This window comes from Diceros bicornis, chromosome 37, assembly GCF_020826845.1.
Source record: "Diceros bicornis minor isolate mBicDic1 chromosome 37, mDicBic1.mat.cur, whole genome shotgun sequence".
In the NCBI taxonomy this organism is placed as follows: Eukaryota; Metazoa; Chordata; class Mammalia; order Perissodactyla; family Rhinocerotidae; genus Diceros; species Diceros bicornis.
Window position 1 is genome coordinate 9647031 of NC_080776.1, and position 125983 is coordinate 9773013.

The window sequence follows — 125983 nt, forward strand, 5'->3', positions numbered from 1 at the left end:
TTGTGTGATAACGTTGCGTTACAATTCAGAGTAGGATGTACTGTGAAGCTAATGAAACTTTAGCTTTAAGGTCCTCATCTTCACAGATCCCTTTCCAGGCTCTGGGAGGAGCCCTAGCAATGTGTTCACATGATCAAATATTTTTGTATGATTTGCAAAAATAATTTGTTATGATATATTTTTTCATTCTAGTTACACTTTTTTCTTGCCTAACTGCTCTGGATAGAAGCTATAGTATAATATTGACTGAAAGTGGCAAGTAGACATCCTTGTCTTGTTCCTAATCTTAAGGGGAAAGCTTTCAGTCTTCCATCATTAAGTATGATGTTATCTGAGGGGTTTCTCGTAGATATCCTTTATCAATTTGAGGGAGTTCCCTTATCTTTCTGGGTGTTGATTATTTTTATCACAGAAGGATGTTGGATTTTGTCCAATGCTTTTTCTGCATCTATTGAGATGATCACGTGGTATTTGTTCTTTATTCTATTAGTATGGTGTTTTACATTGATTTTCATAAGTTGAATTAACCTTGCATTCCTGGGATAAATCCCACTTTGTCATGGTGTATAGTCCTTTTTACTTGTTGCTGGATTCAGTGTGCTATTTCGTTGAGAATTTTTACATCTATATTGATAAAGGATGAATTTCTTCCCTTTTCTTTTCACGTGATATCTTTGTCTGGTTTTGGTATCAGTGTAATACTGATGTTCTCTCCTCTTTTGCTTTTTGGAAGAGTTTGTGAAGAATTGGTGTTCATTCTTCCTTAAATGTTTGTCCTCATTCTAATTAAATATCTGCTTTTATACTAAATTTTTTATTTGTAATTTTGTATTCTTCTATTTAAAGAGGGTCCCCAAATTGTATATGTTTCAGCCCCCACAAAACTGGGATCTCTCCCAGTAGCCATTGTATTATTCATGGGCCCTTGGGTTGTTTCCAGTTTGGGACTCTTATGAACAGTGCTGCTATGAACATTCTCGCACGTCTCCTGGTGCACATGCAAATACATTTACTACCGTGTACACCTAGAGCAGCATGGCTGGGTCATTGAAGATAATGCCAAACTGATGTTCTAGGCTGTTGCCAATTTACACTGCCATTAACATTGTATGAGAGTTCCTGTTGCTCCGCATTCTCACCAACACTAGGTATTGTCAGATTTAAAATTTTTAGCCATTATAATGGGTGTGTAGTGGTGTCTTATTATGGTTTTAATTTATGTTAGGTTAAACCATATGAAATTGCCATTGTGTAGGTCAAAATGGTCAAATATGGTCAATTTCACACGATTCAACCTAATATGTCTCTGATGACTAATGACATAGAGCATGTTTTCATGTATTTAATGGCCATTTGGATTTCTTCTTTTATGAAGTACCTGTTCAAATATTTTGCCCATTGTGCTTTTAGATGTCTGACTTTTCTTATTGATTTGTAGGTCTTCATATACTCTGAACATGAGCCCTATGTCAATTACATGTGTTGCAAATATGTTTCACTTTGTGACTTGTCTTCTAATTCTCTTAATGATGTCTTAATGATGTCAAATGTGCCAATATTTTCCTCTATGCTTAGTGTTCTTTGTACCGTTTAAATCTTCCCCTAACCAAGGTCATAAAGATATTCTCCTCTAATATTTTCTAAAAGCTTTATGATTTTGCCATCTACATTTAGATCTAAAATCCACTTGCAATTGATTTTGTGTTATTGTGGGAGGTAGGGTTCCAATTTCATTTTTCCATATGGATATCCAATTTTCATAGCACAATTTATTGAAAAGAGCATCTGAATTGCCACTTCTGTCATAAATCAAGTATCAGATATTCATATGTCTCTACTGGTTCTATTTGTCAGTCTATCTTTGAACCAACAAGATACTGTCATAATTACTATGGCTTTGTAACAAGCTTTGCTAACTGGTAAGTCTGTTATCTTCTTCAAACGTGTCTTAGCTTTTCCATATATATTATAGAATCAGCTCGTCAACTCCCACAAAAAAAAGAAGAAAAGCAAGGAGAGAACCTGTTGAAATTGTTATTAAGTTTGCACATTGAATTTATATATCAATTTGGAGAAATACCACTATCTTTACAATATTGAGTTTCAAATCCACAAATAACACATATCTTCCAAATTATTTGGACATTCTGTCATATGATTTTCTGCATAGAGATCTTGTATATCTTTTATATTTATTCATACATACTTGATTTTTATGCTTTCTAGAAGTAATCCTTTTAAAAATTTCATTGTCTAGCCATTCATTGTATGTAGAAATAGAATTGATTTTTGTAAACTGATTTTTCAGTTTATTTTGATAAACTCTCTTAGTAATTCAGATACTATTTCTTTTGGATTTTCTACATAATAAATCATATCAAAAGGAAGTTTACTCTTCCCTTTCCAGCCTAACTTTTATTCCTTTTCTTACCTTATTACCTAGCTAAGGACCTACAGTGCAATGTTAACTAGAAATAGAACAGCAGACATCCTTGCCTTATTCTCAATCTCAGAGGAATTCTAACTTAGTTTAGGTTCCCCCAGAAGCAGCCCTGAGACAAGGATCTGAGTGCAAGGAGTTCATTTGGGGGGTAAAGGAAAACATGGGTAGGGGCATGGGGAAGTGACAAGGAAGGGAAGGTGGCCAATAAAGGGGTGTGTTATCAGGCTCAGTTCTGGAGTTCAATTCTGGGAGCCAGCGTAAACTACATGCTTCCGAGTTATCTCACCCAGCACTTCCAACTGCTATGTGAGTGGAAAACCACGGTCAAGCAACATAAGAAAGCCGCAGGCAAAGACGTACAGATATTGGCAGCCAGAAGTGGGGCCACGTGCACTTCCAGCTGGTAAAGAGAGGGACACAGGCGGGTTAAGACAGTGTCTTCCACAAACACCTTCAGCATTTTACTATTAAATAACATTTGCAGTCCCCGTAGGGTGACAGCAGCTGCCTAAGTCCAAATCTCCCTATACTTCCTCCAAAAATCATTCACTTCAATAAAAGGAGAAGGAAGGAAATAAAAATACTCATAACTCATGCTTACAGCATAATTAGGAGACAGAAACTACCACACACTCTGGTGGAAGTGGTGCCAGCTGGTCTCTGCTGTTCTGCAGTTCTGTTCTCACATCCACACCGGGGAGCTGAACTCTGAAGCGGCATCCCCACCATCAACCCCGGCCTGCAGAGGGCTGCCGCCACCGCTCTCTCAGCCAGTGAAAGGCTTAGGAACTGTGTGACTCCAGCATGCTGGGGTTTATCACCAACACACTTAGCACTAACAAATAAGTAAAACTGCTGGGACTTAGGAGAAACCCACAAAATAGGCAAACTACTACCTAACTTAAGACAAAAAAGGAGAAGGAACAAATACAAGAAAAAGGAGGAGGGCATGGGAGAAGAGCAGGAGGAGGAGGAAAAAGAGGAAGAAGAAAGGGAGGAAGGAAGGAAGGAGGAAAAGAAAAAAAGAGAGAGAAAGAAAGAGAAAAGAGAGAAATGACAGGGGGAAATTATTAACCAGAGGAAAAACATTTAATAAGAGACTGCTTTAGAGAACTGTGCAAATAAGTGTGAACACAGATAAAATGACTTATGTCTAAAAACATATAATTTACAAAAATTGATGTCATTAGAGGTAGAAAGCTTACGCCAATTTCCATACAACAAATAGAGGAAGGGATGGAAGGACTTTTCCACAAAGCATCAACAAGTCCATATGATTTTGCAGAGGAATTCTACAAATTTTCAAAAGTCAGATAATCCTAATATTAAATTGTTCAGACCATTAAAAAAACCAATAGGAAAACTTCCAAATTATTTTTAGGAAGCAAGAGTAACATTAATACCTAAAGCTGATAGCACACACAAAAAACCCCCCTGCAAATCAAATTTATTTACGACTATAGATACAAAAATCCTAAATAAAATGAAATAACATGTTGTCAAATGCAATTAATGACCCATTAAAAAATATGACCAACTGGGACTTATTCTTGGGATGTAAGTATGGCTTAATATTAGGAAAATCCATAATTCTCCATGTTAAAAGGTCTAAGAAGAAACAATCATGATTATGCACCAGACACAAAAAGCACATACTGCATGATTCCATTTATACAAAATTCTACAAAATGCAAACTAATCTATAACGACAGAAACCAGATCAGTGGTTGCTTGGGGCTCAGGGGTGGAGAGAGTGATTGATTGCATAGAAGGGGTTCATGGAAACTTTTGGGGGGTGATGGAAATTGTCTGTATCTTGATTGTGGGGGAGGTTTCCCAGGTATCTATATATCTTTCAAAATTTATAGAATTGTACACTTAAAAATGGGTGTGATTTATTGTATGTAAATTATACCTCAATAAACTTGAAGAATATTTTAAAAATCAATAGCCTTCACTAGCCACACCTGGGGGGCAATGTTTGTGATGCATATATCCAACCTTTGTTATTTGTATTCTGAATGCACATACACATACATTCAGAATATAAGTCCTTTGTGTGTATGTGTATGCGTGTATATATATTAAATATATAAATCAATAATAGGACCAACCATCCAATGAATATGGGCAAAATAACTGAATAGCAACTTCACAAATGAGGACATCCAAATGGTCAATAAACACATAAAAAAATGCTCAACATTATTCATCAGGAAAATGCAAATTAAAACCACAATGAGTTACCACCACACACCCAACAGAACGCCTAAAATGAAAAAGACTGACAATACCAAGTGTTGGTGAGGGTGTAGAGCATCTGGAACTCTCATATATTTCTGGTGGGTGTGTAAAATGGCACAGCCACTTTGTAAAAGTGTTTGACAATTTCTTATAAACATGCACCTAGCCTATAATCTAGCAATTCTGCTCCTAGAAGAAGTAACGAGTTACAAGATTAACGAGTACTTGTCCACAAATATACCTGTATAAGCACGTTTGTAGGAGCTTTATTCATCATAGCCAAACGCTGGAAGAAAGCCAAGTGTCATCAGTAGGAAAAAGGATAAAGAAATCATGGTATATTCACATAAAGGAATATTATTCAGCAATAAAAAGAAAAGAGAACTACTTCCACATGCAACAACATGGATAAATCTCAAACATAGTATGTTGATCAAAAGAAGCCTGACAAGTTTGCCAAGAAAAGAATTTAGACCAAAAAAAAGAGTAAATATGGTTCCATATGTGAAATTTGTGGAATTCAAAAGCAGATAAATCTTAATAATGTTTTGTCGACCTTCTGTATCTTTTTAAGTATATCTCTTGCAAACAGCTGTAATTTTTTTTATATCGTCTGACAATCTTTGTATTTTAACTAAAATATTTAGTCCACATTTTTTTTAAATAACAACCATATTGAGATATAATTAATCCACTTATTCTGAATATTATAACTAGATATATTTCAGTTTTAGTCTGCCATCTTATTAAGAGCTTTCTATTGCTTCACTTTCTCTTTTTTCTCATTTCTCTCCTTCTTTTGGATTCAATTTTTAAACTTTATCCCCATGTTTTTAGTATAAAAATGTTCAAACACAAAACATTTGAAAGAATAGTACAATGAACACCCAGAGTCTCTCTAGAGTCAACCCATTTCACTATTTTGTATTACCCACACATATATACATAATATGGTCTTGCTGAACCATTTGAAGTCACAGAATGGACTGATTATTTTTATTATCCGATTTTCCCCACTCAATTAGTCTGAAGTTGTGTTAGTTTCCCAGGGCTGCTGAAACAAAGTATCACAAACTGGGTGGCTTACAACAACAGAAATGTATCGTCTTACAGCTCTAGGGGCCAGAAGTCCAAAGTCCAGGCGTTGGCAGGGCTACCCTCCCTCTGAAACCTGTAGGGGAAGCCTTCCTCGCCTCTTCCTAGCTTCTGGTGGTTTGCCAGCAACCTCTGGCATTCCTTGGCTTGTAGATGCCTCTCTCCAATCCCCCGTTTTCACATGGCACTCTCCCTATGTCTTCATATCTTCGTCCCTCTGTGCATGTCTGTCTGTGTCCAAATTGCCCCTTTTTATAAGGACACAGTCATGTTGGTTTAGGACCCACCCTAATGACCTCATCCTGATCATCTGCCAAAGACCTTATTTCCAAATCAGATCACATAGACAGTACTGGGGTTAGGATTTCAACATCTTTTCTGGGGACACAAGTCAACCCCTAACAGAAGCTATATACCCTTTTAAAATTCTTTCAGTCGTTTTCCTAAAAATTACAGTATGTATCCTTGACTTTAAAGTATAGTATTACTTGATGCCTTCACTCTCTTCCTGGACATTGCAAGAAACTTAATACACTTGAACTTGTTTACCTCTCCCAAGTTTTTGTTTTTGTGAGGAAGATCAGCTCTGAGCTAACATCCATGCCAATCCTCCTCTTTTCGCTGAGGACGACTGGCCCTGGGCTAACATCTGTGCCGATCTTCCTCCACCTTATACGGGATGCCGCCACAGCACGGCTTGACAAGTGCTGCGCCAGTGCGCGCCTGGGATCCGAACCTGGGCCACCAGCAGCAGAGCGCATGCACTTAACTGCTACACCACAGGGCCAGCCCCTACCTCTCCTGAGTTTTATGCTATTGAGGTCATAAAGTTTAGCTATATATATATATATATTTTAAACTCCACCAGCATTATTGTTTTGTGCATCATATTAAGCATTTAAAAATTGTAAATGGTCATATTTATATAAAGTAATTTTTATATTGGTATCCAAAAAATTGGAAAAACACGTTAGCACGATTATTTTGATGGAAGAGTTTACAAGCAGACTTCAACTTTTCCTATTTTGATTTTTCAGGGATAATCTTTTTCCCTGGTAACATATGACCAAGTAACACAACAGCTGCTGAGAAGTGAAGTGGATGATGAAGGGTGATGCTTAAGCCCAGACTGTCCTTCTCTATTCATCACCTGGGAGGGGTGGGGAGGGATTGGGGGAGGGTGGGAGACAGCCTGGGCTGCCCAGGGCAGCTCTGGCAGTGCTAATGCTGAGTGCTGAGACCTCGGAGCGCCGAGCTGGGCTCCTGGTCTATTCTGGGAATGGAAGGAGGGAAGAACATTGAGGCCACGGCGAGGAGAAGGGAGGATGGGGCACAGGAGCAGAAATGACCTTCCAATTGTGATCCCACCCACCCTTTGCCCATTTCAGGCACGAGCTTAAGGAAGAGAAAAGAGATCTGGAATCATGCCTTCATCAGCTCCCAGGAGCTGTGGCCTCCTCGACCTGCACCCCAGCCTTCCCCTCTCTTCTGGTTCCAGAGGTTCGAGCCAGGCCCAATTCCCAACCCTCTAGTCTCCAAATAAGCACAACAGAATGAGTTTGAGTGAAAAATCCACTTTAATAATCCAGCTTCAGCTCAGCCGAGAACTTCCCCTCTCAAGCACAAGTCTTTCCAAGAGGCCTCAATCCACTAAGAGGTTACGGCTCAGAGAAGGGAACAGCTCAAAGAAGCCCTAAAATGGCAGGCAACACGGGATTTGGAATGAGCTGAGACCGGATGGAGGTGCCCCATTGCTCACCTCCTGCCAACAAAGGCCCCAGCCAGACAGGCAGAGTTACTTCACCCACACTTGACAACTGCCCCTCTTCCCATCCCTGATCCCCTCTCTGTCCTCTCATTATCTTCTGGGGGCTGATCAGGGCCCTGAGCCTTGAGAAGAATGGGGACCCTTCTTTTCCTACATGGCAGCACCAAGACAACCCATCACCCAGGCCAGCCACTTAGTGATGGTGATGTTGCCCCAGCAACCAATCCAGGCGCTAGAGGGGGAAGGAGCCCAGTTGCCATGGCGATGGGTGGGGTGGGAGTCACCTTGAAGAGGGTGAGGGTCTGGAGTACTCCTGTGGTGCAGGCTGTCTCCCGGATGGAGTGCATGGCCAGTTGGGGGCTGCCTAGATCCAGTACCCGCAGCCCCAGCCGAGAAGCCAAGATGGGCCCAATGGTGGACCCACAGGGAGAGTCATTCCGGACCATGAGATCCTGGGGAGAGGAGAAGAGGTTCATGACAACATGTGGTCTGTGCTCATTAAGGCCAAGGAGGAAGTCACCTTAGATGCACAAGCTGAAAGGGGCCTGGCAGATGGGCCGCCTCCACCCCCTCAGAGAGTGGACGTGACCAGCATAAAACCACAAAGCCAACACTCAATGGCAGCACAGAGGACAGGATATTCTGAATTTGTCTCCTTCTCTCCATCTGTTCTTCCACCACCATAGTTCCAGCTACTATCATCTTGCCTCCCATAAAGAATCCCTTCTCCATATAGCAGGCAGGGGGACAGAAAAAGAAATACGTATCCTATATGTCACCTTCTTGCTTGACACACACTCCACGCTCCCCATACACACACAAAGAAAAATCACTCAGTAGTTTTCGTGTTTTTAAAAATACTGCTACTGTCATTTTGAAACTATTTTCTTTATATTCTAGTAAAAAAGTAAATAAGAAAATCATAATATGATGTTTGATATCACGATTTTCAGTGTAAGGGAAAACAATCATAAAATCCAATAAATTAAGTAATAACTATTCTTATTTTTTGAATAAGGATTATAGTATTAACCTGTGATTTTCAAAATACATGTTTTTTTTTTCTAGCTACGTTCACAGAAATGACCCAAAAACACTGTCTGCCCCCCCAAAAAACAATCAACACTCATGGTGCCAGACATGGTCTCTAATATCATTATCCATCAAAAGCAACCAAGTCTGGGGAGAGAAACGAACCAGAGGAGCCTGCGATTTCTTGTCGTGCCAAAAAAGCAAGGAGACTTTCAAGAGTCATGTCAAAGGACACAGAAGTTATGTTTAAAGGGCTCCCATTGGTCAAAGTTACGACAATTTGAATGAAATAAAATGATTATAGTGCCTCACATCACATTGAACCAACGAAAATCTATGATTTTATAATGATAGAAAAGGAAAACAAAACAAAAAAACCCTTAGTATTTGTCACCATTTAAGGTAGCTATTAAAACACTACACCTTGAAAATTGGTTATGAAAGGTAAAGAATTAGGAGGCCGGCCCGGTGGCGTAGCGGTTAAGTGCACGCGCTCTGCTGCTAGCGGCCCGGGGTTCGGATCCCGGGTGCGCACCGATGCACCGCTTGTGAGGCCATGCTGTGGCGGCGTCGCATACAAAGTAGAGGAAGATAGGCACAGATGTTAGCCCAGGGCCAGTCTTCCTCAGCAAAAAGAGGAGGATTGGCATGGATGTTAGCTCAGGGCTGATCTTCCTCACCAAAAAAAAAAAAAAAAAAGGTAAAGAATTAGCTTTTATCTTGTCTTTCCAGTAGGAATTGTACTTCATGATAACCTAACAGCTCTAGTTGACAGGGAAAAAGTTCCATTTCACAGAAGAATGGCAGTTAATAAACGTACAAGGATGAAATGTAGAAGTGATGAACTGGGGGGGGCATTTTTCAGTAAACTCTAACAAAATTATTGATTTAGGCAAGGATTATCAATTGGTGTTAAAACCATGAGGTGGTCTCATTGACGGGGAACTCATCACTTGTACAGGTTACTGTCCAGTCAAAGGAAGAAAAGCCCCATATGATGGAGGGACCGGAGGGCACCCCCAATCCAGTAGTCAATCTTATCATCGCTACGGGTGGATCAGCCAGATAACACGTGTATGATCAACATGAAGGACACCCCAGTCACGATGTCTTCTGGCCAAAAACGTTTAACTCGAACATATCAAGCTTTAGACAGGAATTCCAGCTTACAGGGGCTAGAGGCACAAGCTAAAACCACCATGCGGAAGCAACCGGACAATCCAGAAAGTGGGACATTATGTGGGATGATCAGGCTGGTTCTATAACAAGTCCATGTTTAAAAAAAAAACCAAAAAAATGGAGGGGAGGCTGTGTGAGATTGAAAGACATTTAAGTGACGTATCCACCAGCTACAACCACACATGGCCTTGAAATGGGTACCAGGGTGGGACAAACAACCCTAAAGAATATTTTTGGGATAAGTGGGGAAAACAGAAAACGATCTGTGCATTAGATGAGATACAAATTTACCGAAATGGAATGGTGGAGAGGACTGAGTGAAAAGAGGAAGCAAAAAATATACCCACTATCATTTCATTTTTAAAAATGTATGATAAGTATATGCAGAGAAAAAAAATCTGGAAGAATATACACAAATCTCTGGGGATTTATGTCTTGTTTTCTCATTACTATTTGTATTTTCTAATTTTCTAAAGTACACATGATCTGCTTCTGCCGTAAGTTATTAAAGAAACATCCCCCGATGTCTTCCCACCGTCTTAGAAAAAGATCCAAACCCCCTTCCACGGCCCAGGAGGCCTGCGCGACCGGCCTGGGCAGGCTTCCCCCTCTCCCTCCTGCTCCCCGGCTCTCCCAATCTGGCTCCCTCTCCTCCCTGTCGACCAAGCTCCCTCCAGTCCCCCTGAGGTGCTTTGCACATGTTCCCTCTGGCTGGGAAGCTCCTCCTCCAGACTCGCCCATAGCTGCTTCTTTCTCAATAGTTGGGTCTCAGCTCAAGGGTCACCTCCTCAGGAAGGCCCTCCTGAGAGTGAACCACTCAGCTCTACACGGGGCAGGTGGGGCTGTGCAGCAGCGGGAGCCCTGAGCGGGGAGTCAGGACGCCTGGGTCCTCGTCCTGCCTCGCCAGGACCTGCCTGCCATGTCTGTCACTGGACCACTGGGCTGCAGTCCCTGATATATACATCATACATATTATATATATCATCTCTCTTTCTCTCTATATATACACCTATGACTAGATGGGCCACTGCCAAGTCAAGAATGAAAATGAGCATCGGAGTGCCAGGCTCCCCGGCCCTGAACTTCCTCATGGAAGCCCCAGCGGTGTGAGAGCCACACTGGGCGGAAAACAAGGATGAACCCACAACGTGCACACTGCACCTTTCATCCTCACGGAAATCCAGGTGAGCAGGCATCATTATCAACCCCATTTTACAGGAGTGGAAACTGAGACTCAGAGAAATCAGGAGACTAGTCCAAGGTCACAGGGTGAGCCCCACGGCAGCACCAGCACTGGTCCCAGCTCTGCCTATATCCACAACCCGTTCTCCTCATTCTGCTGGGACCCCCTCCACTAAAGGTTGTCTACCAGGCTCCCCTCTCATGCGGGGCCCATCTGCTTGTGCCTCCCCGTCCCACTCTCTCCATCACACCTTCCCAGACGAGGCCCACCCTCACCTGCAGGGGCACCCCGACAGTGCTGGCCACCTCTCGGATCAGGGCCTCTGAAACTGCATTCGAGGCGTAGCGCTGCTTGCTGTTCACCTTGATCACAGGGCCCTGGGGAGAGGGAAACCAGGAGTTGAGGGTGAGGCAGAGACGGGTGACAGGCCCAGAACCAGCCAGGCCTCTAGGTCCCTAGGGAGAAACAGGAGCACCTCACCTTGTGGAATAAGGGGCGGTGGTTCTCCTCATGCTTGTCCCTGTAAGAGACAGATTAGGGGCCAGGGATGGCACACAGGAGCTGGCCTGTCAACCCACCACCTCTCCCATGGCAGACATGACTAATCGATCACAGCATGCTTTCCCACCCAGCCCGGTAGGACCTCAGAGTCATGCTAAACACGGTGTTCCAAGCAGCCTCCAGCAATAGATGGAAATAAGTTTATAGACAGAGCCCATTCAACAAACCTGGGTTAGGCATTATATTACTTTGACCCAGCTGGGCCCTGGAGCAGTCTAAAGGAAGTCCCTGCTGAACCTCCCGGGAGAATAAGGAAGAAGGGGGAGGGGGAGAAGCTCGGGCCCAGGGCCAGGCTGAGCCTGAAGGCGGGGTATGCTCAGGTCTCCAGCTGTGTGAGGTCCGCGAGCCCGGCCCGGTAGACTCACAGGTAGTTGGGGTGCACAGCGTGGGCCATGTCTGCGCTGATCATGTAGGACTTGGGAATGGCTTCCTCGAAGGCCGTCAGGTGCTGGGGCGAGGCCGAGATCCGCCGCAGCACCAGCTCTGTCAGCAGCGACTGTGCCCCCTGGGCGCTCTCGGACCCCACCTGGCAACAGCAGGGACGTGGCTCTGGGGGTCTGAGCCGGAGGCCAGGCAGAGGGGCCCAAAGCTCAGACTGGCCCAGGACCCCACTGAACCAGTGGGCGGAGAACGTGGCGTGTTATCTGATGGTGGGCTGGGCCCAAACTAATCCACAGTCATCTCTGGAGCAGAAACAGCACCTTCTGGTGGGCTTCCCGCACTGCCTCCCTTCCTTCTCCCACGACCCTCACACCCGGGCTCTGCACAGGTGCCCCACCACTCTGATCAATCCTCTTTTACATATGTGACAGAGACCACTAACTGCTATGCTTTCTTTTTTTTTTTATTTTTTTGGTGAGGAAAATCAGCCCTGAGCTAACATCTATTGCCAATCCTCCTCCTTTTTTTTTTTCCCCTTTTTCTCCCCAAAGCCCCAGTAGATAGTTGTATGTTGCAGTTGCACACCCTGCTAGTTGCTGTATGTGGGATGCCGCCTCAGCATGGGCCGACAAGTGGTGGGTCAGTGCGCGCCTGGGATCCGAACCCGGGCCACCAGTAGCGGAGGGCATGCACTTAACCACTAAACCATGGGGCCGGACCCCCATGTGCTGTCTTCTATTATAGAACACCCACGTTGTAGCTAAGTGTGCAACCACCCAGCTGGAGACGACCTTCTTAGTTTCCCTTGCAGCTAAACACGGCCACGCGAAGCGCTATGGAACGCAGGCAGCGATGAACGCCACCTCTGGGTCATGCCCTGAAAAGGATGGGTGTACACTCCTGCTTTGCCCTTTCTCCCTTCCTCCTAACTCAGTGTAGACAGGATGGCAGGAGCTGGAACAGCCCCCCTGGATGCCGAGATGGAAGCCATGTGTTCAGGATGGCAGAGACTGTCCTGAACTGCTAACTCTGACCTGTGCAGCCACATGAGAACTACCCACGTGTTCCACCTCTGTCACAGCATCTAAGACTGCATCCTAACACGCACACACAATGAGGACCCACCATGAGCTGAGCCCTGGCACTACGAGGATGAAAGGGCGAGTCCCTGTCCTCGAGGGGCTCACCACATGGCACACAGAGAGATATGGGAGGTATGTCACACTAGAAGCAGACACATGCTTCGCCGGCGGGACCAAGTGCTAACGAAGCAGAGGCAGTGTGTCCCCCGTCTCTGTGGCCTCCAGAATAGCCCTGGCTCATGGTGGGCGCCTGGCACAAGGGGGCTGTGGAAGACTCCACAGAGGGGACCCTCCCAGAGCCCTCTACGTACCTCTTCATTGTCGTAGAGGGCAATCATGCGCACGTGGGGGTCTGAGGCCAGGGAGGTAGGGGCTGCGCAGGTATCGATCAAGGCCTGGTTTGAGGGGAGAACGAGAGCACCATCCTCACCCTTCTTCTTCTCTAACAGCCCACCGACACCACGGAGGCTCGCACTCCCCGCCCGCCTTCTGTCGTCAACAGCCAGAGCGAAGTGGGTGTGGGCTCTCACTGGCCTTCCTCTCTCAGGGCACTGCCTGGCGTGGGGGCCTTGTAACGGGATGGGACACTGCCCTTTGGGTGTTCTTCTCCCACACCTTCCCATGCAAAAGGCAGGAGGACGTGTCAGGTGGAGGGGAAGGGCTGAGAATCCTGCCAAGTCCAAAGGACCAAACAGATCATGTAAACTAATAGTCCTCAGTGAAAAGATCGAGGTCCAAGAGGTGACTGTGGCTCCATCAAGGTGACATGACTGACTAGCTGGTGGCAGAAGACGGTATGTGTCCCAGGTCTGGTTCTGGTCTCAAGTACAGCCCAAAGCCCGTCTCCAAGAACAGGATGGGGAGGGAAGAGAGGTAGGAAAGGGCAGAGGGAGGGGTGAGGAGAGAGGGAACTGACTATGACAGAAAGAAGGTGGGGAATACCAAGGTGGCTAGGAAGAAGAGAGACCACCCCACTGAGGTTCCAAGGCACAGAGAGAAGGCTGGGGGCACTTCAGCCTGGGGTGGGGGGGCCAGAGGGAGGTGGATGATACTGCCTTATGGGACGCTAGGGCCTTTCCCCTGAAGCAGAGGTTAACTAAGGGAGAAGCAGCAGAAGCAGGTTAGGACAGGACACTGGTGCCCTAAACAGCCTCTCCACCTTCCCCTACCTCAGCCCCTGGCCCCAGGCCAGTGGAGGATGGGGCCACACGGAGATACTGAGGCTGCAGCCTTTAGTCCCGTCCCTGTGGGCCACCCAGGACCGGCAGACTGCGGGGATGGCCAGCAGCCATCTCACGACCTGCTGGGGCTTGAGGCAGCCCCTCCCCAAACTCTCCAGCTCTCCTGGTGGTATGTGCTGCCTGGGAGCACCCCAGCCCCTCACCTGCAGGGCACAGAAGCAGCTGTGCAGATTGTCCAGCCGAGGGGCAAAGATGAACTCCTCATAGGCCCCACCCAGGACCTAGAAAGATAGGACAGTTAGCCTGAACTTCGACCCCTTGCTCCAACTCACCTGCATCCCCCTGTTCCCAAGGGCCTGAGTTTGAGTAAGCCTCCTTGTGCAACCTCTCCCCGACCCCTGGCCTAGGGCACTATGATCCCCGCTGCACAGGGCTGAGCGGAGAATGGTGAAGGGGGCCGGGCTGCAGCTGAGGGACAGGAGGATGGAGGCCTGTAGTTCCCACACACTCCCTGTGGGACAGGAAAAGGGCGGGGTGAAGGGTCACAACAAAAGCTAAGGAAATAAACAGAAGGAGATAAGGCAAGAAACAGGACCATAGTGCACATTCAAATAGGACCGAGCATCCAATTCTTGGCAATCTCCTACTGTTGGTAACTGGGAAGGACACGAGGACAGGCTCCAGAAACAGGGCCGTCACAGCCAGGCCTCTTGTTCTCAGAGGTTCAGGCCAGCGTGGGTCACAGTAGACAGGGACCACCCGTGGCAGAAATTCCTGAGGAATCTGTGGAAAGGTCAAGTCCCAGGCTCCAGCCCAGACAGTCCGAGTAGGCAGGTCTGCAGAAGGAAACTGCCCTTTGGAGAACCACTGCCCTGGAGGCAGAAAGGATGGTGTCTACTGGCAAGAACAGGGATGACGGTAACCGGGGGACTGGCAGAGGTGATGAGTGCCTCTGGGGACATGCTGGGACAGGCTGGGATCCCAGAGGTCCCCAGCCACAAGTGCCTACAGCCATTCCTCACCGCAGGCTGTGTGTCTGCCAGGCAGAGTTCCATCTCCAAGATGTCTTCGGGGCTCAGCCCCAGGTGGGCACACAGAAGAGACATGAGGACTGAGTGGTGCCGCTCATCCTGCAGGGCAGAAGGATGCTGGGAAGAGGCTCTGTTTTCCTCCCCCTCCCCCTCGGCCTACCCCTCCCCATGAGCAGGGACTCTCTTACTGCAGCATTGAGAGACCCTTGCTCTGGAGTCCCCTTCTCCAGCTCCTCCTGGACTGCCGTGGCAAGAATGGGGACCCTGTGGGGAGACATGTGATGGGGGGCTGGGGAGGGCTGGAGGGCACCCCTGAGCTCAGGCATCTCCTGATGGGAAACTGCTATTGCCCTTCAATTTCCAGCTGGGTCCTAAGAGGAGAAGCTGATGGTGGTCCCCAGTAAGGAGCGGTCTCCCAGGTCCCACCATCACCCTTCCATCACTGGTGCCACCCCCCATTCCTCCCAGTCACCACAGCCCTTGCCCAGTCTCACAGGTGCATCTCCATGTTGGGCCCAAAGTTCTCGTTGACATTTCGCTGCAGATGGATGGCCAGGTGCGGGATGCGAAGAATGGGCCGGTCCACGTGCACCAGCCGCTGCTCCAGCCGGCCTGAGGTCGGGCACTGTGGCCCCCCAGGCCAGGTCAGCCCAGGGCACCTCCCAACCACAGCCAGCTAAAGCCCCCACTTCACCCAGACTAACCAGGGTGATCCCCTGACCCCGACTGCCCTACCCTCCTGCCCCGGGGGGCTGTCCACAGGTACCCCGAAGAAAGGTGATAGCCAATCTCCAAGCAGCTGAAGCTGAGAACCTCCCAGGTCCAACCCCAGTGCCCACCTTGACAATGACACGTCCAGCCAAGGTCAGGTCACGGTCAAACCAGGTGCTCCAGATCCCACCGCCATAGGTCTCCACACCAACCTGCTGGAAGCCCACCTGGCTGCGGCGAGACCGCCGTTTCACCTGAGTGTGAGCATGGGGAACGAGAATCAGAGGCCGCAACACAAGGCTTGGAGATGAGACAGACCGTTCAAAGCTAAGTAACATAAATGAATATTTGTGACAGACAAGGGCTCAAGATGGGGAGGAAGGGGGCGACAAGTCCTCTTCCTTGCTCTAGTGAACAGAGCCCCTGATTTGTACCCCCGGGCTCTCTTTTGCCCTGTACTCCTTCTTCTGATGCCTCCCCTACCCCAGCACAGCCCCAGTTCCTTACCCGGAGGCAGGGACTGTCCGTGTGGGCTCCAATGAGGCTGAAACCATTACCAGGAACATACTGGCCTCCCACAGCAAAAGCGATGATGGTCGAGGAGTTTCTGGTCAGGAAGTACTGGCAGGGAGGGGGAGTTGGATTAGCCAGCCAGCTGGCACACAGACTTTGAGACCCAGCCTGGGTTCCTGCCTCTCCGCTCCCACCACACCCCTGGTACCTTGCTCTCGGGCTTGATATCCCAAGTCTCCGTCTCCTTGAGTTCATGAAAGCCAGCCTGGAGGAGGCGGCTGCGGCACTCGGCCACGGCTGTAGGGAAAGAAGCCTCTCATAGCGATGGAAGCCGGTAGGGGCCACACGGGGCCCACCCTCCTCAGCTGCCCTGGTCACTTACCGTGGAAAGGAGAGGGGCTCCGGTTCACGAACTTGAGAAGCTCCCGGGCCGCGGCCTGCACTGCCTCTTTGCGGGCCCTGCCACTCATGGCCACCTAGAGGAGGGGGGCGCTCAGACTCCGATGAGGTCTGGGACGCCTGACTTACCATCCAGGCTCCGGGGACTCCCCCCTGCAAATCCCCCCGAACTGATCGCTCCAAGGCTCAAGCCTCTGCTTCCGCCCCTTTCCCCACAGAGACGCGCAGACTCCGGGTCGAACCTCTCTCCACTGAAAGCTCCGGCCCTCCAGCCAAAGTATCACAACCCCAGCCTCGCTCTCCGCCCAGCTCGTCCAAGAGCGCCCGCCCCCTAATCCGAGCTTTAGCCCCGCCCCCTAAGTCCGGCCCCCACGTGCCTGCCCAGTTGAGAAATCCCGGCGGGTTCCCCACGTCCGAGCGCGCCCCTAGCTCTGAGCCGGCCTGCACCACGTGTTCTCTAGGGACTACCCACCTCCCCGCCACCCGCCAGTCTCTGCAGGCCACCCCTTGGCAACCCAGGAAGGTCAGGTCACCCGGGCCGGGCTTTCGGTTTCGCTTTGATCGGGCGCGGCCCCCACTTCAGCGCGCTGCTAAGCGTGTGCCCCAGCGGACGCAGGGTCGGGTCTGGGATCGAAATTCGAGCGGGGCGGCGGCGGACACCCACCTGCATAGCCCCCGCCAGGGCCTGCTTCTGCTCGCCCGGCCCCGGCGCTCGGCCCGCCCCGCCCCCGCCGTCCGCCCCGCCCCTCGCCGCGCCGTCCGCCCCGCCCCCGCCGTCCGCCCCGCCCCTCGCCGCACCGTCCGCCCCGCCCCTCGCCGCACCATCCGCCCCGCCCCTCGCCGCACCGTCCGCCCCGCCCCCGCCGTCCGCCCCGCCCCTCGCCGCACCGTCCGCCCCGCCCCTCGCCGCACCGTCCGCCCCGCCCCTCGCCGCACCGTCCGCGGCGGTGGCGGGGGCCCTCTGCCGTCCCGGAGGTGCGAGGACAGCCGAGACCCGTCGTCCCCGCTCGTCCCCCGCGTCAGAGTCCGAGAAAAAACTCGTCCCCGCCAGCTCACCTGGTCCAACGGGTGCTGTACAAAGTGCTCTCTCTCTCCACAGGCAGCCTTGAGATAATAAAAGCAACATGGCTGGTGTTCATGGAGCGCTGACGATGAGCTTTAGCTTGGTGGTCAAGCTTAACGTGTTACCTTGTTTAATCTTCACAACTGCCCTATCAACTTTGTACTTATACTGTCCCAATGTTATCCATGAACAAACCCAAATACAGAGACGAGTAACCTGTCCAAGGTAGTAAATGGCCAGAGGTGGGGTTTGGACTCAATTAATTCGATTCCGGGGGCCTGGGAACAATCCACTCTCAGATCTTCTTTGGGCCTTTTTCTATGCACCTTGCTCTGTGTAATGTTACACAGAGGGCCCTGAGGGACAGAAGTTCATGATTTGACCAAGATCACACAGCTGTTTGGATGCATGTGGGATTTGACTTGAATCTGTATGTACTCTTTCCATTTCTTGAAACGACAGGGAAAAAAAACCTCCATATGTTCTTGGTGGCAATTCCAGTATTCATATGTCAAGAGTGGTGAGTAGCAATTTAAAAAACTCAGGCACCTGCCTAGCTGTAGATTCTGATCAGGACTCTTGGTGGCCCCTAGGTTCAAAACAGGGCCCAACAGATAACATAGGGGTGTTATCAACACTCCAGGGATTACTGGTCAACGGAACAACGTGCCTCTTATAACCTGGGGTGGGAACGTTCGACCTGGGGTGGGAATGTTCGGGGAAGAGTAGCTGGAAGGTCCTGCAGCCCTCACTTCAAAGGAATAGATATTGCAGGTTAGTGTTCCAGAAGATACACACCAGGTGATGGGTTAAATTCATGGCATTCCCTAACCATTAATTTTTTTATTTTATTTTTTATTTATTTACTTTTTTTGTGAGGAAGACCAGCTCTGAGCTAACATCTATTGCCAATCCTCCTCCGTTTTTTCCCCCAAAGCCCCAGTAGATAGTTGTATGTCATAGTTGCACATCCTTCTAGTTGCTGTATGTGGGACGTGGCCTCAGCATGGCCGGAGAAGCGGTGCCTCAGCAGGCGCCCGGGATCCGAACCCAGGCCACCAGTAGCAGAGTGTGTGCACTTAACCGCTAAGCCACGGGGCCGGTCCCCTAACCGTTTATTGAAATCTTACTATGTATAAAGTTTCAGTGCTGAGTGGGACATGGGGAGAACATCTTTTTCATCTGAGGGGCCAGATGCTGGCTACTGGGGACATACTTAATGACAGTGAAAAGAGCTGAGACAGGGGTACAATGTATAAGGGAAGGAGATTTAACTTAAAGAAGACTCTCTCATGTTCTTCTGATCACAAAAAAGAGTACAGGTTAATGTGAAAAGTTCAAATATCACCAAAGTGTGTAACGTAGAAAGGGAAAGTAAATGTTTAATATATTGAACATCCGTTCTTGATAAAAACCCAAACGAAATCCTCTTAAGAAAGCAGGAAGAGAAAGGATAAAGGCTGTCTGCCAGAAATCTACAGCAGATATTAGCGGGGAAATCGGAAGTGTCCTGTTCAAATCAGAAGTAAGATATAACCAGCTGTGACCGCCGGTGGTCAGTGGGGACCTGCAGTCAGAGCCATCGCCACAAAGCCAAATAAACAGCTGCATATACGGAAAAGTAAAACTTGTCATCATTTGTAGGTTATATGAGTCCCTGGAACCTCCAAGAAAATAAACTGACAAGCTATTAGAACTGGTAGGAGCGGTGGTCTGATTCTAAAAATCATCAGCCTTCCTGTGCCATAATCAACTAGAAAATATAATGATAAAAAAGTCCTATTTACAAGAACAAGAAATACTATTAAATTCCTACGAATGAACATAAGAGAGACCCAGTCTCACTGTAATCAGGGAAATGCAAGTTAAAAATGAGATCCCGTTTTTGATTTGTCAGATTAGCAAAATAGAAAAAGACTGGTAGTACGAAACGTTGGAGAAGGCTTGGGGTAACATGCCTTTATTCCTAATTTCTGTGGTGTCAACCCTCCCCATTGCTGGTTCCAAGCTGCCAACATGAACTGAACGTGGAGTTGGGAAGAGATGCACAAAAGCATAGCATTGTATAGATTTCCACCATACAGACATAATCGACATAAATAACCCCAAGAGCATAGGTTTATATTAAAATAGTTGAGAAAGTGATGATTTTTGAGTATTTATTATCTGTTTTTAATATGATTTATTTAATTGTAAGTTTATATAATTTAATTTTTTAATGATTGCTGTGTGTAACAATGGGATCACAAAATTCTTGGAAATTTGACAGTCAGTTCTTATGAGCTGGTCCAGGTTGGCTGTAGCACACAACTTCGCTCCTTCTCTACACCTTTGTTCCTCAATGCGTGATTTGTTGACCAGGAGCATCTATAAGACCTGAGAACTTTTTAGAACTGCAGACCCTCAGGGCTTACCCCAGACCCACCAAATCAGAATCTTTGTATTAACAAGATCCCTAGATGACCTGAATGCACATTAAAGTTGAGACACAGTGTTTTAAAGTACCATGTGGCAGAAAAAAAATAATGTGAGGTTAATAGAAAAAAGTTCCAGATATATTGTTGAGTAGAAAAAAAAACAATTTCCAGAATAATATTTACAGGGCAAGAGCGTTTAGGTAAAACTTACATAATGAACTAAATTTCTAGATTTTATGTAAATACATATGTAAATGCATGGAAACAGGTTTGGAAGGAGAGTGGTCGTCTCTGGATAAGGGAATGGTCTTGGATGTGAAGTGGGAGGATCAAGGGGGGAACTTAGCTATCCAAAAAAAGTTTCTGAGGATCATTCTTGCCCTCAGCCTCCCGAGAAAAGCTTCCCTACCTGTCCTTAGCTGTGTTTATAATGCTATCATTATTCATTTATTGTGGAGTGTGTGTGCCTGCGTGCGTGTGTGTGTGTCCTGCCCCTGTCTGCTAAAATAGGTGCATTTAGAGAGGGGCTGAATCAGATGATCTTGATTTCCTGATGCCAAGAGAGCTCTGGGTATCTCATTGCTGGTAGATGTGTTGGTTGTTTAAATGAATAAATAATTTGCTTCCAGGTATAACGGTAGGAACGTGCATAACACGGTACCATGTGTCCTCTTACAGTGTGGTTGGAAGGGTACTTTAGTTTCCAACACATGTCTTCTGCTCAAGTCCTGTTTTCCGTGCAAGACTCAACTGATCAAGGACTACAAGTTCCAGGATGCCTCGAGGCGAGTAGCTAAGGAAGATTATAATTTCCAACCAATTATGTTCTAGGAGGGAGGCTTAGAAAGTACTTTATATGGTTAAAGAGAATGAAGCACCTCTATAGGTACTGATAGGGAATAACTTCCAGGATAACACTAGTAAGTGAAAAAATAAAGTGCAGACTAGCAGGTATGCTGCCGTTTGTGTGTGTAAACACTCAGATGCACACACAAATATACTTATATGTTTAAAATATGTCGGCAGTCACAAGAACATGGTAACTGACTCTGGGAAGGAGAAATGGGGTGGCTGACGGTCTGGGGTGGAAGGAACACTTTCTTCTCCTATAAATCCTTTTGCACTTTTTGAATTTTTTCCTATGTACACGTTTTACCTACTTTTAAGAACGAAATAAGTAAATTTAAAAAGTAACAAGTGGAAAGATGATCTTTAAGTACTTTGTGACCATAATTTTGTTTTCTTCTGTACCCTGAGTGAGTGAGTAAGGATTTGTTGATTAGCATCTAACCCTAAAGGCTTCAGATAAAAAATGCCCACGTAAAGCTCTGTTACCTTCTGCTGTGGAAATTGTGAATTGTGTCTTCATGTGGAAGGGGGAAGAGGATGGAATGTTTCTTTTGATGTTGATATTTAAACAAAAAAGGAACTGGGAAGGAGATAGGGAAACCAACTCCATTAATGGTTCACCTAGACAGAACTACGAACTATTGATCCTGTCTTTTTCCTGTTCCTTACTCGTCTCGTCTCCATTTCCCTCCTACCCAGCATTAATCCTGTGCTCCATCCTTATAATGGAGTCCCTTGAGTATGCCTTCGAGTCCCTTGCCCAGTCTGGATTTGCTTACTTGCCTGGCAAGAACCCCAACCCTGACTGCAACTAGCTCCTTGCTTGCTCCGTGTCTGCACCTGGCATATGGTAGATGTTCGATAAGTATTTATTGAATGAATGAAATTTTAAAAAATAATTGTTCTTGGGGCCAGCCTCGTGGCCTAGTGATTAAGTTCGGCATGCTCCAGTTCGGCGGCCTGGGTTCGAGGGTTCGGATCCTGGGGGCGGGCCTACACTACTCGTCCGCCAGGCTGTGGTGGCGACGTACATACAAAATAGAGGAGGTTGGGCACAGATGTTAGCTCAGGGTGAATCTTCCTCAGCAATAAATAAATAAATAAATAATAATAATTGTTCTTTGTGAGAAAATGGCCCTCATCGAATACTCTCCAGCAATAAAAAGGAACAAACTATTGATAATTGCCACGATGTGGATGGATCCCACAAGTATTATATTGCATGAAAAAAAGAACAAAATTCTAGAGATAGAGAACAGATTCGTGGTTGCCAAGGCCTCGGGAGGGTGGAGGAAGGGCTGGGTGTGACTCTAAAAGGAATAGGACAGGGAACATCGCTGTGGTTCTGGAATAGTTCTCTATCTTGATTACGGTGGTGGTTGCATGATTCTACACCTGTGATAAAATTAGGGTTGCCAGCTAAAATACAGGACACCCAGTTATATTGGAATTTCAGATAAATAAAGAATAATTTCTAAGTATTATAAGTACAGTATATGTCCCAAATATTGCACAGGATATATTTACACTTAAAATTTAACTGTGTCCTGTATTTTTATTTGCTAAATCTCACAATTCTGGATAACATGGCATAGAACTATCCACACACATTTCACCAACGTCCATTGCCTGGTTGGGATATTGGGCTGTAGTTACGGAGATGTAACCTTTAGGGGAAACTGAGTGAAGGGTACACAGGACTTCTCTGTACTCTTTTTGCAACCTCCTGTGACTGTATAATTATTTCAAAAAAAAAGTTTTTTTCATTGGCCGTCCAAAAAAAAACCACGTGCTCCTGTTGGTGATAAAAACAGAGATATAGGGAAGTGCTGGTGATTAACCTTGGGGGTTTTATGGAGGATTGTAAAATTGGCACTTCGCAAAGGTCTTAAGATGTTTCCCTCTGAAATGTCAAGGATCTTGTGTAGTTGTTGACGGGATAACAAAGTGGTTATGCATGTGGGCTTGGGACCAGACACACTCTGGTTCAAGTCCTGGCTCCTCCATCAACTAGCTGTGGGCCATGCGTGCAGTGGGGTGCTGCAGCCAGCTCCCACTCCCATCTCTTCCCAATTCGACCTTCAACGATATGAGCCTCCTAGCTTGAAACTGGCCTGGGAGTATTTCCACTACCGAGATTGGCAAACACCACAAATCAGGGCTCTTTTTTTTTTCCTTCCAGAGAGCTAATTGTTAAACATTTACCATCATACCACTTTGAGCCTCAGTTTCCTCATCTGTGAAATGGGGGAAGATATCAGTAATAGCAGCATGGCTGACAAGTGGTGTAGGTCCATGTCCGGGATCCGAACCTGCGAACTCAGGCTGCCGAAGCAGAGAGCACTGGAACTTAACCACCACGTTACTGGGCAGCCCCTCTTGATCTTTAATCTTGGAGAGTTTCAGGCCCTGTGGTAGGCTGCCGGGGAGGTCTAGGGAGCACTCACACCCACAAAGGGGAAGTCCTTGCAGGCCTGGCCCTGACCTCCCAAGGCGGAGATCCTGGCGCGTGCCCCCAGGTGGCAGGGACAGCTCCTCACCTCTCCTTCCTCCGGAAGCCAAGATGGGGCATTTCTGGCTCCAAGCCTGTCTGACTAGAGGTCATTTAATCCTCGCTGGATTTGTGCTGTTTATTTTAGTGAACGGGGCTGTTTACTGTCAGTTCGTATTTCTAGGGTTGCTCGCTCATTTTGCTTCCCTTTTATTTACTCTTTGCAAGCACTTGGGTTTGAGTAAATACGTCTATAAAGTTGCAGGGACTGGGTTATTCTGTGTCTGGTATTTTAATGGCCTTTAAACAGTGTCTGCTCAGGTAAGCATTTTATAGATGGGTTGAAAAGATAGGAAATTCTGTTCTCAGTGGCTTCTGATTCCTTCCAAGCTGACAGCTGGACACCAGCAGCCTATGAATCGTGGCTTTTCATCAGTAATAAAAATATCAAAGCCAACACCCATCGCAGACAGAGAAACCCACCCACTGGGCCAACCAGACATGGGACTGGGACCCCTGGTAAGTGTTTAAACACTAGGGCAGTGCTTAGGATAAAAATTCTCTAGAGTACTTTTAAAAATGCAGATTCAGGAGCCCCACACTTGAAAATTCTGCTTTGGAAGGTTTGGGCCAAGGCCCAGGGATGTGCATTTTTAACCCGTGCTGCAAATAATTCAGCTATCCGTAGACCACCCTGAGAAGCGCTAATCTAGATTCTCAAAAACGTTAGTGCCGGTGAGTAGGCTGCCCTTGATCTCAGTGCCGTGTTGGGGGGCCACAGGGAGAGAAGCTAGGGAACCAGATACGGCTGTTGGGAGTGGTTCCATCCACGCTTAGCACACCACTCCTCCAAAATTAGCCAAGAGGATAATGAGTATTGTTCTGGTAAGCCACATGCTCAAGGTCTAATTTGTCAGTAACTTGAGGGCAGGCGTCATATCTCGATCATCTTTTTTTTTTCGTTTGCTCAGGAAGATTTGCCCTGAGCTAACATCTGTGCCCATCTTCCTCTATTTTGTATGTGGGTCACCGCCACAGCATGGCTGCCGATGTGTGGTGTAGGTCTGGGCCTGGGAACCAAACCCAGGCCACCAAAACGTAGCCCACTGGACTTAACCACTAGGCCACGGGGCCAGCCCCTTGATCATCTTTTTATCCCCGTAATTCCTATGACAGTGCAAGACACACAGGTTGGCTTTCTGCACTGGCTGGGACACTCCCACCGAAGACAGACCTAGAGACAGACCCCTTACCTCTGGGTAGCCTGGGAGCCAGTTGCTGGGAAGGGATGTGGCCGAGAGGCTGAGGGCCATGGTGATCTGCTGTCCGCCTCTCAAGCCACGCTGTGTATGTCAGAGGCCGAGTGGACACCGACCACCTGGACCTACTGCCTTTTTTTGCCTGCTCCTCCCCCTGCCTCAGCCCCTCTGCTCCAACTTGCAGGGTCCTCATCCATCCCGCAAGGCCCATTATGACATCATCAATGCATTTGAGACAGTAACATCCTCACAGTACCTGAGCCTTAGGCTGGCCTATTGAGGCCAATGTCTAAATGATGACATGGGGCGTGGAGGGAGGGGAAGGGTGTCCTGTATTCCAGGAGGTTACAGGTGTCGACTTCTTTACTGGAAGAACCCCACCCTCATTCCCCATCTCGGCCCTTTGTTTCCTTCCCTGCTCAGTGTGCTAATTATCTTACTTGTGTATTTACTTGTTTATCGTCTGTTTCCCCTCGAGATGGGGAGCTCCAGAGGGCACAGCCCATGTCTGCCTTGCTCCCTGCAGAACCCCCAGTGCCACCACAGTGCCTGACACATCATAAGTGCTCAGTAAAGATTTTCTGATTGCATGAACACGTGAATGAGAGGCTTTGCCGGCCCCAGCTGTCCGTTCATTTATTCATTCGATAAGCATGCTTTGTGCATCTGTTGTGGGCCAGGCTCTTGTCGACCTGAGTAACTCCTTTTCTGCCCCGAGGAGCTCTCAGCTTGGTGGTAGGATGTGGAGACACATCCTTCGTGTAACGCACCCCGACAAGGGCTGTATCTGAGGTCTAACGGAGACGGGGTTGCAGGGAGGAGCGCGAGGTGACAATGACAGGCTCTTCAGCCAGAGAAATGGTGTGTGCTCGGGCAGGATTTCCCCTGCCTGAGTCAGGGAGCCCCATCTGCCCCGAGGCCTCTGCCTGTGCTGACAGCCACGGCTGCTTGTTTCTGCTAATATTGCAGCAGGGTGCATCTGTAGAAGCAATCTATAAAACACCATTTACAGCCATAACTAAACCACAAAAAATCAATCCCCAGCGCTCACTCCCATCCACAATATGCTTGCAGGGCCTGTGGAGTGTGGTGTACACCTTTAAGGTGCCAAGGGAGACACAGGGATGAATGAAATGAAGACTGACCTGGGGGCTTCTAATCTCCCTGGGGAGACAGGACACGTGGGGATGAGATGATTAACCACCCATAGTGAAAACGCGTATGCCACGTAGTGAATGAAGGTTCCAGAACGGCGCTGACCCAATACAGTAGCCAGCAGCCACATGTGGCTATTGAGCACTTGCAATGTGGCTAGTCCCAATTGAGAGGGGCTAAACATAAAATAATGTACACACGGGATTACGGAGATAAATATCTAATATATCTCAATTTTGTGTTTGTGTGTGAGGAAGATTAGCCCTGATCTAACCGCTGTTGCCAATCCTTCTCTTTTTGCTGAGGAAGATTGGCCCTGAGCTAACTTTTCTGCCCATCTTCCTCTGTTTCATGTGGGACACCTGCCACAGCATGGCTTGATAAGCAGCATGTATGTCCGTGCCTGGGATGCGAACCTGTGAACCTGCGAACCCCGGGCCACAGAAGCTGAGCGTGAGAACCCAACCACTATACCACCAGGCCAGCCCTACCTCAATTTTTAAATATTGATTACATGTTGAAATGATAATATTTTTGATACATTGGGTTAAATATACTATATTATTAAAATTAATCTCACTTGTTTCTTTTGCCTTTTTAAAATGTGATTATTAGGCTGGCCCCATGGCGTAGCGGTTAAGTGCATGCGCTCCGCTGCTGGCGGCCCAGGTTCGGATCCCGGGCGTGCACCGACACACCGCTTCTCCGCCCATGCTGAGGTCGTATCCCACGTGCAGCAACTAGAAGGATGTGCAGCTATGACGTACAACTATCTACTGGGGCTTTGGGGGGGAAAATAAATTAATTTAAAAAATTATAAAATGTGGTTATTAGAACATTTGAAATGACATATGTGGCTCCCATTATGTCTCTGTTAGACAGCACTGGTCTAGGAGGTGAGGGGACCCGGTGAGGGACCAGTAGACTGTGTAGCTGGGAAGAATTCTGAGGAAATGGAACAATTAAGAGCAAGCAAGGGGGTGCTGAGGAAGGGATGGGAGGACATTTGAGAAGTGTGATCATGAAGGGAAGGAGGGAGGATGGCAGCTCAAGGAGGCAACAGAGGCCCAGGAACAATGCACCCATCACTCACCCAGCCGTTCCTCCCCCTCCTGCATCTTCCAGAAAGATGGACCCTAGGTACCTCCAGCCACCCTCCCATGTAGTGTCTTTAGAGTAAGGCTCCTTTTTCTCAATCCTGGACAATGGGGAGTTGGCCAGTGAGCTGGGTTTGGATGCTAAGTGTCAGCTAAGTAAAATCCCTACCCAGGCCATTCCTTGCAAAGGTGGGTTAAAAACACATCACCCTTGCCTGACTCCCACCCCTGGGCCCTGGGCAAAGGGCAGTAGTGGGGGAGGAGAGGGGGGATCTGGGACTCCAATGCAGGTGGAGCTGGGGGCTGCTCCATGTTTGAGATGGGGAGCATTTCTCAGAGGAGCAGTCCGGCCCCGGAGGAGGAAGTCAGCCCCTAACCTGGCCAGACAAAGCTTCCAGCGTGGACGCGTTTCACCGGGGGGAAGTCAGGCAGCCTGGATCTGAGGTTCTGCTGCTGCCCTCCGGCTCGGCCGCGCAGAGAAGCCGTAAACACTCAAACGCAGGGATTAACTCTGCGTGTGGCGTCTGGGACACTGTGAGCGACTCTTGGCGGCGGTGTTTGTGTCTGTGTTAGATTGATCTTTTTAACCCCCAGCACCCGGGATGTGAGGCTTGGTGACAGCCAGTGTTCGATAAATATTGATGGGTGGAGGAAGAAAAGGAAGGGAGGGAGGAAGGGAGGACGGGTGCACGGGTGAATAAGTGACAAATCTGGCAAACCACAGAAGCCAGATCCCTGTGTCCAGGTCAGAGGAGACTGGCGCCCAGCACACAGCACCCCACCATCCTACGTCCCTGCCGCACGGCCCTGGGCCCCTGGGCTCTGAGAGAGTGTATGTCCCGGCTGTAGCCATACTGGGCTAAAGTTCTGCCCCTAGTCCCTTATCCTATTAAGTACTTTTTAAAAGCCCCTTAAAGCCTCTGTAAAAGGAAAGATCATGTGAAGAATTCCTGGAGGGTTGGATAAGCTTGGCGGGGGGGGGGGGGGGGGGGGGGGGGGGCGCTGAGTTCGTTCCTGGACCAGCAAGGGAAGGACTCCCCAAGCGCATCGGGAAGCCTGCAGTTTCTCCATATGGCCACTGGAGGGCACTTCGACCATGAACTGCCAGCTCTCCACCACTTCCCACATCTTGGACGACCCCTGAGCCAATTCAACAAACGTTTTTAAATCATCACAGTAATGATAGCTCTGCTGTGTTGAGTATGCAATAAAGCACTAAACGCCTTAAATATGTATTGTCTCATTTAATACTCACTACAATTGTTGTGAGTTATCTTGGCTATTTAGGAAAAACCGAGGCTTAAAGGAACCAAAGAATTTAGGCTAAACTCACTTAGCTAAATACAGTTTGGGAGGAAGGACTTGAACTCAAGCCCTTGGGCACCGACCATAAGCAGTGAATACACACGAAGCTGAAAAGGGGGCTGTCTGGATAGAAGTGAAGAGACCAGTATGCTACACAATATTGTTACTGAATAATTTACACATATATAAAATTGGACGATGGCTTACAATTTGTACATTTCCTGTGGTAAGGTTTCTTTTTTTCCCCCCAGAAATGGTGTTATTAAATAAATGAAGTGTTTCACAAATCATAGTGTCTTCACTGGGAGTAAATAAAGTCATTGTAATACAAGGCAGGAAAAGATAATTTTCATTTAACACTTAAGTAGCGCTCACTATCTACCCAGAATGTTCTAAGCACTTTACATCAAGTAACTCAATTCATCCTCACAGCCACCCTCTGAGGCCTGCACTGTTACGATCCCTATTTACAGATGGGGAAATGGAGACACAGAGAGGGAAGCAACCAGTCCAAAGTCACACAGCTGGTAAGAGGCAGAGCCGGGAATAGAGACCCAGGACCCAGGCGGTCTGGCTCCAGAGTCTGCACTGTGGAATTTGGGGAATCTGGCTGGAGCTGGCCTCAAGAGGGGAGGGGGTAAGAGTTCCACCGGAAGAAATGCACTGTGGAGGAGAGGGTGTTCCAGGCATAGGGACTAGCACTGGTGAAGCCCAGAGGTGAGGAAGCATGAGATGAGGAGTCAGGATTGTCTCAGGCCTGGGCTACATGGAGGCCAGATGGCAGAGGCCTGCACAGCCAGAGCTCCCTGGGGCCTCCTTGGGGTGGGAGAAAGGAGAAGGGTACCGCAGCGGGGCCTGGGATAGGTGGGGGTGCTCCGGTGAGGGAAGAGCTGAGGCCACCCTGCCCTCGCCCCTCTCCAGGGACTGGCAGTTTGGAAAGGGCAGCGTGTGCCCAGGAAATGGCCCGATTGGATGACAGTGAAGATTAAAGGAGCTAAATCGGGCCTGGGGCTGGGGGAGGTGTCCAAATAGGAAAGGCAGAGGGCCAGCTGCTGGAGGCCAGCAAGGGCTGCCGGGAACTAAGGCTGGGGGCAGGGATCCCACACCAGCAGGAAGCCCTCCTGACCCCAGCCAGGCAGGAATGTGGGGTCACCCAGCAAGGGCGTCCTCATTTAGATGGAGCTGGGGGAGGGGGGCAGAGACCCAGAGACCAGAGTGGGGCGGAGACCATGGGGGAGGCGGAGACAGACCTAGAGGTAGAAATGTGTTAGGGGGACGGGGAGGTGGGGGGGAGATGGGAAGAGCACTGAGCTGGAGAAGAAGGGAAGGGGGCCGAGGCCAGAGAAGGGGAAACGTGGGGACAGAGACTGAGAGGGGGAAGAAGTTGGGGGCGGAGACTCAGCCTGAGCCCCATCCCGGGAGGGTGTCTGGGGCTGCCTGCCTTGGCTGGGAAGCAGGGGGCACCGTTGCTTGTAGGGTGTTGGCGGGGAGCTCTTTGCACAACACAGAGGAGCAGCTGGAACCATCCAGGGGCCCTGGAGCGCCCTCCCACTGTCCCAGCACCCCCCCTTTCCCACCCCCTCCCCCAGCCTGAGTGGCAGCACCGGCTGTGGCCCCTCCCGGCCCCCAGGGCAGGTGGTCAGTGGGCTATTCTGGTGCCCAGGGTGGCTGGGGAGCCTGAGAGAGGACGGAGGGAGAGCCCGGCCCATCTCTGAGGATGAAGGGGGACATCAGGAGGGCTCCTTGAGATGGTTGGGGGATAGGGTTCTGACTGCTGTGGGTGGGGAGAAAAATCTCCAGCGCTGTTGTCAACAAATTATATCTCTCGGGATCTTTAAAATTGGGAAGGGGAATGTATCTGGGACATCTCCAGGTGGCTCTGGGGCTCGGGACCTGGGGCAGTGGGAATCCTCAGCAGCTGACAGTGGGCCCCAGGTTTCATTCCAACCTTGAGGCCGCAGGATCAAGTCCTCTGGGCAGCCTCTCCAGGACAGAACTGTGGATGCTACTGATGGTGGCTGCTCCAAGGCCAGTTGGGGGCAGTCTGGGGCCAGGGTGCACTCTGGGGAGCCTCCCCAGCCTGCAGGGGAGCCCCAGGGCCTGGCTGGCCTGAGGATGGCCAGGGCAGAGCAGCCCCCACTGGCCTCTTATTCCCCAGATAGGAAATCTTCAGGATCCCCCACCCCCAGGTCCGTGGGATGAAGACCACACTCCTCTGCTGATGGGGCCTGACTCCTAGCAACCTGCCCCCTCCAAGCCCAGCCCCGTCTCTGGAGGGCAGTGGGTTGGGAAGAGGAGCAGGGCAGAATGTTGGGAGGGACTTGCCCACTGCTGGACCAGGGGCTTTTCAGCGGAGATCCCCGGACAGGGCTGAGTTAAAAGGGGAAGGACCTAGGGCTGAGCCTGCCAGTGGATCTAGGGCAGGACCTTAGAGACCACATAGAGAAACGAGCTGGGCTTCTAGGAGCCACTGACTAAAGTTCAAATCCAGACTTTGTTTTTACTTGCTGTGCAACCTTAGGGAACTTACCTAACCTCTCTGAGCCTAGTACCCATAACTGTAAAATGAGGATAACAGTTATTTCCTAGTGTTGTGAAGATTAGAAATACAGTGATTTTATATGGCAGGTGACCAGAATACTGTACCTAGTATACAGTAGGTGCTCAATAAGTGGTAGCTATGTTATTATCAAAAACAGGAGAGCCTCTGATAGAGAGCTCTGGAGTGAGAGCTCCAGAGTTAGGCAGTCCTGGAGATGAGTCTCGGCCCTGCACCTGCTGATCTCAAGCAAGGCTTCAAGCGGTCCCTGGACCTCCGCGAACCAGTTTCCTCATGGGTCAAAGGATAAAATACTAGTAATGACCGGCGCTCACTGAGTGCTTCCTGTGTGCCAGGCACTGTGCTCAGTGCTTTACAGACAATTTCTCATTTAATCTTCCCCCAAACTCTATACTGTCATTACCACTTTGTAGATGAGGAAACTGAGGCTCAGAGAGGTGAGTAACTCACCCAAGAGTAGTAGAGCCAGGCAGTGGCCCAGCAGCTGCTCCCTGAATCCCTCCCCTTGCCCATAGCTCTGTGGAGTCCAGTGGGACTTAGGGCATTGACTGGTTATCTGGACAGGTGTGAGAAGATAGCAGGATGAAGGAATGGGGCTATCAAAACACTGAGGGCCCAAGAAGGGGTGTCTTCTGGAACCCAAGACTCACTTTCATTGTGTACCTGGATGGTTTGGAGAATAAAGCATCCCACCCAACAGCAAGAACAGCTCAGGGTGCTCTGGTGGGCTGTGGTCTGGACTGCCAGAGAAGGCCCTGGGGTCTGAGTAGACCCCAAGCTGACTGTGACTCAGCTAGTGGGAGGAAGAGGAGGATGATCCTATAAGGCTATAGATAGCAACTGTGCATAGTGGCCTTGTGAGGTCATTGCCAGCCTGCTCAGGCCCTGTTTAAAGCACTCCACAGCCTCAGAGGGACGTAGGAAACCTGGAAAGGGCCCAGCACAGCAGGGATATGACCAAACTGGAGGGGCTGAAACCAAAAAAGCCTATGAGGAAAGATGAAAGGAATGGGGATAAATTAGGGAGATGAGAGAGCTGAGTGATGGGACTAAGATGTGACAGAGAAACCTGGGCAAGAGAAGAAGCTGCTTTTCTCTCTGAGTTAAGTTCTGAGAGAGAAGGGGCTTGCTTCCATTTCAGCAGAGGGATTAGAGTTAGGCCTCGAGAGGCTATCTAGGGTGCGAGTCCGTGGCGGGGGTGAAGAAGCCCGTGACCTCTTCTTCCACGAGGTTGGAGCATCCTGCACCATCTCGGCTGCTCCTGACTCCCCCTCACACCCTCCCACCCCAGTTCAGACACCCCTTCCCCTCTTCCCCCCAGATACACCCGACTCTGGTCAAAGAGAATTTTCTCCCTGTTCTCCTTGGGGGTTTCAGCTGTGGGGGAGGCACACATGTGTTGGGGGAAGGGGGTTCTGCTGCCTTGGGTCTCTGTCTCTTCAGGAAATGGCTCAGGACTGAGTGGGATTGGAGCAGTTCAGGGGTCTCCTCTACCCACCGCTGGGACTGTGGGGAGGTGGCCGGACGTGCTGAGGGGAGAGATGTGTGGGGACAGTTGGGACTCTGAGAGCCCATAAGCGGGCGGGGGGCTGCACATGTTTTGTTGGGCAGGACCAAGTGCTCACGTGGTGGGGACGGAAGCCTGGGGAGAGGGAAGAGGGGAGAGCCTGGCAGTCCGAACGAACCCCGGGGAGGGAGACCGTGTCTCTGAGGGGGAAGCTGAGGCTGTTTCTGTAGCAGGTGTAGCCCCATCTCATCAACGCAGGGTAGGATTGGGGCTGTTCTGGGCATGCGCAATGATCTGGGTCCCGCTTCACGGTGAGTCTGGGGTGAGCAGAGCGGCTTCGACAAGGCTGATCAGGGAGGCACCAAAGCTTTGATTCGCAAGAAAAAACCCTCTGTCATTCCTTTCCTTGGGGTCAGAGCAGGGAGGGATGTCCAGGGTGTTTCATTTTAAGCAAGGAGAAACTGAGACCCAGAGAAGGGACATGACCAGTCCAATGTCACACAGCTTCTCCAGCCTCCAGACTCCCAGCCATATGCTGCCCCCACCACATCAGGATGCCTTCCCCGGGGACCTTCCCTTAATGCTACCAAGACCCCCTCCTTTTCCTCAACTTGACTTCTGTCCCCATTCTCCCCGCCCCCATCTCTTACTGATGTGAGCAACACCTGAAATTTACAGGATGCTCAGAGCCATAGGCACTTTCACCTCCACCATCTCATTAGCTCCTCCCATTTGAGGGTCAGCTTCCTCCTCCTCCCTCCCCCCTCCTCCCCAGCCTTCCAGACGTCCTATTTGGTAGAAGTTGGGGGCTGGGAGGAGGTGAGATGAGCCCCAGACTTCTCCTACTTTGGCAGAAAACCCGCAGCGCTCCATGTCTGTAAAAGGAGCGTGGGGCAGGAGCCTGGCTGTGGGGCCTCCCCGGAGAAGGAGCTAGGTCAGGGGTGTGGGGGTGATGAAGAGGAGGTGGAGGAGGGCTTTATGAGAACTGGGGAGGGGGCAGGCAGTGAAGGAAGGGGCCCAGGAAAGGGTCTAGGTCAGGAGGTGGAGAGAGTTGGTAGAGGCCTGAAGTTCTGAAACCAACAAGAGGAGGGTGGTGGATGAGAGGGGTGGATTGCTGGCTGAGCCTGGGAAGGGGGGGCAGTTTAGCACGAGGGAGAAGAGTTCCAGGGACAATCCTGACGCCACCCATCGTACCCGCTGGGCCCCCCAACTCAACCTCCCCCCCGCCCCGGGTGATATCAGGAAGAAACAATCGCCTCTGGACATTCCTTCCCTTTTACAGTCACTCCCGGCTCCTGGGCAGCCCATGGAGGTTAAGCAGCCACTGCAGCTGAGAGGAAGGTGGATGGGGTTGGGGGCTGCCCGGGAGGAGGCTGTTGTTGGGAGGGGCCTCTGAGAGCACTGAGGAGGCAGGCACCAGAGAGCAAGGGCTCAGCTGGGGACCACTCGATGTTCCCAGCCCATGGGCCGAGGGACTTAAAATGTCAGAAGCTGAGGGGACTTCAGAGATGACCTGTCCTGACAGGGCCAGGGAGGAAACGGGACTTACCCAGGTGGCACAGATGGTTAACTGGTGAACCCCCCGGGGTTGAGCACCCCCCATGCTTGGGCCTCCTACCTCCCCACGAAGTGCCAAAGCTGAGGCAAGAGCCAGGGCCCCAGAGTTCATACCCGCCACACTGTCCCCAGGGCTCTCATGCAATGGCTGCCTCCTCCTGGCCCAACCCAGCTCAGGATGGAAGCACGAGGTCGTCGGCTGGGAAACAGAAAGAGGAGGAAGATGGGCCTGGAGAAAGGGGCAGAGGGCAACCCTGGAGGTGGGGGTCAGGGGGTGGAGGGAGGGCACACCATGGGGAGGCTCAGCCCTGTCTCACACCTGGGCTCCTGGGGTAGACCTGGGGTAGGTGAGGAGCTCCCAGACAGGGCACGGTGGAAGAGCCCTGGTTCTCTCCTTTTGGACCTCTTTCAGTTTTTCCTCAATCCAAATGCCTTATACTGGCCACAGCAGTGTCCCCACCCCAGCCATCCACCCATGCCGGCCACCTGCCCCTGATTCATGCCATCTATGGGATCAGGGACGTCCTATGAGTAGCCAGGGCCCTTGTCTTCCAGGGAGTCCTCTGTGACGTTCAGAGATCTTCCTAGGCAGCCATAAGCCCTCCAAACACTGAGCTTAGGGGAGGGCAGGAAGCAGCAGATGCAAAGGTCTGGAAGCTGGAAAGAGCTTGGCAGTGTCACCCCACAGAAAACAGGACAGTGGGGCTAAGTGAGGTGCGCCCAAACGAGAGGTGAGTGAGCTGAGGTTGGCAAGGTGGGCAGGGCTAGTCCTTGGGGACTTGGAGGCCATGATGAGTTTGGGTTTTGCTGATTCAGTAGTTCATGGAAGGGGGAGAAACTGGGAATGGTGAAACAGGCAGTCTCCAAAAGTCATGAGCACTGTCCCCAAATATTTGAGGAGCAGATCTGTGAAAGTGGAGTTTTTCTTCTTCCAGGTTAGAATCAGTGGCAGAGCAGAGACACACAACGCAGGTTCAAATATAGGGAAATGTTTTCTAACAGCAGATCCATCCACTGTCCCAGGACAGAGTCGTATTAGGTACCCAATGACTCTCTGTGGAATGGAATGGGCTGCCTGGAGACTTTGAGTTCCCAGGAAGTGGAGAGATTCAAGCTGGAGCAGTGCTTGCTGGAGACACAGCAGAGAAGATTTCAACCTTAACTGAGAAGTGGGGCATTGGACTGGTTGACCTTGTGACCTATGAAGTTACCTCCAACCTTAAGTTTCCAAGACTCTCCAAGGTCAGAGTAATCTGGGAAGATTTCAAGCAAAAGCAGAACTGACTTCTTTGATTGATTCAACAAAATGTACTGATAATACCCACTGTGCAAGGCACCATACCGCATGCACAAATTTACAAATTGTCCCCTTTTTCTGACAAATGCTGAATGAAATGGTCTGTCTTGGTGGATCTTCCCATTTCCAATATCAATTAGTTCAAGTAAGAGATGTGACCATCAAATAATGTGACTGTTATGGTTTTTTTATAAACAGCTTACCAAAATTTATATATTCAAAAATGTGTCCCAAGGATGTTCATAGCAGCATTGTTTATAGTAGGAAAAGATTGGAAACAATATAAATGTCCATCAATAAAAAATTGGCCAAAAAAGTTATGGCAAATCCATACAGTAAAATACAAATGAGAATATTAAGAATGACTGAAAACCTCCCAAGAAAGAAAAGAGCAGGACCAGATGGCTTCACTGGTGGATTCTACCAAACATTTCAGAATTAACACCAATCCTTCTCCAACTCTTCCAAAAATTTGAAGAGGAGGGAATACTTCCGATTCATTCTATGAGGCCAACATTACCCTGACACCAAAGCCAGACAAAGACACACAAGAAAATAAAACTAGAGACCTATATCTCTTATGAATATTGATGTACAAATTCTCAACAAAATACTAGCAAAACAAATTCAGCAGCATATTAAAAGGATTATACACCATGAACAAGTGGGGTTTATTCAAGGATGCAAGGATGGTTCAACATAGGAAAATCAATCAGCATAAAACACCACATTAACAGAATGAAGGGAAAACCCCACATGATCAATTTCATTTACAATAGCATCAAAAAGAATCACATACTTAGGAATAAACATAACCAAGGAGGCACAAGACTTGTACATTGAAAACTACAAAACATTGCTGAAATAAATTAAAGAAGGCACAAATAAATGGAAAGACATCCTGTGTTCATTGATTGGAAGACTTCATGTTCTTAAGCTGTCAATACTACCCAAAGTGATCTACAGATTCAATGCAATCTCTATCAAAATCCCAAATCCAAATGTTTTTTGAAGAAATAGAAAAATCCATCCTGAAATTCATATGGAATCTGAGGCAACCCTGAATAGCCAAAAATCTTGAAAAAGAAGAACAAGGTTGGAAGACTCACACTTCCTGATTGCAAAACTTACTACAAAGATATAGTAATCAAAACAGTGTGGTACTGGCATGAAGGCAGATATATAGGCCAATGGAATAGAATGGAGAGCCCAGAAATAAATCCTCACATATATAGCTAAATGGTTTTCAACAAGAGTGTCAAGACCATTCAACAAATGGTGCTGGGAAGACTGGATATTCACATGCAAAAGAATGAAGTTGGACTCGTACCTTATACCACATATAAAAATTAACTCAAAATGGCTATAATCACCAAGACAAAAAATAACAAATGTTGGAGAGGATGTGGAGAAAAGGGAACCCTAATTCACTGCTGGTGGGAACGCAAACTGGTGCAGCCTCTATGGAAAACAGTATGGAGATTCCTCAAAATATTAAAAATATAAATACCTTATGATCCAGCTATCCCACTTCTGGGTATTTACCCAAAGAACTTGAAATCAACAATCCAAAGAGGCTTATGCACCCCTATCTTCATTGCAGCATTATTCACTATAGCCAAGATGTGGAAGCAACCCAAGTGTCCATCAACAGATGATTGGATAAAGAAAATGTGGTATATATATATATACAATGGAATACTACTCAGCCATAAAAAAAGACAAAATCGTCCCATTTGCAACAACATGGATGGACCTTATGTTAAGTGAAATAAGCCAGACAGAGAAAGACAAATGCTGTATGACCTCTCTCATATGTGGAATATAAACTAACACACGGACAGAGAGAACAGTTTGTTGGTTACCAGGGGGAAGGGGGTTGGGGGTGAGCACAAGGGGTGAAGGGGCGCATTTATATGGTGGCTGACAAATAATAATGTACAAATGGAATCTCACAATGTTATAAACTATTATGACATCAATAAAAAAAATTAACTCAAGGGGCAGGCCCCATGGCCTAGTGGTTAAGTTCAGTGCACTCTGCTTTGGCTGCCCAGGTTCAGTTCTCCAGCACGGACCTACACCACTCGTCAGTGACCATGCTGTGGCCGTGACCCAAATACAAAATGGAGGAAGATTGGCACAGATGTTAGCTCAGGGCGGATCTTCCTCAGCAAAAAATAAAATAAAAATAACTCAAAATGGATCAAAGGCATAAAACTGTAAAACTCTTAGAAGAAAACACAAGGGGTAAAATTCATGACATTAGATTTGGCAATGATTTCTTGGATATGACACCAAATCACAGGCAATAAAAGAAAAAATAGGGCTGGCCCCGTGGCTTAGCGGTTAAGTGCGCGCGCTCCGCTGCTGGCGGCCCGGGTTCGGATCCCAGGCACGCACCGATGCACCGCTTCTCCGGCCATGCTGAGGCCGCGTCCCACATACAGCAACTAGAGGGATGTGCAGCTATGACATACATCTGTCTACTGGGGCTTTGGGGGAAAAAAAATAAATAAATAAAATTATAAAGCTGAATTTCACTCAAAAAAGAGAATAATTCATCAAATGACACCATTAAAAAAAAAAGAAAAAAATAGATAAATTGGACTTCATCAAATTTGAAAAGTTTTGTGCATCAAAGGATATGATCAACAGTGAAAAGGCAACCCACAGAATGGGACCTCTTGAATTTTGCACCAAGTACATTACCCATCCAGACAGATTATTATTATTTTTAGTGTGTCCAATTCTAAGTAACCCCTGGGGGAGGCTAAACTCTTACTCCAGTTAGAGTGCTGCCCAGTTCGGAACGTGTTTTGGAGTGCTCCTCTGCCACCTGCCTTCCAAGCCCTGGAGTGTTGTTTTGCTGCCCTCCATGGCAGCAAATCCTCAGGGGTGGAACTGAATTTTGGAAACAACCCCAAGCGGTTCAGAGCCAAGTCTGGTAGATGTTGATTTTGACTAGAGAATGGATGGCATAATTTATTTATTTGTTTTCTGCCTCGTTTCACCAAGAAACTGAGGCCTCAAGCTAGTCGGAAGGGCGATCTCCTTATGCGGCCTGGAGACTGTTCACAGAGATGAGTCCCAGAAATGTTCTGTCTTCCCTAGCATCATAGAAATGGATACACAGGGCCGGCCCCGCGGCTTAGTGGTTAAGTGCGCGCACTCCGATGCTGGCGGCCCGGGTTCGGATCCCGGGCGCGCACCGACACACCGCTTCTCCGGCCGTGCTGAGGCCGCGTCCCACATACAGCAACTAGAAGGATGTGCAACTATGACATACAACTATCTACTGGGGCTTTGGGGGAAAAATAAATAAATTTAAAAAAAATTAAAAAAAAAAAGAAATGGATACACAGTCTCCTACAGTAGATTAGTCTGGATTGTTTGGGCTACAAGTGACAGAAGCCAACACCAAGTGCCTTAAGTGAAAAACAGGAAAGGTTTATTGGCCCCAGGGCCAGGAGGGACACTGGTGGAGCTCACAACATCGAGGGAGGAGCTGCAGAACCAGGGCTCCAGGGGCTGGAGTTTAGGTCTTCCTGCCCGGCATTCTCCTCCTCCCCAGGTGTCTCTGCTTCTCCTTGCACGTTGGCTTCTCTTTCCTCCTACTCCAGAAAGACCTCCCCAGCAAGCAGGAAATGTGGGTGCCACGGGCTCCAGTTTAGTAACCCAGTTCCATCTATAAATTCCAGGGAAAGTCTCTGATTGGCCCTGCTCAGGTCCAGCCCCACCCCTTGAGCCAATCACTGCAGTCAGAGGGATGCAGTTATAAGACCGGCTGGGAGCTGAGTCACTTGTCCACTCGTCCACTCAGGGTCTGTGTGTGTGTGTTGCATTTGTTACCAAAATAAGAGGATGGAAAAGAAAGCTTGCAGCTGACTTTGAACTACAACAAGGACGGGGCTGCCTGGGATGTGCTAAGGATCCACATGGTCGCCAAAATTCTCCAGGAGCCTACAATCTAGTTTGGGAGACGAGACACAAAAATAACCAGAACAAAACAGCTTGCACTGACTCCAAGGCTGGATAAGAATATCTGGAACTCCCCACCCACCTCATACGCTTCTCTGTTGGATAAAAATTAGACACTTCATGGGAAAGGGCTTTCAAAAGACAGCAGTGGCAAAGCCCCTTACAGTTCACCTGGCATGTTGATACCCACCCTGGGGGCAAAGCATGGGCTCTGGAGTCAGACCACCTCAGCTTCCAGAGCTACAAAATGGGACTCATCCTAGTCCCCACCTCATGGGTTGTGGGGGAACTGGGGATCATGGGTGGGAAGTACTCAGCATAGTGGCACACAGTGGGTGCTCGGTATATGTAAGGTATTGATACCTGCATATTGTTACCTGAGCCTCTTCAAACCTTTATAGGGTAGACATGGCAAGGCTAACCATTCCCACTTTGTCGTTGAGGACACAGAGCATTGAAGGACTTGCCTGCTTGTAATTAACCTGCTGGTGATGGCAAGGCTACAGCAAGACCAGCACTCTATTTCCAAGATTTGCATTCCAAAAGGGTCAGGCCTAAGAGAGGCCTGTAGAGTGCCATGTGGAGGTGTAGGGAGACAGCCAGTGTTCACGGAGAAGTGGGGATGTCCTTAGGGGTCAGCCAGTGCCTTGTACCAAGGAACGGGCTGTGAAGGTGCGGGCAAGCCCTCTGCAAGGCTCCATTCCTGCTGGAGGCTTGAAGCATTATAGGGGTGGGATGTGCAATCACGAATCACCCCAAGCCTTCCTCGGCCATCTGACACCCCTGCCTCCTCAGGTACCTGGCCCCTACCCCCCCAGAGCTCCTCTCCTCTGCACTTGTTTCCCGGACCTCATGCATTCTCCTCTATAAATACCAGCTCTGGTATTTTGGGTTGGCAGCTGTTGCTGCCAGTGAGATGGCTGGGTTGACAAGAGGCTCCTGACAAAACACAAACCCTGGTGTGTGGGGGTGTGGGTGGTGTGAGGAGGGGGATGAATCCGAGAGGGGGTGGAGGTGGGGACAAGGGGGCAGAAGCCAGGTGAAGCTGGTGGCATGGGGGTTAGAGTGTATACAGCAGTTGGAAACAGAGGGCACCAGAATCTTCCTGGAAATCACGCTGTTGTTTATAAACTTGAGGGCCCATCCTCACCCCTAGGGGCAGGTAAAGGGCCTACACTAGTCCAGAGGGAAACTGAGGCACAGAGCTAGAACCCAAGTGTCAGTGGACATATCTGAGCAGGCCTGGACATACCAGAACATACCAGCTCTGGCCAGCATCCCTCTCTGCCCCAGGGCACCCTCCCACCCTCCCTGCCTGCCTACAGAGCCTCTTCCTCCAGGCCTGGCTGGAGGACTCCTGGTCTTTGCCCGAGCCCTCTCAAACTTCTGCCACTTCCAGAGAATCTTTAGAAAAAAGGCGATTTGGTGTCTTTCTTGGGAGCAGGCCTTGTCCCTTCAGGAAATAACCCAAAGTTTCTCCTTGGAGCAAACAAGAGACCCTCAAACTAAATGGAGGCTTCCCCTGAGCACCCCCAGGAGGACGCAGGCCCCCAAGGGCTGAAAGGGAGGTTCCAGACACGCTGGCTGCCCTGGTGAAGGGGTTGGCAGGCCCGCCCATCTTCTGCCCTTCTAGGTCCATCAGCCTCTCTCACACCCCTCACGGGCCCCCCACCCGCCAGCCGAGGGGCGCAGGCCTCTTGCGGGGGAGCTGGCCTCCCCGCCCCCACGCCAGCGTCCGCCCTTTCCTGGCAGGACAGCGGGATCCTGCAGCTGTCAGGGGAGGGGCGGCGGGGGCTGATGTCAGGAGGGATACAAATAGTGCGGACGGCCGGGGGCCCTGTATCCCGTCTCGGCATCCACTCTCCAGCCGGCCGCCCGCCGCCTCCTCCGCGCCGTCCAGCCTCGCCCGCGCCGCCACCATGAGCCAGGCCTACTCGTCCAGCCAGCGCACGTCCTCCTACAGCCGCACCTTCGGCGGGGCCTCGGGCTTCCGCCTCGGCTCCCCGCTGAGCTCGCCCGTGTTCCCGCGCGCGGGCTTCGGCTCCAAGGGCTCCTCGAGCTCGGTGACGTCCCGCGTGTACCAGGTGTCGCGCACGTCGGGCGGGGCCGGGGGCCTGGGGGCGCTGCGGACCAGCCGGCTGGGGGTGGGCCGCGCGCCCTCCTCCTATGGCGCGGGCGAGCTGCTGGACTTCTCGCTGGCCGACGCCGTGAACCAGGAGTTCCTGACCACGCGCACCAACGAGAAGGTGGAGCTACAGGAGCTCAACGATCGCTTCGCCAACTACATCGAGAAGGTGCGCTTCTTGGAGCAGCAGAACGCCGCGCTCGCCGCCGAGGTCAACCGGCTCAAGGGCCGCGAGCCGACGCGGGTGGCCGAGATCTACGAGGAGGAGCTGCGCGAGCTGCGGCGCCAGGTGGAGGTGCTCACCAACCAGCGCGCCCGCGTCGAGGTCGAGCGCGACAACCTGCTGGACGACCTGCAGCGGCTCAAGGCCAAGTGAGGCGCCGGGCGCCCCCAGATCCCCCTTTCCACGGGCTGAGCGTGGGAGGCTAGGCCTGGGCGCTGGGGCGCAGCTGTCATTCTCCACGGTGCCAGGAACCCTCTCCCGCACCGTGCAGGGAGAAGGTCATTGACCTGTGTCCTCCAGAGGGGAGATGGACCCCAGGTCGCTCCCTTGTGCTCCCACTCTGCAAAGGAGAAGTTTTCTTGGGAACATCATGGGGTGGAAATAGGAGACCTTGGGAGACCTGGCACTCCGTGGACAGCCCCCTTACAAAGCATCTTAAGATGCTGAGTGATGTTGATGGGGGTCGGGCAGGCAGATGGCTGGAGGAAGGAGGCCCGTGTACCCTCAGAGGGAGAGGGGAGGTTGATGGGAGACAAGGAAATCTGGGACAAGCTGGGAAGGACAGGGGGTGGGGAATCCAAGCAGTAGCTCTCAGCTCATCTGTGATGAGGCCCTGGGGATGGGTGTAGAGAGGGGCTCTTGGCCCCAGGGCCTGGCTGAGCCTGTGCCATCTCACAAGGGGAGTGGATGAGCTAGAGGAACAGAGAGGGAGAGTGCAGCCCTCAGAAAGCTTGGGGGACCAGATGGTGGGCGCCACCAGGCTCCCGGTACAAAAGGCAGCAAGCAATCATGCGTCCTGCTTCCGAAAGCCCAAGTGAGCAGAGTCACCGTCCTGCCACCCAGGTCACAAACTAATTGGGCCTGGCTGGGGCTGGAACCAGGAACACAGAGGTGGATAAAATAGACACAGTTCCTAATCCCAGGGAGGTCACAGTCCGGAGGGGGCATAGACTTCCAGGGTGTGGCCTCAGGGAAGAAATTGGGCCACTTCCTGTCCCCTCCCTGGGTGGGCGGGGACTCCTGTCTCTACCCAGTAGCCAGGCTTCTTCTCTCTGTCCTAAGCCCACTCCCTGGGCAGCCCCCAGCCAGTCATCTCCGCTGCGAGTTTTATCCCCACCAACTGTCCGTCCTTCTGTCTGTCTGCTCCGGCCAGGCTGCAAGAGGAGATCCAGCTGAAGGAAGAAGCAGAGAACAATCTGGCTGCCTTCCGAGCGGTGAGCACTCTTTGGTCCCCCGGCCACCTTATCCCTCTGTCCCCTCTGTGTGGCCCCGGGTCTCCCTCTGCCCTGCCTGGGTGATCAGTGACCCTGTCTCTCTCACTTGACCTCTCCCAGGATGTGGATGCAGCCACCCTAGCTAGAATTGACCTGGAGCGCAGGATCGAATCTCTCAACGAGGAAATCGCGTTCCTTAAGAAAGTGCACGAAGAGGTATGCCCTTGGCCTTCCTCCTCGGGATCCTTAGACTCACGTGACAGCAGTTGGAAAGGGAGGTGGTGCCAGGCTCTGGGAAGGGGGGTGTGAGGTGCTGTGTGCTGTGTGGGGCCTGGAAGGGCTCTGAAGCCCAGCCACTCCTTGCAGGAGATCCGAGAGCTACAGGCCCAACTTCAGGAACAGCAGGTCCAGGTGGAGATGGACATGTCCAAGCCAGACCTCACTGCCGCCCTGAGGGACATCCGGGCTCAGTACGAGACCATCGCGGCTAAGAACATCTCGGAAGCCGAGGAGTGGTACAAGTCGAAGGTGGGCGGCTTGGCCTGGGGTCTCTGGCCCCTCTGTCCCCCTCAATCCCGGTCTGGAGGTGCTTCCTGTGGCTCCTTCCATGGGGAGGAGGGTGAGCCTGGGGTCTCCATGCTCCCTGGCCCACCCCACCTGCATCCTGCATCCTCCTCATCTCAGGGCTCCTCTCTCTGCCCTTAGGTGTCCGACCTGACCCAGGCAGCCAACAAGAACAACGATGCGCTGCGCCAGGCCAAGCAGGAGATGATGGAGTACCGACACCAGATCCAGTCCTACACCTGTGAGATCGACGCCCTCAAGGGCACTGTGAGTCCCTGCCTGCCTCGCCAGGCCCGGCCCCTCCTGCCCACAGCTCGTACCCTCTCTCTGGGACCCCGGGCCCATCACATATCCTCTCTGGGCCTCTGTCTCCTCGAATCTACCATAGGGGTAAAAACAGACCGTGGATCCCGTTGGACTCTCAGGAATCATGGGGCTCCTGTGTGGGGGCGGGGAGGCCAAACATTGATGCTGCCTTTCTCCGTTCTGTCCTTTGAGTTTGCACGTAAGATTCATTTGAGTTCAGAGATCCATGGCTCAGGAGAGTTTGACAGCTCCTGGACCTGCCTCTCAGACCCGAGGCTGTGTCTCTCTCCATCCTGGGCCCCTAGTGTCTCTCCCCACCCCCAGCCTGTCCTTGACCTGGGCGCCCCTCCCCCGCAGAACGATTCCCTGATGAGGCAGATGCGGGAGCTGGAGGACCGCTTTGCTAGTGAGGCCAGCGGCTACCAGGACAACATTGCACGCCTGGAGGAGGAGATCCGACACCTCAAGGATGAGATGGCCCGCCACCTGCGCGAGTACCAGGACCTGCTCAATGTCAAGATGGCCCTGGACGTGGAGATTGCCACCTACCGGAAGCTGCTGGAGGGCGAGGAGAGCCGGTGAGGGGCAAGGCAGAGGCTGGCGGTGGGGTTCTGGAGGGGTGCTAGGGGCCCATTCCTGCCCTGGGTTGGGGGGCTCAGAATCACCTTAACAAGATTGGGAAACAATATTATACAAGAGACCACCACTCCACTAATTACAGAGAATTAACCAAGGCCACCTGAGTAAAAAGTGATTTAATTAATAGCTTTTATAAAAAGAGAAATGTTAAGTATTCCCTCATCCACCTTCAAAATTAAGAACCAGCACCATAAAACCATATGCAGCAACCTGTAATAAAATATTACTGTCAGTCAAGAGAGAGATGAGAGCAGAGTGGGGAATGATGAGGAAAGAAGGACAGAGACAAATAGGGCCAGAGGGAGAGACAGAGAGCCTTGGCTACGAGAGAGGGTGCAGAGACTCAGGCACTGAGGGTGCACGCACACACACACACACACACACACACACACACACACACGCACACGCTCGTAAGAAAGACAGAATGACGTGCTCACAGCAGCTCGCCTCTAGACACAGAAAACAACATACAACTGGAGAGAACCTTCTTGGGCGATGGAAATGTTCTATATCTTGATTTAGACTGGTAGTTACATGGCTGCAGACATTGATCAGAACTCGCTGAATTGCAAGCTAAAGATCTGTGCATTTCACTGTATGTAAACTTAACCTCCATTTAAAACAGGTCAGTGACTTGAAAAAATGATGCCCATTGATACTCATAAAAATGACAATACCTGAGGTTTAAGAAAATCAGCAGACGTATTTAGATGTAGACTTACACTAACAAGAGTTCAGATTTCGTAGAATTACATCTATATATAATCACCCTTCAAAGTCGTTTTCCCAGCACTAGGCATAAATGAGGATGGCAGCTCCTGGAACGTGCCCTCACGTGGGTGGGCCAGAGGTTCCCAGCCTGGCTGGAGGGTGGGCACACACAATGCGTGTCACCCACAGCTGCTGTTGATACACACTTTAGTGCCAAGAGCAAGAAGGAAATCCTGGTGAACTGGAGGGTGCAGTGGGGTTGGGGGTCCTAGTGTCAGACCAGCAGGTCAGAGATAGAATGGGTGATCCTTCCAGAAGGCACCATTCCTGGGACAGCTGGAGGTGGCCTTTGGCCCCATGCCCTGAGCAGTGTGGCAGTGGGAGAGTTGGGGTCAGTGGGACTGGGACGGCTGAGGATGGTGTTTAGAGCGGACCAGGGCAAGCTTTGATGGGTGGTCACAGGGAGAGATGGAGGGTCCTAACCCTTTGGGGGCTTGGTCTCTCCCCTTTCAGGATCAACCTCCCGATCCAGACCTTCTCTGCCCTCAACTTCCGAGGTGAGTGCATGGTGGCAGGTGGAGGCTGGGATGGCAGGGGGCAGTAGTCCAGCATGGGCACTGCCCCAGGCCAGCCAGGAGAGGAGGATGGAACCATGGGGACAGGGCTGGGTTCTGGGGAAGAGAGAGGGGCTGCTGCAGGTGGATGGGGGTGTTTAGGTAGAGGCATCTCTGACAGAGAGAGCTTTTTATTTTCTTTTATTTCGTGGTCTTGTATTGTATTGACCATGTCCCCTGCACCTTCTGGGAATACTGGGCATCAGCAAACAGCTTCTGTTTCCTGATGTACCTAAACTCTGAAGGGGCCTGGCGGTATCTAGAACCATAGGCCCTGGGCTACCAGGCACCCACCACCCACTGTCTGTTTGGCAAGTTGCCAAGCGCCCCCACCACCCCCGGCTGCTTGTTGAACTCTTTCAGTTTGCTGGAGCAAGATGTTGGATACGCGTTTAAAAAAATGAAGCCAAACCTTAGCAGAGCCAAACAATGGAAAGAAGGAGCTCCTAGGGCACGCTGCCATCCTGACGTTAGTAATATGCAGATCGAGTGGCTTTCTAGCCCCAGAGAGCAGAAAAACACGCCATAATGATCCATTCGGAAAGCGAGTCAGAGTCCTTGGCAGCTTCGCCTTTCCTAGATCAAACCTTTTATATCTTCGATGTTCATTTCCATCAGGAAAAAACACACGCTGTGCTCCAGCGAGCTACAACGTTCAGCTCGGGCTGGTTGCTCGCTAAGGAGATTCATGAACACCAAGCTCATAGTACCAAGGACCTAAGTTTGACCCTTTGTATAAAACTCAGAACCTTTCTTTTCAGTTAGGAGTTTATGCAGACACCAAGTGTGAGCCTTGCATGTAAAAGTGCTTAATGTTTTTTGAAATGAATAGTTCTGTGGCCACAGTAGGGCAAGAATCGGTGTTACCATTTCACAGTAAGGAAACTGAGGCACAGAGGGGCAAGTGATTGGCCCCTAGCACAATGAATCAGTGACTGACTCCTGTCTGTCTCTTTCATGAAGACATCAAGTGACTCATCCAGAGTCTTAAAGGGGGCTGGGTACCAGAAGGTCCTCCAACAGAGTACCTTGGGACCGGGCTTTGGGGTTCTAACGGTCAGGGTCCAAATTCATGTAGGGCTTTCCTGAAGCCCAGAGGTGGAGAGGGAGCAAGGAGGTGTGTGGGGACTAGGAATGCTGGCAGCCCCGGCCCTTCTGAACTAGCCTGGAGCGCATCTGTTGGCTCCTGAGTGCATCTCAACTGTGGCACTAGCCCTGGGGTCTGCAGAGCCATCTGCTGGGTGCTGGGTTCAAATCTTGCTGAAATAGTAACAGGTGCATCTTGAGAGGGTGGGAGTCTTCCAGGCTCTGCCCCATGGGACCAGGGATGGACTCCCAGCCCCTAGAGCAGCCTGGGCCTGGACTTGGTCCGGCTGAGCATGTGGATGGATCTATTACAGAAACAAGCCCTGAGCAGAGGGGTTCCGAGGTCCATACCAAGAAGACAGTGATGATCAAGACCATCGAGACCCGGGATGGAGAGGTGAGTGGTCTGCCTGGTCTCCTCACCCTTGGTGGGGGCTATGGGGTGTGTCTTGGGGGCTGTCATCAGGTACCTTCCACCAGCTGTGCTGGTCCAGCCCTTGCCTGGCAGGGAAGGGGGCCTGCTCCACTGGGGTTGAGGAGTGGCCCAGGACTGTGGCTCCTTCTCCCGCCAGCGCCAGGACAGACTGCGTTTCTCTTCCTCCCCAGGTCGTCAGTGAGGCCACACAGCAGCAGCACGAGGTGCTTTAAAGCCAGAGACCCCTCTGCCACCAGAGACCGTCCTCGCCCCTGTCCTCACTGCCTCCTGAACCAGCCTCCTTTCATCCCAGGGCACCGCACCCAGCCACAGTGTCCCCTCACAGCCTCTGACCCCTGCTCACCGACCCCCCCGCCGTGGTCCCCAAAGGGGACATGGCCCGTCCCTGCCCGGGCACAGGCAGCCCCCAGCCGTGTGAGTCCTGAATGTTGGAAATGAGCAAGCTGGCTCGGCCACCCTCAGGGTGTGCTGGGCAGGGCTGGGATGAAGCCAGCGCAGAGCAGTGACCCGCCCCTCCCAGCTCCGTGACCTCGGGCTCTAGCCTCTGGCTTTGGAGAGAGCCCCAGAGCAGGGTGTTGGGACCCAGCAGGGTCACGATTGAGCCCCATGGACCTCCCTACGCCCTACTCCCCAGCCAGGGTCAGAGAGAGAACGGGCAGCCTCCTCAGCAAGCGGGCAGGGAACTGGGGGACTAGCCCCCTGGGAAGACTGAGGGGCTTGAAACTGACACCATGGTCCCTTACCTTCGCAGGGTGGGCTTAGAAAGCAGGGGCTGCAAGAGGGAACCCCCGAAGGTGCCAGATGTGGGAGCAGGAGATTCAGAAGGAGAGAGAGTGGGCGAGATGCTGGAGAGGAGAGAGGCAGAGAGCGGTCTCAGGCAGGTGGGAGGGGTGCCCACCTCCCCGTGCCTGCCCCTCCCCCACTGCAGGGGCTCTGGACAGAAATAATAAAGAGAGAAGCACAAGCCTAGCGTGTCCCCTGCTGTCTTAACTACCAGGTCTCCTCTGTCGCACGGCCCCTTGAGATGGATTGTGTGCTGCCCTCCTGCCCAGCCAGATTTCCCTCAGGGCCTGTCACCCCTTCTGTTGCCAGAGCCTCCCAGCCTTGCTGTATGTGTGTGGCATATGGGGGAGGGGGGACGGACAGGGGGCTTTTGTTGGGGAACCACAAATACCTCTGATTAGGCCCAATTCCGAGACTGCCCCCTTGGGCCCCCTACCCCACCTTCAGACAGACGATCAGGGCCCTGGAACACCACCTGCTGCTCCTTTTGAAGGACACCGCTGCTCCTCCAGTCCCGTCCCTGAAGAAGCTTACAGCCTCTTCCCATTAAACCTGCCTGAGTGAGCACCTTTTATGCACAAGAGCCAATTCAGGAAAAATTACAGTGTTAAGAAAAATGGAAATCTCTATCTTGTGCTCGGAGAAGAAGACTCAATACTCTAAAGATGTCAATTCATCCTACATTAATCTATAATTTCAATGCAATGCAATCTCAACCAAAATACCAAGGGGAAATTTGGGGAGAATTTGGGAAGATAGGAGGGGAACTTAGGACATATAAAAAAATTAAGAAATCACAGAATAAAACATCAGCACACATACATTAAAGGTTTCTGTGGGGAAACATTAATTATTCAATATAGGGCGTGGGGGCAATTGAGTAGCTGTTGGGGGGGCAAGAGTGAAGTCTGTCTCTCTTTTCACTCCCTCCAAAAAACAAATTCAAGTGGATCAAAGACTTCGGAAGCTTGATGGATTCAAGTAGGTCTCAGCGTTCCAGTCGCTTCTCACAGATTTGAGGGATTACTCTTTAAAGGAGTCAAGAAGGGAGTAGAGCTCACAAACACACAAATTCAGACAGTCTGTAGGTGAAATAAACCTAATGGGGTTTTAGTCTTAAGGTCCCTAATCTGCCGTTCCTAACTGGCTTTTTCCAGAAACTTCCAAAAGCCTTTCTGGTGTCTCTGTCTTTCTCCTCATCCTGGGATGCGGTCCTCGCTAAGTTGCCCTTTCCCTTCTGGGTTGCGTACGTCCCACCCTCCAAGGAGGCCCCCCTTCTCCATGTATTCTTTACCTTTGCCCTGGGAGCTTCTGGGGCTACCCGCCATGTCCCCGCCCTCTAACCCCAGTGACTCATGGTCATTTCTTTCTTCCCCCGTGCTCCAATGGGGTGAACCTTACAGGCCCCAGAAGTACGCCCAATCACCATGTAGTGGAATCCAAATGAAATTAGAAGTAGCATTTCCAACCTCTTCACACTTGGGATAGAGGAGGAGGGATGGGTGAGGGGGCTTCTCATCCTTGAACCTGTTGGGGGCCCCAGAATCCGAGCTAGTCTCTCTGTGAGAGGAACACCCGGGTAAGGCTGGGCCCAGGGGGATAAGGGGTGGTGTGTGTATCTGAGTAATTTCTGGAGCCTCTTGCCTCCTTCTTCTTTCCCGTGAATGAGTTATGTGTCATCTACCCCACAAAGGATAAAGGGACACGTAGGTCAGAGGAAGTCTTAGCCCCGTCGTCCAAAAATAAGCTTAGGTGCAGACTAGTCACTAAGGCAGAGGGAGTGTAGGGATCTTAGACCCTCAGAGTCAGACCTCAAAGTCCCCCAAGCAATGACCCCCACAATGCAGAAATCCCAGCCTTGACCCAACACCTCGATGAGCAGTCATCAGCTCTGCTTGAACGTCTCCCGTGTCAGACAACGCACTCCCTCCATGGCGGCCCCTTCCAGCTGGGGTCAGCTCTGAAAGTCAGCCCTTCGTTCTCAGCACACATCTATCTCCTGTGGCTACTACCCACTTGTCTTTGGAGAAGAAAGGAGGTCCAGACCCACCTGTGTCCCCCAAGGGGAAGCATTCTTTGAGCAGAGCCTTCCTGGGACTAGAGATTCTGGCTCTAAGCCCTCCGCTTTGCCTATCTGCTTGGGAGCTGGACAGTGACCCAGGAACTCTAGGACAGGGGAGATGGGTGTGGTGCTCCCAGAGAATGGACAAAAATAAACCAAAACAGATCTGGGCCTCGTGTGGTCATACACATACACCCCATTGCCTCCATGGCAAAACCTCTCTCTGCTCTTTGGGACACTCTGGTGTCTTCTTCAAGACTCTGAACATAGAGAAATAAGAGGGCTCACAGGGGGCTGACTGGCTTCCCCCTGGACCCACACGACCAGTTCTAGACCAACTCAGACCCCACCTGAGCGGGTGGAGTAGGAAGGATGGTGGAGGCAAGTATGTCCCTAAGCCAGGAACAGAGGTCTCAGTGGGCACCTTCCTACCCTCTCTGTCCACTCTGGCTACCTTTCCACCCCCAGCCCCTTGAGACAAAGCAGGCCACCCATTCCCCCCACTTCCTCCTCTCCCTAAAAGCCTGCCCAGGATACAAATGCAAATACATCAATGACCTTTGATTCAACACCTAAAATGTCAGCTACCCAAGGGCAAGGTTTTTACTCATTTTTTTCACCACTGTAATGTACCCCAGTGCCTGGAAGAGTGTTTTGTCCATAGAAGGTGCTCATTAAATATTTAAGTATTTCTTGAATGAATACCCACTGGGCACTTCTATTTACTTTTCTCTAAATTAAATATTTACCAGAAAGGCTGACGGCCCCCACTTCATTCACTGATTCAACCAATACTGACTGAGCTTTTACTAGGTGCCAGGCATATGGTGCATCATTATGACTCAGCAGAAACTCCCCACAGCCCAGAGAGGTGGGGTGAACTGCCAAGGTCACACAGCATATCTGTGGCAGAGGAGGACTAGGCCCCAGGCTCCTTGGCCTCCAGAGCCCAGATTTCTTTCCATTACACCATAGGCTTGTGATTGCAAGGCAGGGCAGATTGGCAGCACACACCCAGACTGGCGCCAGGCCGCGGGGCACTGTGGGGCCCATGCTGAGGGACAGATGAACGCCTTGCAGCCAGCTGCCCCCGGTGACCAGCCTGGCCAGGGCCTGACCGCTTCCGGCTGTCACAGCTAGTGCGGGGTCCTCCAGGAGAGGGCGCCCGAGACTCGCTCGGCCTGTGCCCTCCCTAGCAGGCCCACACGCTCCTCATGCGCACATCAGTGCATGCCCCCATTACCGACATTCAGACGGGAGACCCACAAGCTTGTTCCAGGCTCTGTGCCAGGCCCTTCTAAATAGTTACTATTCATTTTAATATTTAATATAATAATTTAAAGCCATCACAACAAGCTAAGTCAGATCATGTAATTCCTCGGCTCAAGATCCTGAGATGACTTCCCATTTCTCTAGGAATAAAAGCTCCATGGTCTACAAGACGCTCAGCTATCTGATCCCTGCTACCTGTCTGATCTTATGTCCCTCTACTCTCCCCCCACTCCCTCCAGCCCCTCTGGCCACCTGCTCTTCTCAGAGCCCCCAGGGCACAGTCCCACTCCTGCCTGAAGCAGTCCTGCCCAGACATCTGCACCATTTCCTTCCTCTCCCCTTCAAGATTGGCTCAGCTGTTCCCAGCGAGGTCAATTCCTATACCCTATGTGAGAACGCAAGCCCCCACCACACTCCCATCCCCCTTACCCTGCTAGATTTTTTTCCACAGTACTGTCTCCTTCTAACGATCTATATCGTTGCTTTATTTCTTTATATTTGTCTCCTTCCTCGACTATAAACAGCATGGGGGCAGGAATCCTTGTCTGTTTTGTCCACTGCTGTACCTCTAGTGCTTAGGACAGTGCCAGGTACACAGTAGGAACTCAAAAATATATGTCGAATGAATGAATAAACCGTGAGGTGGGCTACGCCCATTTTATAGATGAGGAAACTGAGGCTTAGAGATGTTAAGGGACTTGATCAAGATCACACAGTTCATTTATTCAACCAACTGACCAGCCAACCAGCCAACATTTACAACCACCTACTGCATTCCACGCAATTTGGTGACGCACAGTGCTGGGTGGCTTTGGGTTATTGGTTTTTAAAAAGTCTCTAGTCCTTTGTTCCTGATGTTCCTTCCACTTACAATGCCTTCCTCCACATTTTTACCTTTTAGAATTTAATTTTCGTTTAAGAATTCAATTCATCATCCACAGTTGCCAGGGGTTGGTGGAGGGGGCGTGGCTGACTACAAAGGGGATGCTGGGCGAATATTTAGGGTGATGAGACTGTTCTGTATGGTCCTGGGGTAGCCGATGCGCAGTTCTCTGCATTTGTCAAAACCTGGAGAACTGCACATCACAAAGAGTAAGCTTTAATGTGTGCAAACTAAAACAGAAAATTTCCTTTTTCAAGGCTATTAGTCCCTATGGACATAATTCCGTGTTTCAATTGTTTCTTTCTACCCTCTCCATGCACACACAGACATAAGCACACTTTGACTTCCGTCTCCCAGAATGATGGTGGGGGATAAGGAGGCGACATTAAGAGTATCTTTCTCCATCTCCTAGGGACTCAGGGCTCTTCTCTTGGCTGCTCTCTGCCCTTCCCAGCTTCATCCCTCAGGGCTCAAGTTCAGGCCTGGGTCTCTCACCCGAAGTTTTTTTTAAACTTTTTATTTTGAGATAATTACAGACTCACAAGTGGCTATAAGAAACAATACAAAGAGAGCCCATCTACCCTCCACTTGGTTTCCCCCAATGGAGTATCTTGCATAACTATAGTACCATATCACTGCCAGGAAATTGCCATCGATACAGTTTACCCACCTTCTTCAGATTTTACCAGTTTTACATGCACTCATTAGTGTGTGTGTGTGCACGCGTGCATGTGTGTGTTTGTGTGTGCACTTAGTTCTATGCAGTTTTATCACATGTGCAAATTCATGTGACCACCACCAGAGTCAAGACACAGAACTGTTCCATCACAAAAGTCTCACTTGGACTCTTAAAAGCGGTAATGTCCTATCTTGATGTTTCTCAAAGTGCAACTCTTAGATGCCTCTGAGTCACCTGGACCACTTGTTAAAAGTGCAGATTCCTGAACTCTCCCAGCGACCCTACTGAACTTGTGTCTCTGGGGGGGTGGCAGAACCTGTACTTTATAGAGGCCATACTTTGAGAACCACTGGTCTAACTGGTCTCCAACTCGCCCATCTCCAGTTCACCCTCCACACTATGGCTGCCAGAGGAATCGTTCTAAAACACAGCTCTGACCACATTATCCTGCTGCTTAACACTCTGCACAGGGGCCCAACTGCCATCAGGATAGAGATCTTAGCAAGCAAAGCTCTCTCCGTCAGGCCCCACCTCCCACCTCCACTCACCCCACCACACTGCGGTTCAATCCCTCCAAACTCCTCCAATTTCAGAACACATCATCTACTTTCACCACACTCTGATTTTAGTCATGCTGTTCCCTCTGCGTGGAACGTCCTTCCCACTCTTCTCTGCCTGTTGCAACCCTATTCAATTACTCATTTTTATGGATGAGGACTTGGAGGTTGAGAGATGTTTGGTGTCAGCCAGCAAGTAAGGGCAAGACCAGCTGGGAGCCGGAATCCTCCTGACTCCTTGCTCCTGGTTTTACTGATCACCGCGCTGTCATGGAGGCTGGGGGCCGCCCCTGTCCTCTTCCCTGCTGTCTGCTCACCTCCACTTGGGCCTCCCTCCCCATCTGCCTCTCAGGCAGATCACCCAGGGCCTCTCCCTCTCCCTCAGCCAGTGGGACAGGGAATCAGGGGTCTGAAAGGAGGGAGGAACAGGAATGGGATTGCGCTCAGGGGTAACCCGACTCTGGGGTGGGGGGCAGGCACACCACGGGGGAGGGGGCTTGGAACAAGTCCTCAGGGACCTGTTTAAGCTGAGGCAGGCTATGGGGGCTCCTGGAGGGAGAGAAGGAGCAGAGAGATGTCCAAGTTCCCTCCTCTGCTGCCCCCTCCCTCCACAGCTCCCTCGCAACCCGAGCCGGGGGGCCTAAAAATAGCCCCCGAGGCGCAACCACTGGCCGCCCTGGTGACCTTCTGGGTAGCACAGGCCGAAGGCAGGCGGGCAGCAGGAAGGCAGGACGCCGGCCCCCCAGGACTCATCTCCAGGGCACCGTCCCCTGGGTGCCCCCGTGGCCATCCAGTTCCAGCGTCTCCCCAGCCCAGCTCGCAGAGGCCATGCAGAAAGCCCGGGGCATGCGAGGCGAGGACGCGGGCACGAGGGCACCCCCCAGCCCCACGGTGCCCCCGAAGAGGGCCAAGGTGGGGGCCGGCGGAGGGGCCGGGGCCGGGGCGCCCGTCTTCCTGCGGCCCCTGAAGGACGTGGCGGTGTGTGCGGGCAGCGACGTGCGGCTGCGGGTGGTGGTGAGCGGGACGCCCCAGCCCGGCCTCAGCTGGTTCCGGGATGGGCAGCCCCTGCCCCCGCCGGCCCCCGAGCCCAGCTGCCTGTGGCTGCGGAGCTGCGGGGCACAGGACGCCGGCGTGTACAGCTGCAGGGCCCAGAACCAGCGGGGCCAGGCCTCCTGCGAGGCTGTTCTCACAGTGCTGGCGGTCGGAGGTAATGGGGAGGAGAGGGCTCGCCTGGCGGGGTGGGGTGTGCAGAGGTAGACCAGGCCTGCTCCGGCCACGTGGGGAGGTACCGGTTCATCCAGCCTTCTCCCCAGGTGCTCTGGCTTCTCAGCTGTGCTGATCCAGAAGTGACCATCAAGAGCAAAGTGCAGGGAAAGTGATGTCAAGGTTGAGAGGCTCTGTGTAGGAAGGTCAGAGGTCAAGGGCCAGCATTTGGTAGGCAAAGTCTGAGCCCCACTCAGGCCTCTCTGGGAATTCTGTGAAAGCCTTCCTAGTTTCCCTGTAGAGAGAGGCCTTCTGGGAAATCACCTTCATCAGCTTCAGCAGTTTAGATTTGAGACCCCTGATCAACCCCTTACAGGCATGTGCATGACTGAAGGAGGGGCCAGTCCCCTGGTCCTGCTGCACTGTTGAGGGGATGGGTCAGAGCTCCTTGCAGTCCATTGCTGGGGCAGGTTGATATGGTTGGCACCAGGCTGGTTGGAAGAGGCCAGTGAGTGGACAAGTATGAACAGGGTGCAGAGCATCAGGGCTGGGGTCCTGGGCGTGTATGGAGGTGGGTGTTTGAGAATCCACATGCAAGCATGCACGTGGCAGGTGCGTGTACCGGCTGTGGAGGGGTCTGGTGGTACAAGCAGATGAGGGACAGGTGTTTGTAGAGTTGGTATGGAGAGTCCATGGATATGTCTACCTGAGGTTCTAAAGTGGATGTTTGGAGGGCCTGGAAGGGAGATGCTTGTGAGGGTAGAGTGCCAGGCTCGTGTGTAAAGGGATGGATGATGGTCCGAGGCAGAAGGGGAGAGGCATGAGACTAGGCCTGGTGCTAGGGTCCTGCTGGGGCTGGTGTGGGTGCCAAGCCAGGGCCGATTCTCCTTGGGTCAATTTTTGGGCTTCCTTTTTGACTTCCTCATCCCCGAAGCCAGCCAGTTCTTCTCCAGGCTTAAGACAGAACCTTGGCAACCTGAGTCTTGACAAATAGAATTCTGAGAAAGTAGGCTACAGTCGGGGGAGATGGCAAAGAGCTTGGGGGCCGCTGAATCTGCCCTGGTCATTTTCAAGAGGGAATTCTCACTCCAGCTGGATGATGTCTTGTAGGGGTATATGCTTGGGGGCTAAGGAGGAGGCTCAGGGATGAAGGACCTAACAGCTGGAGGGGAAAGAAGGCTCTAGAGTGCAGCCAAGTAAAGAGATGAAGCAGAGGCTCAGCTCCCTCTGTCAGCATCTCGGCTCTCTCCCTAGCCCCACCCTGCCCCACCTCCTACAGTCTTCAGTGAGAGAGAGGCCAAGGCTGGCTTCTCTTGGGTGGCCTCACACCTGTCCAGGTACTGGCTTTCCTAGCCTGGGGATAGGGGACCAGGCATGTCCTAGCAGAGCCCTGAGGTGAGAAAGGATCAGATTCCTTGGGGATCTTAGCTCCGGTCCCCTTAGGGGCAAAGGGGACTGAAAACAGAACATAAATCAGAGGGCAAGATAGATTGATGAGAATACGGCTTGGGGGAGAGCGATATTAGGGAAGGGAAAGGCAGCGCTGAGAAGGAGTGTGGTGGTCATAATGTTTGTTTAAACTTGGGAAGAACCACAGAGAACCACAGCTCCAAACACTGCCTTTTACGGGTGAGGATGCTGTGGTCCAGAGTGGAGGGAGATCTGCCCCAAGACATACAGCTAGTTATGGCCCTCCCAGAACTAGGGACTAGTCCTCCTGGTTTCTGATCTGGGGACTTGTTACTACTCCAGAAGTTCTGAATGGAGGAGAGAGAAAGGGAGGGGGAGCTGTCCATTGTATGGAGAGTAGTCCAGATCTGGCCTTTCTGAAAACGAGAGCCCCCTACTCTGCCCTCGTCCCCCAAAGTGGGGAGAGTGACAAAGTGCTAGAGCCCCCCAGCAGGGCTGTGTCCTCAGCCCTTCTGTAATCTGGGGCATGGTCGGCAGAGGTGAGTCCTGGCTGGGTATGTTTAGACAGAGGCTGGGGGCTGGTTCCAGGCTGTTCTGGTGGACTAGCATGTCTGAAAGGCTTGGGGTGAGGAAAGGACCCTCGGTGCTCTGGGGCTGGATGTGGGGCCTTTTGACAGTCATGTTAAAACAGGAAGAGGGATGGGTTGCAGCAAGTCACATTTGAGAATTTTTTCATCCTGGTGAAATCTTTACCCCAAGGGTGGCCTGATAATTATCATTAATTGGTAATAATTCTTAGTAGTCATTTATAATAATATGAATAGCTACTATGTTACTGTGTGGCAGGCAATATGCTATCACATCCTTTGATATATCTTTTAAGTCCTGTGGCAACCCTGGGGAAACTGAGGCCCAGAAGGATTAAATGACATGTCCTGTTGTACAGACAGAAGAGGGCAGAGCAAGAATGGAAGGCTTGGTCTGTCCCACTGCAAAGAACCATGTGCTTAACTACTACGCCCCTCCCACACGATGTGGGGGAGGGAGGGGCTTTGCTTTGGTGATGTTGGGGGACAGACTGGGTGACTCGGGCTTCTTCCTCCTATTGCCCGCTCCCACTCACCTCTGCCCAGGAATAGGTCCTGCTCAGGGCAGCTGGGCAAGCAGCTCAGTATTGCTCAGACTTATTCATGGAAAACTTTCTTGGTTGGGATCAACAGCAGGAGGACTTCAGGGTTCTCGAGGAAGCCCAGCCAGGACCTGGCTACAGAGGGAAGGAGGCTGTTTCCTGGCTGGGATTGCAGTCTGGCTCGGCAAGACGGGGTGATGCTAAGGTTCCTGGCACTCTTGAAGCCTGAGATGTTAGCTCAGGGGTGGAGGGATGTTGGCATGGCTTGAGGAGGCTAGGGCCTTAAGAAGGCAAGTGGGCTGCAGGCTGGAGAGTTTGGAGGGTGGGAAACAGGAGGGTGGGATTTGGGGTATAAAAACGAGGAAAGAAAAGGAATAGTGAAGATGGCAGAGATGCAGGATACTTGTGGAATCCTTACTATGTGTAAAACGCCCTATCCCATTTAGGTACTTAATCTCCCACACCCCAGGTGACTGTTACAACCATTATACATATAAGAAAACTGGGGTTGAAGGAGGGAATTTATCCAAGGTCACGTGGCTAGTGCAGTGGCAGAGCCAGATCTGAAAGCTGGGTCTCTGTGTCCAGGTCCACCTTGCCTTTCCTCAGCAAGAGAAGTGTGGGAAGACTAAGGCACGGATCTGTCTTCATAACCATCCTTCTGTCAATATCCCCAAAGCCATCTTCCGGCCCCGTCTCCAAGATGGGCAGGCGTACTCCTCTTTCAAAACATCAGGCTCCCACCTGCGTGGGCTGAGGAGCCATGTGCAAATCAAATGACCAGAGCAAGTGCCACCCTTGAAGCTTGGGGCATGTGTGACTGGAGGGGGGGCCTGCACTACAGGGTGGAAGGTAAGAGGAGAAGGCACGGCTGAGGGAAGGCGCAAGCTGACGATGCTCACCGTGTTGGTTAGTTGGAAGTTTCATAGCTGGGGTCTGGAAGACTCTGTTGTCAATCAGAAGGGCCAAAGGTCAAGAGATGGTAGTGAACCATGCTGGGGACTTGAAGGCACGGAGCGGAGAGGTTAGGGATAGGGAGAGAGGGCCAGTTTAGGCAAGAGAAAGGTGGAGAATACACCAGAACCTGCGTTGAGAAATATTGTGCAGTTATCATCTTTTTCACCTGGAATTTGGAATGTCTGGATGAAACACCAGGAGGAAACTAGTATGGAGTTGGGAATGGGTATGGAGAGTGTCATCATCCATTCATGCCAAGTCCTAATGAGGGAGAGGACGAGCTCGAGTGGGAATACTGAGGAGCCCTGGTAGAGAAGAGAGAAGTGAGCAGAGGGGCCCCGAAGTAGCCAAAGTCCATGCAAGAGAACTTTCCTGAAGCCAGGGCAGGCCCTCCCAGGAAGATCCTGACTGTGAGATGGTCATTTCTCCAGCTGTTTCTTGGAAAAGAGTCTGGGTCAGGACAGAGAAGGGAGGAAGGCTGGATGAATGAGCTCTTCCAGGAAGACTTAACATCCCCCTCCCTGCCACCCATCATCCTCTCCACCCCCAGCTCTGCCACCCCCTCCCACATATATGGAGTGCCTACTGTATGCCAATCACTGTTCTAGGTGCTTGGGATACATAAGCGGGGAGGGGGGGAAGGGACACCCAAATTCCCATCCTCCTAGAGATTATGTTCTAGTGAGGGGAGACAGGTCATATGCAATAAACATAATAAATAAGTAAAAATTATGTAGTATGTCGAAATGTATGTAGAAATACAGAGCAGGGGAAGCAAGAGGAGGGGAGGGAGAAACTGACCTGAGGCAGGAAAGAGAGGAGGGAAAGAGGAGGCGAATGGGGGCATCTGGCTCAGAAGAGGGTCCGTATGAGGGATCAGGCATGGCATGATGACTCGGGGTTTCTCTGGTTAAGGGGAAAAGCTGGCAGTGCAGAAATTGGAAGTCTGGGTTTGGGGAAATGGCAGAGGGCCGTAGCTGCCCAGCTGTGGAGGAAAAATGGGCAATCTGGGGCCAGATGGGGGAGGCCCAGCCTGCGAGCATGCCCCAGGCCAGCCCTGTGGGGGTGAGCGGTGCAGGCCCAGAGCAGGAACACAGAATCCCACGGGCCCCTCCTCGTCCCAGCTGTCCCGTCACTCACGCCCGCTGCCCATTGGTTATTTTTGTTACGGAATGTGCCAGCCCCTCGGATTCTCCTGGGGAACAGGGGCTCAAGTTACGCCCCTCCTCACTCAGCTCCCCCATCTGTGAGTGGGCGTGTTCAGGGGTGGGCTGTGAAAGTGCCTGTGGACATTCTGGGTCCTCTGGCTGGAAGTGACACGGACACACATGTGTCCCCTCAGTGCACGGCCCCGTGCATGTGTCTGTACGTGCACCATTACCCTCCGGGGGTCTGGGGAACAGAACCACCTGTATGCACCCAGAATGTACAAGACATGACCTTAAACTTCAAAATCAAGGGGCCACAAGCTCCAATAACTTCAGGAGCCAAGTAGAAACTGAAAATGAGTGAGGTGCCGTGGTCAGCGGCCGAACTTGAGCGTGCTTGCCACCTGAAATATTGCGCAGGCTGAACAAAACTCATCAGTTGGCCTGTATTTATTTTGGACCCATGTTTTAACGAAATAAAGTTAAGGAACCTGCAGTGTGGGAGGCTTTATGGCCTAGTGGTCAATAACTCAGTCACAGCGCCGGCGTTAGAATCCTGGCTCTCCTGATTATTGGCTGTGTGACCTTGGGCAAGTAACCTCTCTGTGCCTGGGTCTCTTCCCTTGTTGTGAGGATTAAATGAGTTTCTTCATATAAAGTGCTTTGTTAGCACAGTGCTCGGTACATACTAAGCATGCTTAAGTGTTAATGATAATTACTTAGTACTCACATCTCAGAAACTAGGCTTGGCACTACTTGAGTAGGCTGGGATGGGAATCTGGATCCGGGGGACTCCTGGAGACACAGAACCTGTGTGGCTGTGGCTAAGCGACAGGACTTCTCTGAGCCTTTGTCGCTTGTCATTTTAAAGGAACTCAGGTAAATGTTCCTGAGGGTTTCAAGCTGTGGGGTTATTGTGATGAGGCAACATTTGAAAAGTGGCCAGCACTTACTAAATGCTTAAGAAATTTAGTTATAATGATTGTTGGGGTGGGGAGACAGTAGAGTTTCTGTAGGCAAAGTGTGCATGGTGCTGCATGGGAGGAGGACAAAGAAAGTCTGGTGCGGGTCCTCATCCGTGAGTGAGAAGGTGGGTCACATTTGTGAAAACAGGAGTACCTCTGGGCACCTGTGTGTGTGTGTGTGTGTGTGTGTGTGCGTGTGTGTGCGCGCGCGCGTGTGCCCGCGCGCGCGCGCGCGCCAGGGTGCAGAGACAGAGTGCCTACCTACCAAGAAACTCTAGGGCCCTCTCTGGCTTTCCCCAGGAGTCTGGGGGTTTTCCTAGCCTGGGTCCATGTCAGCACGGAGCCCCCACCCACGAGGACCCTTGCCCTGTGCATGACTCACGCCCTCCCCCACCCCGCCCCCTGGCGCTGTGGCCCTGCGGCGTGTTCGGGCCACGGCGAGTTCGGGCCACGGCGAGTTCGGCGCTGCCTGGCAGAGTGTCCATGTGCGCATGTTTGTGGAGTGAGCAAGTCCAGAGGAGGCTGACCTTCCAGAGCGGCCCCGCGGGAGGCGGGTGGGGGTGGCGTGGAGGCCGCGTTGGGCTGCCAAGGAGAGAGTGGCCCGAAGTCTCACGGGGGCCACTGCACCCCTGTCTGTGCCTCAGTTTCCCCATGTGCCCGGGGCCCGGGAGGCAGATTCGGGGTAGGGGGGCGGGGAGGCAGGTGAGCGCCGCCCCAGGAGAGCAGGCAAGGGACGGGGCGCCAGGTGGGGTGCAGGCTGGCGGGGGAGGGGCGGGCTCTGGGCGCCGCCGCCTCCCCTCCGCCCGGGCTCCCGCGGCCCCGAGGCTCCTTCCGCCACCCGCGCCGGCGCCCGCCCGCTCCCCAGCTCGCCCCCGGCCCCGCCTCCGACTCCGCCCCGCCCCCGCCCGTCCCCTCCTCGCCCGGCCGCCGGCCCGGCCCCCTCCCCCGCCATGAAGAAGCTGTGGGTGAAGAAGCGTTTCCAGGTGAGGGCTCCGGGGGCGGGCGGCGCCGCGACGGGGCAGGCAGGGCTGGGCGCCCCGGAGGGAGGGCGGGTCACCGCGGCAGGGCCCGGGGAGGGGGCGCCGGAGCCGCGCCCGCCCCACCCCAGCGCCGAGGCCTCGGGCCGGGCGCTCCCCGCCGGCGTCCCGAGCGCGCGGGCCCGTCCCCGCGCCGCAGGGCAGACCCCCCGGTGCCCGCGATCCCCGCGACCACCCGGGGAGGCCCCCGCGGCAGCCTGCGGCGTGGAGCGCCCGCTGGCTTCCGGGCCGCCTCATCTCCTCTTTCCTTTGCCCAACCCCGGCCCCGGCCCCCGCCCGGCTTTCCCCAGCCCCCCACTCTGGAGCCTTCCATCTTCCGGAGCTCCTGAAAGCGACGCACAGGGATCCGCGCGGCTCTCCATCAATTCCTCAAGCCCTGCCCTGTCCTCTGCGTACCCGGGCCTCCTTCCCGCATTCGGGAGGCTCCAGCCCTTTGAGGGACCTTGCCCTCTGCCCCCCATCACCCTCCCCGCCCGCTTGACACCTCTCCCAGGTATCTGTCCTCCCCCCAGCAGGAGTCTGTGTCCTTGTCCCTTCATCTCCCAGTCATCCAAGCACCCCCCCATCTCTTCCTTCATATTAGCCAGCAGCCTCTCTTGTCTCCTGGCCTCTATCTCGGGGGTGTCGCTCAGGTCCCCAGTCCTGTGAGCCCCTGCCCATCATGGTCCCCGCGTGTGACCCGCAGCCTTGCTGTTCTTGCTCTCCTTCCTCCCCTGCTCCTCCCCGGAGCTCCAGCTGGGAGGGCTGACAGGCAAGGAAGACTGGAGACATTCCCTACAGGGGAAGCTGGCCACCCTGGTCTCTGTCCACCCCCCCCCACTAGCCCTGGCATGAGTTGTTTGATATAGAGGTTTGGACGGGAGGTATAGGGACCTCAGGCGCGAGCCTTCCCCTCAACAACTCATTCTGGCTTTTTTCTTTCAGAAAACCGGCCACTCCCGCCGGGCCTTTGGCCGACTCACCCATGGTGCGTGGACCGTGGGCTCCCTGCTCTAGCCCATGCCCACTCCTTCTCTTGGTCCATGTCCCTTTATGAGGCACCCAGGCCCTGAAGACAGCCCATGAGACGTGGGACCCCCCATACACCCACCTCATCCACCTACCCAAGAAGGTCCCCTCTGCCCTGCAGCTGAGAGAGGACCTAGCGATGGGGAGTGGGGGGGTCTAGCACACCCCACCGTGGGCCTGGGCTCCCTGTTCTCTATCTGTGGGGCCAAGTGGGGATAAGCTCCCTGCCATGCTTTGGCAGCCTAGTACATGGCTCCTGCTTGTCATGGCACTCATAGAGAAACTGAGGCACAGAACCTGTTAGAATCTGAGAAAGTGAAAAATATGCCCAGGAGACTTTGCTCCTAGCCTAACCACTGGGCATTTTTTGAGGACCATTCAGCAGTAGAAGGGAAGGATCGAGAGGAGGGTGCCTTTCACATCGTGATGCAGAAGATGGGGCTGGGGGGGTGCAGGAGAGAGCAAAGCACAATGCAAATATTGTAATAGAGGGTGGGCCTGACCACTTAGGGGGCCTGGGGCTGCAGCTGGGCCACAAGCAGGTGTGTGTGTATGTGTGTCTGTGCATGGCCAGTGGGAGCACCAGTAAAAGTGCCAAGGGTACAGAATCACTGGGGGAGTTGGAATAAGCCACAGCCAATGCATGTGGGCTCCCCAGGGCTGGGCACAGAGGAGCCTGCAGGCAGCCAGAGAACGAGAGATGCTTCGCCCATCCCAGGTGTATCCTTCCCCCAGCCCCCTCCCCACAGGGCATCTCTGGGCACTGGGTACCCTCATGCCCGCTCTGTCCTGTCCACCTACCATGCCCTACCCCACAAACGCTCTGATAACAGTCTGTCCATGTCTCTCTCCTGCTGCTCCTATGGAAGCGAAGTTTTCCGCTCCTGCAGAAAGCAAAGTTACGGTAGGAAACTGGCTCCTGACTCCACCCTCCACTCCCCGCTTCCCTGCCCCAGCCGGCCTCTCCTCACCCTGCCTGGGCTGCACCCGGATGTGTTCCGGCTGGTTCAGGGTGGAGGACAGGCTGGCCCTGCGATTGGTCCAGTGCCCTGACAGTACGACTCTGAAGTGACTCCTCTTCATTGCTGGAGTCCTGGAACCCAGAATCTAGAGCCTTGGAACCTAGGACCTTGTTATTTTGGGGCCTGCACAGGAACTTAAACTATTACTGACAGGGGAGAGGAGGAGGCGCTGAGGCCCTGGTAATCCATTAAGTGGCTGGGAGGGGGGATGGTAGGTAGCTTTGAGGGCAGGACCAAGGAGGCAGGGGTGAGTAGCCAGGGGCACAGCGATGGAGCCAGGAAGCTGGCATGGGAGGGGTTACCCACGAAGCCCAGGATGTGGGGGCAGGACAGGGGAGAAGATAGGTACTGGAAGCCCTACCAGTGGTAAGATGGAGCCTGCCGTGGGAGAGGAAGGAGGTAACATAGAGAAGAGTTGGAGTCAGAGGGGGGAGGGCCCTGCCCACACAGACCCCTTCTTCTCCAGACTCGGAGACGGGCGAGGATGACATCAGCGATGTGCAGGAGACCCAGCGCCTGGAGCTTCGGGATGACGGGGCCTTCAGCACCCCCACAGGTGAGCTCTCTGGGGTGCTCAAAGAGCAGGCAAGGCGGGTTTCCCACAAGAGGTGCCTCGTCTTCACCGTGCTCCTTTCTCTAGGGGGCTCCGACACTCTGGTGGGCACCTCCCTGGACACACCCCCGACCTCCGTGACAGGCACCTCAGAGGAGCAAGTGAGCTGGTGGGGCAGCGGGCAGACGGTCCTGGAGCAGGAAGCGGGCAGCAGGGGTGGCACCCGCCGCCTCCCGGGCAGCCCAAGGCAAGCACAGGCAACCGGGGCCGGGCCACGGCACCTGGGGGTGGAGCCGCTGGTACGGGCGTCTCGAGCTAATCTGGTGGGCGCAAGCTGGGGGTCAGAGGATAGCCTTTCGGTGGCCAGTGACCCGTATGGCAGCGCATTCAGTCTGTACAGAGGACGGGCGCTCTCGATCCACGTGTAAGTAATGGCCTCACACGGGCCTGCACTGTCCCGACTCACCATGTGTCCTGCACTGCCCCTCACCGCTCCGTCAGCCTCCACCCCCATCGGCCCTGCACCCTCCATCCCTCTGCGCTCCCCGCCCATCGCTTCCACTCCTGTCCCAGCCACCCACCCCATCTTCCCACACTGCTCCATCCTCCTGTGCCATCACCACCCACATCCCCCCGCTCCCGCTGTCCAGGCTCGCCATGCCGTCTCCATGGTCTCGTGGACCCCTCTGCCCCTTCCCCGTCTCCTCCAAGGTCCCCACTTTCCCAGGGGCCCTCTCCCGCCTCGCCCATTTAGCTTCCAGTTGTCCCCAGGATTCCCCCCCCTCAGGGGCCCCCTCCGTGCCTGCTGTCTCAGCAGCTGCTGCCTTTTCGTCTCTCTGCACATTCCTGTTCCCATGTGGGCCTTTTTCTGGGAGGAACGGAACCCTTCCGCACGGCAGCTCCCGGGAGAGCAGGAGAGAGCAAGGGGCAAGAGCGAAACCAGGAGAGAGAAGAGTGAGGTGGTCAGGGGGCAGATGGGGCCAGGGGCCCGGGAAAGCAGGACGAAGTGGGGGTGTGGGAGGCAGGGGCCGGGGCAGGGAGGGCTGGAGACAGGGCTGGGGTGGAGGTAGAGGGCTTGGAGTGATGGAGGCGGGGGCGCGTGATAGGTCTTGTGCGACTCTCCTGAGGGTGGGGTTGAAGGTTGTCCTGGTAGGGGGCGGTGAGGAGTGGAGGTGCTGGAGTGAGGCATTGGAACCATTTTTGGAGATTTGGGGGCTGGCAGATACAGGAGGAAGTGCTATAGTAGAGGAGGGGAGTGGCTGATGATAGAGGTATTGGGGGGCATTTGGGGAGCCGGGGGGGGGCCCGATTTGTGATGGGTATCGGTGTGGGGGGGAGGTACCATCATGGAGGAGAAAGAAGGGGCTTGGTGGGAGGAGGCTGTTTTGAGGGTGTTTGAAGTGGCTAGTGGTGGGCAGGGGAGAGGGCCGGGCAGGCGGGGAGGCTCCCTTGCTCCAGCTGGTTGGCATTAACCAGGCGCTCCGGTGCCCTGGACTTGCCTTTTCCTTCCCTGCCCATCTTTGCCAGGCCCCAGCGGAGCCTGGAGTTGCTATGGCAACTTCCGAGGAACCCATCTCCTTAGTGATGTCTGTGGTACAGAGGCTGGCCTGGAGCTCAAATCTGCCAGCAAGAGGCCTCCTCTGCTGTCCCCAGTTCCCCTCCATGCCTCACCCAGTTCCCAGAAGCCATTCCATTCCTTGGGGACTCCGCTGTCCCTTCCCAGAGTAGACTCTGCTTCCCTGCAGGTGGCTGGCTGAGGTTCTGCTCCCTCAGGCTGCTCTGGATTGCCATCACCCCCTTCTCCCATGAGAGGTGGGGTCTGCAGTGGGGGTGGCTGACCTAGGTAGTCTAAAATATCCTTACACTCAGGCACCCCTAGAACTTCTGCTCATGGCCGGGGCCCTACTATTTCTCCTCCCTTCTGTGCCCCCAGAATCCCAGACGTTTTGGAGGGAACAAGGGCTCAGGAGTCAGACTACCTGGGTTTCAATCCTAGCACCAGCCATTTCCTAGCAGTGTCACCTTGGTAAGACACGCCACCTTTTTAAGCCTCAGTTTCTTCATCTGTAAATGGAGGTAATAACAGTTTTCATCTCAAAGGATTGTTGTCAGGATTAAATGACTCAATGCATTTTAAGCATTTAATGGCACACACATACTCAATGAGCCATTTCTCGTTTTTATTAACTTCTCTTTAATGTGTCAGGTATGATGCTAATATCTCAGATTCCTTTTCTTGCTACTGTTTATGTTTGGTGTGCCCCCCCCCAAGGGTCCAGAGGGGGGAAACTGAGGTCCAGCTCTTGGGCATCAAAGTTCTGTAGGTGAGGGGGCACTCTGGGCTGGCCGGCTCCTTCCCTCCTTCTCTTCTCCCACACTCCCTATTCAGGCCCACGCAGTAGTTATTTCTGAGCTGAGTTATTTCTGAGCATCCCTCTTTGGGGAGCTTCTGTGCTTCTCAGGGGGTTTCCAAGGACTCAGGTAACTTTCCCAGGGGCAGGACAAAGTCAAAGTCTTGTACTGCGGGCAGACTGATCAAAGAGAATAGGAACCTGGGTATCCTAGTCTCCTACCCCAGGGACCCCAGCTGCCACCTGCTGTGTCCTGTCAGCACTGGTGATGGGCTCAGGTCTGTAGGTGCTAGGTAATCCCAGGGGCAGGGGCAGGGGCATTGCTCCCGGAAGACTTGTGCCTGTTCTAGAGGCAACTGTGAAGGGGGTATGTCCTGCCAAGGATGGGCAGGGCTGTGGGGGCCAGCTGGGGGCAAGAATGAGTGGGAGGCTGCATTCCTGAGAGGGCCCCTCCCCATCCAACCCTCTGCTTCCCTCACCACTTCATCTTTTGAGTCCTTAGCCTCATTCTTTTCTCTCCCACTGCTCCGTTCTGTTTCTGCTGTTTCCCAGCTTCTGGGGCTGGGGGGAGGGGGCTGGCCAGAGCCTCTGGGGCTGAGTCTGTACCTGGACCTAGCCACTAGCCCAGTCTTCTGGTGCCTGAGCCTCCAGCCTCTCCCCAGCACCTGCTCTGGCTGTGCCTTCCTCTTAGGGGGAGGGGGTGGAGGGTCTGGCCCATGTCACCCCCAAGCCTTCCCAGCATGCCCCACCGCCCAATCCCTGTCACGAGCTGAAAGTCTAGGAGGGGAGGCCCCCTGAATCTCCGACCCCTCTTCGTCTCGGTTCTGCAGCAGCATCCCTCAGAGCGGATTGCACGGGGAGGAGCCTGACCTTCAGCCTCAGCCGGCCAGCGAAGCCCCGCGGCGCCCGGCTCTACCGCCTCCCTCCAAATCCGCGCTGCTGCCCCCACCGTCCCCCCGGGTGGGCAAGCGGCCCCCGCCGGGACCCAGCGCCCAGCCCCCGGCCACCCCGACATCGCCCCACTGGCGCACTCAGGAGCCCGTGCTGCCCGAGGACACCACCGCCGAAGAGAAGCGAGGGAAAAAGTCCAAGTCGTCGGGGCCCTCTCTGGCGGGGACGGCGGAGTCCCGGCCCCAGTCGCCGCTGAGCGAGGCCTCGGGCCGCCTGTCGGCGCTGGGCCGCTCGCCCAGGCTGGTGCGCGCCGGCTCCCGCATCCTGGACAAGCTGCAGTTCTTCGAGGAGCGGCGGCGCAGCCTGGAGCGCAGCGATTCGCCGCCGGCGCCCCTGCGGCCCTGGGTGCCCCTGCGCAAGGCGCGCTCGCTGGAGCAGCCCAAGTCGGAGGGCGGCCCGCCGTGGGGCACCCAGGAGGAGCTGCGGGCGCCGGCGGGCAGCGTGGCCGAGCGGCGCCGCCTGTTCCAGCAGAAGGCGGCCTCGCTGGACGAGCGCACCCGGCAGCGCAGCGCGGCCTCCGACCTCGAGCTGCGCTTCGCCCAGGAGCTGGGGCGCATCCGCCGCTCCACGTCGCGGGAGGAGCTGGTGCGCTCGCACGAGTCTCTGCGCGCCACGCTGCAGCGCGCCCCGTCCCCTCGAGAGCCCGGCGAGCCCCCGCTCTTCTCCCAGCCCTCCACCCCCAAGACCCCGCGGGCTGTGAGCCCCGCCGCCGCCCAGCCGCCCCCTCCGAGCGTCGCGGGGAGGCCCCGGAGCCGCGGGCCGGCGGGCAGGACGGAGCCCGGGGAAGGCCCGCAGCAGGAGGTTAGGCGCCGGGAGCAGTTCCCGCTGACCCGTGGCAGGGCCATCCAGGAGTGCCGGAGCCCCGTGCCGCCCCCCGCCGTTGAGCCCCCCGAGGCCAGGACGAGAGCCCCCCCGGGGCGGAAGCGGGAGCCCCCGGCGCAGGCCGTGCGCTTCCTGCCCTGGGCCACGCCGGGCCAGGAGGGCGCTGCTGTGCCCCAGACCTTGGCAAAGAACAGGGCGGGGCCTGAGGCCGAGAAGAGGCTTCGCCGAGGGCCGGAGGAGGACGGTCCTTGGGGGGCCTGGGACCGCCGAGGGACCCGCAGCCAGGGCAGAGGTCGCCGGGCCCGGCCCACCTCGCCTGAGCTCGGTAAGGCCTCGGGGAGGGCTGAGAAGGTCCTGGGACCTGGGCGGTAGGGCGTTTAGGGAGAGCGAGGTTGCTAGGCAGTTGGAAGGGTGTGGTTTCCCGGGAAGGCATGGACCCAAGCTCAAGTTGGAGTGACAGATTAAGATTGTGCCAGCCTCTGCATACTGATGAGGCAGTGTGAGTGTGTTTTGATGGAGGCTGGGTGGAGCAGAGGTGTCAGCAAAGATCCAGTGCCCAGATGCCTGCCATAGGTCCCCTGAGTCCAGTGGCCTGCTAGTCTGTTGGGTCAAAGACCTAACTGTGGAGAGAGGCACTGGTGGAAACCTGGAGCCCCTCCACACCCCACCCCTCCGTGGGGGCAGAGATGGAAGCCCATCTCAATAAATAGGTCCCTGTTATAGGCAAGCTTTGGGCCAGTCAACTGTCACCTCTGCCCTCCCCCATCCCGGACCCCTCCTTGGCTACTAAGATCTGACCCAGCTTCCCTTCTAGCCTCCTCTCTCCCGTCCTTGAGTCCCTGGGTCCCTGAGCTGATGGTGGCCACATGCCAGCCTGTGTGTTGTCTCCCAACCTTCCCATGAGTGGCGACCAAGAGCCAGCATGCCCCTGCCCCTAATTCTGCTGATCTTGAACATCAACTCAGGCCCACTTCTGGACCAAGGAAGAGGAAGCCATCCTTGACTCTCTCCCATCCCCTACTGCTTCCCCGGGCCAGATGCTTCTACCCACTGCTCCCCGGATACCCTGTCAGTGTCTCTTTGATTGCACTTACCACCCTGTATTTTTCTTCAGCAGAATCGCTTTTTCATTTAAGTATTACCATCTCAAAATCTTTAGAGATGGTTAGGCCCCTGTCCATTGTCCTAGTAGCCACCATTGTTGCATACCCACAGCCATGTCCCAGGCATTGTGTTAACTGGACACTTAGGGATGTTATTTTATTCTAATCTGTATGCAAGCTCTGCAAGATGTTGAGTGTTATTTATCAGCTCCATCTTACAGATAACAAAACTGAGGCTCAGAGAGGTTATCTGATATGCCCAAGGCTCTGTAGCTAGAAAACAGCATGATTGGGATTCTCACTGCTCTTTTGGCTGCCTACACTGTGCTGTAGCTAGCTTATAGAATGTCAGAGTTGGCTCATACTGGGAGAGATCCACAACAGCGGAGCTTTAAGATCTCTTCGAGTGTACAAGCTTCCTGTAAGCAAGGTCCACATCTTATTTCCTGTTGCATCCCTGGTCCCCATACAGAGCTCAGTCTGCAATAAGTGTATGTTACTGTTCCGTGAATGGACAGAATCAAAGCTGATCTTCACGAGGCTGCTCAGGTGGCAGGACCCACTGGCTGCTCCCACTTTTGAATCCAGTGGCATCACTAATTTGACAGCACACCACGTGTTGCCCTCTGAGATCACTATTTTTGCTTAAGTGTCGGGTTCTATTGGCTTGTTCTCTCTCTGTATGGAATCTGGTAAAATCTTGTGCCCCTCAGATTACCTTGCTCAGGGCCTGATCTCCCATCCTTGACAACTGACTTGGGTAAAGACATACAGAGCACAGTCCCTGCCTTCCAGAAACCGACCCTCTAATTGTGGCTGAAGTTGAGGAGCAGCCAAACTAACATAGAGTCCTGGCTGGCCCGTCCTATTTGAGAACCCTCCTTCTGTCTTCCTTTCTTCGTGTCTCAGGACATTGAGGAGAGAGAGCCTTTGCTCCCCAGCCCCCACCTTCTAGAAGCCCCTCGCTCTGGGTTTGGCTTTCTAGGATATGGGGCTGCCATCACCCCCGTCTCCCCTTGAGTCATCCCCACAGGGACCATGTCCCCTTACCCTGTCACCCGTGTCTCCTGCAGAGTCTTCAGACGACTCCTACGTGTCTGCCGGAGAAGAGCCCCTGGAGGCCCCCGTGTTTGAGATCCCCCTGCAGAATGTGGTGGTAGCCCCAGGGGCGGATGTGCTGCTCAAGTGTATTGTCACTGCCAACCCGCCGCCCCAAGGTGAGCTCCAAGGCTGGGGCCAGGCTAAGGTTGAGACAGGGAGGGGGAGGGTCCCTCACCCCAAATCCTTGGAAGGAGGGGTTGGGGAGGAGGCAAGATCATCCACTCCATAGGGCTGGCCTGACTCCTGTGTGTTAGGGGAGCTTTCCCAGAATTCTCTGAGAGAGAAGGGCAGACCTAGGCTTCTGTGAGTGAAGGGAGTCCCCTGAATTGCCTACAGTGGGCTGGGGGGAGATTTGCCCCAGTGGGCCCCTGTGGGCCATGGCGACCCAGTCACCCCACTGCTTCCCCACAGTGTCCTGGCAGAGGGATGGGTCCCCACTGCGCAGCGATGGCCGCCTTCTTATCCGGGCGGAAGGCGAGCGGCACACTCTGCTTCTCCGGGAGGCCCGGGTGGCTGACGCCGGGAGCTATTCAGCTACTGCCACCAACGAGCTGGGCCAGGCCAGCTGTGCTGCCGCACTGGCCGTGAGACCTGGTAGGGAGCCTGTGGGTCCCGGGGCGGGTGGGGCGGGCAGTGACCCTTCCCCGTGGGCCCAGGCTCCCTTCCCACTCCCAGCCGGAGCTTGGCTCTCACCCAGCGGGCACAGTCTGTTCCCGGGTATCATCTGCTGTGGTGGAAGCATTTTAAATGGCCTTGGCCTCAGGGCAGGGGCCAAATTCCCTAGGCACACACCAGGCTGGCCAATTCATGAAGTCACTGAAATTTGTCTTCAGACACCCTCTAAATGCCATCCTCCCGTGGCATTTCCCTGAACAGGGTCCTCTGGGGAAAGCAAATTATCCGTGAGTCTCTGACAAAAAGAATCTCCCAGCTCAAAGGGCTTAAAAGCCATTAGGAGCCTTCTGAGGTCATTTCTTCTCTAGAACAGCCCCTCCCTCCAGTAAGAAGAGATGCTTTTAAGTGCCACCACCCTGCCCCCTCCCTTGCTCCTTGTTTTGAACCCAGAGTCCTAAAGAGGGTGCAGCCGAGAGCACCGCTCAGGGGATGGCCGCTGAGGTGGCCTTGTTTTCTATTTTTATGAAAGCCTTCACTTGGTGTCGGACTACTTCCTTTGGGTGTAAGCCCAGTTTCTTTCTGGTTCAGGGCAGGGCTGGACTGGTGTTAGCATGCATGGCCAGTTCAGCTCATTCAGGTTGCTGGGCCTGACAATGTGCTGAACCTGGGCAGTGGGGGGCGGGGCAAGGTGAGGCTGGGAAGGGGACCTTCCAGAAGGAAAAGGCTCAGACTCAACCCTGAAGGATGTTACCGTTGGGTAATCAACCCAGATCAGAGGACCTAGGCTGGAGGTTGGTGCAGGGCAGATGAACCCAGAGCCTAGAACAGTCGAGCAGTCAGTCAGGGCTGTAGGATGCAGGATTGAGACATCAGGGCTCTCAAGTAGGCTGGGATTTAGACTGGCAGGGGGAGCGGCTGGGCATGCCCAGAGAGGGAGCAGCACGCACGGTTCTGTTCCTTTCTTGTGCTCAGCTCCCCAGGAGACAAGATTACAGAGCTGTCTTGCTGTGGTCCCAGAGCCTCAGCACTTTCACGGTTAGATGGTATCTTCCGAGTCCCAGTCCTGCATTAGATCCTTTTGGTTGCCCCCGTGTGGCTTTGCAGAATGGCAGGTCTTCATCTTCTTAGCTTACATAGCCCTCCCAGGAACCTGTGTTTTTAGCTTTCTCCTCCTTCTCGCCCCTCCCACCTCGAGGAATCATACCCATCCCTCCACTGCGTGCTTCCGTCCTTCCATCACCTCTGGGATCTGCCTTCTGACTCAGCTCCCCTTAGGGGGCTCAGGCCTGGCTCCAGGACTCCAGTCAATATCTGGCTGGGGCTGAGATGTGGCAAGGGCAGGGGTGTGTGGGGGGTGCCCCGATACTGGCTTGGGCCGTCTGGGAGCCTTTTAAGGTTGGGAGTTCGGGGTTTGCCACGCCGAACCTCCCCGCACTTCACTTTCCTCATTTGTAAACCAGAGATAATTATACCATCCTCTCGAGTGAAAGCAAATGTGTGAACGAGCTTTATGAACTGTAAAGCTGTAGACAAATGATAGTTGTTAGCGTTATTAAGGGGTGATGCTGTGCACAGGAGAGCAGGTTTCCACGAGGCTCCGGAAAGCTGCCTTTTCCTTTTCTTCCCTTTCTTCAGACTATCTGGGCCTTGGGGACTCCTCCCCTGCCGTTGCCAGGCCCGCAGACCCCAGCCCCTCCGTATTTTCCAGCCCCTGTGTCCTCAGCCCTTCACATGTCTCTGCGCCTCCCCCACCCTGGGGAGCCAGAGAGGCTGCATCGCATTGGCTGGTTGCACCAGGCATTGCAGCGAGAGAAGAGCCCCCATAAGTCAGGCTGGCTCCAGGGCCCCCGGGCTTGAGAGGCGGGCATGTGGGGCTCGACTCGGCTCTCGTGGAGGAAGCTGACTTTCTTACCCTACAAGGCATTGTTTGGTCCAGAGCAGCTGGACGGGGGCCAGTGGACCCGGAGAGCAGCAGGAGTGGGTGGAACCAGTGGGTGGCACAGATGTTTGGCAAGGGCAGGGTGTGTCCCAGGCCTGGAGTCTGGAGGGAGTGAGGGGGTGGAGCTGGGGAGGGGTGTCCACAGTGTGACTATGGGTGGGGTGGGACCGGGTTGAGGGAGGGAGTGTGTGGTGCCTTGTGAGAAGAGGCCTTGTGGAACCACCTCCCTTTCTTCCTCAACCCCCCACCCAGTGCCCTGGTAACCAGGGCTGGCCGCCCAGTGCCCCCCCAACAGGGCCTGCTTTTGAGAGCCCACAGATGTCAATTCCTGGTTGGGAATCACAGGAACAAGGAATGGGTAACTAGATAATCTGCTCGCCCAGGTGCTCTGGTTTGGGGAGCAGAGTCTGGTCCTCACCAGCCCTGGCAGCCCCACCCTGGCCCTGGGTCCCTCCCACCCCGCCCCACCCCACTGGATAACTCTGCTGAGACCACAATCGTTCTCCCAGAGGGTGTGTGTCCCGGGGCAGGCAGCTGGGGAGTGTGAGAAGTGTACTTGACCGAAGCTGAGCACTCTGGGCTGCGGACCACATCCATCACACAAGCATTTATTGAGTACCAGCTGGGTGCCACGTGCTGCATCTCTCTAAACAGTTTCATATGTTTGGAGAATGCCACGTACTTTTTTCCAAACCCCTTCACATCTCTCCCCTTACTTGAGCTATATCGCGCCATTTACATCCCTTGGAGAGGGCCATCTCAGGTGGTAATAGCCCCATTTTACAGATGGGAAGGTGAAAACATGGAGTGTAAGGTGACACAGAGCTAGCACGAGGCCAGCAGCCTTTACTGAGCATCTGTAACCTGCCTAGGGATGTTAGAAGCAACAGGTGATTTAGAGTGATGGAAATACCTGTGAAGCAAATAAACTTAGTGTGGATGGCAGATAAAAAGAAATGACTGGTTAGCATTTACTGAGTGCTTCGTGTATGTACCAGGCTTGTGTGGATTGGATTATCACATTTAATCCACCCTGTCAGGTAGGTTCTATTATTATGCTCACGTTACCGATGAAGAAACTGAGACTTGTAAAGCTTTAGCAAGTTGTTCAAGAGCAGTGCTGATCTATAGAACTTTCTGGATGGCAGAAATATTCTGTATGTGCACTGTCCAATATGGTAGCCACCAGCCACGTGGGGCTGTTGAGCACTTGAAATGTGGCTCGTGTGACTGAGGAGCTGAATTTTTCATTTCATTTTAGTTAATATGCATTTAAATAGTCTTGATGGCTATTGGCTTCCTTATTGGGGTGCTCAGCTCTAGGAGCAGAGGGCCAGTGGGAGGCTGGATCATGATTTGAAGCCCTGTCCCTGGGTCTCCCGAGCCTACACTCTTAACCACTGCACTGCCCCTTCTCCCGCTACTCTGAAGGGGTTCAGGGTTAAGGTAGGATAGTGCTCGTGAGCTCATGGGGCAGAGATGCCCACTGTGGGTATGTCAGACTAGGGGTTTTCTCTCCTTCCTCTCTGGGTTCCCCAACTCCACCATGGCTGTGATCCTGCTTCATTTCTCTGCGTGTCTGGTGTGTGTTCTCTGCTCACTCCCACCATGGGCTCTGGGCAGGAGGAAGGGGGATGTGGGAACTCCATGGCCCCTGACCTCTGTCCTGCCGCCTTCACTCCTCCCTCAAGCACGGGTCATGTATTTGAGCCCAAGGTTCTAACATTTTCCAGCTGAGACCTTGGCCTCTCCGCTTTCCCTGAGCTGGCCACAGTTTTCTCATCTGTAGAGCGAGGATCATTATAACTCTGAGGCTACTTCCTCGGTAAGGCTGGTGAAGCTCTGTGGGGCTGATGATTTAGCTGGGGACATTTGGGCCAGAGGATGTAGCTTATCACAGCTCATTCTGGTGCTACCCATAGGACCGACACCATCACACCTGAAAAGAGGTTCTTTTTGGGGGCATGTCATGAATACAAAAGGAAGGGACGAGAATCACAGCACCCGTGTCTGCTCCGCTCTTCTCCTGGCCCTGGTCCAGGCCGGTGCTGCAGACTGGCAGGTTCTTCTTTGTGAAGGCCGTGGTTGCCCCTGAAGGGCATCTTGGAATGCCACGTGGCCCCATTGTCCATCCTTGATGGAGGTGTGGGCACATCTAAAAAAGCAATGTGGTCCCTTAACCAGACTCGGCCCTCCCTCCCCACTCCTGCCTACCAGAAGCAAGTCAGCCCCGATGGGTGTGTCCCCCAGGCTGCTACTTCAGCATGGGGGTGATGACACACAGCCTGTCAGAAGAGTAGGGGCCTAATTTCCCGTGGGCGCCAATGCTTTGTCTAACACGGAGCAATCCCAAGTCATCATACGTAGGAAATTAACCACTGCCACTGCTAGATCAGGCTGAAGGAGTTAAATTCTCTTTGCTCCCTTGTCCATTTTAAACCAAAATGGAAACACTCTCAGCACAACTTATAAGGGAAGATGGTCATGATGGCAGCTATGGAAATTCGCAGCCACAAGCCGACCTGTGTCCTCTTTCCCGCACCCCCCCCGCCCCCCCGCACTTCGTGATGAGATTACCACAGCAGACATTGAAAGAAATCGCCTCTGGAGGGTCTGCTGAGGCCGTGGGAGGCGCCTGCTTGACCGTTGTCATGTCCACTTCCTTCTTTACCCAGTTCTGTAGCCAGAAAGTTGAGCTGTAGTTCTCTGAACCTTCGCTCATGCGGTTTCCCCTGGCAGGGAAGCTTTCTCCCTCTTAAACCAAATTCTTAACTCAAAAACCACCCCTTCCCTCAGTTCCCTTTTCTTCCCTGAGCCAGAAGTAATGTCCTGCTCTCTGTACTCCTGTGTCCCTTATCTGTCCCCTCTTGCCAACTTATTTCTGCTTGCTGTTTTAGCTGTGTGTGTATCTGGCTGGTCCTCCCTGCCTGCCAGAAGGCTCCTGAGGACACGACCATGACTTCGCCACTTCTTAGCCCTCACAGCCATACCTGGAGGCCCTCCTGGGCAGTCAGGGGCGGGGTGGACCTCAGGGACTGTGTGAGCTGGCAGTGAGGGCTGGAGATGCTCATGACCTTCTAAGCCCCTGGAACAACCTGGGTAACCTGCAGAGGCTAGGCGGGATGCGCATCTGCAGAGGGTAGTGAGGATCTGCCTGAGAACGGAGGTAGGGGTGACAGAGGAGACCATGGAGCGGTGGTCCTCAAAGTGTGGTCCCCAGACCAGGAACCTCTGCATCACCTTGGGAATGTGTTAGAGATGCACACTGTCAGCCCCAGCCCAGACCTGCTGAATCAGAAACCCCGGGTGGGGCCCAGCAATCTGTGGCTTATGGAGCCCTGCAGGTGATTCTGATATGCGGTGAACTTTGAGAACCACTGCCGTCAAGTTAGGAACCTTACTCAAGGTGGGAGGCCAGGTAGCATAGTGGGCAGCACATGGGCTGTGGTGTCTGCCCTCTGAGGTTCAGGGCTCTGCCCCAAAGTTTAGTGGCCAGGTGAGGTGGGAGTCAGTGATACCACCTCTTGGGGTCGTCCTCCTCCCGTGAGGATCACAGAGGTCCCTAAACTTCCGTGTGCATAAGAATCACCTGGAGTGCTTTTTAAAAATGCAATTTCCTGACCCTTGTTTCAGGAAATCGAATTCTTCAAGTCAGAGTAAGGCCCAGGAATTTACAGTTTAAGCAGGTTCCCACGTGGTCCTGATGTGGGTGGTTCAAGGACCATTCAGATGGAGAGGGCCTCGCGTAGGTGGCTGTGACTGTTATCTATTGTGAGAACATCTCAGGGATGTTGGCACGCATTGGTCTGGGAAGGGAGGGAGGGCTCCCTGACTTGTGGGCTCCCCAGTGCCGTTATTTTCAGTAAGTGAGTCTGACCTGGGAGCAGTGTGGAAAGGCTAGACTCGTGCACAGGCAGCGTGTGTAGGGCAGCACCTACATGGCACCTACATGTGCATCTTAGGTTTGGGGGCACCTGCTCCCCCCTCTCCGGCTGGTGTAACTGTGTTTCCCACACTAGAGCCAGGCTTTTGGTGGAGCAGAGCTGGGATATAAGGACTGGGTACAAAGATGATTTTGGCGATAGGGCTGTGGACAGTGGGGTGGCACCAGAGCCTGGTGTGGAACCCCAGAGGCTCTGGGAGCTGATCCTTGATTGGCCTCCTTGGCCGTGCCGTTTTGGGGATACAGAGGGATGGGGGCCACTGCCTTGTTTCAAAGAGGCCTACTTCTGCCCCCTTTGGAGCCTGAGCCTCCTGCCAGGGCTGCTATGACAGCTCCCCTCTCTGAGTGGCTTGAAGACTCAGGCCTGCTTGGTCACTGGATGCCCCCAATGTGCTGTTCCCCTGGCGACCACCAGGGGTCTCTGAGGCTCCCTGCAAACCTTGACAGTCCAGCTTTAATCTTTGCTCTCCCTCCCTGGGCCTGTGAGTGGTGTCAGCGCTGTGCAACCCGGAGGTGACCCCAGAGGTGACCCTGGAGGTCACCAGGCTCCACGGAGGGGAGGGGGCGTGCACCTCCAGGGGCCAAGCCTGTGATGTCAGCATCAGCTAGTGGCCAAGCCCCAAGCCAGTGCTCACCAAGTGCCATTCTATTTCCCTCCCCACCCCCACCCCTATTCAGCCAGCCTGTGTGGTGGGCCCCCCTCCTCTGCTGGTCCCCCCTCCTTCTTGACTGGCAGTGCTGGGAAACACAGGTCATAGCTTGGGAATGTGGCCCTGGGCGGGGGGTGACAGGAGGAGGAGAAGGACGTGTGACCTCTCTACAGCTACCCTGCTCCCCTGCCCTGTCTCCAAGCCCCTTCCCCAACCCCAATACAGGGGGGTGCTAGCTGTGACGGGTCACTGGGGGAAGCAGTCTCTGTCCCCCTGACTGTGGCCCTGGTGGGACTGACGGGGTGAGGGACAATGGCCAGCAGGTGCCCTGGTCGAGCCTGGAGGAGGAGGGTTGGGTGCAGGCCCCGTTCCCTGGGGTGGCTGCTGGGCCAAACCTGCCAGGGCAGGAATGGCGAGGCAGAGGTGGGCTTCTGGGACCCTCAGGTTGAGGGGGGCATCTCTGGGAAGGAGGCCAAAGGTGCTGACAGTTCTCTGATTCTCAGCAGCAGAGGAAACAGGTAGGCCAGGCTCTGTAGCGTCTGAGGCTTGCTGGCATGTTTCAGCGTCGGAGATCTTGGTGGTTTGATGAGAGCAAGGGGCATCATAGGGGCCGTTTGCTGTCGGTATCTCCTCGGGTCGACACGTTGAAACAGTCCAAGTGTCTTGGATGCTGCAGTGCCGTGCCACCCCCCTCCCCCGGGGACCAAGGCCCCCGCACTTTGAGCCGAGGCGCCACCAAGGGGTCTTTGTGCTTGTCAGGGTCCAGAAGCCGTAAGGAGAGAAAAGGCAGATCTTGCTGCTAGGTGGCTAAATACAGCCGGCTGTGCTCTGCCCCTCCCCTCCCCTCCCCCTCCACTCCAGGGCCCCAGGCTGCTTGTGGTCTCAGCAAGCGCCACCTTCCCAGCCGGCTGCCTGCTGCCACCCAGCCGGTCTGCCCGGCCAGCCCCCACCTCCTCCTTCCCCTCCTTAGGCTCTTCCCCTCCCCCAGGACCTCGTGCAGAGCCCCAGCAGGGTGAGCGAGTGGGGCTGGGCAGGCCGGGCTCCTGCTCCCTGGGGAGCCGGGCGGGGTGGGCAGTGGGCAGGCAGCAGGAGGGCCTGGTGCCAGGGCAGAGCCTTCGGGACGGGCGCAGGCTGGGGTCCGTGTGCAGAGTCTCGGGGTGAGTTGGGGCGCAGCCCTGCGGGGGGCCGGACCACAGGGGCTTGGGGTGGGGGAACCAGGAGGAGGGGCCAGGGGGCTGTGGCGGATTCATGTCTGTATTTGGCAGTCGGATAGGAGCCAGCTCAGTGAGGCTGGGCCCCTGGCCAGTTGAAGGGGAGGGCGTCAGGGCCCTGGGGACACCCCTCCCCCGAAGCAATACTAGTGACCCCTCCTCTTCCCCAGGCTGAGCCGCCCTTCTCTGCGGATGATTCAAACTCTGCTTTCCCATCCTCTGGGAGTTTTGGGGTCCCTGCTCTAGGGCTGGGGCCAACAGGTGCCTCTGGGGTATCTGGGGCAGGAAGCTGAGAAGGGAGAGGGGGAAGGGCAGGCTGCACAGTGCCACCTCATGGGCCCTGGCACTGAGGTCAGGATGGGGCTCGTCTGAGGTGTGCGTTCTCTGCACCAGGCCTAGCTCATCCAAGAAGTGTCCTGGCTCTGCCACTCTGGGGTCCAGAGACCACCCACATTAGGAGCCTCTGATTCCATGCCAGGAACGTGGGTTCCCTGCTCCAGTGGAATTCCAACTCTCCCACAAGGCCCTGGGCGGCCCCTCTGCTTCCCCAACCGTTTGCTCAGGCCATTCTCTAGGGTTCCCCCACTTGGGAGAATCAGCAGGATCAGTACTGGGTGTCTGTGGCAGAGTAGGATTCAGGGGCTCAGGGATAGGAAACGCCTGGGCAAGCTCACAGGGCAAGCGAGTGAAGTCAGAGCAGGGCCGGCCTGTGGGAGCTGCCTTAGCTCCTGGGCACTGTGACATTTCAGACCTTATCAGATCCTTGACCCTGGTGCTGATCGATCCAGCTCTCTTAGTCTCCCGGAATCCCCTGGCATCTCTCTCTGTGCCACTGTCTGTCCTCTGTCTCTCTTCCAGGCGGGTCCACATCTCCTTTCAGCAGCCCCATCACCTCTGACGAGGAGTATCTGAGCCCCCCAGAGGAGTTCCCGGAGCCTGGGGAGACCTGGCCCCGAACCCCCACCATGAAGCTCAGTCCCAGCCAGAACCGCCGTTCCTCCGACAGTGGCTCCAAGGCACCCCCCACCTTCAAGGTCAGACCCCTGAGGCCAGCCTCCAGCTCCCTGGGGACCCCCATTCCTTGTTCTCGGGGCCACACCAGGCTCCGGGAGCTTTGCCCTGTGAACCCTTGTTACCCAGAGCCAGCCTCAGTCAGACTGGTGTGGAAGAGGCCTGTGTCCCAGATCCCCAGCCCCCAGGAGCCAAAGCTGGGCCCTGACTGCCTCTCCTGACACTTGGGAGTCCCCTTTCAGGTCTCACTGATGGACCAGTCAGTAAGAGAAGGCCAGGATGTCACCATGAGCATCCGTGTGCAGGGGGAGCCCAAGCCTGTGGTCTCCTGGTGAGTAGCCGCCACGGACCACCCCCTGCCAGCTTCCTCTGCTCCAGGCTTGGCCCCGTGAGGCCTGGCCTGGGGCGGGGGAGCGTGGACCCTTTGTGGACTTCCCTGTGATCTGCCCGGGGGCTTCATCCCAGGGACAGTGGGGCCTCATCCCCCATCCTCCCCTGCCCCTCGCCTGGTATTAAGGCTCATCAGGGCTTCCCTTTCTGGGGAGGGGTTTGGGCAACAAACCAGAAACCATCTGTTCACTTGGGATGAATGGCCAGGAGTCGTCCACTCCTGGAGAAGGCTGCCCACCCCACCCCGTCAGATGACAACAGGGTGATTTTGAGGCCTGCTCTGTGCCCAGCCCTGTGCTAGGCCCAGACATAACAATTTGCTTCTGAGCTGCTGGAGCCCAGAGTTCAGTGTCGGCCTCGGTTGTAGTGCTTCAGCCCAGGGGCCTGGGACTTGGAGCACTCAATTCGCTTAGCTTTTTATTGGTTTGGGTTCTATTTTTCTTTTTTGCTGAGGAAGATTCGCCCTGAGCTAACATCCGTTCCAGTCTTCCTCTATTTTGTATGTGGGTCACCACCACCCAGCATGGCCGATGAGTGGTATAGGTCCGCGCCCGGGATCCGAACCCAGGCTGCCGAAGTGGAGCACGCTGAACTTAACCACTAGGCCATGGGGCCAGCCCCTTTGGGTTCTATTTTTCATTTTTAATTGATTGTCTAGTCCCTAGTGTGATATTTTAACATTGAAAGTTATTTCATATCCCTTTTTGGAAGTGGAAAAGCTTTCTGTCCATGATAAATAAATGTAAGACATGAGGAAATTTAAGAACTATTAGAAGCTGAAAAGCATGGCAGTGCGTGCAGTTAGGTGCTGAGAAGGGAGAGATCCAGGTGGGCAGAGGTGGTCTGGAATTTCCTGGAGGGGGCAGGGTGGCAGAGCCGGGCTGAAAACCCAGCCCTGTAACCCAGGGGTGCCCGTGGTCAGTGGGACAGATCTAGGGAGTGGACGAATGCTGCAGTGGGAGGAAGAGGCCTGCTTGGCCCTGGGACTGAGTTCTTGCCCCCCTGGCAGGCTGAGGAACCGCCAGCCCGTGCGCCCGGACCAGCGGCGCTTCGCGGAGGAGGCAGAGGGTGGGCTGTGCCGGCTGCGGATCCTGGCTGCTGAGCGGGGCGACGCTGGCTTCTACACTTGCAAAGCGGTTAACGAGTATGGCGCTCGGCAGTGTGAGGCCCGCCTGGAGGTCCGAGGTGAGTACCCCACCCTCTCTGTGAACCCCCCACCCTGGCCCTGGCCTCGTCCCTGCCAATTGCCAACTTTCACACAACCTCAGGTACAGGATGCCAGAATTGAAAGGACCTTAGAGGTTCCTAAATTTAGCTGCTTATATTGTGGTTGAGTAAACTGAGGCCCAGAGAGGGGAAGTGACTTGCCCAAGGCCACACAGCAAATTGTTCATTGCTCAGCTTACTACACAGTATTGCCTTCCCTATGCTCAGTCACACCTGCCCCTGATGCCAGCCAGAGACCCTGCTTCCTGCCGCCGGCCATCCTTTCCCCACACTCCGCTAAGCCTTTGTCACCTTGCCCCTCCCAGGCCCCTCCCTCACACCCACTGCCCCATCTCCTCTTGCCCCTTGCCCCCCTACCATCCCGTTGCTGTGCGGAAGCTATTGTGGTTGGGGGTGGCCGGGGGCAGAGTCTGATAGTTGGACCCGTTCGGAGGGGCCCTTGGGGTGACTTGGGCGTGGAGCATCACTGGGACCCAGGGCGGGGGCCAGGATGAGCAGAGCCGTGAAACGTGGAGAGCCCTGGGCCCCCAGAGTCAGGACATAAGGGCAGGTGCCTTTCAGGCAGGGGGGATGGCAGGCGCTAGCCAGGCTGCCCTTGTGGGGCTGGTGGTTTTCCTCCCAAGGACCGGCCGTTTGCCTTGTCTTCCACCTCACCCTTCGCTGTGAGCAGTTCAGGGCGGGAAACGCCTGCTCAGCTCTGCACTCGGCCATGTCCCTCCCTTCCTGACAGAGGCCAGCCCTGGGAGCTTCCCAGGATACCCCCAGCCCCTGCTGGAGCCCAGCTCCTAGCAGCCATGGGCGCCTCCGTGGGGCCCTGCCTGCCTGGTTACCCTGTCTGTGCCTCCCATTCCTGGGGTTGCCACCTCCTTGGTCTCTGGATTCTTCAGCTCCCACACTCCCGGCCCCCTGAACCCAGCCCCCATTCTCTGGCCTGCCCCTTCCCCTCCAGGGTCTGGCTCTGCCTTGCTTCTCTGTGTTAACCCATGTCTCGGTGCTTCTCTCTCTTTGGGGTTCCTCCCTATACCCCAGGCTTTGGGGTGCTCCTCATGCCCGTGAATGCCTCTCCCCTGATTGCCCAGGGCCTCTGCCTGCCCATGATCCCCAAGACCAGACCTCTGGCTGGCTCTGGCCCCCCTGCCCCAGGGCAGATCTTGGGGGTGCTGAAGGTGGCAGCCCCACCCTGACAGTTTAGCGGCCGCTCTCCATGCAGAGGGGCCCTAGCCAGGTCTGCGTGCGTGTGCGTGCGTGTGCGTGTGCCGCACTAACCTGCCGCTTGCTGACTGAGGTTTTTGTCTGTACACAGGCGAGTGAGCTCAGGGGGCCGCCAGTGCTCCCCCCGCTACCCTCCGAGCCGCGCCCCTGTCTCAGGCACCTCTTGGACCTCGCTGTGTTTCACTGCCTCCTGCCCACAGACCCCGCCGGCCTGCCGGCCCGGACCCTGTCCCAGCCTCCCCACCCCGCCCTCCCCACGCAGCATCCTGGGATAGCCCACAGGCCCCTGTGGACCCTCCCTCCTCAAGCGGACATAAGGCTGGGCAGGCCGGGAGTCCCCACATGGGCTGAGTGCCAGGAAGGGGCAGCCGTGAGGGGTATCAAGACCCCCCAGTCTCTCCCTGCAGGGGAGCGCCCAGCGAGTGCATGTGCTACTGCTGCTACAGGCCCTGTCTGTCTCTCCGTTTGTCTGTCTGTGTGTCTGTGATAGTCAGGAAAGGACGCCTCCGAGCTGGAGTGGGGTGAGGCAGAGGGGGAGAGGACAGGGTATGGCATCCGCAGGGTGAAAGGGCCCGGAGGGGCAGGGGGCTGTTGACAAGGGGCTCACCAAGGGGGAGGGCAGGGCACTGACCATTCCAGAAATGGGTTTCAAATGGCACAACACTTTCTATTTCACAAGAGACCAAAAGCCAGAGGCCCCCGGGCCCTGTGCTGATGAGGAGGCCTGGTGGAGTCCTGGCCCCAAGCAGGTTTAGGGCCTATGGGGGGCTCCCTCGTTCACTGTCAGGGCCGGGGTTGCTCTGGGGATGAGGGAGCTAGCCAGGCTTGGTGCAGGAGTAGGGGCCTGCTGTATTGGGGGTGGAGATATTCGGAAATACCTGTTTCTTAGCGCAAATAAAGTCTAGTTTGTACCCAGCTGGTGTGCTGTGTTTTTTTTTTCCGCCGCCGTCTCTGCTTCTACGTGGCCCTCTCAGTTTCCCCACCCTGAATTCCCTCCCGCTTTCCCGGAGTTCACCCTCCCTGGCCCAGCTTGAGTTGCCATCCCGAAGCCAGGCCCGGGGGCTCCATGCTGTCCTAGCCAGCTGGGCGGGCGGGCTTTCCCTGTCTCCAAAGGAACAAAATGCATCTCTCTCTCTGTGTCTGTCTGTCTCTCTGTGTGTGCGTGTGTGTCTCCCTCACCCCGTGTCTGCTCCGTGTGTGCCCCCTGTGGCCGCCCTCCCCCCAGCACACCCTGAAAGCCGGTCCCTGGCCGTGCTGGCCCCCCTGCAGGATGTGGACGTGGGGGCCGGGGAGATGGCGCTGTTTGAGTGCCTGGTGGCGGGTCCTGCCGACGTGGAGGTAGACTGGCTGTGCCGAGGCCGCCTGCTGCAGCCCGCGTTGCTCAAATGCAAGATGCATTTCGATGGCCGGAAATGCAAGCTGCTGCTCACCTCTGTGCATGAGGACGATAGTGGTGTCTACACCTGCAAGCTCACCACGGCCAAAGGTAACTGCACACTCGGCCCTAGGGCTGCTGTGGGCACCCAAGGGCTGGAGGGAGGGGCGTGGAGGTGAAGGAGCTGGATGTATCCTAGGATGCCCTCGAAATGGGCTCATCTCCTGGGGGACCAGCAGTGGGGTAGCAGGTAGTGCAGTAACCTGCCTCAATAAAATCAGCCCTTGGAGTAGCACCAGATGCAAAGGCCACTGTGCATCAGTGTCGGCTGCTGTTCCTACGAGGGAGCCAGCCTGCTGAGTTGTAGCCAACAAGCCAGGACACGGGTTCCAATTCTCCCCCCCACCACATACCAGCCACGTGACTTTGGACAAGTCACTTCATCTCTCTGAGCTTGAGACTATTCATCTGCACAAAGGGGTCATGCTAATACCCGCCTCGTAGGGGGCTTGATAGGATTAACAAGATAACGTATGTGAAGAACAGAGCACAGCACCTGGCGAAGGGTGCCACCTAATAAATGTCAGCCGTTAGTGTTATTGATGACATCTCTGACCTGGTCCCTGTCGTCATTAGAAGAGCGGAGATAATGCCTCACCAGACTGGTGATGAGCACCTAAGGTGACCCTGGAGGGGCTTTGTAAGCAGGAAAGGATCAGGTCAGCATAAGGGACTGTTATTTCCCCCAGAAGCTTCCCTGTAGGGTGGTGGAGTGGGGCACAGGGGCATTTGCTCTGGGTCTGGGTGGGTGGGAGGCAGTGTGGGCACCGCCCAGCCGCAGAGGAGAGTGACAAGGGTAGGAGAGAGTGGGGGGAGAGTGGGGCTTGGCTTCTAGGCCCTTCTCTTAGAGCTGAGCTGAGCTGAGCTTCGACCTGCATGGGTAGGGTAAGGAGAGGAGGGGAGAGCCTGCCGCCCACCCTCGCTGACCTCCACCCTCCTGAGAAGGCCCGGTGTTTGGATCCTGTCCACTGCCTCCCTCTGGTGCCTGGGGACCTTGCTGGGCTCTGCCCAGGCTCCAGTTCCTGGCACAGCTCCTTTTTCCTGCCCAGGGTGAGGGCAGGGCCTGCGGGGTGGGGTGCCTGGGGCTCCATGGGCTTCCCTGCCCCAGTGCTGACCCCTCCCCCCAGATGAGCTGACCTGCAGCGCCCGGCTGACTGTGCAGCCCTCGCTGGCGCCCCTGTTCACACGGCTGTTGGAGGACGTGGAGGTGCTGGAGGGCCGGGCTGCCCGCTTCGACTGCAAGATCAGCGGCACCCCGCCCCCGTCTGTCACCTGGACGCATTTTGGTATGGCCCTCCATCCTGCAGATGTTGGGGGACCCCCTGGGGCCAGAGGGCAAGGCCCCTCGCTAAGCCTGCTCTACATCCCGGTCCCCCAGGCCACCCCGTGGAGGAGAGCGAGAATGTGAAGCTGCGGCAGGACGGGGGTCTGCATTCACTGCACATTGCCCGTGTGGGCAGTGAGGATGAGGGGCTCTACGAGGTCAGTGCCACCAACGCCCATGGCCAGGCCCACTGTTCGGCCCAGCTCTACGTGGAGGAGCCACGGACGGCCGCCACCGGCCCTAGGTACCACTTGGGGCCCCCGATGCCACCGGGGCTGCCTCCATGGTGCCCCAGCCTTGTGGGAGGTGTGGCTCTGGGCCTCAGGGCAGCTGTGTGGTTCTTACAGCTCAAAGCTGGAGAAGATGCCATCCATCCCGGAGGAGCCAGAGCAGGGCGAGCTGGAGCGGCTGTCCATGCCCGACTTCCTGCGGCCGCTGCAGGACCTGGAGGTGGGACTGGCCAAGGAGGCCATGCTGGAGTGCCAGGTGACCGGCCTGCCCTACCCCACCATCAGCTGGTTCCACAACGGCCACCGCATCCAGAGCAGCGATGACCGGCGCATGACACAGTGTACGTGTCTGGGAAGAGACCCTGGGGAGTGTCCCCTCCAGCATCCTCTTTGCGTCCAGTACCCTCCCCGTCTCCCCACCCTCAGTCTTTCCTTTTCTAGCCTGGTCAGGGAGGAGTACCTAGGGGAAGGGAGCCCAGAGGGGCCGTGAGGTCATAGCCTCCTTCCTCGAGCCACACAGCGCCCATGTGCTGAATCACCACTCTGGGCCTTGGTGGCCCTGTTAGCACTTCCTGGACAGACAGTACAGCTGCTACTGACCGTGGGCAAGTTACAGAGCCCCTCTGTGCCCCAGTTTCCTCATCTGTAATAGGCTCGTTATGGGAATTAAATTAGTTAATGTGTGTAGTGTGCTTAAAGCAGGGCCTGGCGAATAGCAGGTGGTCCGTAAATGTTGAATCTTATTGTTATTGCTGTGGCTGCTGTTGCCACCATTATCATCCTTGTGGATGAAGTCGTGCTGCTTACACCTTCCTGGAGAAATTTCAGTGAAAAGGCTGGTGTGAGCAGTGTCTGGCACCAAAAGGATGCTTGGTCCAGGGTTGTTAACTAGCAAATAAAGAAGGAAGAGCCGGGGGACAAATACAGAGGCACACATTTGGGACCGTGTCCTCTCAGCCTGGGATCTTTCTCCTGGAAGTATCTCAGCAACATCCTTGAAGGATCTGAGTCTCGTGTGAGAAGGTTACCTACCCCCGTCAGATGGTGCCACACCGTGACCTGTGATGGGCTCCTCTTATAGCTGCAGTGTGGCAAAACTCACCTTTATTAAGCACTTTGTGAGTGCCAGGCCCTGAGTGCTCAGGTCCTGATGTGGATGATCTCACCTTCCTCACCATGGGCCTGTAAGGTTGGTACTATTACCCCTATTTACAGATGGGGAAACTGAGGCTTACAGAGGGACAAGGACTTCCCCAAAGACAGGCAAGGACCGTCTGATGTGGCGCCCACCTCCTACAGGATGCTGCCCATTGCCCGTGCCCCACTCTCCCCTCCCCATCATGTCACCACCATGACTCTGACCCTCCCCGCAGCCCCCACCGTGCTGTCTTTGCTCAGCCCACAGGCTTCTTGTCTCTCCATCTGCTTGAGGCCCTGGGTGGGTGTCTGTCTCAGGATCTGAGCCGGCGTTTCTGCTTGTGTCTGTATCTTGGGTCAGTGGCAGCCAGTGGCTTCTCTTCTTTTATAAATAGTGTCAGCAGAGATAAATGAATGGGGGACTGTTCCATGCGGAGATAACCTCTGAGAGAAGGGAGGGGTGTTTGGGGATGGCCCTGACGTGAAGGAGGACAGTGCAGGCTTCTTCCCCTTCACGTCCCCGCCGGGAACGGCCACCTTATCATCATTCAGGGAGCACAGGGTAGGGAAAGAACTTCGAAATCAGAGGGAACCAAGTTCAAGCCGTGGCTCCATTGTTTATTAGCTGTGTGTCCTTGGACCAGTCCATTAATGTCTCTGACCTCATTGGTAAAATGAGGATAATTTTGCAGGGTTGTTGAAAGGATTATGGAAAAAAAAATGCATGTCAAGTAGCTGGCATCGGCTGGGCACAGAGCAGACAACTCTTATTGTAATTTATAATGTAACATCTTTGGCACTTACTGCGTGCAAGGCTTTGGGTTCTGGGCCTGCAGGACGAGTCAGGCCTGTCTTTAGGGAGTTGCAGGCTGATTCAGGAGCCATGACACATGCAAGTAAAGAGGGAAGACCACCCAAAGCTGCATGGGCCCCCTGCGGGAGGTCCTGAGGAGGGCTTCAGAGGTGAGGGTGCAGGGGGGCCAGGGGCACGGCAAAGGAGGTGTCCCAGGCTGGCGCTCACTTGAACTGCGTCTTAAAGCAGAAGGAGGCCATCAGTACGAGACGAGTATTCTAGAAGGGAGGAATTTTGTAAGCAAAGACCTGGAGATGGAACTCCTGTAGCTTGTTCAGGGACCCGTTCGCGGGTCAGGGGCAGAGCATGGAAGAATGGTGGGAGACGTGGTCAGACGGGAGTTTGGGCTGAGGGCTTGGATGCAGTAGGTGCCTTTAAGGTTTTCAGATCAAGAGGTAACGTGGGATGCTGTTGGCAGAGTGTGGACTGCACTAGAGGAGGCCTTTCACGGGCTCTGTGCTGGAGATGGGACCGCCAGTGGCCATGGGATGGAGAAGAGGGGACTGAGGGTGGGGCCCTAGGAACAAAGACTTGTCAGGACTGTGACATGGAGGTGTGCTCCCCCGGAGGTGCGGAGATGAAGGGCAGTCAACGGGGTAGGAACCCGCAGAGGGTGAACCAGCGTGGGAGGAAGATGAGAAGTCTCTGGCCTGAAGTGCTGGGGCTAGGGCTGCAGGTGTAGACGAACCCCGGGGTTTGCTGCGCCATGGACTCGTTTCTTGCTGTCTGCCCCACCCCTTCCCCCTCACCTCCTCCCTGTAGTGGGTGGGGGCAAAGGGCCAGGCCTGGGGTGGTGGGGGCCCACCCCTCAAAGTATCTTCCTAGCTCAGGCCCAGTGTTGCTGTCCCTCCCCCCTCAGACAGGGATGTCCATCGCCTGGTGTTCCCTGCTGTGGGACCTCAGCATGCCGGTGTCTATAAGAGTGTCATCGCCAACAAGCTGGGCAAAGCTGCCTGCTACGCCCACCTCTATGTCACGGGTGAGGCCGGTGCCCTCCCAGGGGGGGCTGGGTGAGGGTGGGGCCTCCACACCAGTTCCCTTCCCCTTGGTTGCCTGGGGAGCCATCTGGCCTTGCCCCGGCTCCTGTGGCTATGCCCCCGGCCCCCAGCCCATTGCCCTGAGGCTTGGTGATCCTGTGGAGCCCTTGGGCCCTAAAGGACTCAGCAGATGTCCAACCTGTGGCTTTCAGATGTCGTTCCGGGACCCCCAGACGGCGCCCCACAGGTGGTGGCTGTGACCGGGAGGATGATCACGCTCGCATGGCAGCCCCCCAGGAGTCTGGACATGGCCATCGGTGAGTCAGGGCCACAGAGGACTGCGGGGTGGGGTTGGGGCCACAAGCAGGGCAGGCTCGGGCAGGGGCACCAAGGGAGCCAGGAGGGGCGGGCAAGGCCCAGGGAAGCCCGGGGTGGTGTGGGAGTGGACGGAGTGCTGGGAGCACAGCCAGGAGCAGCTTTGCCCGTGTCCTGTCCATGGCGGATGGAGCCCTGGCTCCAGGTCAGGAGAGTAGACAAAGAGATCCACCGTATTCCCGTCTCTTTCTCAGAGGGACTGGGTACGTGGGTCATGATCCTGGGAAACCCCTCTCCTTCCCTGTGCACGGTCTCTTCCTGCTCTGTGCCTCAGTTTCCCTACCTCAGATAGTAGCAGGGAATTGGGATACAAGTCAAGTTCCCTCCGTGCCTGTAACCGGACCCCATGCCTGGCACCTTGTTGGCTCTGAGCCTGGCCAGGCCAGTGGTTGGGCCAAGACAGATGGGGGCCAGGCAGAAGCAACAGGAGAACCAGAGGCAGGTCCTCAGAGCAGACTAATGGTGGGTTCCTGGGTCCCGAGCCGGCTGCACGGTGTGGGGGGCGCCCCAGCACTGCCCGCCTCTAGCAGCTGCCTCCCCAGCAGACCCGGACGCCCTGACCTACACCGTGCAGCACCAGGTGTTGGGCTCGGACCAGTGGACAGCGCTGGCCACGGGCCTGCGGGAGCCTGGGTGGGCGGCCACAGGGCTGCGGAAGGGGGTCCAGCACGTCTTCCGGGTCCTCAGCACCACCATCAAGAGCAGCAGCAAGCCCTCGCCCCCCTCCGAGCCGGTGCAGCTGCTGGAGCGAGGTGAGTCTGGGTGCCCCTGGGGGGCGGGGGTGGGAGCTGCTGGGCCGGGGAACTGGGTCCCTGTGGTGGAGGCTCAAGGGCCAGTCTGGACGTGACGGCTGTGGTGGGAGCAGCGTGGCTGGCATGACCTTGACCCGTCAGAGTGCTTCCTTCTCATTCCTGAAAGCAGCACGCACAGTGAGTGAGGCTGAGGCTCTGCAGTCAGACCAGCTCGGGGTGCAACCCCGGCTCTGCCACTTCCCGGCTGTGTTTCTTAGACAAATTGCTGCCCCTCTCTGAACCTCAGCTTCCTCATCTGTAAAAAGGGAGCCCACGTGGCGACTGGGAGGGTGAAAGGAGCAGTGGGTGCTAAGGATCTGGCCTCAAGCCCGCATAGAGCCTACGCTCTCCTCCTCCCAGGCCCGCCCCTGGACGAGGCACCCACTGTGCTGGATAAGCCGGGCGTCGTGTATGTGGTGGAGGGGCAGCCTGCCAGTGTCACCGTCACCTTCAACCATGTGGAGGCCCAGGTCGTCTGGAGGAGGTGAGGCCCCGCCGTGCATGCCCTGCTCCCCACATGTGGCACTCCAGCTCTGGCCATCCTGGCCTGACCTCCCTGGGGCTAGATCCTGGGTGACCTCCCTGTCTTGTGTCCCTTAGCTGCCGAGGCGCCCTCCTAGAGGCACGGGCAGGTGTGTATGAGCTGAACCAGCCAGATGACGACCAGTACAGCCTTCGGATCTGCCGCGTGAGCTGCCGGGACTTGGGGCCTGTCACCTGCACCGCTCGCAACCGCCACGGCACACAGGCCTGCTCGGTCACACTGGAGCTGGCAGGTGGGTGACAGCAGGCCTCCTTCCCTCTCCTCCGTCTGAGGCCCACAGCCCCCTCCTCACACCCTCAGGGACACACACCCACCTGCCAGTCCCGGGTCTTCCCTCTTAGGCCTCTCCATCTAATGGCCATAATAATACCAGAAATAGCAATAATAACAGTAATAGTACTGGTAAGATATTTATGGAACACCTAGAATGTGCCAGGTTCAGCGCAAAGTACCTTACACATATCACCGCGTTTAATATTTACCTCAACCCTATGAGATGGGGTCGGTGATTAGCCTCATTTTACAGATGGGGAAACTGAGGCTCAGAGACTGTGCTAAGTAAGGCCCAAGGTCACACAGCCTCATAAGTACAGAAGCTGGGATTCAAGTGCCTGACCCCAAAGCCAGAGAGTGCTCTTAGTTCCTGTGTTAAATACAACAGGAAATAGTACCTCAAATACAACAAGCTTGAGGAGACCAAGTGATTTAAAGAATAAAAAAGCTCAAATGAGCACCTCTTATCACCAGCCCCCCAGCTCGGGGGTCCTGGCTGCCCCTTTTGCACAAGCCTGTTTGACGGAGCCTCCCAGCCTTTGCCGCAAGGACCCTTTTTATGATTTCTCCTTTAAGGATGTAGGTCTCTCAACCCGTAGCCCGCCCTCGGTAGTAATTGCCTTGTTTTGCGGTTTGTTAATTAACTGTAGACATATGTAACTGCCACTCAGCTTCGGCTCAGCGTGAGTTAGACTGTGTTACCTGCTGAGGAGATACAGTTGCGATCAAATGCAAAGAAAGTGACATTTTAGTTAGCAAGGCCATCTTATCATGGGGTAAATGTGCATTCTCTGGCACTTGAAAAAAATGGTTGCAGTTCACTTGAAACCTTCTGCTCCTTTGACCTTCATAGACTGACCACACCAGCAGACTAGGGACAGATTCCTCGGGGGGGGCCAGGCATCTTTAAAGCGGGAGAGAAGCGTAAGGAGGGGACGTGTAAGGAGGGGATGGGGGAGCCCTCCTGGCCCTGCTGTGGATGGGGGATCGGGTGGGGCCACAGATGGTCTGGGCCCCTGCTCTCCCTTGTCCATGCCTTCCTCCTTGTCCTGCTCCCCGCCAATCCCCGACCCCCATCCTGGCACTTTCTACTCAGCCACCGCTTTGCTCCTTGACAGCACCATCTGCAAGACTCATCTTTCTTCTCAGATAGAGGAGGAGCCCTCAGGTTTGGGGAGACCCTACCCACCAACGGCCCTGCAGCCAGCTTGGCTGGGGCAGTGACTGAGGGAGATTGTGTCCCAGCCAACCATGGCTAGAACAGGCCTGGGGCTTGTATCTATATGCCCTCCCACCCCCTATCCCCGGGGAGGCAGAATGGCCCCTTTCCTCCACACCTGCCCTGCTGTAGCAGGGAGCCCCGCTTCCAGAGGCCCTCCCCGTTTATCTGTCTAAATCGAGCCGTGTGCCTGTGATGAGTGGTGGTCTCTGCCCAGTGCCCCTGCTCTTCTCTCAGGACCTGATCACTCCTACCCGCCTTAAAGCCGAGATCCCCAAACATTCTCAGGAAGGGGGACGCCGGAAAGTCACAGGCTTCTCTGAAAAGCACGTTGGAATATGTATTTAATTCCATCCTGAGAGTGAGAAGCTGCTTTCCCAGGAAATACACGAGCCCTATGTGCGGAGAACAAAATCACAGGCATATGTGGGAGAACTAAGCCGAGCATCGGGACCTGTTAGTTTGTCTTGCCACCTCCCAGCTGGTAGAAGTCCCCTTAAATGAGATGCAGAGAGAAAACTTCAAGATAGAGGCAATGCCACCCATGAACTTGACCGAGGGTCACAGACTGAGTGGCCTGCAGGGCCCAGGACAGTGAAGTTGGAGAAGCCTGTGGTGGGGCGTGCAGAAGGGCGATCACCCACAGGGGGCAGTGTCGCGCCACTCTGCGCCCGCCAGTCCGTGCAGTGAGGGAAGCGGCTCAGGGTGGCCAGCCCTGATTTTCCAAAAGAGGCAGGAAATCCAGATTTCTTGTGTGTGAAAATCTCCTAATTTCAGAGGTGGTCAGTGTATACTGAGGGTCACTCAGAGCCAGCCTGCACCCTCTGGGTTTTCTGAGATTTGGACAACATCATGTATGGATTGACAGGGAGAGCGCTTGGTCCAGGCAAGGAACTCTGTGTTCCCAGGGGCCAAGTTTGAGAGCCCAGTGGGTGGGGTGCTGGGGCTCTGGGGTGGGGGGTCTGCCTGAGCCAGTTGCTGAGGGAGAGCTTGGAGAGGGACCGAGGAGGCAGGCCCTTGTGATCGCAACGTTCTGTCCCCCTCCCTTCCCTGCCGCCACCCCTGTGTGTTTCAGAGGCCCCCCGGTTTGAGTCCATCATGGAGGACGTGGAGGTGGGGGCTGGGGAGACCGCGCGCTTCGCCGTGGTGGTTGAGGGGAAACCACTGCCGGACATTGTGTGGTTCAAGGTCAGAGGATGCTGAAGGCCTCAGTGGAGTCCTGGCTGGGGCTGGTGGGGAGCCTGGGGGGGGGTGGGATTTCCTAGGGCCGTGGGAGGGGTCCTCCAGCCTTAGGAGGAGGGGAGCCTGGGCAGAGAAGAGCAAAGGTGTTGCCAGAGGTGCGGTTAGGAGAAGGAAGGGGGACCCAGAGGTGCTGGGTGACTCTGGTGGGGGTTGAGGAACCAGGGGACTAATTGGGGGGTGCAGAACTATTAGGAGGAGATAAGGGTGGAGCTGATTCTGGCTCCTGGGATGAGCAAGGCCCCCGGGGCAGAAATGATGCTGGGCCCTGGAGTAGAGAGGTCCCTGGCCCTGGGGTAGGGATGAGCCTGGGTCTCTGGCATGGAGGTCAAGCTGGGTCCCAGGGGGAGGGGAAGCCAGGCCCGGGCTGGAGGTGACGGCCAGCTCTGCAGGACGAGGTTCTGCTGACCGAGAGCAGCCATGTGAGCTTCGTGTACGAGGAGAACGAGTGCTCCCTGGTGGTGCTCAGCACCGGGGCCCAGGATGGAGGCGTCTACACCTGCACGGCCCGGAACCTGGCTGGCGAGGTCTCCTGCAAAGCAGAGTTGGCTGTGCGTTCAGGTGGGCTGGAGTTCAAGGGGAGAAGGGCAAAGTGCTCCCCCCCAGGAGTCCGATGTGAGCCCCTGGCCAGGAATCACTCCCTGGCCCTTCGCTCCTTGACTACCACGTCCTCCAGCCCCTGCACCCCGCATCGGGCCCCCAGCGTTCTTGCTGTCTTCCCTCTCCTCCAGCTGCCCTGCCTGTCCCAGTCTCTGCCCTCCTTCCTCCCTTGCCCTCCTCTCCTAACACCAGGCATCTCTTCCCAGCTCAGACAGCCATGGAGGTGGAGGGGGCCGGGGAAGATGAGGAGCAGCGAGGAAAGCGACTCAGCGACTTTTATGACATCCACCAGGAGATCGGCAGGTGTGGGCCAGGAGGGGGCACGGTGTCTGGGGGCCACGAGAGGCTGGCTCTGAGCTTGGAGGGAGTAGAGAGCCAGGGCTGCGCCAGTGCCTGAGCCCGGTCCTCCCCCGTGTTGTCACCCAGGGGCGCCTTCTCCTACCTGCGCCGCGTGGTGGAACGCAGCTCCGGCCTGGAGTTCGCGGCCAAGTTCATCCCCAGCCAGGCCAAGCCCAAGGCGTCCGCGTGGCGGGAGGCCCGGCTGCTGGCCCGACTCCAGCATGACTGCGTCCTCTACTTCCACGAGGCCTTCGAGAGGCGTCGGGGACTGGTCATCGTCACCGAGCTGTATCCTGGGACAGGCTGGGCGGGTGGGGACCCATGGCCTGAATCACTGGTCCTTGTAACAGCCAATTAGCAACATGTTTTACACTTTACAAAATGTCCCCAGTGACAGTTGGGAGTTCTGAAAGCATCTTATAAATACTCCACAGAGTGGAGTCTGGAGACTTCTGCAAAAACCAACATTTTTTTAGCCCATATTTTTAGCTTAAACTTACAGAGCACTCAATGTGTCACATAACAATGGCAGTGTTCTAAGAGTTTTACAAATATTAACCTATTTAATCCTCACCTATACCTATCTCATGGAATTTTTTTTTGCTGAGGAAGATTCGCCCTGAGCTAACATCTGTTGCCAATCTTCCTCTTTTTGCTTGAGGAAGATTTGCCCTAAGCTAACATCTGTTGCCAATCCTCCTCTTTTTGCTTGAGGAAGATTTGCCCTAAGCTAACGTCTGTGCCACTCTTCCTCTATTTTGTATGTGGGTCGCCACCACAGCATGGCCACCAATGAGTGGTGTAGGGCTGCGCCCAGGAACAGAACCTGGGCCACCCAAGTGGAGCGCGCTGAACTTAACTACTAGGCCACAGGGCCGGCCCCTCATGGAATTTTTTATCCCCATTTTATGGGTGATGAAACTGAGGTATAGAGAGGTTAAGGAACTCACCCGAGGTCACACAGCTAACGGTCATGTCATTTTGATCATGAAAGGTAGCACAGTGTGTCTGAAGGTTTGAAGTGACCCCATTTCAGATGAGCGTCAATACCTGGCTTTACTGGGAAGGCTGTTTTCTTAAAGAATGGGTTTTATCCTTTCGTGAGAGCTGTGGTTAGCATGTTGGCTGGTCTGCTTGTCACCCCCACTAGCAGAGTGACCATGTCCTTCACACAGGCTTCCCAGTCTGCATGGTTAGAACCCCAGCCTCAGCAAAATGACTAATTATTACATATCATGGACCTTCCGGGTCATTCTCAAATAGAGTCAAGAAGCTCCATCCACAGTTAACAAAATTCTGCTCTAAGTTGATCCTTATAAACACCTCCCAGAGTGGGCAAGAGGAGGTGTTGTCCCCGTTCTACACCTGAGGCAACCTCGGCTCAGAGACGTTAGGTGACCTGCCTAAGATCCCCCAGCAAGTGAGAGTTCAAGCAGGGTGGTCCCATCTGTGCCTCCAGGCGACAGGGGAAAGGGTGAAGACAGAGTCGCTAACTGGTATCAAATGTGCTTTAAGGGGAAGGAGACCCCTGTGCTCAGTTGGGAACTGACTTGGGCTCTGGGGGTGGAGGGCACTGCCCAGGGAGGACCTGGCACTGGTCAGTGTTCTCCTTGATCTGGGACACAGATGCACAGAGGAGCTCCTGGAGCGGATGGCCAGGAAACCCACCGTGTGTGAGTCTGAGGTGAGGGCAGCGGGTGGTAGGGGTCAGATTGGGCACTGGCCTCCACCCACCTGAGTTCTGAGACCTGAGGGGTGGGTCCTTGACATGCCGTCTGTGCCCATGAATAGGCCAGGGGGTGGTGCTCGAGAGCACTGTCACGCAGGCACCAGAGCCCCCATCCCCCATCAGATCAGACCCCCACCCTGGAACTTGTACTGTCCTCTGTAAATCTCAGCAGACCCACCCTGGCCCCTACTCTGTTGTTTCCCAGTCTTCCTCACGTAAATATTCCTCAAACATTTCTCCCAGAAGGAGCCCCACTTAGATTCTATTCAGTCTCACCGCTGTCCTGCCATACAGGGCTGTACAAGTTGTGCACTGCACAATTCTTTTTATTATAATGTAAATGGCTCCCTCCTATAATTGTGCTCTGCCTGATCTGTGCAGCTGTACATGGAAGACTAGATCTCAGCAACCCCATGTTTCCACCCCCTCCACCAGCCATCTGCAGGCCTCTTTCCAGGCATAGCCTGACCTCCTGCCACAGCCCTGTTGGTGATCAAGCGTAATACCCCACCCTTCCCCCATGGACTCTGGGCCTCCTGTTTCCGCAGATCCGGGCCTACATGCGCCAGGTGCTGGAGGGCATATGTTACCTGCACCAGAACCACGTGCTGCACCTGGATGTCAAGGTGAGGGGCAGGTTGGGGACGGGGAGCAGGCACCCTGAGGGAGCCAGGCGGTGGGGTGTCCTCTTCGCTCTTCGCTCAGCTCCCATGCCCTGCCTTGTGTCCTGCAGCCTGAGAACCTGCTGGTGTGGGATGGTGCAGAGGGTGACGAGCAGGTGAGGCTCTGTGACTTCGGGAACGCCCAGGAGCTGACACTGGGGGAGCCCCAGTACTGCCAGTACGGCACACCCGAGTTCGTGGCACCCGAGATTGTCAACCAGACCCCTGTCTCTGGAGTCACTGACATCTGGTAATGTTGGATACAGGGCGGCTGGGGCCGGCCGGGCTGCTGCCCTCAGTGCCGTGCTGGGGACTTGCTCGCTGGCAGAGAGGAGCTTTCCTGACCCAGATTCCTTCTGACAGTTGGCTGGTGGCTTTGCTCACGGGGTCTCCTGCCCGTGTTTCTACCTGCCCCCCTTCCATCAGGGCCGACCTGGTCACTAAGGCCTCAGCCCTGTTGGTCCTTGGGTCCTTGGCCCCCCTGGGTGCTGGGCCTCCCCCTCTGCAGCCACCTTGCCTACCCCAGTGAGGCAGACACAGTCCCTTGGTTTCCTGGGCTGGCACTGCCATGACTCTTGACTTCTCCAGGGATGTCCAGACCTCTGGGTTCACAGTCCTCCCGAGGGAGGCCGCCCTGTGCCCATTTGTCCACGACTGTGTTCACGGAGAGGACCCTTCTCCATAGATGAGCTGTGGCAGAGAACTGCTCGCTTTCAGTGGGAGCTGGGCGGTTCTCTTACCCATCCACTCTCCTTTCCCCACAGGCCCGTGGGCGTCGTCGCCTTCCTCTGGTAAGGACCCCTCTGCACCAGGACCCCCGTCTCCCATGGCCTCCTAGCAGGCCCATCCCTAACATTGCAGCCCACCCCTTCTCTTCCACACCCCCTACTCCTTCATGCATGGCACGGGGCCTCATGTGCATGAATGTGGACGTCTCAGTCTGCGTGCCTCAGCTCTGTCTGCCACCATGCCCCTCCATAAGGGGCGGGCACACTGGGAAGCTGGACAGAGGGAGCCCAGTGCAGGCTCAGTGCCATTTACGCAGGGAACTACAAGGTCCCGAGTGTCCAGAGGACTAGAAGGGGGAGGCTCGGGCTCGGCGAGGGGGCGCTTATCCCCTTGGCACAGACTCCTCACCTCAGGGACAGGCCATAGCTGGAGGAGGGACAGAACAGGTCCTCTGAAACATGGGCCCAGGGCAGGCACCTGGTTGCCCAGGTCTCAAGGCAGGTTGCCTCTGTGTGTGGGGGGGGAGTGGGGGAAGGACAGGCAAGAGACGGAAAGACCACCTTCTGCCCAGATTCACCAGCCTCTGCCTCCCCAAAGCCCCAGGGTCTCCACCTGTCCCCGCCCTATGTCCCCACTGGCATCCCATGTTGTCTCTGCCCTGGGGCCCTGCCAACCCCCTCACGCCTGCCCTCTCCACACCTGCAGTCTGACGGGAATCTCCCCGTTTGTTGGGGAGAACGACCGGACAACACTGATGAACATCCGGAACTACAACGTGGCCTTCGAGGAGACCACGTTCCTGAGCCTGAGCAGGGAGGCCCGGGGCTTCCTCATCAAAGTGCTGGTGCGGGACCGGCTGTGAGTAGAGGCCGAGAGGAGCCCCCACCTGCAGAGTCCTCTCTGCCCCCCCACACTGCTGCCCAAGCTTCTGCCCTTAGATGTTCAACCCCCAACTCCTTAGAGCCTTGTGTTCCCAAATACTTATGGACTGAGTGAATGAATGATAAATCCCTTCTTAATCCTCATTCCCTTACAGGAGGCCCAACGCAGGGGAGACCTTGGAACATCCTTGGTTCAAAGTGAGTCGAACCCCGCAAAGTAGTTATAGGAGAGGTAGAGGGAGAGAGAACGTTATTAACAGCTCCATTTATTGAGGACCTACTGTGTGTAGTAACCATGATAGGCATTTTGTACACGTACGGTCTGTTAGCCTTACAACAGCTCAGCAAAGGAAGGTATTATTGCTCCCATTTTGTTGATAAGGAAACTGAGGCTTAAGTTGGGGTATCATGGACTCCAAGGCACAGGTCTGGACCCCCTCATCCCGGGGGTCCTCATCGGGGTTCTTCCAGGCGTTCGAGGCCAGCCCTGGTCCTCCTCACTCCTGTGTGCCCACCTCTGTCCTGCCCTGGTCCCACACACTGGGGTTGGTGACATCCTGGCATCTTGGTTTTGAGGTCCATGTGGACAGAGTTCTCGCTCATTCATCCTCAGACCCCAGCACCGCAGGGCACAGTGCCAGGGGTGGGGGGGGTGTCAGCAAATGACGCAGAAAGAGCCACTAGGTAAACCGTCCACTGAGCGATGTGCTGGGCCAGCTGGAGGCTGAGGTCGTTCTGGTGTCTGTCCTGGGAGTGTGAGCCTTGTCTCTCAGATCAGAAACGAGCTCTGGAAAGGACCGCCTGGGTGGGTGGCTGAGGGAAGCATCTGCCTAGGTCTGGCCCGCCGAGGCTCCACATGGGGCGCTGGCTCTGCACGGAGACAGATGGTGAGCTGGGGAGCGGGGCCCAGGCCAGGGCAGCCAGTACCTCCGGACAGGGCCCTGAGCCCTGGTGTAGGCTCTGACACCCACCCCAGGAGCCACCATTCTCTGCCTTTCCCTTGGTTTAGGGAATTTGTCCCTGCCTGGGCACCTTGGCTCTGGGACTTGTTGTGACAGAGCCAAAGGGAAGGGGACCCCCAGGAGCCCAGACTTAACACTGCTCGGTCCACTGTCCCCTCCTGTGGACTTTGTCTCTCCATTGCCAAATCCTGAGGGTCTAGGTTGACAGAGGCCTCTCCCTCAGGCTCTCTTTCCCGGGTTTGCAGACACAGGCAAAGGGCGCCGAGGTGAGCACGGATCACCTAAAGCTGTTCCTTTCCCGGCGGAGGTGGCAGGTGAGTCTGGCTGGGCCCTGCCTCGGTGCCTTCCGCCTTCTCCTGCAGCCTCCTTCCTCTAACTCTGCCTTTTTTCTATCATGTGCTGTCCCCTCCTGCTCATCTATCTTCATCCACTTTTGATTCTCTCAACCTGTCCCCGACCCTCTGCCTGCCCCAGGCCTTCTTTCCCGGGGCTGAGGTGGGACCTGAGGGGACCCTCAGGTCTGACCCTAGTACCCTGTCTGCAGCGCTCCCAGATCAGCTACAAGTGCCACCTGGTGCTGCGCCCCATCCCTGAGCTGCTGCGGGCACCCCCAGAGCGGGTGTGGGTGGCTGTGCCCAGAAGACCACCCCCCAGTGGGGGGCTCTCGTCCTCCTCGGACTCCGAAGAGGAAGAGCTGGAGGAGCTGCCCTCAGTGCCCCGGCCACTGCAGCCCGAGTTCTCAGGCTCCCGGGTGTCCCTCACTGACATTCCCACTGAGGATGAGGCCCTGGGGACCCCAGAGGCTGCGGCTGCCACCCCCATGGACTGGCAGGAGCAGGGAAGGGCCCCCTCTCAGGACCAGGAGGCCCCCAGACCTCAGGCCATCCCCTCCCCAGGCCAGGAGCCCCCGGCTGGGCTCAGCCCCCCGCGGGGAGAGCTCCGGAGGGGCAGCTCAGCTGAGAGCGCCCTGCCCTGGGCCGGGCCGAGGGAGCCGGGCCGGAGCCTGCAGAAGGCGGCGTCTGTGGAGCTGCCACAGCGCCGGAGCCCCAGCCCGGGGGCCACCCGCCTGACCCGGGGAGGCCTGGGGGAGGGCGAGTATGCCCAGAGGCTGCAGGCCCTGCGCCAGCGGCTGCTGCGGGGAGGCCCTGAGGATGGCAAGGTTAGCGGCCTCAGGGGCCCCCTGCTAGAGAGCCTCGGGGGCCGTGCCCGGGACCCCCGGCTGGTGCGGGCTGCCTCCAGTGAGGCAGCACCCCACCACCAGCCCCCACCTGAGACACGGGGCCTGCAGAAGAGCAGCAGCTTCTCACAGGGGGAGGCAGAGCCCCGGGGCCGGCACCGCCGTGCTGGGGCACCCCTTGAGATCCCGGTGGCCCGGCCTGGGGCCCGCAGGCTACAGGAGTCTCCCTCCTTGTCTGCCCTCAGCGAGGCCCAGCAGCCCAGCCCTGCGTGGCCCAGTGCCCCCAAACCCAGTGCCCCCAAGTCTTCAGAACTTCCTGCCACCACACCCAGTGATGCTCCCCAGGCCTCCGCACTCCAGCCTGCGCAAGAGAAGGCCCCAGAGGCCAAGCCAGAAAGAGTCCCAGCCCCTAAGCCTGCACAGCCCCCTGTGGCTCTGCAAACCCCAGCGCCCCCCCTGACGCCCTATGCCCAGATCATGCAGTCGCTCCAGCTGCCAGGCCACGTGCCAGGCCCCCCGCAGGGCCCTGCCGCAGCTCCATCGGAGCCCAAGCCCCACCCGGCTGTGTTCTCCAGGGTGGCCTCCCCGCCTCCGGCAGCCCCCGAGAAGCGCGTGCCTTCAGCCAGGGCTGCCCCAGTGCTAGCCGAGAAAGCCCGGGTCCCCACGGTGCCCCGCAGGCCAGGGAGCAGCCTCAGCAGCAGCATCGAGAACCTGGAGTCAGAGGCCGTGTTCGAGGCCAAGTTCAAGCGCAGTCGGGAGTCGCCCCTGTCTCGGGGGCTGCGGATGCTGAGCCGCTCGCGCTCCGAGGAGCGCGGCCCGTTCCGCGGGGCCCCGGAGGAGGACGGCATGTACCGGCCCAGCCCGGCGGGAACCCCGCTGGAGCTGGTGCGACGGCCCGAGCGCTCCCGCTCGGTGCAGGACCTCAGGGCGGTCGGGGAGCCGGGCCTCGTGCGCCGCCTCTCGCTGTCGCTGTCCCAGCGTCTGCGGCGGACCCCGCCGGCGCAGCGCCACCCGGCCTGGGAGGCCCGCGGCGGGGACGGGGAGAGCTCGGAGGGCGGCAGCTCGGCGCGGGGCTCCCCGGTGCTGGCGGTGCGCAGGCGGCTCAGCTCCACGCTGGAGCGGCTGTCCAGCCGTCTGCAGCGCAGCGGCAGCAGCGAGGACTCGGGGGGCACGTCGGGCCGCAGCACGCCGCTGTTCGGACGGCTGCGCAGGGCCACGTCCGAGGGCGAGAGTCTGCGGCGCCTCGGCCTACAGCACAACCAGCTGGCCGCCCAGGCCAGCGCCACCACGCCTTCTGCCGAGTCTCTGGGCTCCGAGGCCAGCGCCACGTCGGGCTCCTCGGGTGAGGAGGGGCAGAGCGGCGCGTGAATTGTGAACAGTGGGGAGGGAGTGGGGGTGCAGGGTTGGGGTGACAGGCGCAGGGCGTGCTGGAGAGGCTCTGGGAGCAGGAGAGGGAGAGGGACATCCACCAGAAAGAGGCTGAGAGGTGCTAGAGGCCCTGAGAGTGGACTTGGCAGAGCTGGAGCGGAGGGAGGCTGGGGCCAGGGGCTGGCATGGGAGCAGGCCAGGGTGGGGCTGAGGGCTGCAGGGAGGTGGGAATGTTGTGGGACCGGCTGGGCAAGTGCCCATGGGCCTGGGTCTTCCCAGCTCCTGGGGAAAGCCGAAGCCGGCTGCGCTGGGGCTTCTCTCGGCTGCGGAAGGACAAGGGGTCGCAGCCAAGCCTCTCTGCCAGCGTCCAGGAGGATTTGGGTCACCGGTATGTGCGCAGTGAATCAGGTAATACAGGCCTGCTGGGTGAGTAACCCCCTCCCCTCCCCAGAGGATAGTCATAGCTGGGTGGGAGATGGACGACTTTAGGAGCCAGGGCAATGGTGGGAGGGGCCTGAAGTCATGAAAACAACAACAACAACAATAATAATAGTCGCAGCTGCACTTAATTAGCAATGCCCAGAGTCCTATTAAGCACCACAAGCGCTCCCTCACCCAACCCTCCTACGCTGTTTAGGAACTATTCTTCTTATCCCCATTTCACAGGTAGGGATACAGAGGCTCAGTATGCTAAGTACCTTGTCCAGGTCACAGGGCTGGTAGTAAGTGGAGCAGCCAGAGAGATGGACTGTGTGACCGACCCTCTGTAGCCAGATCCCAGAACGGGCTTTAGGATACCAAGTATGGCAAAATACCTTTCTTTGGCTGGTCTCCTCCCTCGTGGGAGACCCTAGAAGTTCTCTGTAACTGGGTGTCATTCTAAAGGAGCTCGGGATAGGGCTCCGCTGCCCCCACAGCCCCCACCGCCCCCTCCAGATGTGTGTATGCTTGAATGTGCACTCAAAGATGCTCTTTCTCTCCCAGCCTAGAGGCCCACAATCTGGACTGTGCCCCTAATTCTCCATTTCTCTATAGCCCTGAACACCCGACTGTCCTGCCCTGTCCCCCTGCCCTGACAGAAGGTCCTTCTGCATGAACAAGCAGCCCTCTGGGCTCTTTGCTGGGGGGAGGGGGACTTGGGATATGCCCTGGTCTGTTTCTCTGTCCAAGGGCCCTGGGGCTACAGGGAGGGGGTATTTTCCACCTGGGGTCACGCGGTCCCCCACCTGAAAAAGGGGCATTACTCAAGGACTGCACGCAAAGGCTTCCCAGAGCAGCATGCAGGGAAGGAGCAGGCCCACGAAGCCAGGCTGTGTGCAGTCTCTGTCAGTCACCGGTTCTGTTCTGCCCGTTTCCTGATAAAACTCCTCAGCCGTGCCTCAGCTGGCCTTGAGGTGACTGTGTCCTGCTTTGGCCAGGGGACTTGGTGCAGTGAGCAGTGGGGGCTGTAGTGAGTGAAGAGGAGGGAGGGAGGCCAGCTGGTGGGGACAGGGGTGGAGAAGGAGGAGGAAAGAGAGAGAGAGAGAAGCCAGCACAGAAACCTGGGGACAGCTGATCTCTTCCCACCTGGGGCCTCCCTCCCAGCTCCATTTTGCTGGTGCAGCTGATTCCTGCCTGCTGAGGCAGTGTCCCCTTACCTCATCCTCTTCCTGCTCCCTGCAGGAAGAAGGCTGTCCCGTGTCCACTTTAACAGCTAGGGCTGGCCCTGGGGGAATGGGAGTGGGACTGGCAGAGCTGGGCTGGGGTCACCTTTCACCTCTCCTTCTGGCCTCTCTCTGTCTCCCCCCTACCCAGTACCCTCACTTGGTCTGGAGGCCCGTTAATGAAACTGTATCACTTTATGGTGTTGGAGCCTCGGTGTGGGACCCCTCCTTGGGGAACACTGGGGTACAGTGGGAAAGGGGGGCACGCTGCTGTCCTGATCATCCAATCCTACTGAGCATTCCTCTCCTGCCCAGCTCATCCCCGCCCCCACTGCCTCCTGGGTCTTCAGACAGGCAGTAGCTGGGGCTCCCAGGGGTATCTACCTCTCAGCTTTCTCTGCCCACGTGAAAAAAATCTACCCCTTCCCTCCTTCCCCGGTGGCCAGGACCAGATTGGGAATTTTCTAGAGACATTCCCAGGGAGCAGGAATGCAGACCCTCATGGCACTAGGGAGCCACAGGCCGGCTGCACTGGGGCAAGACCTTGGCCCACCTGCAGCCGGGCCATGGGCCCTTCACCAGCCAGCTGTGAAGCCAGCTTTCCTGAAACAGCCTCTTTCTTTGGGGGTCTGCACGTGGCTCGTCTACTGGGCATATTAACAAGCTAATAATCACAACAACAATAAAAGCTAACATTTACGAGCCCTTACAATATGTCAGACCCTAAGCACTTTGCATGCCTCTTTTAATTCTCACAATAACCCTCTGAGATTGGTATCATTATTTTTCTCAATTTACAGGCAAGACATGGTCCAAGGTCCTGCAGATACTGTCTCTTGCCCCTTCAAAAGTTTTCACCACTTAGCTGACCTGAAGGAGCGTTAGGAGGTCTAGAATCTTCTCCCCAGACCCCAGGGGGACAAGGGGTGGGGGAGGCTGACGCACTTCTGGGGTCTGCCCCCGCTCTGCCTAGACTTCAGATCTTTTGAGATTGCACATTTTCATTGAACATTGTGTTCAATCCCGGAGTCTCTGCTCAGGTCACCAGCTCCTCTCACGTGCCCTACGGTGCCCTGGAGGGAGTGGGTATCGCAGGATCTTAGCCATTATAGTTTCTCAATATTTGTTTGTTTTTATTTTATTTAACAAATGCTTATAGGGCACTTACTTAGTGCCAGGCCCTGCTGTAAGCGATTTACAAACATGAGGTAGTCAGCATCTTCAGGAGTCAGTGAAAGGAAAAGAGAGTTCCAAACACAGCGAGTGCCTGGGGAGTGTGATGCTCACCCCAGAGAAAATTCTCGAAGGCGTGGCGTGGGGTTTGACTTCCCACATCTGACGGGGAAGAGACAACCTTTCACTCTGCTCCCGAGCTCCTACATGCATCCTCTCCTCCCTCAGCGGTAAGCGAGCCAGGGTCCCCACAGACCCATGGCTGTCTTTGCTCCCCCTCCAGACTTCCCCCCAGTTTTCCACATCAAGCTCAAGGACCAGGTGCTGCTGGAGGGCGAGGCAGCCACCCTGCTCTGCCTGCCGGCGGCCTGCCCTGCACCCCACATCTCCTGGATGAGAGGTGAGGAGAGTGGCCTAGGCAAGTGGCCCCAAGGCCAGAGGATGCTCAGGGAGGGAGGGAGGTGGCAACCGAGGGGACCTGCAATGTGCTGCCTCACTCAGCAGCCCCTCCCCTTCCTCCCTGCCCCCAGACAAGCAGTCCCTGCACTCAGAGTCCTCGGTGATCATCGTGTCCTGCAAAGACGGACGGCAGCTGCTGAGCATCCCCCGGGCTGGCAAGCGGCACGCTGGGCTCTATGAGTGCTCTGCCACCAACGTCCTAGGCAGCGTCACCAGCTCCTGTACCGTGGCTGTGGCCCGTGAGCCCGGGGCAGGGACCAAGGGGGGACAGTGATGGGGGATCGTGCGGTAGGGCTTGATGGACCCCAGGCTGGGGCATGGGGGCTCACTGGGGTTCCCCTCTTCTCGCCAGGCATCCCAGGAAAGCTAGCTCCTCCCGAGGTGCCCCAGACCTACCAGGACACTGCGCTGGTGCTCTGGAAGCCAGGAGACAGCCGGGCACCTTGCACGTACACCCTGGAGCGGCGGGTGGATGGTGAGGGACAGGGCAGGCTGGTGGCGGGAAGGGTGGAAGGCGGAGAAGCCGAGGAGGCGAGTGCCCTCCCTGGGCAGAGGGCCCCTCCCTGGGCTCCTCACAGAAAGCACTGGGACGGGACGGCCCTGTGGCTTAGTGGTGAAGTGCGTGCGCTCTGCTGCTGGCGGCCTGGGTTCGGATCCCGGGCGCGCACCCACGCACCGCTTCTCCGGCCGTGCTGAGGCCATGTCCCACATACAGCAACTAGAAGGACGTGCAACTATGACATACAACTATCTACTGGGGCTGTGGGGGGAAAAAATAAATTAAAAAAAAAAAAAAAGAAAGCACTGGGAGCGTGGGCCATGCCTTCTGCGGCCTCAGCCCCTCCCCCTTGCTGCCTGCAGGGGAGTCCTCCTGGCACCCCGTGAGCTCAGGCATCCCCGACTGTTACTACAACGTGACCCACCTACCGATCGGCGTGACCGTGAGGTTCCGTGTGGCCTGTGCCAACCGTGCCGGGCAAGGGCCTTTCAGCAATCCTTCTGAGAAGGTCTTCGTCAGGGGCACGAAAGGTCAGTGGGATGGAGTGGAAGGTGGCCAGAGAAGGAAGGGCACCCTGAGCCCAGGGTCTTGCCCCTCCTTGGCACACCACTGTTTTGCCGCCCAGCCACCATGGTGATGATTTTCTTTGTCTCCACTTAGATTCCTCAGCTCCGCCATCTGCTGCTCACCGAGAAGCCCCTGTTACCTCAGGGCCAGCCAGGGCCCCGCCTCCTGACTCTCCTACCTCACTGGCCCCGTCCCCAGCCCCCGCCCCAGCTCCTGCTCCCGCAGCCCCCCAGTCAGCCACTCCCAGCCCCTCGTCTCTCCCAACACCACCCAGTAAGGCCTTGTCCTCACTCAAGGCTGCAGGTCCACCGCCCCAAACCCCCCCACGAAAGCACAGGGGCCTGCAGGCTGCCCCACAAGCAGAGCCCCCCCCACCCAGTGCCCAGGTCGCCCCAAGTGAGCCCAAGTCTTCCGTCCCTGACACTGGGACCCCAACCCCAGCCTCCACCCCTCAAGGGGTTAAACCAGCGTCTTCCTCGACTCCCGTGTATATGGTGACCTCCTTTGTGTCTGCACCACCAGCCCCCGAGCCCCCAGCTCCCGAGCCCCCTCCCGAGCCCACTAAGGTGACTGTGCGGAGCCTCAGCCCGGCCAAGGAAGTGGTCCGCTCTCCCCGGCCGGAGGGCACCACTCTTCGGCAGGGCCCCCCTCAGAAACCCTACACCTTCCTGGAGGAGAAGGCCAGGCAAGCGGGGGCCGGGGGAAGGAAGCGGGACAGAGCGGGGAGTGGGTGGAAGCTTGGGAACACAGGGATCCAGAGAGAAGTCCAGAGCACCCTGGCCAGGGTCGGGGAGGTGCTGAGACCTGGGTGCTGATCCCATTTAATCTTCACAACTCTGAGAGGGAGACACTGCATTATCATCATCCCCCATTTCACAGATGGGAAAACTGAGGTTAGAGAGGTTATGAGATTTGCCTAAGGTACAGAGCCAGTGAGTGGCAGAGCTGGGACTTGAACTCAGGCTCCTAGGATTGAACTCCAGAGCCCACACTTGGAACCCCTGCATTGTTGCCCCCAGAGTCCCTGCTCCTCCCCAGTTAGCCCTCACAATGGAGGTGTCCCCTTTTGTCCTCTGAGCCTGTGGTGTTCCCCCGACGCACAGGGGCCGCTTCGGTGTAGTGCGTGCCTGCCGGGAGAACGCCACCGGGCGGACGTTCGTGGCCAAGATCGTGCCCTACGCGGCTGAGGGCAAGCGGCGGGTCCTGCAGGAGTATGAAGTGCTGCGGACGCTGCACCACGAGCGCCTCATGTCCCTGCACGAGGCCTACATCACCCCCCGTTACCTCGTGCTCATCGCTGAGAGCTGTGGCAACCGGGAGCTCCTCTGTGGGCTCAGCGACAGGTAGCCAGACATTCCGGAGGGACGGGGAATGGAGTAGGGGGAGCTGGGCTGGGATATCACCTGTGTCCCCCGGGCCCCCCAGGTTCCGGTATTCGGAGGACGACGTGGCCACGTACGTGGTGCAGCTGCTACAGGGCCTGGACTACCTCCACGGCCGCCACGTCCTGCACCTGGACATCAAGCCGGACAACCTGCTGCTGGCCCCAGACAATGCCCTCAAGATCGTGGACTTCGGCAGTGCGCAGCCGTACAACCCCCAGGCCCTGCGGCCGCTTGGCCACCGCACGGGCACTCTGGAGTTCATGGGTGAGGGCACCATGCCAGCCAGGGTGGAGGTTGCGGTCCTGCCAAAGGGGCAGCAGCCAGGGCTCATGCCACTTCACCTGCCTATGTGCCATTTATTGAGTGCTTACTGTATGTAAGCAATGAACTAAGTCCCCTCCGTGGATTTTTTTCAATTTATCTTTACAATAGCCCTGGAGATTGGCATAATATTACCCCCATTTTACATACGAGGAAACAGAGGCATAGTGAGGCTAAGAATTTGTCCAACATCAGAGTTATAAACGGCAAAGCCAGGATTTGGTAAAGCTGGAAAGACAGGAGAATCAATTATTAATTTATATAAATAAGGAAAACCAGCTCCCATTTAGCTACCTGCTAAACGCTTTATGTTCATTATCCCTATTCCGTAGAGTTATTCTGCAAGCTACGCTTTACAGATGAGGAAATGGAGAGCCAAACACGTTTAGTACATTGCCCGGGGCCCCGTGGCTGGAAGGGGCAGCCTGGGATTAGAGCCAGCCTGGCTGATTGCAAAGGCTCTTCATCTTGGCGTTGGTCACACTCTGTGAATGGGCGCCCTCCCTCGGAGCTCATCCGAGGGAGCTAGTGACCCTGGTTCTCCACTCCTCTGCAGTTCTGGGGAACCCCCATTTAGTGCCTAGGCTCGTTCCTCAGGTGCCCCACATATCCCCTGGGAGCCACCCCCACTCCCGTCCTGCCTGCTGGTGTCTAGGGCCTGCTGCTCTGGTCGTAGCCATGGTCTGGTGATTTGGACATTGTCCAGCTCCTTAAGCCCCCAGGGGCCTCCCCTGCCTCTCCCCCCTCCCCTCCTCTCCCCCCCCCGCCTCCCCCCTCCCCTGCCACAGGGAAGCTGGTTCATCTTGGCCTCTGTCCCTGTCAGCTCCTGAGATGGTGAAGGGAGAACCCATCGGCTCTGCTACGGACATCTGGGGAGTAGGTGTGCTCACTTACATCATGTGAGTGCCCCCAGGACCCCTTCTGTCTACACCCCCTCCCCGGCACACACACGCACACACACACATACGCGCGCCCAGGTGTGGGTGGCTCTGTTCCTGAGTGCCATGCCCCTCAGAACCCTCACACTAATGTCCCCCTGGGCCTGTGAGTTGACCCTCAGTCTGCGTGTGTCAGCTGAACTGTCTCCACCACAGGCTCAGTGGGCGCTCCCCATTCTATGAGCCAGACCCCCAGGAAACGGAGGCTCGGATTGTGGGGGGCCGCTTTGATGCCTTCCAGCTGTACCCCAACACCTCCCAAAGCGCCACCCTCTTCCTGCGAAAGGTCCTCTCAGTCCATCCGTGGTGAGTGGGCCCCACACCCTCCAACCCCCAGCACTACCTGCCCTGGCCCAGCCCCTGCCTAAGATCCCCCACCCCCACCCCTGCCCCCACTACCTCTACTAAATGGTGATACTTACCACCATGGAAAGCCTATCAGAGCCCTATGACGTAGGGAGAGTCACCATCCCCATTCCAGAGATTGGGAAACTGAGCCCCAGGGTTGCCCAAGATAACTGACTAGGAGTGAATCCAGGATGGAGACCCCGACCCATGGAAGGGCAGAGCTGCCCCTCCAGGCTCACGGTCCCTGGCTCGCCTGGCAGGAGCCGGCCCTCCCTGCAGGACTGCCTGGCCCACCCGTGGCTGCAGGACGCTTACCTGATGAAGCTGCGCCGCCAGACGCTCACCTTCACCACCAACCGGCTCAAGGAGTTCCTGGGCGAGCAGCGGCGCCGCCGGGCCGAGGCCGCCACCCGCCACAAGGTGCTGCTTCGCTCCTACCCGGGCAGCCCCTAGCGGCTCAGACCACAGCCCGGCCTCGGGCGTTGACTCGGGTTCCCGCTGACGCCGCGGGACATTCCAGGGCCCACGCAGAGCCGGGTGGGCTCCGGACACCACCAGCAGCAACATCCGGCCGGGCTATTACCTCATGGACCTGCGGGGACAGAGGCCCCAGGCTTTGCTGATGTCACCCAGGCCAGAGCCAGAGTGGAGACCCGTTGGCCAGGCTGGGCGGGGTCAGGAGCAGGAAGAGGGGCAAGAAGGGAATGGGGAAGTGACAAGGAAAAGAAGCCGAAGGATATGGAGGGGGAGGCTCTAGGAAGGTTCTGGGGATGGGGCATGGTGCATCTGGGGCAGAACCAACCGAGGAGGGTGTGAGTGGCTGGAGAGAGGAAGAGGCAGGGGCCCAGGGTATCAGGGCCATGGGCTGGGAGTGAGTCCATGAAACGGACAGGACGTGGAGACAATGCCAGGGAGCCAGAGGCAGCATGTGAGCGAGGGCAGCGAGATGGGGGAGGGAGAGGAGAGAGGACTCAGGTGGGGCCGGTGTGGGGGGGGGCAGCTGCCAGCATCCCCAGAAGGAGGAGTGTGGAAGGCAGGAGACTGGAGGCAGTGGGCGCTCAGGCCGGCACTCTCCTCCTGTCCCAGTGGATGCAGCTGTGGGCACTCTGAGCTGGCCCAAGGATGTCCCCACCACCGCTCCGTGGCCTTCGCCCTTCTTCCCATTCGTATTTATTTATTTATTGACTTTTATGAAATTTCCCTTCCATCCAATCCCTATTGCCCATGTTGTCCTGACCATCCCCCCAGCCATCCAGCTGTCTGTGCAGCTGTCTGTCTGTCTGTCACAAGGAAAATAAAAACGGCAAGCAGCAGGACCTATGTGTGATCTATGGGGAGGGATGGCTGGAGGTCCTGGGGGTGCTGGGACGGGCCATTCCAGCCTTGTCTGGGCCAGTGAGAGCCAAGGCATACCAGCTAGCCCCTTGGGATCTTCCTCCCCTCCCCTAGCCCTGTGGGCCTCACTTTTTCCTTAGTCCTGGAGGGAGGAGAGACTTCGGTCTGCTTCTCCTTGTGAAGTGTCTGGAATCCTCGCAGGACCACCAAATCCCCACCACCACCCTCTAACCAGACTCTGGTGGTCTCCACCTCTTCTCACATGTTCCGTTATCACAAGTTGGAGGATGCTGGGCTCTAGAATGGATCAGCCCACACCCCAATCCTGGCTCAGCCTCCTTGACTCTGCCCAGGAGACGGGCTAGCCCTGGTCCTGACCCCTGGAGCGGGGTGCGGTGCGGGGGGGAGTTTCATCATAATGATTGGCGAGAGCAGGTGGTATGAAGAGCTGCGGAGGAAACCAGGACAGGCCCATGCCCCGTGCTCTCAGTGTGAGGTATGCAGGCACCAGCGGCACAGGGCAGCTGCCAGTGCTCTGGTCGGCGTGTCTGCTGTGGTGAGGCCACAGACGAGCGTTTTTCTAGGGCCCAGGAACACTCAGCCTGGACCTTCTTGTCCCCACAGCAAGCTAAGGGGTCTGCTGAATGCTAAGGCACCTTGACTCTAGCTGTCCCCCTGTGGTGCCACAGAGTGGCCACTAGGTCCTAGAACTGAGCTGCCCTGGCCTGAGGTGGGGGAGGGGAGAACCAGTTCTCCTTGTATCCAGAGGGACTGTCCCGTCCCCCAGACTATGCCCCTTCCCACCTGGAAAACTCTGTTCTTGGCAAAATGAAAGGAATACAGCCTTCCCCCGTGATCAGAAAGAGGTGGCGCTGGTGTGTTGCTGATTGAGGTTGGGGGCCCTTGGCTGTAGCCCAAACACCCCTTTGCCCAGACCAGCCCAGCCTCTCTGGCTTCTCAGGACCCCAGGGAAGAGGCAAGCCCCATCACCATAAAATAACAGGATGTTACAGCCAGATGGAAGGGACCAGAGAGACACCTTGCCCACCTGTCATTTTAGCGATGAAGATATACAGTTCGCCTGTGAGAATCTCTAATCCTCTACTCCCTGCGAGTGTTTTCATAAAAATGAGGTGCCTGAACTCATATCTTGATAAATGGTAAAATTCCTCTCCCGTTCCCCTCTGATCTTGAGTTCCCTTCCCATCTCCATTGGAAATGGCATGTGAACTGCTGGTTCCAAACCCGGAGGAGCAAAGGTGATTTATGTCAGCAGAGCTGTGTCAGAATTGCTCTGATCAAAAGATGACAGTGCTCCACAGCTGGGCGGGCAGTTACAACGAATGGAAGCAATGCGCTACCTGGTGCCCTGGCCTGGGCAGACTGGACTTCAGGCAAGTCCCAGGGAGTTAACTGAACCCATTCACCCCAGGTAGTCTGATGCCCCTGTGCACCAGTTTATGCCCCAAAAGGGGCTTGGGTTGACCTAGAGTTGGGGAGTCAGTATTGGTGCCAGTCTCCAGGGACAGTGCAGCCCAGCCAGACCCTATCATGTCCCATAGAGGGGAGTGAGTGGGGGTGGGGTGGCAGGAGGGGATGCTGTTCTCAAAAATCTTTACCATCCCCTCTAGGTTTATCCCAGTTTACTGCCAGGGGGCACAGTGCAGAAATGACAACCCTAGACTCCTGGGGCTGGGGGAGAAATGCGCTTCTGGATTGGTCCTGACAGAGAGGTTGCCCTCTCGTAATTGGCTGGACAGACGGTGAAGTCCACTGCTACTCTGGCTTCATTCAGGGACACCCCCACAAACACTTGCAGCCCTTAACTGCCGGTGTCCTAGGAAGGGCACATTGTCCAGCTGTCTGGGGATTGACCGGAGTGTAAAGCTGCTCCAGCAGGAAGCCTGGGGTCATGTCTGGTCCTCCCAGGAGTGGGATGGATACCCCCTGCGCCGGGAGGGGATGGGGCCGCTTCCAGCTGCCCAGCTGTCCCGGTGCTGACGCGAGGTGCACCCTAGAGCAGCTGGGGTTTCCCCTTTGAGCCTGCCCCAGTGGCTGAGCCAGCATCCCAGATGGCCTCGGGCTAAGTAGGGAGCTCGCTTAGGTCAGAGGGTGGGGGCTGGGGTCCCCGGGGGCTTGGGGCAGCCACGCCAAACAAGGCAAAGAGGAGAGCGTAGTATTAAACCAGGTCCCGGGGCTGAGCACCTGCCCACACCCCTACTGTGCCATCCGGAAGGGCTCTGTGCTGCCTGCTACCCAGCTAGTCCACCCAAGTCCTGAAGTCGACCCCCCCATGGTGAGTCCTGATCCTCAGATCATCCTCAGACACTCCCGTTCCTGAGATGTTCTGAATCAGCAGGGAAAAGTCTAAAGGCCGAGTCTCTGTGTCAGCCTAGACTCTCTTTTATGTTTATTTTGTGCTCCCCAGATGTCCAAAGCTGCTCCTGCCAAAAAACCAGCGGCTGTGGCCCGGCCTCTGGGATGTACCCTGAATATCAATGACCCTCAGGTCCAGAAAGCAGCCATTTGCATCCAGGCCTTTTACAGGGGCCACAGGTGAGAGAAAGCCCTGGAGCCCTCAGGAGGAAGGGAGCTGCAGAAAATGCATTCCTGCATCGGGAAGAGGTGCTGAGCACAGTGTCATGGACCCCCAGGGTCACTGGACTTAGGGGAGAGTGATTACTGAAGTGTGGAAGGGTGGGCCACAAGAGAAAATCATTTTATCAGGGTAACAATTCAGGAGCAGCCCCCCTCCCTACTCACCCCCACGTTCTAGTGGGCCGAGGCGGTGGGCAGGAGACCGTGTGTGCGGGCGGACAGGGCTGCAGGCTGGCTGGAGCAGTGTCGTGGGAGCTCTGGGCCCTGACTCGGCTTGGGGTAGGTCCCGGAAGGAGCTGTGCGAGAACGGGCCGCAGCCAGTGCTGGAGCCGCTGAAGGCCGTGGTGCTGATCGAGGGCAGCGCAGCCAAGCTGACTTGCCACATTTCCCGGACCCATTCATCCGCTAGAGCAAGGACGGCAAGGAGCTGCGCGACGGGCCCAAGTATCCTTACGTCTTCCAGGACCCCGACGTCGTCGCACTGATGGTGCGCGATGGCGAGCTGGCAGACCTGGGCCAGTACAGCGTCAACGTAACCAACCCCTTCGGCCAGTGCTCGGCCTCGGCGCGCATCCTCGTGGAAGGTACGCGCGCCCCGGCTGCAGTGCCCTGCGAAGTAGGAGGGGCAGCTATTAGTCCCGTTATACCTGAGGAGATGAAGCCCCAGAGAGGCTACAGACTTGCCCAACGTCACCCTGCGAATTGAAATGCATCTCGCATTTAGCTGGGGAGGCGACGCCCCAGCACCGCCGCACCTCTAGGTCCCTCACTGGGGCGCGTTTCCTTTCCCTGCCTCTAGTCCCCGCGAAGATTCAGAAGGGACCGGATAACACTAAGGCGCGCAAAGGCACCACGGTGACGCTGACTGCGGCGATCTTGGGCGAACCTGCGCCCGACGTGGGCTGGAGCAAGGACGGGGAGGACATCGAGGAGGACGACAGGCGAGGGCGGGGACCTGCCGCGAGGGCAGGGCCTGGAGCTGGAGCCTGGGCGGGACGGGGCCCAGAAACCGGGCGGGCGTGGGACGGGGGCGGGGAACTGGGAGGCGGGAACAGAGCTGGCTAATGAGCCCGGCCCAGGGCGCAGTAAACCGAGCCGCGCCCCCCCACCCAGGGTGTTCTTCGACGCCAGCAGTACCACCACCACCCTGACCATTCACCGGGCCACGCCCGAGGACAGCGTGTACGAGGTATACGTGGAGAACAGCCTGGGCATGGACCAGAGCTTCGCATGGACGTGGCCTGAAAGGGACCCTCAGATCTTTCGCCCTGGCTCCCAGCCCGGGCGTAGATGGGATCGACAACCCTCCTTAATAAATCTTGCTTAATAAAGCTTCTCTCTCTGACCCTCCGCGTCCACTCTGTTCTTTTGCGATGCCATTTCCTCTCCTCCGCATCCACACCCACACTTACTCCAGACCCACACACCCAGGTCACAGTGTGCGGTGAGAATGTTTGCAGAGTGGCTAGTCCAGTCCTTCATTTTGCAGACGGTAAATCTGAGATAGGCTTTCGGTGACGGTCGGAAGTTCCTTCTCTTCCAGGCGGGACCGCCAGAAGAGTCTGTGACTTCGCCTTCTCTTTTCTTTTATATCTCAAGCCCCACCCTCTGGTGGCGGGGGTCTGCGCCCTGGCCGCGCCCATTTCAAGGCTGGCCACACCTCCTCTCGTCTCAAGCCGGGCTTCTGCCTGTGACCTAGTTCTCTGCTTTGGCTCCTACCCCCGGGCCCATTCCCAGACAGCTCGGAGTCCTAATCTTAGGCTCCAGTCTCTGCTCCTCAGGCCCCACCCTCCTTATTTAGGCCCGCCCCCTCTATCCCTTGGCCACGCCCCCGTGTTCCCCCACCTCTCTCCTCTCATAGTTAGAAGTGAGGGAAGCGCTTAAGAACTACAATTCCCGGCATACACTGCGAAGGAGTTCTCGCGAGGTGCGAGAAGACACGTGCGCGGAAGGAGCAAGCCCTAGCGGAGGGCAGAGCCGGCGTAAAGGGAGCTAGTGGTAAAAGGAGTTGATGGAGGGGTGGCGAAAGGGGTAGAGGGCAGGGGACGGCCCCTAGCTAGAGGGCGGGCTCGGGGGTCTGGGTTGCCTCCCCGCACGTCCGCTCCTGTGTGGGTCCCACAGCCCCTAGCTACGCAAGGCTAAGGCTTATAAGGTAGAGTCAGTTGTGACGTTCAGAGGGTCAGAAATTAATCCTCGGAATTCAGAGAGTCAGCACTTGTCAGTATTGGGACTCAGGGGGCTGGTGGGTTCAGTGTTTGGGATGCCCACGGAATCTGTGTTTTGATTCAGAGTTCATCACCGAGGGGTTAGTTTTAGGATTCAAGTTCAGCATACAGAGGATGTTTGCTAGAATTGGGGATTCATCAGATGCGGATCAGTGTCAGTTCAATACTTGGGGTTCACTCAGGATTGTAGTTAAATATCTGGTGCTCACTCAGGCTTTGAGGTTCAATATTCAGGGTTCATTTTTGGAATTCGGGGCTTAACATCTAGAGTGAGGATGCGACAATTTAGGAATCAGTGGGTTTGGAGTTTTGGGTTTTGAGATATGGGGTCTGAGAAGGGGGCCTGTTGCTGAGTTTCTGAGTCTGTTGAATTTGTTTGTGGCCAGAGGCAAATCTGTTAGGGATCAAATTGTGGGGTGTGAGTTTCAGAATGTGGGAGGAATTGCTGGGGTCTGAAGCCTGCAGTCTGGGTTGAGATGTGAGATATGTGGGATTTGTGAGGTGTTGTGTCCAGGCAGGCACCATATTGAGCTTTGGATTTACGTCCTGGGAGATGGCTAAGGGTTGCTATTTGGGGTTTGGTTGGGGTATGAGTGGGGTCCTGGGTTGGGATGTGAGATCTGAGCTTGACTTCTCTGTTGGGATTTGAGGTTTAGGTAGCAGGCACCATCATGCTGAAGGCTGTGATCCTGATTGGAGGCCCTCAAAAGGGTGAGACCCAGGGGAGTTCGAGGAGAGGTTGGGCTGGGGTGGTTGGTGGGGTGGGGGCAGAGGGAGGCAGGAAGCTAAAATGTGCTTCTTTTCCTCTCCCAGGGACTCGCTTCAGGCCTTTGTCTTTTGAGGTGCCCAAACCCCTATTTCCGGTGGCGGGGGTCCCTATGATCCAGCACCACATTGAGGCCTGTGCCCAGGTAACCTCATAAGCTCCCATCTCCTGCCTCACTTCCTGCTCATCTCCTTCATGCCATATTTCCCCCTTTTCCAACCATGACCTTTTCCCACCCAGCATAACTCCAGGGACCACCATTCACAAATGACAGTGCAAATTTTCCCACACAGCATAACTCCAGGGACCACTATTCACAAATGACAGTGCAAATGGCGCCCCCTGGAGTTGTGCAGTGCAGCTGCCCTGCTGTCTTCCCCTAATCTCATCTCTCATCTGTGGCCTCTTCTTGCTCGGATTTCACTCCTATTTTTAAAACATGGAATGTGAGATTGGGCAGGAATCTTAGAGACGGTTTAAAGCTGTAGGATGGGTAACCTTAATAATAGCAAAGCATGCAACTCATGCCCGTTTGCGATGGAGCTAATCACTTTATTGCTTCTGGTATTGGGACAGACAAGGTTTTATTTGAATCCAGTCTTTGCCTGCTGCAAGGACTTCACCAAATTTCTCACCCTTTCTGAGCCTTAGTTTCCTTATTTGTAAAGTGGGGGTGATCAGATCTACTTTGTGGGGTGGCGAAGTGTGGAGATGATGTTTGTAAAGTGCCAGGTGCAATGTAGGCCTTTGATACATGGTCTCCTTACCTCAAGCTCAGATGGACAGATAATAAATATGGGGGGAAATGAATGGAGCATCCTTGAATGCAGCTTGGTGGGCAAAATCTTTCCTAGGGTGAGCCCCAATTTAGATGTGAGGTGAGGGGATGGAGGAATAGAGTAACAAAAGATGGAAAGATAGGGCCTGAGACTTCCTCATCGTGCAGAGGAGAAGTCAGACCAGAGTGGTAGAGTGAGTGCCCAGGGCCCCACAGGTGAGACCGAAACTGTGGTCTCTGGGCTTCTGGGCCAGTAATAGGGGTTTCTCCAACATTCTATCAGATACTTTTTGTCCTAGCGTTTTCCCTTGTCCTCAGGTCCCTGGGATGCAGGAGATTCTGCTCATTGGCTTCTACCAACCCGATGAGGCCCTTACCCGGTTCCTGGAGGCTGCCCAGCAGGAGTTTAACCTTCCGGTCAGGTGTTTGTGCACATTGGCTGTGTGGGGGTGGGGAGCAGTGCCCTAGGGCTCTGAGTTCTTGAGAATGGGTTGAGTCAGCATTTGCCAGACGGCACCCTCACACACTAGAGGATTCTTATTTGGGCATCCCTGAATCACTGACTGTATTGAGTTTCTCTGTGGGCCTTGGGCAGGCGTACTTCTGGGAGCAGGAGGGGTCCAGGTGCCCAGGCTCGTGGTGTCTGTCTCCTCTGATCTCACTGAGCTGGCTCTGGGGTCCCTGGGGACAGGTATCTGCAGGAATTTGCCCCCCTGGGCACGGGGGGCGGTCTCTACCATTTCCGGGACCAGATCCTGGCTGGAGGCCCCGAGGCCTTCTTCGTGCTCAACGCAGACGTCTGCTCCGACTTCCCCTTGAGCGCCATGTTGGATGCTCACAGACGCCAGCCTCACCCTTTCTTGCTCCTTGGCACCACGGTGAGGGGGCCGGGAGGGCTGGAGGGTGTAGAGGGGGTGATCCGGAGAGGTTTCTGGAATGCAGGGTGTCAGGGAGGCAGGGGCAGCCCAGGGAGTTGCAGTGGGAACGGGCATCAGGAGAAGATGTGTCAGAAACCCTGGCAGTAACAGAGGTGGCAGGTGGTGGAGACCCCGGGCCCTTTGGCTGTTCAGAAGTGGGGAGGGGAGGGCAGCTGTCAGTGCTCACCTCTGCTGACGGCCTGTCAGTGGCAGAGCTGCGTGCCAGGTGCTGTGGGGGAGAGAAAGAAAGAAAGAAACAGACCTTGCTGCCCTGGAGCAGGGGGGTCACCGTCTCTGTGTGTCTGTCTTTCAGGCTAACAGAACGCAGTCCCTCAACTACGGCTGCATTGTAGAGAATCCACAGACGCACGAGGTGAGAGCAGAGAGGAGGCTGGCTGAGTGTCTACTCATCATTGCCCCACCCTTCAGCCTCTAGAGAATGCTGGAATGCTATGGGGTGGGCCTCAGTCTCCTCAAACAGGTGGGGCATACCCTCAGTTGTTCATCTCATATCCCTTTAAGAAAGATTGACTAAGGGGTAACAGTTAATTTCCATGGGTGTGGTGCTCTGATGGATGTATGCACAGGGTGCTACGGGGGTGCAAAAGGGGGCCCAACCCAGCCTTGCCTGGGTGAGGGTGGGGAGGGCTCCCTAGAGGAGGTGAGGTCTGAGCTGAGTTAAATTTGTCAAGATGAAAGAGACAGGAAGGCTTTGCAGGTAGAGGGAACGGTATGTGCAAAGGCACGGAGGCAGGAAACAGCATAGCGCCTCCAGAATTATGGAGGTGGGAGCATAATCAGCAAGGCAGAGGGTCTCTGTGAAACTCTGTCCCAGAGCCTAGCTGCCTTTCATACAGCCCTTTTATTTGTTTAAACAGCTTTAGTATTAAAAATACATATAAACATACACATACACACATGTGTTTTTAAGTTTGTGCTAGGCACTAGCTAAGTGTGAGAGAAACAGCCAAAAAGATGCAATCCCTGCCTCTCAAGAACCTTCAGTCTAGTGGGAGAGATAGTCAAGAGCCAACCATTGCAAATGACACAAGTGCCACGGGTGAGGTGTGGCCAGAGGATGGGGTGCCCAGAGCTGAGAAGCTAACTCTGGGGCAGACGAGAGTGGACTCAGAGAGAGAATGACAATGCCAGCTGGGTTCTGAAAGCTGGGTTTTCCATATGAAGAGACGTTCCAGGCACGCAGTGGCATGGCGTTGTGTCTCAGAGCGCTGGGAGGTGGGGAGGATCTGGAGGGGAGGGGCATGTAGTTTGGACTTAGCGTGAAGGTGAAGGGCAGTGGCACGATGCACTCTGCATTTTGGGAGGACCACCCTGGCAGCAGGGAGGACCTGGAGATAGAGGGGCACAGGAGATGGTGGCAGCGGTCCCTCCTCCGCTGAACCCAGCTGCTCTGCCCTCAGGTCCTGCACTATGTGGAGAAACCCAGCACATTTGTTAGTGATGTCATCAACTGCGGCATCTATCTCTTTTCCCCGGAAGCCCTGAGGCCCCTGGGGGATGTCTTCCGGCGTAATCAGCAGGATGGGCAACTGTGAGGCGGGCCCCATGGCCCTGTAACCCCAAGCACCCCAGTCACAGACCCCCCCGTCTCTGCAGGCTCCATCTCAACCTGCTCACCTTCCTCCTCCCTTCTTTCCATTTGTCATCTGCAGCCGAGCCTCCCCAGTCCCTCCCCTTCTAACCTCATTCTGTCCCTCTTCCTTATCCATCTCAGTTCCTCCTCTCTCACCGCCTGCCCACTCCCCTTCTGGTCCATTTCTCTCAAGCTCTGAGTGTCCCAGAGATGTCTTTCAGAACAGACGGCAACGTACACACTTGGGTGCACACACGTTCGGGTGCAGACATAGAGACACACACACGCACATACACTCAGGCTGAGGCGCCCCTCGGAGCACAGCACCCAGAGCCTGCTTGCCATAAGCCAAAATCCCAGGGTGGTCCTCCTAGGCCTGGACCTGTTCCCTTCTGTGGATGCCCTGCCTTCACTCCCCATCCGTCTCCCCATCTCCTGTCTCATTCACTCATAGCCATCTTCTCACTTCTCCCATGTCTCTGCTTCTCTCTCCATCTCTCCTGGCCTTTCTGTCTGTTTCTGCTGAGCTGGCATCTCTACCATCTCTCTCTCCCTCTCTTTCTGTGACTGTCTCTGCCCTCACCAGCTGCCTTCCTCTGGGGTGAGTCTGCCCGTGTTTCATTCCATCCGGTGAGAGGGAGGGTGATGGAGGCAGGGTTTGGAGGAGTGGGTGGGGAGGAGAGTGTGAAAATGGGGGAAGCCAGGTCTGGCTGAACTCTTTGGACATGGGCCAGGGATGGGCAGCAGGTCTGTACCTGCAGCTCCCCTGGGACACACCTCAGCTGGGGGAGTGGGGGGTGATGTGCCGGAGCTGAAGGAGCTTCGTGGGGTGCGAGCATCCCTTCGGAGAGGATCTGACCAGACCTGGAGAGGTGGTGGGATTCCCTCCCATTCCTATCCGTGAGAGACTCTTGGCCCCCTAGACGGGCTCAGCTGGGGAACTGATGCCAGCATCCCTTCCTCTCTGGCAGGGAGGACTCTTCAGGCCTGTGGCGGGGGGCGGGTACCATCCGCCTGGAGCAGGATGTGTTCTCAGCCCTGGCTGGCCAGGGCCAGATCTACGTGTACCTCACTGACGGGATCTGGAGCCAGATCAAGTCTGCAGGGTATGGGCGGGGCCTCCGATGGGATGGTTGGGTCAACTGGGGCTTGAGACGTGGGCTCGGCTGGCCCCTGAGCCCCTACTCCACCTTGTGGCCCCCAGCTCAGCCCTCTATGCCTCCCGCCTCTATCTGGGCCAGTACCAGCTCACTCACCCAGAACGCCTGGCCAAGCACACCCCAGGGGGTCCACGGATCCGAGGTACCCACCTGCCCCAGTTCCTAACCTTTGCCCCCCACCCCAGCGCCCTCTGCCCTCAGAGCCGTGACTCCTGACCCCAGACCCAGAGGTGAACTGTCAACCCTGCCCTCCCTGGACCAGACAGGGTTTGGGCTCTTTGTCCCCTGTGCTCTCTTCTACTTCTAGGAAACGTTTACATCCACCCAACGGCGAAGGTGGCCCCATCGGCTGTGGTAAGTGGTGGCCCAGCCCAGGGGGAGGAAGGGGGCTGTCAGGATGGGTGGGGCAGTGTGGATACTCCTGAGCTTGGAGTGCTGGTCTCTCCGCTTTGTCACAGCCTGTCCTGTGGCCTCAAGCAGTCCCTTCCCCCTTATGTGTTCTGTGAGGGGATTGGACGTGGGGTCCTCTAAGCCCCCCAGTTCTTAGAGTATGCTCCTCTCCACAGCTGGGCCCCAACGTCTCCATCGGGGAGGGGGTGACCGTGGGCGAGGGTGTGCGGCTCCGAGAGAGCATTATTCTCCATGGAGCCACGCTGCAGGTAGGCACCCAGGCACACACTGCAGGGCGTGGCACCCCAAGAGGCTGAGGGGAGGGCTGAATCCCACAGGCTCTGCATCTGGCCCCTCTCAGCCCCTCACTTCACCCGTCCTGTTTGGCAGGAGCACACGTGTGTTCTGCACAGCATAGTGGGCTGGGGGAGCACCGTGGGGCGCTGGGCCCGTGTGGAGGGCACCCCCAATGACCCCAATCCCAACGACCCCCGAGCCCACATGGACAGTGAGAGCCTCTTCAAGGATGGGAAGCTGTTGCCTGCCATCACCATCCTGGGTATGGCTTCCCAGGGGACCTGGGTGTGTGAGAAACCTCCGGAGGTGGTGGCCATGCTCTGTGGAGAGCATTCATTCATGTGCATGCATGTGTGTGCGTGTGTTTATTCCTTTAGCAAACACTTACCAAGTGCCTGCTGTGTGCCAGGCCCTGTGTGTCACTAGGGGCCTGAGGCCAGGGCACAGATGGTCAGGGAGGGATTCCTCCCGGCTGGTGGTGGCCCCCAGCTCCTTGTCCTTCACCTCCCTCCCGTGGTCTCCCCCTGGCCCCCTCGTCCACACTGCAGGCTGCCGCGTCCGGATCCCTGCTGAGGTGCTGATCCTGAACTCGATTGTTCTGCCACACAAGGAGCTGAGCCGAAGCTTCACCAACCAGATCATCCTCTGAGGGGGGCTGCCAGAAGCCCCCCAACTCCTCCTTGTTCCTCTCGAGGCTACTGCCTGCATGGCCAGCCTCTGTCCAGAAAGGACCGGAGGAAGCCAGGCAGGATCTTCACACGCTGGGGGCAATGTGGGTGGCCGGGGGACTCCTGGCCTCCCTCTCCACTCCCTAATAAACCCCGTAAACCTTGGAGCCAGCACGGACTCCGCTTGTGCCTGGGCTGGGGATGGAGGTGGAAGGGGGGCAGCTGAGTCAGGCCCCCCCACATTAGCATTTAAATTGGAGTCGTTGCTGCGGGCTCATGAATAATGAATCTGGAGCCCTGGTAACTCTCCCCCTCCCACTGCCTCAGCCTCCTGCGCTGCTCCGGAGGAAGGCCCTCCAGGCTGCCAGCCTGCCTGGCCCCCACCTTCACCCCTACCCCACGCTGCCTGCCCACCCGCCTCCCCATTCCTCTTCACTGGGCCTGGCTCAGGCTCCGGAGTGGAAGGATTCTGAAGGGAAGGGCGAAGGGTTTCGGTGGGGCAGTGGGGTGTGGGTGGCAGGCACAGGGACTGGGAGCCACCGGCCCGAGGTTGGATCACCCACACCCGCTCTTGGTTCCTGCGGAGCCCGTGTGGGCCTGTTTTCCGCTTTGCCAGCTCCATCTGCTCCTAGCCTGGCTTTTGGCGGGGCCTGGTGTGTCCCCTACTCCCCTGGCAAGTAGGAAGCACAGCGGGATGCGCTCTTTTCTAGAAAGGGAAGGCTTCGGCCACCTCCCACCACCCAGGCTCTGCCCTTTGGGAGGTCTCAGGCCTCCTGTCCACATTCCTGAAGCCCCAGAGAAACCCAACCATCTCCCATGGTTGCCCATGACCCCCATGTGCCCCTCTTGGTGCCCCCCCCAGCTGTGGGTGCCGCGCTGAGTTGCCAGATGAGCTGGTAATGATCGTAATCTGCTAATTGAGAGGAATCTAATTACCCGAAGAGAATGGGGGGGCAGGGCGTGGGTGGGAGGGAGGAGGGGGTCCTGGCAGCAGGCAGGGGTGGCAGGCAGCAGGGTGCCGGGGCCTTGTTATCAGCACCAGGTCTGGGACGGAGCCCAGGATTTCATCACTTCTCAGCCAGGCAGTTAGGAAGATGCGCTTTCTCAGAGCTGGGCTGGTGGTGACATGGGGATCGGCCAGGTGTGACCTCCCAGCCCAGAGGCCCTACAGACTGTGAGAGTGGGTTTGAAATAACCCAGGGACTTAGCATCCCAACCTATAACCTGCCCTTTCTGTTTCCTCCGGTCCCTGCCTCCAGCCCAGCCCTTCTATCATCTCTGTGTGGAGTTGGGAGGCTGCTGCAGATGCCTGGGCCTGGGGTCAGCCCCCTGAGGAAGGGGCTGGGTCTCTTCCCCCGCCTCCCTCCAGTCCTGACCCTTCTGTTCCGAGTGGTTGGCAGAGGCCATGGCAGCTCCATCATAAATATGATAATTTAATTATTTTCTCAGCAAAACACCGTGAAATCCAATAAGTCTGTGTCAGGCCCTGGCCCCCAGGACCCCCCTCCTAGGCCCAGTGGGGGTGGGGACATGGTGGGGAGAGGCACTGGAAGGGGAAAGGGTCAGTCTTGGAAGTGGGAGGGGGCTAGTGAAGCTGAGGTCTCTGTAACATGCCCCCCAGGCTGATGGAGTCCTTATTGTGTGTGTGCTCAGGCGGAGGGGGGTCTGAGAAGGAGAGAGGTGTTAATGCCCCCCACTCCTCTCCAGCCCTTGTCTGCCCTGGGAGGGACCTAGCACCCCATCCATCTCTGAGGACACAGCTCAGGGCCCAGGGTGTGGAAGCACTTTTCTCCACCACCTCTGGGACCTCATCGGCCCTGTAGGGGTGGGGGGTCCTGGCCCCTGGAAGGGGTGGAGAGAAGGAGAACCGAGGGAGCTGGGGTGGGAAGTGGGGGATGAGCGGTGGTGGGGGGGAGGGATGCGGGGGAGGGGTGTGCTCCTGCCATTAGCGCTTTTTTCGGTTTCCATAAAAAGATTATTCTGTAAAATCAGCGAGGGGGAGCGCGCTGGGGGCCGGGGAGTGAGGCGGGTCCCTGGCACCAAGCTGGATGGGGCGACAGGGGAGGAGAGCTGGGGACGGGGACTGAGCGTGGAGAGAAATTTGGATGGGCTTCAGGAGCCAGCCAGCAGAGACTGAGCCAAGAACACAGATGGGGAGAGGCTGGCCAGGATGGGGTGGGGCGGAGGCAGGGCCCTCGTCTCCCTCCTGCCCCTTTGGCGAGGCCGCTCCGGGCCCCCGTCCCACCCCCATCTCCATCCCTTCCCCCTGGCACTTAGCAGCCATTATCGTGGGAGCAGATTGCAGCCCCCACCCTCTCTACGGGAAGCAGGCACAGCTGGGGCCCCGCCACATCTGCCGCATCAGCACGGAGCACAGCTGGGTGTGCCCAGACCCACGCTCCCCAAAACACAAAGGTGGGGCGGGGGCCAAGGAGAGCCCAGACCCCTGAGACAGACACACTGACACCTCTGCCAGTAGACACATACTCCTCGAGGCGAAGCTACACCCACCAGCACACACGCTCCCTCGTGTGCAGAGACAGAACTGACAAACACGCTATTACTCTGCCCCGCCCGCCGCCCCCGCTCGCCTCCCCCCACCCCTCCTTCCCTCCCCTTCCTTCCCTCCAGGCTCCCCTCCACCACCTCGGCCACCTCTGAACCGCCCGCGGCTCTCCCCTGGAGGGAGCAGGGGCCTCACCCTCCCCAAGCGCGCCCTTCTGGGAGGCTTGGAGAACAGGAGGGCAAGGGGTGGGAAGGGGCAGCCGGGTCCGAGGCATGAGCCTGGGGAAGCCACTGCCCTCCCTCCATGCCCATACCCATACCCCTCCTCACAAAGAAACCCCCTCTGCAACGCTGGTCTTTGCCACCCTGGACATGATGGGGTCTCCACCCAGAGCTGGCTGGCTGGGCACCCTGCACCGCAGTTCCCCGGACCCTGTTCCATTGGCCACCTCTAGGAGGCGCTGTGTGCCCTCAGTCTCTAGTGGTGAGCGCAGTGGCTCGCAGAGTCGGCCTCTGCCGCTTCCCCGCCGTCGACCACAACAATCTGCCAGTACCCCATGCTCAGCAATGCACCCATCCGCTTAGCTCAGCTACCCCTGACATGCGCATGGTATGGGGGCTCGCCGATGACGGAAAAGACCCCCTCTCCAGAAGAGATGATCAAGAGTCCCTGCTTTCCTCTCTTTGCCAGGCGATGACCACCTCTTGGCCCCTGGTTAAATCCTGCCTCTTTCGCAGCCCTCGCTTCTCCTACTCATCTCCTTGGCCCTGGTGTCTTGCCCTTAGCCCTCTCCTCCCTGTCCTGTCCCAGTGTCCCACGCCGCGCCGCCGCCCCTGCCCCTCAGAGCTTTAATCCCTCCCGCTGCTGTGCCGCCTTATCTGCTCCCAGCAGCTTTCCCTGCTGCAAAGCCCTCGCCCCCTCCTTCTCTGAATCTTCTCCCCCTCCTTCCCTGGATCTCTCTACTCTCTGACCAGCCCCCCCACCAGCCTGTCTCTGCCTCTCAGGCCCTCATGATGGCTCCTGGCTGACACCAAATCTGCACCCCAATCCCCCTTGCCCTCTCTCCAGCCTCAGCTCTGAGGTGGCTGGCTGCCCACCCACTCCCACACTGGCCACTTCCCACCCCAACCCTCCCCCGCAGGCCCCACAGACTTGGTCAGTTTCTGTCCAGCCAAGATTTTTCATCTTCCTTCTTCCTTCCCTGCCCTCTTTTTCCTCCCTCCCGTCTTCCAGCTGCCCCTTGATCTTGGACTGGGTCCCCTTCAGTCGCAGTGATCCACTGCCTCTGCTTGGGCATCCCCAAAAGGGGATGGGAAGGTGTTGGTACCAGCCACAGGAGAGGGTTCAAGGCTGGGCTGGGCAGGGCTGGCCCTAGGACGGGGTTGGGGTGGGGGGGTGCAGAGTGCTGGCGGGCAGTGGGGGCAGGGCCTGGTGGTGGGATGCTAACCCTCTCCAGCCGCCTCAGATCACGTCTGGGCCTCCCCACCCCCTTCTCTGGGACTCTCATTAACCGCTTCTCTTGCCTCGTCCGCGGCATAAATAACCCAGATAAATCAGCCGCCGTCCGCTCCCCGCCCCTCGGCCCCCGCACAGCCCGTTTGTCACCGCTGCTCGCTCACCAGCCAGGCCTGGCCCAGTCTCGGCCTCCGCCCCCCCATCCTTGTCCCTTCCCTCCCACGTCTGTCCCACACTGGCTCATCCCGTGGTCTGCACCAGTGCCAGGCCTGGGACAGGTGTCTAGGCTGGGGAGGGTTGCAAGGTGTTCTCTGGAAGCAGGGGGGGCTGGGGACTCGCTCTCTAGGAGAATGCTGTCCAGGAGTTTGGGGGACCATGTCATTTATGCATGGGGCCACCTAGGCAGGGAGTCTGGGGCCCACATATGGTGGGCAGGGGCACATGCAACTCAGCCTGGGGTCCCTGTGTTGGGAGAAGAGGCCACCCCAAGAGCCCGGGGGCAGGAAGGACCTTGAAGTTTCCCTGGGAACCCCCAAGCTGGATCCCGGGAGCTCTCCAGGTCTGCCTCTGGGCATTTTGCCCAAATGAAACCTCCATGCCCCCTGCTCTCCCTCACCCTCTGCTCCCTAGTCCCATGCCCTGCCTCAGCAGGCTATATAGATGC

At 55.5% G+C, this 125983-nt stretch overlaps 5 protein-coding genes across 11 annotated transcripts; 4 read left to right on the top strand and 1 right to left on the bottom strand.

Moving 5' to 3' along the window:
* Nucleotides 1-7314: 7314 nt before the first annotated feature.
* Nucleotides 7315-17525, bottom strand: DNPEP (aspartyl aminopeptidase). Of its 2 annotated transcripts, none has more exons than XM_058533066.1 (15): nt 17468-17525; nt 16787-16880; nt 16613-16701; nt 16399-16512; nt 16020-16145; nt 15675-15805; nt 15369-15444; nt 15172-15279; nt 14353-14430; nt 13280-13363; nt 11871-12031; nt 11425-11464; nt 11220-11321; nt 7835-8002; nt 7315-7475 (listed from the first exon to the last, which is right to left on the bottom strand). In XM_058533066.1, the coding sequence occupies exons 1-15, from the start codon at nt 17471-17473 to the stop codon at nt 7425-7427; spliced, it is 1428 nt and encodes a 475-aa protein (XP_058389049.1). In that variant the 5' UTR covers nt 17474-17525; the 3' UTR covers nt 7315-7424. The 2 variants fall into 2 exon arrangements, with proteins under 2 accessions (XP_058389049.1, XP_058389050.1); XM_058533067.1 differs by lacking the exon at nt 17468-17525 and adding an exon at nt 17382-17400.
* Nucleotides 17526-41181: 23656 nt separating this feature from the next.
* On the top strand, nt 41182-48220 carry DES (desmin). The gene is made up of 9 exons (XM_058533470.1): nt 41182-41838; nt 42843-42903; nt 43024-43119; nt 43270-43431; nt 43609-43734; nt 44131-44351; nt 45637-45680; nt 47138-47220; nt 47430-48220. The coding sequence occupies exons 1-9, from the start codon at nt 41261-41263 to the stop codon at nt 47469-47471; spliced, it is 1413 nt and encodes a 470-aa protein (XP_058389453.1). The 5' UTR covers nt 41182-41260; the 3' UTR covers nt 47472-48220.
* Nucleotides 48221-54268: 6048 nt separating this feature from the next.
* Nucleotides 54269-109156, top strand: SPEG (striated muscle enriched protein kinase). Of its 2 annotated transcripts, XM_058533068.1 has the most exons (43): nt 54269-54702; nt 62269-62311; nt 63222-63256; nt 63841-63930; nt 64015-64351; nt 67109-68376; nt 70228-70371; nt 70667-70849; nt 79472-79647; nt 79867-79955; nt 81024-81199; nt 83679-83939; nt 85016-85174; nt 85267-85456; nt 85560-85783; nt 88292-88411; nt 88622-88726; nt 89330-89536; nt 89936-90059; nt 90176-90351; nt 92687-92799; nt 93243-93411; nt 93657-93753; nt 93877-94077; nt 95416-95473; nt 96067-96144; nt 96252-96430; nt 96945-96971; nt 97615-97767; nt 97946-97988; nt 98998-99066; nt 99297-101271; nt 101577-101705; nt 104397-104513; nt 104644-104811; nt 104925-105047; nt 105434-105601; nt 105732-106323; nt 106742-106981; nt 107064-107287; nt 108168-108243; nt 108439-108588; nt 108891-109156. In XM_058533068.1, the coding sequence occupies exons 1-43, from the start codon at nt 54324-54326 to the stop codon at nt 109081-109083; spliced, it is 9828 nt and encodes a 3275-aa protein (XP_058389051.1). In that variant the 5' UTR covers nt 54269-54323; the 3' UTR covers nt 109084-109156. The 2 variants fall into 2 exon arrangements, with proteins under 2 accessions (XP_058389051.1, XP_058389052.1); XM_058533069.1 differs by lacking the exons at nt 62269-62311; nt 63222-63256.
* A 3237-nt stretch (nt 109157-112393) lies between these two features.
* On the top strand, nt 112394-114257 carry SPEGNB (SPEG neighbor). The gene is given in 6 exon segments (XM_058533424.1): nt 112394-112521; nt 112847-112944; nt 112947-113147; nt 113363-113504; nt 113677-113849; nt 114163-114257. Coding segments are annotated over 6 exon segments (837 nt in total).
* A 239-nt stretch (nt 114258-114496) lies between these two features.
* On the top strand, nt 114497-121548 carry GMPPA (GDP-mannose pyrophosphorylase A). 5 transcript variants are annotated; one of them, XM_058533071.1, is made up of 13 exons: nt 114497-114561; nt 115439-115499; nt 115602-115699; nt 116651-116754; nt 117024-117210; nt 117563-117622; nt 118671-118801; nt 119815-119949; nt 120048-120145; nt 120311-120357; nt 120570-120662; nt 120784-120952; nt 121239-121548. In XM_058533071.1, exons 2-13 carry the CDS (start codon nt 115460-115462, stop codon nt 121337-121339), a joined length of 1263 nt encoding a protein of 420 aa, XP_058389054.1. In that variant the 5' UTR covers nt 114497-114561; nt 115439-115459; the 3' UTR covers nt 121340-121548. The 5 variants fall into 5 exon arrangements, with proteins under 5 accessions (XP_058389054.1, XP_058389056.1, XP_058389058.1 ...); XM_058533073.1 differs by having other exon boundaries at nt 114541-114558; XM_058533075.1 differs by having other exon boundaries at nt 114543-114561; nt 115445-115499.
* The last annotated feature ends 4435 nt before the right edge of the window (nt 121549-125983 follow it).

What these genes read in the sequence shown, in the direction of transcription:
- GMPPA (XM_058533071.1), top strand. Translation starts at nt 115,460, where the DNA reads ATGCTGAAGGCTGTGATCCTGATTGGAGGCCCTCAAAAGG. An exon ending in TCTTGCTCCTTGGCACCACG is followed by an intron (nt 117,211 to 117,562) that starts GTGAGGGGGCCG and finishes TCTGTCTTTCAG; the next exon opens with GCTAACAGAACGCAGTCCCT. An exon ending in AGGTGGCCCCATCGGCTGTG is followed by an intron (nt 120,358 to 120,569) that starts GTAAGTGGTGGC and finishes TCCTCTCCACAG; the next exon opens with CTGGGCCCCAACGTCTCCAT.
- DNPEP (XM_058533066.1), bottom strand. An exon ending in GAGCCCCTCTCCTTTCCACG is followed by an intron (nt 16,702 to 16,786) that starts GTAAGTGACCAG and finishes CTTTCCCTACAG; the next exon opens with CCGTGGCCGAGTGCCGCAGC. An exon ending in CCCAACATGGAGATGCACCT is followed by an intron (nt 15,445 to 15,674) that starts GTGAGACTGGGC and finishes GTCTCCCCACAG; the next exon opens with GGTCCCCATTCTTGCCACGG.
- DES (XM_058533470.1), top strand. Translation starts at nt 41,261, where the DNA reads ATGAGCCAGGCCTACTCGTCCAGCCAGCGCACGTCCTCCTACAGCCGC. An exon ending in AGGAGTGGTACAAGTCGAAG is followed by an intron (nt 43,432 to 43,608) that starts GTGGGCGGCTTG and finishes CTCTGCCCTTAG; the next exon opens with GTGTCCGACCTGACCCAGGC. An exon ending in CTGGAGGGCGAGGAGAGCCG is followed by an intron (nt 44,352 to 45,636) that starts GTGAGGGGCAAG and finishes CTCCCCTTTCAG; the next exon opens with GATCAACCTCCCGATCCAGA.
- SPEG (XM_058533068.1), top strand. Translation starts at nt 54,324, where the DNA reads ATGCAGAAAGCCCGGGGCATGCGAGGCGAGGACGCGGGCACGAGGGCA. An exon ending in CAAGCTCACCACGGCCAAAG is followed by an intron (nt 83,940 to 85,015) that starts GTAACTGCACAC and finishes CCCTCCCCCCAG; the next exon opens with ATGAGCTGACCTGCAGCGCC. An exon ending in TCTGGAGTCACTGACATCTG is followed by an intron (nt 96,431 to 96,944) that starts GTAATGTTGGAT and finishes CTTTCCCCACAG; the next exon opens with GCCCGTGGGCGTCGTCGCCT.